We start from the raw sequence: 144,179 nt of genomic DNA on the forward strand, positions 1-144,179 counted from the left end.
AGAGAGAGAGAGAGAGAGAGAGAGGTGGGTGGGGAGGTTCAGGCTGGGTTGACAGTAGGCCATTCATCCTCCATGCTAGAACAGACAAACTGTTGGCAGAGGGAGACAGCTCCCATTAATCACCCAGCACACACACACACACACACACACACACACACACACACACACACACACACACACACACACACACACACACACACACACACACACACACACACACACACACACACACACACACACACACACACACACACACACACACACACACACACACACACACACACACACACACACACACACACACACACACACACACACACACACACACACACACACACACACACACAGAGAGAGTGCTTAATACATTGTAAATGAGCCGGTCTCTGCCACAGCCACACACTCGTCTTCATCTGTTATCCTTCTCTCCTCTCTTTCGGTCTCAGATACCATCTGGGTATCTGTCCCTCACTCTCTCAATCACTCACTTATACTTTCTTCTCTCTGAGTTCTCTCACTCTCTCTCTCTCTCTCTCTCTCTCTCTCTCTCTCTCTCTCTCTCTCTCTCTCTCTCTCTCTCTCTCTCTCTCTCTCTCCTGCCCTCTATCTCACTTTCGTTCTCTCTCCTTTTCCCCACTCCATTAAGGCATTGCTCTTGCTTCACGTTCTCTGTCTCTATTTTATTTCTTCTCTCCTCTTGACCATACTGGTGAATTAACTTGACTTTGTGTAGAGAGCCCTGTTATGATTCACACACAGGTTCAATGATTCAGTCTGAAATCCCCATGTGTCAGACAAAAACAATGTAAATATTTATTTAAATAGCCAATGCAGCCGTTTTTATTTAGAAATTAAATCATTAATGGGTAACAATTAAGTGTCTTACTGTGATTGTTTTAATGGTCAAAAAGAAACAAAAATAGCTTCTTAGCTAAAAGCAAGGGGAGGGTAAGACTAAAGACTGAAAACTAGCTGTTATTGGCAGAGAGTTTTGGAACTCTCTTTCTCATTGGTCTATTAACTTCTTCGAGATAGGGGGCGCTCTTTTAATTTTTGGATAAAAAACGTTCCCGTTTTAAACAAGATATTTTGTCATGAAAAGATGCTCGACTATGCATGTAATTGACTGCTTTGGAAAGAAAAAACTCTGACGTTTCCAAAACTGCAAAGATATTATCTGTGAGTGCCCCAGAACTAATGCTACAGGCGAAGCCAAGATGAAATTTCATACAGGATATGCCACAGATTCTGAAAGCGCTGTGTTCCAATGTCTCCTTATATGGCTGTGAATGCGCCAGGAATGAGCCTGCCCTTTCTGTCGTTTCCCCAAGGTGTCTGCAGCATTGTAACGTATTTGTAGGCATATCATTGGAAGATTGACCATAAGAGACTACATTTACCAGGTGTCCGCCCGGTGTCCTGCGTCGAAATTATTGCGTAATCTCTTGGTCCATGCGCGTTCCATTTCTTCAGAGGAGAAAGTCAACTGCCACGAAGGATTTATCATCGATAGATATGTAAAAAACACCTTGAGGATTGATTCTAAACAATGTTTGCCATGTTTCTGTCGATATTATGGAGTTAATTTGGAAAAAAAGTTTGCGTTAAAATGACTTAATTTTCATTTTTTCTTACCCAAACGTGATGAAGAAAACGGAGCGAGTTGTCTACACAAATAATCTTTTTGTAAAAACTGAACATTTGCTATCTAACTGAGAGTCTCCTCATTGAAAACATCTGAAGTTCTTCAAAGGTAAATTATTTTATTTGAATGCTTTTCTTGTTTTTGTGAAAATGTTGCATGCTGAATGCCAGGCTTAAGGCTGTGCTAGGCTATCAATACTGTTACACAAATGCTTGTTTAGCTATGGTTCAAAAGCATATTTTGAAAATCTGAGACGACAGTGTTGTTAACAAAAGGCTAAGCTTGAGAGCTAATTTATTTATTTCATTTCATTTGCGATTTTCATGAATAATTAACGTTGCGTTACGTTGGTAATGAGCTTGAGGCTGTATTCACGATCCCGGATCCGGGATGGCTAGAATCAAGATTTACCACCGAACTAATGATATTACCGAGCAGGTTAAAACTTCATCCTGCCAATTTCAGGCGGCCTTTTCAAACAGCTCTTACACAGAAATGGCATCATCATCATTTTCACAATTTCACAGTATTATTCCAACCACATAGTGTGAGAATACATATAAAACACAGGAAAATCTAGTTTTTGACTGCACTGGGCCATTTTCCGCTAGCATTAGAGTAATGCTTAGCTGATGATTTCAGGGCCAGGGTATTTTTTCACAGCTCTGTGTGTGTGTGTGTGTAGGTGTGTGTGTGTAGGTGTGTGTGTAGGTGTGTGTGTGTGTGTATCTGCATGTGCATGTGAGTGTGTGTTTGTTTCTGTGAGTGAGTGTGTGTGTGTGTGTGTGTGTGTGTGTGTGTGTGTGTGTGTGTGTGTGTGTGTGTGTGTGTGTGTGTGTGTGTGTGTGTGTGTGTGTGTGTGTGTGTGTGTGTGTGTGTGTGTGTGTGTGTGTGTGTGTGTGTGTGTGTGTGTGTGTGTGTGTGTATCTGCATGTGCATGTGAGTGTGTGTTTGTTTCTGTGAGTGAGTGAGTGAGTGAGTGAGTGAGTGAGTGAGTGAGTGTGTATGTGTGTGTGTGTATCTGCATGTGCATGTGAGTGTGTGTTTGTTTCTGTGAGTGAGTGAGTGAGTGAGTGAGTGAGTGAGTGAGTGAGTGAGTGAGTGAGTGAGTGAGTGAGTGAGTGAGTGAGTGAGTATGTGTGTATGTGTGTGTGTGTGCGCGTGTTTGAGTCCAGGTTGTTTTTTTCACATCCCTCTGTGGCTGAACCAGTCTGTTATCTTTGAGTGATTGAGTGTTTGTTGCTTTGTACTGAATGTTCTGTCATCCCTCCTTCCTCACCTCTTCCTCCCCTTTCACCCCCCTCCCCTCCCCTGGTCCAGGTGTGTGTGAGTGTCAGTTCCTCTTCACGTGTCTATGACCTACACACACACACACACACACACACACACACACACACACACACACACACACACACACACACACACACACACACACACACACACACACACACACACACACACACACACACACACACACACACACACACACACACACACACACACACACACACACACACACACACACACACACACACACTGCTTTGTATGTGTCACATCAAGCGCTTGTTTGGACAGTGGCCACAGTTGCAGGGTATTTTTGGAAATTGCCGTCCTCGTGTTTTCAGTGGCTGCTCACTGCTGCTCTTGTTATTGTTGTCTCACTCCCCTATTCCGCAGCACTAGGTGTGTGCGCATGTGTGTGTGTGTGTGTGTGTGTGTGTGTATGTGTGTGTCTGTGTCTAAATTTGAGTGTGTGTTTATGCGTTTCAAATTAGTGTTGAGGAATTTTCCTTTTGACAGGAAACCCACCATATCAATCAGCTAACATGGCCCACCAACCCCATGCAGGCAAGCAGACAAACAGACATCTGGTTTTAACCTGTTGGCTTCATGTCAATAGCAGCTCATCACCAGATGTTTGAAGAGCCACTTCTAATCCTTCATTCTTCTCACTCATTTTATAGTGACTCTGGCCCCACTGATGCCCAAATATTTCTTTAAAAAATACATCTGTAAAAAGAGAGATGGGAGCTTGGGAAAAACTCAAGGACAAGTCTTTGGAACGAGAAAAGACAAATGGGTTAATATATTTTTTATTATTTATTCCTCTCAGCCCTATCTTCCCTCCTCTCCTATCCTTCTCCCTCCTCTCCCTCTATTCTCTCTCTTGCAAACTTGTCGAACTCAGAACTCCCTGTCCTGGCTTCTGAAAGGGCTGCAGGAGTGTGTGTGTGTGTATGCTTTAATATGTGTGTGTGTGTGTAAGATATGCGACGGTCTGTCATAACAGTCATTAGTAATTGCCGCAGTGGTGCACTGAGCTTACTTAACCCACTCACTCATTAGCATGCCTTCAACTCATCAGCCAATCGGAGACAAGAGAACGCCCTGATTATCTAGTTCAGTCTCAGCCAATTACGCGGGCCAAATGGAGGTGCATTAATCAAATCTTTAGTGTGGCGGCAAACTGGCTCATATCAGATTGAAGGAGGCTGCAGAACTAATATGTCACTGTCAGCAGCCCGGCGCAGCAGGCATTTAGGGGATTGCATTACAACTGCATGGCTTCCTTATACACACATGCGCGCGCACACACACACACACACACACACACACACACACACACACACACACACACACACACACACACACACACACACACACACACACACACACACACACACACACACACACACACACACACACACACACACACACACACACACACACACACACACAGTATGGCTCCATCTGAATACTGAACTATAGGCTAATGTGGAACATGGGCCCTCTGGAAACTATTATCTTGACATGGCGGGGGGCAGAGGAGTGGAGGAATGGAGGGATATCGAGGGATGGAGAGGAGGAAGAGAACAGTTAGCTTGCCTTTACCCCCCCACTCCTCATATTTTATCTCTCTTTCATTCTTTCCTTTCCTCTTCTTGACTTTTTTTTGTTTTGTTGAACTGGCAAGTGTGGGATGGAGGAAGAGAGGAATAAAGGTGGGAGTGAAGAGGAGAGGGGTGTTGTGGAAATTCTTACACAGGGACACTCAATGTCAATCTTAAATTCCTATTTTTTTTAAACTGGAGAGGTTACAAAGAACTTGATGCACCATAGTGAACCTCTGTCAGGAGCTCTAACGGGGCAGTCCCGTTTAGTTCCCTTATATGTTGGTTACAGACACGTTACATAGGCATAGTTCATAGGGTTGGTTCCAGCATGTGTCTGGCACCAAGAATATATTCTGGGCATTCTGCCAAATAGTCATGATGCCCGCCCCTTCACAATAAAGGTTATAATTCTATTAATGCTATAAATAAACTGAATTTATCAAAAATACACACACATACAGAGCATGGTAAATAACACAATTTAGACAAAAATAATAATAAACACATGCTGCAGCCCATTTCGCAATTTGGGATCCCCACCTTCTAAACAGGGATTCCAACCAATTTGGGATCCCCACCTTCTAAACAGGGATTCCAACCAATTTGGGATCCCCACCTTCCAAACAGGGATTCCAACCAATTTGGCATCCCCACCTTCCAAACAGGGATTCCAACCAATTTGGGATCCCCACCTTCCAAACAGGGATACCAACCAATTTGGGATCCCCACCTTCCAAACAGGGATTCCAACCAATTTGGGATCCCCACCTTCCAAACAGGGATTCCAACCAAGTTGCAGGCGTCCACTCTGGGAATTATTCTTAGCAACAGTAGCAATGTATTCAGTGTGATCAGTCATATTAGAAGAGTGATCTAGGACAAAAGTACAACATTCATCGCCAATGATTGCACAAGTGCCCCCTTGACCTGCCAAAATATAGTCAAGAGTAACTCTGTTTTGCAGAGCCAATTTACGCAATTCTTTTTGGATTGACAATTTCCTCCACGTCGCTAGAGATCTTCCGAATTTGGTCTAGGGCACATGCATATTGACTTTCACAGGAAAGAGAGAGAACACATTGTTATAACAGTTTCACACCAAACTTGATATGCTCTCGTCACAATTTAGGGCCATAGCTCTGTCTCTAGAAGCCTCGCCTTTCCAAATCACAATTATAACTATTGATAAATTATAAAAAACAAATTTAGAATGACAGTCCTTAGTGCTTTATGTTGGTTCTATCACTTTAATTTAAGACACTCAACTTAGCACACACCGATACTGGCATAATGCACATTTACATTGAACTTACTTTTCTATCATTAACTTTTCTCATCACGGCCCCCATTTGTGGTAATGAAAGATTGGTATCTCAATGCAATCTTATTCTAAATTACTATACATTTTGCAGTGTACAGACCTCCACAATCAACCTGATACCCCAAATAAACGATTTTGGATAAGCCTAAATCAATTACGGGCACGATTGGCTACCCTCCTCCCTCCCGGCACTCATCCTTCTGGTGTTTCTTCATGTTTTTCTTCAGTTCGTCCTCCCAATGGCACATATTCAAAGTGGATGACCCTTGATAATGTCTCTCACATGAGCCCCCACTGTTCAGTACTTCCCTACCAGTACACCAGCAAGTTTGCTGGTGTACTGACTAAATGGATTCATTATACACAGTCTATAATTATATACATTGAAATGCTAATCCTTCGCACATGAACGGCCGCTCATTCAAGAATAATTGCAAGTATATATTTACGCCTGTATATCATTGTTGTCTTCTCTGTTGGAATCCGGTCCGTTTGCTGGAGAGTTCATCAGAGTCTGTCTGGTTGCATTTCCCTGAATATCAAAGTATTTCGTGGTTAGAATGGATACTTCAGAGTACCATTCAGAAATGTTCTCATAGGATAGATGTTTCGGGGGGTTGTCTGTATTCTCATCCTCAGTTTACATCATTTCTAGCTGCGGACTAGTAATTTGTGTCTAAGGTTTGCTCTTATTCTGTAGGGATTGATAGTCCCAGCTATGTAGACAATGCTCCAAGGGGAATGGTCTTGTCTTTTGGTAGAGTTGTAGTTCGAACCACTTCACACACCAGCATCACCCGGGATGTTTTGGTCTCAGAAATTCAACCATTTTTAACCACAGTTCACGCTGGGGTTTGCTTAGTCCTAACTATTCGCAACCACAGCTCATGCTGGGGTTTGATTAGTCTGAAGTGAATTTCACCAGGAGTGGGTTTTATGTGTTTCAATAGAAAAGGGCTGTTCCATGATGCCGACGTAATGTCAATGCTCACGTGGGCGTGGCCACTGACTAGTCAATCTTTATATGAAAAACCCATACTCTCATTTAGAAGGTTAAGAGACACTTAAGGGACAGTTATGTTGAGACCGGAAACACACATAACGGTATCTCTTAAAGTGTACAAGTCCCAGCTGTCAGGTTTACATCTAAATATTGTGAAACATATGTGATTAAACATTAAACTATTTGTGAAAATATGTAATGTGATGTTAAATATCCATGGACCACTCCCACACTCTCAAAAGTAGACATATTTTTGAATTCTCACATTTTGGGGATTTAGGAGTTTGGCCATGTGAAGTATCCCCCTGCATGACCAGGGGGAGAGAGTCTCTGCCAGGAATTTACGACCTGAGACTATAAAACCTGGGTTTAGGAGAGAGAGTGAGAGAGGGGAAGCCACAATTCTTCTCTGCAGATCCTCTCAAGATCATCCAGGTTGGATATGGAGCATTGCTGCACAGCTGTTTCCAGGTCTCTCCAGGGATGTTAGATCGGGTTCAATAGGATAGGATAAAGTAATCCTTCTCACCCACCCCCCTTAAAAGATTTAGATGCACTATTGTAAAGTGGCTGTTCCACTGGATGTCATAAGGTGAATGCGCCAATTTGTAAGTCGCTCTGGATAAGAGTGTCTGCTAAATGACTTAAATGTAAATGTAATGTAAATGTTCAAGTCTGGGCTCTGGCTGGGCCACTCAAGGACATTCAGAGACGTGTCCCGAAGCCAATCCTGCATTGCCTTGGCTGCATTGTCCTGTTGGAAGGTAAACCTTTGTCCCAGTCTGAGGTCCTGAGCACTCTGGAGCAGGTTTTCATCAAGGATCTATCTGTACTTTGCTTCGTAAATCTTTGCCTTGAACCTGACTAGTCTCCCAGTCCCTACCTCTGAAAAACATCCCCGCAGCATGATGCTGCCACCACCATGCTTCACCGTAGGGATGTTGCCAGATTTCCTGCAGACGTGACACTTGGCATCCAGGCCAAAGAGTCCAAAGAGTTCAATCTTGGTTCTCCTATCTCCTATCTCCACAGAGAAACTCTAGAGCTCTGTTTGAGTGACCATCAGGTTCTTTGTCACCTCCCTGACCAATACCCTTCTCCCCCGATTGCTTAGTTTGGCGGCCAGCTCTAGGAAGAGTCTTGGTGCTTCCAAACTTCTTCCATTTAAGAATGATGGAGGCTACTGTGTTCTTGGGGACCTTCAATGTTGTAGAAATGTTTTGGTACCCTTCCCCAGATCTGTGCCTCGACACAATCCTGTCTCAGAGCTCTATGGACTATTCCTACAACCTCATGGTTTGGTTTTTGCTCTGACATGTACTGTCTACTGTGGAACCTCATATAGATAGGTGTGTGCCTTTCAAAATAATGTCCAATAAATTGAATTTACCACAGGTGGGTTCCAATCAAGTTGTAGAAACATCTCATGGATGATCAATGGAAACAGGATGCACCTGAGCTCAATTTTGAGTCTCAAAGCAAAGGGTCTGAATACTTATGTAAATAAAGCATTTCTGTTTTTTATTGTTAATACATTAATACAAGAAATTGACATGCAACCAAATCAATGATGATAAAATCATCAGAAAATGTCATTTTTGTACAGCATACTTTCTAACCCGTGAAAAACCCACTAAAACCAAAATAAAAAGACCCCACACAATAAATAAAACAGGGTATTAAACACTAACAAATATTAATTAACAGGTTGGTTGAGTGTGGGTGCTGGTGTGTGTGTGGTAAAAATCATATGTTGAAAACAAACAAAATGGCCAGGCCTTACTTAATCTGAGAGCTCCCTTAACAGCCGGATCTGGGAAACTTTAAGCTCTCCCAAGGCACTTGCCTTAGGAAACCTTTCAAAGGGAGAGATACAGAATCATTGATAAGCATTTAAAATCATTCCCAAAAATCAATCACTCTGTTTGTCATGTGACCTTAAGTTGAAACATTTACTTCTTCAAATTACTAAGACATAACATTATTAGAATGCTATCTGATAGCCAATTACCATTCACTTTGTTACTTTCACTAGTCTCCATATCTGTTTCCTTGAACTAGGATTCCCTTCTTCCCAACAGGGGTTTTAATATTCGCTCTAGTGTTCTATTTAACAGCATATTCGGGAATAGTACTTTCTCCTTTCATATCTCCACATACATAATAACGTTATACCATCAAACTCCATGGATGAGACATGTTATCCTCATTACTAATGAGACGTGTAATAATGTTATCCTCTAATGAAACATGTTATTATGCTATCTTTGTGACTAATCGAGGCATGTTACTCATATGAGATTTTTGAGACATGTTATCCTCTACCTGTAGATCCAACAGGTGGTGGTGGACAGAATCCTTGATAACACGTTACGGATCGGAAACCTCAGCTCAAACAGAACTGTTTAGTGTATTCATTCACCTCTTTTTCACATGTGAGCTAGTCCCCCGACAGCTCTCAATATCTCAGTCATTTATAGCAAAATTTAAATCTCCTACTATCCCATTTTCAATCAGCTTATTATCCATATTTCCACATTTCAATCTTAATAATAATAATTTCAATCCATTTATGATCCACATTTCAATCATCTTAACACATCCTTCCACACTCACACAACCATACACAACTTTCACATCCACATTCACTCAGTACTATTCCCAAGCACACTCAGTAATCTCCCTTATTACCCATGTGCATCTTCAACAATTATCTTGTCGTTACTTGCTCTGCACCATATGTATCTCCTGTACATATTTAATAACCGTATATTCAAAAACACCTTGTGTTATTTGTATTGGCTGGAGATCACATATAATTTTCTTCTAGATGTCTACAGACAGCTTTCAGCGGGGCTTTCCATGGTACCATTATGCCCTCGCACTAGTCTTCTAATAAAACTAGTGAATAGCCTTCGCTCTATAAGACTATGGGTACATTTTTATGCATTACATGCCTTGATTTTATTTTTATAATTTATTTTTATTTTTTATACAGATTCATTTAAATTGACTTGAAATTCAGTTGCTGTCCCTCAATTGTTTGCGGATTATGTGTCTCATCCTGGGCAGCTCCTAGTAAGGATGCATTCTGGACGATGGTTAACGATGCTTCATGGGTGACTGTTGTTGATGTGTGCAGAGGGTTCCTGGTTCGTGCCCGGGTATGGGCGAGGGGACGGTCTAAAGATATACTGTTACATTGATGCTGTTGACCCGGATTACTGGTTGCTGTGGATAAAGGAGGAAGGTCAAAAGGGGGGTGAGTGTAACGGATGTGAAACGCTCGCTTAGTTAGCGGTGGTGCACACTAAATAGTGTTTCAATCGGTGACGTCACTTGCTCTGAGACCTTGAAGTAGTAGTTCCCCTTGCAAGGGCCGTGGCTTTTGTGGAGCGATGGGTAACGATGCTTCGTGGGTGACTGTTGTTGATACGTGCAGAGGGTCCCTGGTTCGCGCCCGGGTATGGGCGAGGGGACGGTCTAAAGTTATACTGTTACACAGGCAGAATCAATCATCCTGTTCATTGACATCAAATTGTTATGGAAATTCTTACACGGGGACACTCAAAATAAATCTTAAATGAATCATTGATTCTTATCAGTTAACTGGAGAGGTTCCAACAAACTTGATACTCCATAGTGAATGTCTGTCAGGAGCTCTAACGGGGCAGTCCTGTTTAGTTCCCTCATAGACTGGTTACAGACAACTTACATAGGCATAGTTCATAGGGTTGGTTCCGGCATGTGTCTGGCACCATCTCCTATCTTAACTTTAAGAACATATTCTGGGCATTCTGCCAAATTGTCTAAAGGAGGAGGTCATGATGGCCCTTCCTCATATCTTTACCAGGCACAGGCAGGAACCAAGGATTGTTTATGACACCAAAGACAAGATGCACAAAGTAAAATGACCTTCACAAGGGTTAAGGGGGTGATAGATTAAATAAAATGAAGACAGGTTGAGGGATGAAGTGAAAATGAAAGAAGCACCATGAGGAGAATGGGACAGAATGGGCTGACGAATTAAAATAAAAATAAACATGTAGAAAAAGGACAGGGATGGACTTGTAAGTACTGTACCACCATCAAAGCCAGAAATGCTCAGAGTTAAATTAATGTATGACTACATTACACCTACTGTGTGGGGCGACAGGTAGCCTGGCGGTTAAGAGCATTGGGCCAGTAACCGAAAGGACGGTGAAAAGAACTGTCAATGTGCACTTGAGCAAGGCACTTAACCCTAATTGACCATCCATGATATGACCATCCATGATATGAAATATATCATTTTAACAATGTTTTCAGGCTATACAGTGTGTGTTTGGTTAATATAACAGGTTAATATTTTGGATTCTGATGGGGCACAGTTTAACTAATCTCATGAGACATTTATAACAAAGTCTTCATAAATCACTGGGTATACACCATTAATTTAGTCCAAATGTCACGTCTTCCGCCGAAGTCGGTTCCTCTCCTTGTTCGGGAGGCGTTCATTTCATTTTCCATTTGTTTTGTCTTGTTTTCCCACACACCTGGTTTACATTCCCTCATTACGTGATGTGTATATACCACTCTGTTCCCCCCATGTCTGTGTGTGGAATTGTTTGTTGTAAAGTGTATTGCGTTATAGACTGGTCTGCGACGGGTTATTTCAACCCATATTGTGTTGATCTGGGTGCTGTCGGTTCTGCCTCATTAAACCGCTCCGGTTGTTACCCAGTTCTGCTCTCCTGCGCCTGACTTCCCTGCAGACAGTTACGCACCTCTTACACCAAAAATGGATGTAGCAACTAAGGATTCTAGCTTTAATTGTCCCCTTTTATTTTGGCTTCAGTAAGTATATGCTGTATTGTATTACAAACTAATACAGTAATGGGTAGAAGTAAATACTATCCACAGATCTTTATTGTATTTGTCATATTGTATTGCGTAGATAGCTAAGATAGCTTTTCAATGCAAACACCAGTTCAGCCAGCCAGATAGAAATAGACAGAGAATGAGAGAATGGGAAAGACTGAGGGGGAGTGAGGGTGAAGAAAGGGTTGAGTAAAAATCTGTTTGGGTGATTTTAATGAGTTGTGACATTTTTATTATTATTAGCAGTTTTCAACCAACCAAATGAAATTAATATGTTGGAGTGAAACAAATTTCAGCAGGCCGTTAGGATCAATTGGGGGGGGAGTTTTTATTTACATAACTAACACTAAGCACCCAGATTGGCGGGTCTTTTAATTAAAGCGACACAAACCAAAAGGCAATTTTTCTTCTGCTGCTCACTTCTAATCTCATTTGCAATTTCTTCACTATTTTCTCTTTCTCTCACTTTCTTTCTTCTTGAGCAGAAAATACTGAAGTACATGCATGTATGTTGTGTACAGATATGAACACACACACACACACACACACACACACACACACACACACACACACACACACACACACACACACACACACACACACACACACACACACACACACACACACACACACACACACACACACACACACACACACACACACACACACACACACACACACACACAGGTCCATTAGCCATCTTATTAAAGTACAGAACTAGAACCAGAAATTAATTATCCATTAAAGCACCAGTGCCCACATGAAAAAATGTCATAGTATACTATGGAATGAAGACTTTGTGCTGTATTTTTGGACTGCAGTATACTGTAGTATTTACTGTAGTGTTTTTGCAGACATTACTGTAGGATATTGTAGTATTTACTGTAGTGTTTTTGGACTTTAGAATAGGGTAGTATTTACTGTAGTGCTTTTGGACTGTAGTATACTGTAGTATTTACTGTAGAGTTTTTGTGGACATTACTGTAGTATACTGTAGTATTTAATGTTGGAGGCGTACTGGAAAGATGGAGGAGGGGAGAACAAAGATGGAGGTGGCGGTGAGAGGAGGGATCGGAGAGGAGAGGAGGGTTGGAGACAGGGAAAGATAAGTTTGCAGACAGGTGTGGGGTAGAGGTGGGAGCAGGAGTGGGAGAGGGAGAGAAAAGTACAGTAATTTGGTATGATCTCAAGGCGAGAGTATAAATAAAACAGGTCGTGACATACAGTATTGTGTCACAGCTGTGCTGGGCCTGACAGAGAAGCCTTAGAGAGAACATGTAGTGGACTATTCTATGGTGTCTCTGCTGTCTCTGTTACGGTGATACTGCTGTCTTCATCATTGTCTCTGTAAGACATGATGGGCTATGATGAACCTGAGAAACAACAGTGCTAGCAGAAGGCTACTCACATTCACAGCTTGCTGCTCCGCTCTGCTCGGAGCCTCTTAGCACGCTGTCACTTACTGGCTTTCTCACCTGATACCCAAGAGAAAGAGGAATAATATCCCTTCAACACTGACACACACGTCCTGTCTTCATGAAAAATGCTGTTTATGGTTTTGCCTTGTTGTTGTAGCAGAACGTGTCAAGGAATAAAGGCATGTAGATTTGTCACTGTCAGCCAAGTGACTTTTATATTCACCTCTCTCTTCTCCGTGTCAACAGTAACACTACAGGAAAGCCAAGAGGAGATGAACAACAGACTACATCTCTATGAAGATTAATTTGTCCTTAGACGAAGAAGAAGAATAGAAGAGGAATTGGAGGATCAAAAAGAATAGAATAATACTTAAGACTTATAGAATAAGACTTAAACAGGATCAGTCCCATATATCCTGTATTGGACCTGTTGTTTAAGCAGGTGTACTGTATTCTTCAAACAGAAACACTCAAACTGAATATTCTCCATCTGCAACTATCTCCATCATCACTATGATGGTTTGGTCTGAATGAGTACAGTACAGTAGAGTATGTCATCTGATCAATAGACTCAGACCTGCCAGCCCAGTCTGCTTCCTGGCCCGTGGCGCGGGCCTCCCATCAACGCTACAGCCTAATGTTAGCTACAGCACCTATCTATCATCTGAAGAAAATTATAGCTCATGTAAATAAATACATTTCTTTTTGAAAGAAAAACAAGCATTAGTTTCCCCATTAAACCCACCTGTGACTGTCTGTTCAGTCTTTGTGAAGAGGTAGGTGGGCTTCACGCACACACACACACAGGCACGCACAGACCCATACACACATGTACTGTTCTAAAGACTGAAACACTCTCTAGATATCCTGTATAGCCACACCCATACAGCACCAACCCTCCTCAATCAGACTGGCCCTTCAGCGATGTGGAGTGTTTTCCTATGTTGACAGGCAGAATGGATGGCTTCCATTACACTGTACAAGAAACACCTGTGGGGAGGAAGGTAGTACTTTTTTAAAAATAGCTTTGGTACTATTTTCACAAGTACAGTATGTGGTACATTTTCACAACTCTTATTACAAAACTCTAGTCTGGACAAAGTATTTTATTTATAACCTGTCATTGTGAATTAATTTGGATTGTAAACATCTCTCACCACACAACCATTGATTAAAACTATGTTTATTGTGAAATGTAATGAGAACATTGGTTTAATCACCAAAACACAACAATGATATCTTTTCAATTTAGTCATTTTAACTACAAGTTAATCCAACAGCAAACAAAAAAGGTATGTGTTTCAAATCAATCTTAGTGTAACGGTTTTCATGTGGTGAAGTAGAGTCGGACCAAAACGCAGCGTGTAGATTGCGATCCATGTTTAATGAACAAAAAACGTAACACAAATCTAAAATACAAACACTACAAAACAAAGAATGTAACGAAAACCGAAACAGCCTATACTAGTGAAAACTAACACAGACAGGAACAAGGACACTAAGGACAATCACCCACGACAAACTTAAAGAATATGGCTGCCTAAATATGGTTCCCAATCAGAGACAACGATAAACACCTGCCTCTGATTGAGAACCACTCCAGACAGCCATAGACTTTGCTAGATAACCCACTAAGCTACAATCCCAATACCACCACCAAAACCCCAAGACAAACACACCACAATACAAAAACCCCATGCCACACCCTGGCCTGACCCAATACATGAAGATAAATACAAAATACTTCGACCAGGGCGTGACAGAACCCCCCCACCCTAAGGTGCGGACTCCCGAACGCACCTCAAAACAATAGGGAGGGTCCGGATGGGCGTCTGTCCATGTTGGCGGCTCCGGCGCGGGACGTGGACCCCACTAAGTCATTGTCTTAGTCCCCTCTCCTTGCGTCCCTGGATAGTCCACCCTCGCCGCCGACCATGGCCTAGTAGTCCTCACCCAGAAACCCATTGGACTGAGGCAGCTCGGGACTGAGGGAAAGCTCGGGAGTGAGAGAAAGCTTGGGAGTGAGAGAAAGCTCGGGAGGGAGAGAAAGCTCGGGAGGGAGAGAAAGCTCGGGAGGGAGAGAAAGCTCGGGAGGGAGAGAAAGCTCAGGAGTGAGAGGAAGCTCAGGAGTGAGAGGAAGTTCAGGAGTGAGAGGAAGCTCAGGCGTGAGAGGAATCTCAGGCAGGTAGATAGATCTACTAGATCCTGGCTGGCTGATGGTTTCAGCAGATCCTGGCTGACTGGCAGATCCTGGCTGACTGGCAGATGCTGGCCGACTGGCAGTTCTGGCAGATCCCGGCTGACTGGCGGATCTGGAAGAGTCTGGTTGACTGGCGGATCCTGGCAGACTGAAAGATCTGGCTGCTCCATGCTGACTGGCGGCACTGACTGCTCCACGCTGACTGGCGGCTCTGGCTGCTCCCTGTAGGCTGACAGCTCTGGCGGCTTCTTACAGACTAGCAGCTCTGGCGGCTCCGTGCAGACTGGCAGCTCCTTGCAGACTGACAGCTCCTTACAGACTGACAGCTCCTTGCAGACTGACAGCTCCTTGCAGACTGGCAGCTCCTTGCAGACTGGCAGCTCTGGCTGCTCCATGCAGGCTGGCAGCTCTGAATGCTCCATGCAGGCTGGCAGCTCTGAATGCTCCATGCAGGCTGGCAGCTCTGACTGTTCCATGCAGGCTGGCAGCTCTGGCTGCTCCATGCAGGCTGGCAGCTCTGGCTGCTCCATGCAGGCTGGCAGCTCTGGCTGCTCCATGCAGACTGACAGCTCTGACTGCTCCATGCAGGCTGGCAGCTCTGGCTGCTCCATGCAGGCTGGCAGCACCTTGCAGACTGGCAGCTCCTTGCAGACTGGCAGCTCCTTGCAGACTGACAGCTCTGACTGCTCCATGCAGGCTGGCAGCTCTGGCTGCTCCATGCAGGCTGGCAGCACCTTGCAAACTGGCAGCCCCTTGCAGACTGGCAGCTCTGGCTGCTTCATGCAGACTGACAGCTCTGGCTGCTTCATGCAGACTGACAGCTCTGACTGCTCCATGCAGGCTGGCAGCTCTGGCTGCTCCATGCAGGCTGGCAGCACCTTGCAGACTGGCAGCTCCTTGCAGACTGACAGCTCTGGCTGCTCCTTGCAGACTGACAGCTCTGGCTGCTCCATGCAGACTGACAGCTCTGTCTGCTCCATGCAGGCTGGCAGCTCTGGCTGCTCCATGCAGGCTGGCAGCTCTGGCTGCTCCATGCAGGCTGACAGCTCTGGCTGCGCTGAACAGACAGGAGACTCCAGCAGCGCTGTAGAGGAAGAAGGCTCTAGCTGCGCTGAACAGGCGGGAGACTCCGGTAGCGCAGGAGAGGAGAAAGGCTCTGGCTGCGCTGAACAAGCAGGAGACTCTGGCAGCGCTGGAGAGGAGGAAGGCTCTGATAGCGCTAGACAGGCGGGAGACTCCGACAGCGCTGGAGAGGCGAGGCGCACTGTAGGCCTGATGCGTGGTGCTGGCACTGGTGGAACTGAAGGACACGTACAGGAAGCCTGGTGCGGGGAGCTGCTACCGGAGGGCTGGGGTGTGGAGGTGGCACAGGATGGGCTAGACCGTGAAGGCGTACTGGAGATCTTGAGAGCAGTGCTGGCACAGGACGTGCATGGCTAGGGATGTGCACAGGAGGCCTGGTGCGTGAGGCTGGCACCAACTTCACCAGCCGACTAACACACACCTCAGGACGATTATGGAGCGCTAACTCAGGTGCCATCAAATCCCCGACACGTTCCGTCGGGCGAATTCCATGCTTAAAGCACCAACACAGCAACTCCCTCATTTCTCTCTCCTACAATTTCCCCATTAACTCCTTCACGGTCTCTGCTTCGCTCAACACCGGCTCTGGTTCTGGTCTCCTCCTTGGCTCCTCACGATAAACAGGGAGAGTTGGCTCAGGTCTGACTCCTGACTCTGCCACACTCTCCCTGAGCCACCCCCCCAATACATTTTTGGGGCTGACTCTCAGGCTTCCATCCGCGTCGCCGTGCTGCCTCCTCATATCAGCACCTCTCCGCTTTCTACGCCTCCAGTTCTTCCTTGGGGTGGCGATATTCTCCAGGCTGAGCCCAGGGTCCTTTACCGTCCAGTTCGTCCTCCCATGTCCATCTCTCCTGTGGCTCCTGCCTGTTGACACGCTGCTTGGTCCGTTGGTGGTGGGTGATTCTGTAACGGTTTTCATGTGGTGAAGGAGAGTCGGACCAAAACGCAGCGTGTAGATTGCGATCCATGTTTAATGACCAAAAAACGTAACACGAATCTAAAATACAAACACTACAAAACAAAGAACGTAACGAAAACCGAAACAGCCTATACTAGTGAAAATTAACACAGACAGGAACAAGGACACTAAGGACAATCACCCACGGCAAACTCAAAGAATATGGCTGCCTAAATATGGTTCCCAATCAGAGACAACGATAAACACCTGCCTCTGATTGAGAACCACTCCAGACAGCCATATACTTTGCTAGATAACCCACTAAGCTACAATCCCAATACCACCACCAAAACCCCAAGACAAATACACCACAATACAAAAACCCCATGCCACACCCTGGCCTGACCCAATACATGAAGATAAATACAAAATACTTCAACCAGGGCGTGACACTTAGATGTGCTGAAAGTGACATGGTAGAGTACTGTAAATTACACGTTTCACATTAGGCAAAATTACACAACAACATTGACAGAAAATATCTATCTAACGTGTAATCAAAGGTGAATGTCTATTGTGAAGTGGCGACTTCAGGATGCTGGCCTTCCAGGCAAAGTTGCTAAGATAATGCCATATCTCAGACTGGCCAATACAAAGCAAAGATTAAGATGGGTAAAAGAACACAGACGCTGGACAGAGGAAGTCTGCCTAGAAGACCAGCATCCCGGAATTGCGTCTTCACTGTTGACGTTGAGACTGGTGTTTTGAAGCTGCCAGTTGAGGATTTGTGAGGCATCTGTTTCTCATACTAGTAGACAACTGTAATGTACTTGTCCTCTTGCTCTGTTGTGCACAGAGCAAGGAGTGGGCCTCCCTTTCAACTCCCTCCAAAGATTTTCTATGGGGTTGAGATCTGGAGACTGGCTAGGCCACTCCAGGACCTTGAAATGCTTCTTACGAAGCCACTCCTTCGGTGTGTTTGGGATCATTGTCATGCTGAAAGACCCAGCCACGTTTCATCTTCAATGCCCTTGCTGATGGAAGGAGGTTTTCACTCAAAATCTCACGATACATGGCCCCATTCAATATTTTCTTTACACGGATCAGTCGTCCTGGTCCCTTTGCAGAAAAACAGCCCCAAAGCATGATGTTTCCACCCCCATACTTCACAGTAGGTATGGTGTTCTTTGGATGCAACTCAGCATTCTTTGTCCTCCAAACACGACGAGTTGAGTTTTTACCAAAAAGTTATATTTTGGTGTCATCTGACCATATGACATTCTACCAATCTTCTTCTGGATCATCCAACTTCAGACGGGCCTGGACATGTACTGGCTTAAGCAGGGGGACACGTCTGGCACTGCAGGATTTGAGTCCCTTGCGGCGTAGTGTGTTACTGATGGTAGGCTTTGTTACTTTGGTCCCAGCTCTCTGCAGGTCATTCACTAGGTCCTCCCGTGTGGTTCTGGGATTTTTGCTCACCGTTCTTGTGATCATTTTGACCCCACGGGGTGAGATCTTGCATGGAGCCCCAGATCGAGGGAGATTAGCAGTGGTCTTGTATGTCTTCCATTTCCTAATAATTGATCCCACAGTTGATTTCTGCACACCAAGCTGCTTACCTATTGCAGAATCAGTCTTCCCAGCCTGGTGCAGGTCTACAATTTTGTTTCTGGTGCGCTTTGACAGCTCTTTGGTCTTGGTCATAGTGGAGTTTGGAGTGTGACTGTTTGAGGTTGTGGACAGGTGTCTTTTATACTGATAACAAGTTCAAACAGGTGCCATTAATACAGGTAACAGGTGGAGGACAGAGGAGCGTCTTAAAGGAGAAGTTACAGGTCTGTGAGAGTCAGAAATCTTGCTTGTTTGTAGGTGACCAAATTCTTATTTTCCACCATAATTTGCACCTCATTAAAATTAAAAATCCTACAATGTGATTTTCTGGATTTCTTTTCTCATTTTGTCTGTCATAGTTGAAGTGTACCTATGATGAAAATTACAGGCCTCTCTCATCTTTTTAAGTAGGTGAACTTGCACAATTGTTGGCTGACTAAATACTTTTTTGCCCCACTGTATCTCTGAGGCTGAGAGAGGAGAGACACTGTTACCTATCTCTGAGGCTGAGAGAGGAGAGACAGCTAGTGAGAGGAGAGAAGAGGAAAGAGCGACGTCACAGCTGACATTCTACCTGTCTGACGGGTGACAGGTTCAGCAGGGGTCAGATCCCCCTGTCAGCTGAGTCACCACGACAACTCCTGAGTGACAGCAGGGAGCAGCTGTAGTCTCCTCTGTATGTGTGTGTGTGTGTGTGTGTGTGTGTGTGTGTGTGTGTGTGTGTGTGTGTGTGTGTGTGTGTGTGTGTGTGTGTGTGTGTGTGTGTGTGTGTGTGTGTGTGTGTGTGTGTGTGTGTGTGTGTGTGTGTGTGTGTGTGTGTGTGTGTGTGTGTGTGTGTGTGTGTTTGAATGGAACGACAGGCAAGGACAAATGCGAGGTCAGTGCAGTCTTGGAGCTCATTCACACACACACACACACACACACACACACACACACACACACACACACACACACACACACACACACACACACACACACACACACACACACACACACACACACACACACACACACACACACACACACACACACACACACACACACACACACACACACACAGAAAAGCAACAAGTCCCTTAATAGCTCTTCTCAACTTTCAGCTGAACCATCCCTGACACCACCTGACACATCATCACCAGTGTTTCCAGGAAAACAGCTCTATGAGAGATCAGAGTTCAACTTGATTTAAATGTGATTCCTGTAGCTTTTCATCAGCCTTTCATCAGGACACAGACACTGCCACAACCATAGCAGACCACCGTCCTTGGGTGGAAGATTGTTGGCACATAGTAAAACACATGCAAGCACTAACACACACGTACACACACATGCACAACCACTCACACTCACGAAGACACTCATGGTCTCACACGCAAGCATTCACACACACACACACACACACACACACACACACACACACACACACACACACACACACACACACACACACACACACACACACACACACACACACACACACACACACACACACACACACACACACACACACACACACACACACACACACACACACACACTTGGACCGAAGACAAAACACAACATCTTTCCTCGCACCTCATTTTCACTGCTCTCCCACGGGTGAGCCAGACAGGAAATCGGAATGACTGCTTCCTGTCTGTGTATGCTTTGAAGAGCAACCTGAGGGGAACATGTTGAAGCGGCTCCATTTTCCTCTGCTGTCATCAGCTTCTTTGTAACCTGTGATATACTGTTTCCCCTCCACTGTTTCATCTGAAATGTAGCACTTCCCTGTGCGATTTATGTCATCACCGCCACATCCTGGTCTCTCCCACACTTCCAGTAACACAGGGGACAGGGACCACCATGGAAACTAGGACGCACCTAGAGAGAGGGTTGTTTACAACCACACTGAACGGCATCATCATGACAATAATATATGGTTGTTTTTTTGTGGTAGATCATTCTGGACCCAGGAGTAGAGGATTTATGAATCTTTTGAGCTCTATGGACTGTATCCAACATGTTACTGGGCCCACCCATAACTGCGGCCATACTCTGGACCTGGTTATTACCAAGGGGCTTTCTATCACAGGAGGTTGCTGGCACTTGAATTGGGGAGGACGGGCTTGTGGTAATGGCTGGAGCAGAATTAGTGGAATGGTATCAAATACATCAAACACATGGTTTCCATATGTTTGATGACATTCCATTCACGCCATTCTGGCCCTTTATTATGAGCCGTCCTCCACTCAGCAGCCTCCTGTGCTTTCTATTGATATACCCTCTATTGTTGATGTTGCTTTATCGGATCACCACTGTGTATTTTTTACTACCCTATTGCCCATAGCACAGGGTAATACTGAATGCATTATTAAGAAATGCTATCTTACCACTGAAGTTGCTACAGATTTTATTGAGTGTATGAACAATACTTCACCACATATTCTTCCTTCCTCTTGTGATGATTTAGTTAATAGATTTAATAGCAAACTAAGGGCATCAATTAATGCCATAGCTGCTGTAAAGTTGAAAAAGGCCACATCCAAACAGAGAGTTCATTGGATGAGTGAGGAAACTCATCAATTAAAAATAAATTACAGAAAGGCAGAAATTCAAAAAGTCAAAGTTGCAGGTGCATTATGATATCCTGAGAGAGCAACTTGGCATATATAACAAGGCAATTATAAATGTTTCTAACTTGATCACTATTAATCAGAATAATTTTAGAGTGCTCTTCTCGACCATTGATGGCATGATAAATCCTACCCCAGCAAATCTATGTGAACTTTCCTCCACATCTAAATGTGTCCGGCATATTTCAGAGATAAGATAACCAACATTAAGATGTGTATCAGTCAAGCAAGACCTGGAATGCTTTTCCAACAGTCTTGAAGGAGTTCCCACACATGCTGAGCACTTGTTGGCTGCTTTTCCTTCACTCTGCGGTCCGACTCATCTCAAACCATCTCAATTTGCTTGAGGTCGGGGGATTGTGGAGGCCAGGTCATTTGATGCAGCACTCCATCACTCTAATTATTGGTAAAATAGCCCTTACACAGACTGGAGGTGTGTTGGGTCACTATCCTGTTGAAAAACAAATGATAGTCCCACTAAGACCAAACCAGATGGGATGGTGTATTGCTGCAGAATGCTGTGGTAGCCATGCTAGTTAAGTGTCCCTTGAATTCTAAATAAATCACAGACAGTGTCACCAACAAAGCACCCCCACACCATAACACCTCCCCCTCCATGCTTTACAGTGGGAAATAGATAAATAAATATATAGTAGATCATCCGTTCACCCACACTGCATCTCACAAAGACACGGCGGTTGGGACCAAAAATCTCAAATGTGGACTCCAGACCAAAGGACAGAATTCCACCAGTCTAATGTCATTGCTTGTGTTTCTTGGCCCAAGCAAGTCTCTTCTTCTTATTGGTGTCCTTTTGTAGTGGTTTCTTTGCAGCAATTCGACCATGAAGGCCTGTTTCACGCAGTCTCCTCTGAACAGTTGATGCTGAAATGTATCTGTTACTTGAACTCTGTGAAGCATTTATTTGGGCAGCAATTTCTGAGGCTGGTAACTCTAATGAAATTATATCCTGGAGCAGAGGTAAGTCTGGGTCTTCCAATCCTGTGGCGATCCTCATGAGAGCCAGTTTCATCTTTAGAGCTTGATGGTTTTTGCGACTGCACTTGAAGAAACTTTCAAAGTTCTTGAAATTTTCCGGATTGAATGACCTTCATGTCTTAAAGCAATGATGGACTGTCGTTTCCCCGTGCCATTCCCGCAAGATGCTGTCCTGGACTGCCCATGTCGCCTACACCTAAATCCAGTTTTGGCACAGAGACAGACTTATTTCATGTGGTAAATTATCTAAGTGCCAACACAGATGCCAAACAGCTCTCTGCCCTTGTACTCTTAGATGTACAGTGCCTTTGGAAAGTATTCAGACCCCTTGACTTTTTCCACATTTTGTTACATTACAGACTTATTCTAAAATGTATGAAATCTACACACAATACCCCATAATGACAAAGTGAAAACAGGTTTTTAGGAGAAAAAACACAAAAAAACAGAAATACCTCCTTTACATAAGTATTCAGACCCTTTGCTATGAGTCTCGAAATTGAGCTCAGGTGCATCCTGTTTCCATTGATCATCCATGAGATGTTTCTACAACTTGATAGGAGTCCACCTGTGGTAAATTCAATTGATTTGACATTATTTGGAAAGGCACACACCTATAAGGTCCCACAGTTGACAGTGCATGTCAGAGCAAAAACCAGGCCATGATGTCGAAGGAATTGTCCGTAAAGCTCTGAGACAGGATTGTGTCGAGGCACAGATCTGGGGAAGGGTATCAAAACATTTATGCAGCATTGAAGGTCCCCAAGAACACAGTGGCCTCCATCATTCTTAAATGGAAGAACCACCAAGACTCTTCCTAGAGCTGGCCGCCCGGCCAAACTGAGCAATCGAGCGAGAAGGACCTTGGTCAGGGAGGTGACCAAGAACCGATGGTCACTCTGACAGTGCTCTAGAGTTGCTCTGTGGAGATGGGAGAACCTTCTAGATAGACAACCATCGCTGCAGCACTCCACCAATCAGGCCTTTATGGTAGTGGGCAGACGGAAGCCACTCCTCAGGAAAAGGCACATGACAGCCTGCTTGGAGTTTGCCAACAGGCACCTAAAGACTCTCAGAGCATGAGAACCAAGATGAACACTTTGGCCTGAATAACCAAGTGTAACATCTAGAGGAAATCTGGCACCATCCCTATGGTGAAGCATAGTGGTGGCAGCATCATGCTGTGGGGATGTTTTTCAAAGGCAGGGACTGGGAGACTAGTCAGGATCGAGGCAAAGATGAGCGAAGCAAAGTACAGAGAGATCCTTAATAATGAAAATCTGCTCCAGAGCATTCAGGACTTCAGACTGGGACAAACGTTCAACTTCCAACAGGACAACGACCCTAAGCAACAGCCAAAACAATGCAGGAGTGGCTTCAGGACAAGTCTCTGAATGCCCTTGAGTGGCCCAGCCAGAGCCTGGACTTGAACCTGATTGAACATCTCTGGAGAGACATGAAAATAGCTTTGAGGCAACGCTACCCATCCAACCTGACAGAGCTTGAGAGGATCTGTGGAGAAGAATGGGAGAAACTCCCCAAATACAGGTGTGCCGAGCTTGTAGCGTTATACCTAAGAAGACTTGAGGCTGTAAATACTGCCAAAGGTGCTTCAACAAAGTACTGAGTAAAGGTCTGAATACGTATGTAAATGTGATATTCTATACACATATATTTTTCATAAATTAGCAATAAATAAATGCTTTGCCATTATGGGGTATTGTGTGTGTGTAGATTGATGAGGAAACAATTTAATCAATTTTAGAATAAGGCTGTAACCTAACAAAATGTGGAAAAAGTCAAGGGGTCTGAATACTTCCCGATGGCTCTGTAAATACACTATTGACCATGATCTCCTTCTGGACAGACTGGAGAGGTGGGTTGGCCTCTCCATTCCAGTTCTAAATTGGGTTAGAACCTATTTAAAACCTCTTAAGGATCTGCCCCTTTTTTCAATTTTCGCCTAAAATGACATTTCCAAATGTATGACATACTCAGCCCCTGAAGCAAGGATATGCATATTCTTGATACCATTTGAAAGGAAACACTTTGACGTTTGTGGAAATGTGAAAGGAATGTTAAACTTTATGTAACTGGGCAAGTCAATTAAGATTACATTTTTAATTACAATGGCGGCCAACCGGGGAACAGTAGGTTAACTGCCTTGTTCAGTGGTAGAATGACATATTTTTACCTTGTCAGCTCGGGGATTCAATCCAGCAACCTTTCAGTTACTGGTTCAATGCTCTAACCACTAGGCTACCTGCCACCCCAAAATGGAGACTATAACACATTAGATCTGGTAAAATATAATACAAAAAAAAAACTGTTTTGGTCTTTTTTTTAAACCATCATCTTTGAAATGCAAAAGAAATGAATTATTCTAGCCCAGCCCCAATTTAGACTTTGGACACTAGAGGGCAGCACTGTATGTGGATAATTGCATATCTAATCAAAATGTTGTATCAAGACTGCCCAAATGTGCCTAAATGGTTTATTCATACATTTCAAGTTCATAATTGTGCACTCTTCTCAAACAATAGCATGGTATTCTTTCACTCTAATAGCTACTGTTAATTGGACAGTGCAGTTAGATTAACAGGAATTTAACCTCTAGCGACGAGCAATCCCGTATCCGGGAGCGTAATCATAGCCTCAAGCGCATTACCATAACGCAACGTTTCCTATTCATGAAAATCGCAAATGAAATGAAAAAAATATATTCAAACACAAGCTTAGCCTTTTGTTAACAACACTGTCATCTCAGATTTTCAAAATATGCGTTACACCCAACGCTAGACAAGCATTTGTGTAAGTTTAGCATGGTATAATGCTATGCTAGGCTGTGCTGGCAGCAGGCAACATTTTCACAAGAATAAGAAAAGCAACCAAATTAAATAATTTACCTTTGAAGAACGTCAGATGCTTTCACTCAGGAGACTCCCAGTTAGATAGCAAATGTTCCTTTTTTCCAAAAATAATATTTTTGTAGGCGAAAAATGTCACGTTTGTTCATCCTGCTTGGCTGAGAAATCGACCGAAAATACTTAAACTATAACGCCAAACTTTTTTCAAAATTTGCTCCATAATATCGACACAAACACGGCAAACGTTGTTTAGGATCCTTCCTCAAGGTGTTTTTAACATATGTATTCGATAATATTCGCGTGGAGGCAGTTGGTTTCTCATAAGAAACGATTGGAAAAATGGCTATTTTACGCAAGGTTTTCTCCAGGAGACACCATGCGTCCACTCGCCCTATATGGTCTCTTACAGCCATTCTCCAATGGAAATGACTAAAAAGACGTCACAATGCTGCAGACACCTTGGGGAAAACGTGGAAAACGTAAGCTGACTCCTAGCTCCTTCACAGCCATATAAGGAGTCATTGGCATGAGGCGGTTTCAAAAAATGCGGCTCTTTCTGATTGGATTTTTATCTGGGTTTCGCCTGTAACATCAGTTCTGTGGCACTCGCTCTGTGGCACTTTGCAGTTTTGGAAACGTCAGAGTGTTTTCTTTCCAAAGCTGTCAATTATATGCATAGTCGAGCATCTTTTCGTGAAAAAATATCTTGTTTAAAACGGGAACGTTTTTCATCCCAAAATTAAAATAGTGTCCCCTATATCCAAGAAGTTAAGCTTTCTGCCCATATCAGATATGTCTGTGTCCTGGGAATTTTTTTGTTTCTTACAACCTCATGCTAATTACTTTAGCCTACGTTAGCTCAACCGTACCGCGGATGGGACACCGATCCTGAAGAAGATTTATTAACCTATTTAACCGGTTGAGAGTTTTTTGTCACCCGTGTTGAACATAATTCAGAGAAAATACATTACACAAGTGGCATTCCACAATGTTCGATTTTAGGTCAGATACTGTTCAGTTTATACATGTTACCCCTTGGCAGCATTATCAGAAAGCACAGCATTGATTTTCACTTCTATACAGACGATACACAACTTTACATTTCTGTGTCACCAGAGGATTTTAGTTCCACGATTAATCATTAGAATGTATTAATGATTTAAACACTTGGATGCCTCACAACTTCCTCCAGCTAAATCAAGACAGGGCCGAGATACTTATTGTTGGAGCCAAAGCATAGAGAGAGAATCTAGCATCATATTTGAATTAACAGGCAATAAAGATAAAACACCAGGTAAAAACCCTAGTTCTTATTTTAGATTCTGAACTAAATTTCATATCACACATTACGAATGTGACCAAAATAGCTTTTTAACACGTGAGGAAAATTGCCAAGGTGCGGTTTCTCTCTCAGGCAGATAGAAAGAGACTCATCGATGGTTAAATTACAAGCAGGCTTGACTACTGTAATGCTCCCCTGTCTGGTCTGCCCAGAAAGCCATTGGTCAACTGAAAAACATACAGAATTCTGCAGCACGGGTAATGACCAAGACCAGACAGAGAGCACATATTATTAAATGTTAAAGTCTCTGCACTGGCTGCCTGCGAGTTTTAGAATTAATTTTAAGATTCTTCTATTGGTTTTTAAATCAATCCGCAAATGTGCACCCCAATACATGTCAGACATGCTTTTAAGTTATGCATGAAGTAAGTCCCTCAGGTCCTCTGGCACTGGCCTTTTAACTATCCCAAAGCCTAGGATCAAGAGGCATGGAGAGACAGCCTTAAGTTATTATGCCTCCAGCGTCTGGAATAGCCTGCCAGAGAACCTGAGGGGGGCCAAAACTATAGACAGCCATAAAACACATTTTTGCTTTGCTTTTCCTTAGGGTGCTGTTTAGTAGTTCAGTTTGTGTCATTTTTTTTAGCTTATGTGTAGTATAGTAAAGTAGTAAAGTGTACCAAATATCTAAGCTTATATTTTCATTGTTTTGTATTAGTTTTTTTTCCTGTAAAGCACATTGCTTTGCATACCATGTCTGAAATGTACTGTAAAAAATAAAGCTTGATTTGATTTGTGAATTACTTCTATTCATGGTCTGTGATCCTCAGGATGATAGACTTCGCAGGACTAATGAACTCCGAACGACGGCCTCTCAGACCTCACTCTTTCAGGCATACACACACGGGCATGTGCATGCACTCCTTCTGCTTAGTGTGAGTGTGATCCATGAACTGAGAGACAGCAGGTATGTGTGACAGCCGCTGACCTGCCTCCTCTCTCTTTTACTCTCTCTCACTCTCTCATTGTCTCTCTCTCTGTGTTCCTCTCTCTCGGTCTCGCTATCTCTCTCTTTGTATCTCTCTCAATTCAATTCAATTCCAGGGGCTTTATTGGCATGGGAAGCGTGTTTACATTGCCAAAGCAAGTGAAATGGATAAACAAAGTGTTTTTCAAAGCCCCAGGACCAGCTTGCTTAGGGAACTTTTCTCCAGGTTCATCTCTCTGTAGGTGATGGCTTTGTTTAGGAATCACTTCCTTTTAGGTGGTTGTAGAATCTCTCTCTCTCTCTCTTTCTAGCTCAATTTCTCTGCCTTTCTCTCTCACTCTTTCTTGCTTGTGTTCTATCTCTTCATGTCTCGCTTTCTATTGTTCCCAACTTCTCTCGCTCTCTCTCCTCACTGTAGGAACTAATATGCATTACATATAATTGATTATTGCTCTGGGAATTATTACAGCATTAATATTACACTAAATATATACATTGTTAATTTCCTTTTCACAAAAAAATGTTTACTTAGACTAAAAAAGAATAATCTTACAAATAAATGTACATTTTTTACATCTTCCCATTTCACTATGTACCTCATAGCTAAGTACCAGTCCAGACATTAACAAGACCAATTTTCATATTTCACCATATTGAAGTTCAGAGTGTGGACTACAGCCAACAGGAGACATACAGATGTAGGTTCTTAATTGGATCACTCTTTTGGTGTTGAGAAATATCCTGCACAGCAGGAAATGCTAACGTGTAGTGTATTCAAGGTTAAAAAGGCTTCTAAAGTTTGTACAGTGCCTTGCGAAAGTATTCACCCCATTTAAATTGTTCCTATTTTGATGCCTTACAACCTGAAATTAAAATAGATTTTTAGGGGGTTTGTATCATTTGATTTACACAACATGCCTACCACTTTGAAGATGCAAAATATTTTTTATTGTGAAACAAACAAGAAATAAGACAAAAAAACGGAAAACATTGCAGCAATTACAGCTACAAGTCTCTTGGGATATGTCTCTCTACGCTTAGCACATCTAGCCACTGGGATTTTTGCCCATTCTTCAAGGCAAAACTCTTCCAGCTCCTTCAAGTTGGATGGGTTCCTGCAGGTGTACAGCAATCTTTAAGTCATACCACAGTTTCTCAATTGGATTGAGGTCTGGGCTTTGACTAGGCCATTCCAAGACATTTAAAGGTTTCCCCTTAAACCACTCAAGTGTTGCTTTAGCAGTATGCTTAGGGTCATTGTCCTGCTGGAAGGTGAACCTTCGTCCCTGTCTCAAATCTTCCTGTATTTCCCTGTATTTATTTCCTTGTATTTAGCGCCATCCATCATTCCTTCAATTCTGACCAGTTTCCCAGTCCCTGCCGATGAAAAACATCCCCACAACATGATGCAGCCACCGCCATGCTTCACTGTGGGGATGGTGTTCTTGGGGTGATGAGAGGTGTTGGGTTTGTGCCAGACATAGCGTTTTCCTTGATGGCCAGAAATCTACATTTTAGTCTCATCTGACCAGAGTACCTTCTTCCATATGTTTGTGGAGTCTCCCACATGCCTTTTGTCGAACACCAAACGTGATTCCTTATATTTTTCTTTTAACAATTTTTTTTTCTGGCCACTTCCGTAAAGCCCAGCTCTGTGGAGTGTACGGCTTAAAGTGGTCCTATGGACAGATACTCCAATCTACGCTGTGGAGCTTTGCAGCTCCTTCAAGGTTATCTTTGATCTCTTTGCTGCCTCACTGATTAATACCCTCCTTGCCTGGTCCGTGAGTTTTGGTGGGCCTCTCTTGGCAGGTTTGTTGTGGTGCCATATTCTTTCAATTTTTTAATAATTGATTTAATGGTGCTCTGTGGGATATTCAAAGTTTTGGACATTTTTTTTATAACCCAACCCTGATCTGTACTTTGTCCCTGACCTGTTTGGAGAGCTCCTTGGTCTTCATGATGCTTAGTGGTGTTGCAGATTATGGCGCCTTTCAGAACAGGTGTTTATATACTGAGATCATGTGACAGATCATGTGACACTTAGATTGCCCACAGGTGGACTTTATTTCAGTAATTATGTGACTTCTGAAGGTAATTGGTTGCACCAGATCTTAGGGGCTGAATACATATGCACGCACCACTTTTCCGTTTATTGATTTTTTTTCATTTCACTTCACCAAATTGTGACTATTTTGTGTATGTCCATTACATAAAATTAAAATAAAGATCCATTTAAATTACAGGTTGGAATGCAACAAAATAGGGAAAACAGCAAGGGGGTGAATTTTGCAAGGCACTGTAATTTCCACTTTAACATGTCAGTCGCTACAAAAATGCCCATTAATTATAATCCACATAACAATTCATATTTCCTGTTGCTGCAGGATTATTTTCCTGCTGTGGAAAACTGGCTCAAATTATGATCCTACATTTGTATTCACAGATTGCCCCTGACAGCCATAAAGACCCATTCCATCATTTACACATAAACACATGAAGTCACTGTTCATGATGTTGTATTTATGGGTAGATGCCTGGAGAAGCCATAACTCTTCGACCTTTGATAACGCTGTGACATGTCATAAGGCTTTATTAGTCTGTATAGGGTTATATAGTGTCATGCCTGCCCCCGCGCCCCCTCTCTGGCACGCAAGGTCACCGGGCCGCTTATCATTACGCACACTTGTCACCCTCGTTACGCGCATCAGCTCTTCATCAGACTAACCTGGACTCATGTTATTAATTACCTCCGCTATGTCTCTTACTTCCTCAGTTTCTTTCCCGAGTCAGCATTAATGTTATGTGTCTTGTCCAAACGCTGTTTGTGTTTTGTTTCCTGTCTGTTTATCCATTAAATATTCACTCCCTGCACTTGCTTCTCATCTCTCAGTGTCTGTCCTTACAGAATGCTGACAATTAGAAGCATCAGGGAGTTTTTTGTTTTTGTTGGTGACATCGGGCCCGGGTGCCACTGTCGAAGCAACCGGGGATGCCTCTGGCTCATCAGGCTCCCATGCCTCAGGTGTCTCGAACAGTCTTCCACGCCATGCCTCAGGCGGCTCGTCAGGCTCCCATGCCTTGGCCGGCCCGTCAAGATCGCCCAGGTAGGACGCCAGGTGGCGCCCCTAGAGGCGGGGTACTGTCACGCCTGCTCCGGCTCCCAATCTCTGTTCACAAAACACTCACATTCACAAAACACACATACACACATTCACAAAACACACATACACACACGTTCACAAATCACACAAACACACACGTTCACAAATCACACAAAAACACATGTTCACAAAACACATACACACACGTTCACAAATCACACAAAAACACATGTTCACAAAACACACATACACACACGTTCACAAATCACACAAAAACACATGTTCACAAAACACAAACACACACGTTTACAAAACACACAAACACACACGTTCACAAAACACACAAACACCACGTTCACAAAACACACAAACACACACGTAAAAAAAAAACATAGAGACACATAAAGAGAACTGCTTCTCACCAGGTATCATATGTATATGAATGATATTATGGACGTTTGTCATGTATTTCAAATCCTGATCTTGACACATTCCTATTAGGGCCGAGGAAAATGGCATAATCTACAGATAACAGATCTTTGCCCTTTGATGGAGAGTGATGAAGACAGAGGTGAATGAATAAAAGATTAACGGAGACGATGAAAGAGGAGAGTAGAGTTTACAGGTTTAATGAGTTTTACCTCTCTTTAACCGGTTCTTTACCTCCTTCAACCATCGTTACCGCCAGTGTGTATTTATTATCTTTTTATTATGTTTCTAGTTTTCTCTCTGTATTGTTGGGAAGGACCCATCATTTCACTGTTAGTTTACACCTGCTGTTTGCAAAGTGTGTGATACATAATACATTATTTCATTTATGATTTGACCTTCCAAGTGCTCCTCTCCCTGACCTCTGAACCCTGGCTGAACTCCTAGCATGTCCTGGGGCTGAGCTTTACTTCACATCCGGTGGCCTGGGTCTAGCCCAACAAACACTCCCTCTCTCCAGCCCTGACCTGACCCCAGCACAGTGTGTGTTGACAGCCCTGACCCTCAGCCCTCACCTCTTCAACTCCCCAACACCCTGGTGGGGGAGATAAAACATGCAGGGTCAAAACTATCACACCTGGCTCTCAGGAGAGAGAAAGAGTGAAAGAGAGAGAGAGATTAAGGAGAGAGAGTGGTGTGTGTGGTGTGTGTGTGTGTGTGTGTGTGTGTGTGTGTGTGTGTGTGTGTGTGTGTGTGTGTGTGTGTGTGTGTGTGTGTGTGTGTGTGTGTGTGTGTGTGTGTGTGTGTGTGTGTGTGTGTGTGTGTGTGTGTGTGTGTGTGTGCCATACCTACTGCTGTCCCAGTGTCCCCATTCAGCTAATATTTGATTTGAGCTCATTTATGGCATTCCCACATCACCACAGTCCCTCAGAACCCCAACCCTCAACTACACAGCCCCTCAGACCCCCAACACTCAGCCCCAAAGCCTTCAGACCCCCAACCCTCACCCTCAGCCCCAAAGCTCCTCAGACACCCAACCCTCAACTCCACAGCCCCTCAGACCCCCAACACTCAGACCCAAAGCTCTCAGACCCCCAAACCTCAACCTCATAGCCCCTCAGACCCCCAACCCTCAGCCCTCAGCACCAAAACCCCTCAGACCCCCAACCCTCACCCTCAGCACCAAAGCCCCTCAGACCCCCAACCCTCAGCACCAAAACTCATCAGACCCCCAAACCTCAACCTCAACCCCACAGCCCCTCAGAACCCCAGCCCTCATCCATCAGCACCAAAACCCCTGAGACCACCAACCCTCATTCTTCAGCAACACAACCCCTCAGACCCTCATCCCTCAGCATGACAGCACTACAGCACTACAGCCCCTCAGAACCCCAACCCTCATCCCTCAGCATCACAGCCCCTCAGACCCCAACCCTCATCCCTCAGTACCACAGCCCCTCAGACCCCAACCCTCATCCCTCAACATCACAGCCCCACCGCCACACTGCCATGGCTACCTTCTGAACTCTACAGGAATGCAGCACACACACATATGGGAGTACTCACATATATTTCCATTCGGCGATATGATTATGTTAAAACCTGTCTTTTGTGCATCTGTGCTCTGGCAACCACCAATGCCACCCAATTCTCATATCCCCAGAACCACAATCCCAGAGCGGCCACATTCCAACAGGAACGCAAGACACTCCACACACCACCTACACACCTTGCTCTCAAACAGGATTAACCCTTCCTCTGCCAAGCTGCCACCTCCTCTGTTGGGCCTTGATGGGCTTAATGTGGGAATCTATTACCACACTGATGCTCTTTTATGTGGACACACACATGCACGTGATGCATACGATGCACACACACATATACACACAGAAACACACACACACACACACACACACACACACACACACACACACACACACACACACACACACACACACACACACACACACACACACACACACACACACACACACACACACACACACACACACACACACACACACTACAATAAAATATACATACTTTACTATACTTCTTTAATCATATTTGAATGTGGAAAGATGGGATGTAAGACACAGTATGCTCCTGTGTTCATGTGTCAGTGTAGTGGTTTGAATGGACTATTACTCTTAAAATATTTTTCATACACAATCTTCACAGATAAGCTTTACATACAATCTGCTGTTGTGGCACAATTTTAACTCTCTCTCTCTCTCTCTCTCTCTCTCTCTCTCTCTCTCTCTCTCTCTCTCTCTCTCTCTCTCTCTCTCTCTCTCTCTCTCTCTCTCTCTCTCTCTCTCTCTCTCTCTCTCTCTCTCTCTCTCTCTCTCTCTCTCTCTCTCTCTCTCAGCAGCCACAGGCTACACGCCTGAGAAGAGGTGAAGAAAGATGGAGTGAGAAAGAAAATAAGTAAGATGTCATCTTTAATGTCAAATGCCAAAAGTGATCTTTGGTTATTCTCTCCTTTCATCCCTTCTCTTTCCTAATCAGTGGAGTAACATTAGACCTGTCGCTGCAAGCAACGTTCTGTCAGTGTGAGTTTACTGAGCTGACTGAAATGGAGTATCCCCTGGTCACGACAGAGAGAGGATGGAGGGAGTAAGATAGAGAAAGAATGTCAGAGTCTGTCTCATTCCTAAAGAGTACGAGAGAGTATGAGTGAGTATGGCATAAGATTGTAAAATAAACAGGTTGGCCCTCTCCCCAAACCCTCCCCAACACGTTTGAAGAATTACCCTAATTTCTGCTAGCTGGACACCCCAGGCCTTTCACTCTGACTGTGTTTGGCACATCCACCCCCACACTCCCTCTCTGTCTAAATGTTATCACTGTGCAATTCTAAGCACTTTCTACTTTTGTTAGTTCCATTTCTTTTACCTTACACATCTTTTTTTCTCTTTTCTCTCTTTTTTTCTCTCTTCATGTCTTTCTCCCTCTCTCGCTATCCTTCTTTCTCCTCCTTGTCTCGCTCTCTCTCTGTCCCTCCATCTCTCTCTGTTTTTTCTTCCATCTCTTTTTGACTGGTGGCTAGGCAGCTGGTTCCAGGCCCATATTCAATCAGCACGAGGCTAAACTCTCTCCATCGGTGACGGAACTTTTGACGACGAAGGCATCCATGGACTCTCTCCTCACTCCCCTGTGCCAAATACCATAACTCCTCTTTCTTTACCCTGCTCACTTGTAAATTTCACTATTTTTCAATGTCAGGACCGACCCTTTATAATCATTTTTATTGAATTTCCTGATGGACCCTACCGCAGGGATCATTTATTCCATCCCTCTTTACTTCCTTCACTGTATTCTCTCCCTCACCCGTTTGAACTCTCTCCCTTACTTTAGCATTTTTCTCTCCTTTTCTTTCTATATTTACATCTATCTATTGTACAGACACCCATCCCCTCCATTGTCCTTGATTTGAATCTTTCTTTATTGTGCTCCCTACTTCACCGACATTCTTGTTCAAGACTGGGAGAGACAGCAGGTCATCTGTAGAGGCACTTTCTGAACCCCAAGGTCTCTTTGTCACGACTTCTGCAGAAGTCGTTGCCTCTCCTTGTTCGAGCGGTGCTCGGCGTTCGACGTCACCGGTCTTCTAGCCATCATTGATCCATTTTTCATTTTCCATTGGTTTTGTCTTGTCTTCCCACACACCTGTTTTCAATCCCATTCATTACCTGTTGTGTATTTAACCCTCTGTTTCCCCTCATGTCTTTGTCAGAGATTGTTTATTGTCAGTGTAGTGTTGTTTGTTGTATAGGTGCGCGACGGGTCTTCGTACCCATATTTTGTTTATGTTCTTTTCCTGTTTAGTGTTATGGAGCATGTTACTAGGACATTATTAAAAGACTCCATTTTACACTCCGTTTGACTCTCCTGCACCTGACTTCCCTGCCACCTATACACATATGCCTGACACTCTTTTAACTGAAGTAATACACACCAATATACAATATGTCAAGATCACCGTCCAATCATATTAGAAATAGTAGTCTGTAATACTACTAGTAGACTTTAATACTATCATGTCCTGCTCTGATGTTTATTTTTAATGGTCCTTGCCACTGATGTGGCCATCTGTCTTGTAGATGTAAAAGCAGTACTTCTTAACCACTTGTTTTTGCTATCCCTCCTATGCTGTCATAACTCATCTATAGAATCGTCTCCTTGTCACTTTTACAGCATTAAAACATCTCAGAGTTGACTAAATGGAATGAGAAAGTGGAATCAAAAACCCCTTCACTTCTCCCTGAGCCTCTCAGAGTTCACAGGAGTTAATGTGTTTTGGCAGTAGCAGATGCCTCGCTCTCTCTCTCCTCTCAGATGTGTGTGAAAGAAAAGAATGTCACCCAAGTCTAATCAAATCACTGGCATTATAACGTACGTCAAGCTTTCACTTCCAATATCAACCTCTCTGCTGTGATGGTTTCTATGTTTCTCTCTCTCTCTCTTTCTCGTTCTAGCTTCCCTATGCCTCTCTCTATCCCCCCTCTCTCTTTTGCTCTCTCTCTCTTGATCAGACAGTTTTCTTGTGACAAAATGTAGATAACATCTCGTGGAGTGGGTGTAGGGGAGGGAATGTTCTTTAATAACAGGTTGTGGATCATATGGTTGACGTGGGTGTCTGCTGATGTTTGTGTGTGGGTGTGTCAGCACTGGCCCTCTTGCGACCTCTTAATTACACATCACATGTCTGATCTTATTGGTGTCTGCTGTCTGAACCCTGTCATGTGCTCTCTTTGCCAATCTGTCACACTTAATCTGGTCGGAAAGGAAACAGTAAAAGGAGAGAGGCCTCCAGTGCTCCAGGAACGCTTGGGGTTGGAAGAACAAAAAATAAAGAGAGACGAGAGACAGAAGAAACAAAGGGAAAAGAAAAGCAGGAGAAAATCACAACGGCGTTCCATTTCAGCGCCGTGAACGGCGTCGATGATTTGCTGAGGGGGATGAAGGGAGTAGAGAGAAAGGAGGGCGTGAGATGAGAGAACAATAAGCCTGTTGTTCTTTAATCGGTGGTGAATCATCTGTCTCTCCCTCTGTCAGGTGTTGCTGAGAAGAGAGAGAAATAAAGAGAGAGAGGGAGAAAGAGAGAGATTGAAAGATCAAGCTGTGTGGCTCATAATATCACACACTTAACCATCTAGCACTTTCTGAGAACCATATGTTTGTTAGAGTTTGGTGAGAGCATGGTAGTCCTATAGTTATTTTGCATCCAACCTTCCCACAATGTTCAGGGAATGGTGCAGGATAGTTGCTTGGCTTTGGAACATTTAAGGAAAGTGGAAAGAACACTTTATTTTCTTGGTAATTCATTACTTAAAAAAAAAAAATCAAAAAATGTGAACATGGTTACATTTATTTTAAATGTTGTAATGGCTTGGAACGTTCTTCAACTGGTTTGACATTGGGAATGTTCTCAAATAGTTCAGAGAAACAACATTCTTCTGTGGGAATTTCAGTACCTCAGCATAACGCTTCCTACTGGTTTGCTCAAGGTTGTATTTACAGTCATGTTATAAAATTGTTCAGAGAACGTTAAGAAACAATTTCCAGGAATTTCAGTACTTCAGCATAACATTTTCAGGTTTCCTCATGGTTCTATTTAAAGTCATGTTCTCAAATTGTTCAGAGAACGTTAAGAAAACTTTCCATACAAAAACACAAGAAAACGTAACATTTTTGAGAACGTTCTACGAATATTATTTAAGAACATATTTGAAGGGTGTAGATTGCCTCTGCATTGTGTTTTTATTGCCTTACATATGAACAAATGATCAGGGTTGGTGGGGATCTTTTATTATCTGATTATGCCAGGAAAAACATCAATAAACAAATGCTGTTCTGCCCTTATACACCAAACTCCTCTCTTCCACAAGGGTATAGTAGACAGGGCCAATAATAATGATGTTTTTTCACATAACAGTGTAATGCAAATGCAATGTACTAGCCAACTTTTTCAATGACAGCCAGGCGTTTTGTACAGTGACATGATATGCACTTGCAAACAGCTAACAGTCACTAAAATATCGTCAAAATATGTTAACAAAAACACATTTTTTTGAACCTTTATTTAACTAGGCAAGTCAGTTAAGAACAAATTCTTATTTTTAATGACCGCCTAGGACAAGTGGGTTAACTGCCTTGTTCAGAGGCAGAATGACAGATTTTTACCTTGTCAGCTCAGGGATTTGATCTTGCAATCTTTCAGTTACTAGTCCAACACTCTAACCACTAGGCTACCTGCCGCCTCAAGGTGGCATTACCTGATAATGACAGGAAAAACGTCCATAAACAAATGCTGTGCTGCCATTATATGCCAAACGCCTCTGCAAAGTACAAATTAAAAATGAAAGGGGATATGAATAGCCATGCTAGACCAATGATGACGTGTAGCCTACAGTAGAAAGTACAGTAGCTAGCTAGCATGTACAGCATTCACAAATAAACAGATAAAGTTAATAAATGACAAATATATGAATATCCCATTATATTGGTGGGAGACCATTATAATACACTGTCAGTTACAATATAAACTCATTATAAATGTTATGACATGTAGGATTGATTATGATTTTCATGTGAACATTTTTCAGTAACCTACCTCTTCCACATGAGTACAGTAAACAGTGAGGTAAGGGGGGGGGGGCAAGGGATGTTTATGAGGAATGTGCTAAAATTACAAAGGGCACTTACAACAACAATGTAATGTACAGTAATATCAGGCACGGAACAATTCCGACTTTGTGTAATTCTACAAATGAAATTCAACACTTGTCCCCTGACCTCTTTGGTACTGGGGGTTTGTAGAGCCCCCTCCACCTAAAACCCACCATACTTTCCGCCCCACATACCCCCTGCCACTGATGTGCCTTCACTCCAGTTAGGCTTCTAATGTTCCTAACCTTAACGCAGAGGTTGTAGAGGGCTTTACCACCCACATCCTCAAACTCCCCCAGGCTCGGAGTGTTAAAAGACCCCCTCCAGACCCCCTTGCCAGTCTCCAGTCACCTGCAGTGGCGGAAACATTGGTGGCCCCTCTCCATTTGGACCGCTCAAACATCCCCCTTACCGGCTCAGACAGTGCCTCCTGGAACTCCTCCAGGAATCTCTCCAGCAGCCTAAGAGACGTTAACCCTTCCGGGGTTTTCCACCCCTCCTCTCCCAGCAGTCTCAGGTCACCCAGCCTTTGTAAACCCCCTGACATCAGTTGCCTCTGCAGGGTGGACGACTGAACCGATCTCAAAGGGATGGCTGGATTCTGGAAGATAGGCTCCTCCCACACCCATAGCCCAGGCTCCTCCCACAGCCATAGCCCAGTCTCCACACCCCCTTCTCATATGGGCCTTAGGAACTGCCAGGCCCTCAGCATTGCAGAGTAATAATCTGAGAGACCTGCTGTACTCAGCCTCTCCAGGTTCATGAGGAACAGGTGCCGGTCCAACCCTAATCTGACAGCTCTCCTCAGCAGTGTGCATGCTGGCTCCCTCCAGCCAACATCAGCATGGTACAGCAGTCTCTGCACCGCCTTTAGCCTGAAAGCAGACATCCTGCTCTCCAGTTCCACCAGGCCCTGTCCTCCTTCGTGAACGTTCATGTACAACACTGCTGCCTTCAGCCAGTGATGGCCCGACCAGAAGAAGTCCACCAGCTTGCGTTGCAGGTCTTGACACCACTGCCTGTGACAGCCCCTCCCAATTCTTCCTTACCCACTTCTCCGAGCCCAGGTACACCCCCAACACTTTAAGCCCTTCACAACCCCACTGCAAACCCCCTGGAAGCAGAGGAAGAGCCCTATCCCCCCATGCCCCACATAACAGAGCTTTGCTCTTGCCCCAGTTTACCTTAGCTGATGAAGCTCCCTCGTACACCTTCAGACTGGTCTCTAGTGCCTGCATATCCAGATCATCCCTGACCATCACAGAAACATCATCTGCATATGCTGACACTGCTATGCCTGTCACCACATATATTCCTGTCCAGCACACTCCCTGCAGTCTCCTGCGTAGCAGTCCTAAAAAAGGCTCAATGGCTAGTGTGCCTAACTGCCCAGATAGATGTCTAATGCCCCGCCTCACCCAGATTGGCCTACAGAGCCCCCCTCCCACCTTAACCATACATGACGCCCCAGAATACAACATCTTCACACAGGTCAAAACATTTCCAGAACCCAAACATCACATTAAACAGATACTCATGGTCCACTCTATCAAAAGCCTTCTCTTGATCTAAAGAGACCAGTCCAAAGTTCACATTAGAACCTCTCGACAAGTCCAACATGTCCCTAATTAAGAACAAGTTGTCCGTGATTGAGCGTTCCGGTACACAATATGTTTGGTCCTTATGTACTATAAAGTCCAAATGGGACTTCAGTCTGTTAGAGCGGACTTTGGCAAATGTTTTGTAGTCTGCACAGAGTAATGCCACAGGCCTCCAGTTCTTAAGTTCACACAAAGTCCCCTTTTTTGGGCAGGAGAGTCAGAGCTGCCCGACGGCAGCTCATCGGCAACTCTCCTACCCCGACGCATTCACGCAACACGCAAAAGAAGTCCTGTCCAATTATTCCCCAGAATTGTTTATAAAACTCCACTGGGAGTCCATCGACCCCTGGTGCACGACCGGGGGGACATCTGTGTTACGGCCTCTGCCAGTTCATGGGACAACAGAGGAATGTCCATTTCATCCCTCCGTGCCAGAGAGAGCTTAGGGAGTCCTTTGAACAAGACTTGAGCGCACATAGGACCACACACTTCTGCCCTATACAATTCAGTATAAAACTCCACAGTCCGCTCCCGCATCTCACCCACCACAGAGGTCACCCTTTTCCAAAAGGTCTGGAAACCTGAGCAAAAAGTGTCATATTGTAAGAGCTTTACATTGAACTTCCAATAAGATGCCTGCCAGGGCCCTGGTGAAATAGACTGCCGAGCCATGGTTATGTGAGGATACGAAAACCCAACCGGGAGAATGGTAGCGCCCAGCAGCCTATTGCTCCGATTCCTAGACATGTAAAACCGATCAAGTCGGGCTGCACTCACCTAATCCCCAAAAACCTTCACCCATGTATACTGTCTTGTGGTTGGATGATTAGTTCTCCAAACATCCACTAGGTCAAACTGATTAATGATGTCCCTTAACACTCCCACTGACACTGAATGAGGCTCTTCCCCATTTCTGTCTTTCGTAAAATCCATTGTACAGTTCCAGTCCCCTCTGACCCCAAGCATCTCCTCAGGCGCTACCTTTTAGAGTTCCAGTCCCATCCGACCACCAGCGTCTCCTCAGGCGCTACCTGTGAGAGTTCCAGTCCCCTCCGACCACCAGCATCTCCTCAGGCGCTACCTTTTAGAGTTCCAGTCCCATCCGACCACCAGCTTCTCCTCAGGCGCTACCTGTGAGAGTTCCAGTCCCCTCCGACCACCAGCTTCTCCTCAGGCGCTACCTGTGAGAGTTCCTGTTTAAGACTCCCAAATAGAACCCCTCTTTCTCTCCCTGTGTTAGGCGTATACACATTTATAAAGACAAAACCCATGTTGTTAATATCTGCTTTAACAACAAGCAGCCTACCTTTACACACCTCCTTTGAGGAGCAACGTTTTACAGACAGCCCCGGTGCAAAAAGGACTGCCACTCCTGCACTAAGATTTTTCCCATGGATCAACACACAGACAGCCCCGGTGCAAAAAGGACTGCCACCCCTGCACTAAGATTTGTCCCATGGATCAACACACAGACAGCCCCGGTGCAAAAAGGGCTGCCACCCCTGCACTAAGATTTGTCCCTTGGATCAACACACAGACAGCGCCGGTGTAAAAAGGGCTGCCACCCCTGCACTATGATTTGTCCCATGGATCAACACACAGACAGCGCCGGTGTAAAAAGGGCTGCCACCCCTGCACTATGATTTGTCCCATAGATCAACACACAGACAGCCCCGGTGCAAAAAGGACTGCCACCCCTGCACTAAGATTTGTCCCATGGCTCAACACACTTGCCCCTTTCCACCAGATCCCCAATCGACTTCATTCACCACATCACTATGCGTCTCCTGCAGAAACAACACCTGTACTTTTTTTGTTTTCCATATTCACGCAACACACTCCTCTTTCCCACATCTCTGGCGCCATTTATATTGAGCGAGCCTACCCAGACTCACTTTCCTCCTCTCCTCTCCTCCATCTCTATCTCCCACCCTGACCACCTGCCTTTTCTCTCTGGTCAGGGCATCACCCACAGCAACAGGCAAAATTTCCATCGTGCTTTTGTCCACACCCTTTTTCCTTTTCCGCTTGACACCCTCCTCCTCCCCCATAATCTCTTACACTTCCCCACTATACTCTCCTCATCCACTAGAATAACCTGACTAGACCCAACCTCCGCTACCCCACCATTCATAGCCTGACTAGAGCCTGCCTCCGCTACCCCACCATTCATAGCCTGACTAGAGCCTGCCTCCGCTACCCCACCATTCATAGCCTGACTAGACCCAGCCTCCGCTACCCCACCATTCATAGCCTGACTAGACCCAGCCTCCGCTACCCCACCATTCATAGCCTGACTAGACCCAGCCTCCGCTACCCCACCATTCATAGCCTGACTAGACCCAGCCTCTGCTACCCCACCATTCATAGCCTGACTATACCCAGCCTCCGCTACCCCACCATTCAGAGCCTGACTAGACCCAGCCTCCGCTACCACACCATTCATAGCCTGCCTAGACCCAGCCTCCACTACCCCACCATTCATGGCCTGACTATACCCAGCCTCCACTACCCCACCATTCATAGCCTGACTAGACCCAGCCTCTGCTACCCCACCATTCATAGCCTGACTATACCCAGCCTCTGCTACCCCACCATTCATAGCCTGACTATACCCAGCCTCCACTACCCCACCATTCATAGCCTGACTAGACCCAGCCTCCACTACCCCACCATTCATAGCCTGACTAGACCCAGCCTCCGCTACCCCACCATTCATAGCCTGACTATACCCAGCCTCCGCTACCCCACATCTCTAGCCTGACTAGACCCAGCCTCCACTACCCCACCATCTCTAGCCTGACTAGACCCAGCCTCCACTACCCCACCATTCATAGCCTGACTATACCCAGCCTCCGCTACCCCACCATCTCTAGCCTGACTAGACCCAGCCTCCACTACCCCACCATTCATAGCCTGACTATACCCAGCCTCCGCTACCCCACCATTCATAGCCTGACTAGACCCAGCCTCCACTACCCCACCATTCATAGCCTGACTATACCCAGTTGCCGCTACACCACCATCCACAGCCTGACTAGACCCAGCCTCCGCTACACCACCATCCACAGCCTGACTAGACCCAGCCTCCACTATCCCACCATTCATAGCCTGACTATACCCAGCCTCCACTACCCCACCATTCATAGCCTGACTAGACCCAGCCTCCACTACCCCACCATTCATAGCCTGACTAGACCCAGCCTCCACTACCCCACCATTCATAGCCTGACTATACCCAGTCGCCGCTACACCACCATCCACAGCCTGACTAGACCCAGCCTCCGCTACACCACCATCCACAGCCTGACTAGACCCAGCCTCCACTATCCCACCATTCATAGCCTGACTATACCCAGCCTCCACTACCCCACCATTCATAGCCTGACTAGACCCAGCCTCCACTACCCCACCATTCATAGCCTGACTAGACCCAGCCTCCGCTACACCACCATGACCACCCAGCCTCCACTACCCCACCATCTCTAGCCTGACTAGACCCAGCCTCCACTACCCCACCATTCATAGCCTGACAGACCCAGCCTCCACTACCCCACCATTCATAGCCTGACCCCAGCCTCCGCTACCCCACATCTCTAGCCTGACTAGACCCACTAGACCCAGCCTCCACTACCCCACCATCTCTAGCCTGACTAGACCCAGCCTCCACTACCCCACCATTCATAGCCTGACTACCCAGCCTCCGCTACCCCACCATCTCTAGCCTGACTAGACCCAGCCTCTGCTACCCCACCATTCATAGCCTGACTATACCCAGCCATCCCCACCATTCATAGCCTGACTATACCCAGCCTCCACCCAGCCTCCAGACTACCCCACCATTCATAGCCTGACTAGACCCAGCCTCCGCTACCCCACCATTCATAGCCTGACCCCAGCCTCCGCTACCCCACATCTCTAGCCTGACCATCCACTCCCCACCATCTCTAGCCTGACTAGACCCAGCCTCCACTACCCCACCATTCATAGCCTGAGCCTGACCCCACCATCTCTAGCCTGACCCAGCCTCCCCACCATTCATAGCCTGACCCCAGCCTCCGCTATTCATAGCCTGACTAGACCCAGCCTCCACTACCCCACCATTCATAGCCTGACTATACCCAGTGACACCACCATCCACAGCCTGACTAGACCCAGCCTCCGCTACACCACCATCCACAGCCACCATCCGCCTGACTACCCAGCCACTCCCACCATTCATAGCCTGACTAGACCCAGCCTCCACTACCCCACCATTCATAGCCTGACTAGACCCAGCCTCCACTACCCCACCATTCATAGCCTGACTATACCCAGTCGCTACACCACCATCCACAGCCTGACTAGACCCAGCCTCCGCTACCCACCATCCACAGCCTGACTAGACCCAGCCTCCACTATCCCACCATTCATAGCCTGACTATACCCAGCCTCCACTACCCCACCATTCATAGCCTGACTAGACCCAGCCTCCACTACCCCACCATTCATAGCCTGACTAGACCCAGCCTCCGCTACACCACCATCCACAACCTGACTAGACCCAGCCTCCGCTACACCACCGTCCACAGCCTGACTAGACCCAGCCTCCACTACCCCACCATCTCTAGCCTGACTAGACCCAGCCTCCACTACCCCACCATTCATAGCCTGACTATACCCAGCCTCCGCTACCCCACCATCTCTAGCCTGACTAGACCCAGCCTCCACTACCCCACCATTCATAGCCTGACTATACCCAGCCTCCGCTACCCCACCATTCATAGCCTGACTAGACCCAGCCTCCACTACCCCACCATTCATAGCCTGACTATACCCAGCCTCCGCTACCCCACATCTCTAGCCTGACTAGACCCAGCCTCCACTACCCCACCATCTCTAGCCTGACTAGACCCAGCCTCCACTACCCCACCATTCATAGCCTGACTATACCCAGCCTCCGCTACCCCACCATCTCTAGCCTGACTAGACCCAGCCTCCACTACCCCACCATTCATAGCCTGACTATACCCAGCCTCCGCTACCCCACCATTCATAGCCTGACTAGACCCAGCCTCCACTACCCCACCATTCATAGCCTGACTATACCCAGTCGCCGCTACACCACCATCCACAGCCTGACTAGACCCAGCCTCCGCTACACCACCATCCACAGCCTGACTAGACCCAGCCTCCACTATCCCACCATTCATAGCCTGACTATACCCAGCCTCCACTACCCCACCATTCATAGCCTGACTAGACCCAGCCTCCACTACCCCACCATTCATAGCCTGACTAGACCCAGCCTCCGCTACACCACCATCCACAACCTGACTAGACCCAGCCTCCGCTACACCACCGTCCACAGCCTGACTAGACCCAGCCTCCACTACCCCACCATCTCTAGCCTGACTAGACCCAGCCTCCACTACCCCACCATTCATAGCCTGACTATACCCAGCCTCCGCTACCCCACCATCTCTAGCCTGACTAGACCCAGCCTCCACTACCCCACCATTCATAGCCTGACTATACCCAGCCTCCGCTACCCCACCATTCATAGCCTGACTAGACCCAGCCTCCACTACCCCACCATTCATAGCCTGACTATACCCAGACGCCGCTACACCACCATCCACAGCCTGACTAGACCCAGCCTCCGCTACACCACCATCCACAGCCTGACTAGACCCAGCCTCCACTATCCCACCATTCATAGCCTGACTATACCCAGCCTCCACTACCCCACCATTCATAGCCTGACTAGACCCAGCCTCCACTACCCCACCATTCATAGCCTGACTAGACCCAGCCTCCACTACCCCACCATTCATAGCCTGACTAGACCCAGCCTCCACTACCCCACCATTCATAGCCTGACTAGACCCAGCCTCCGCTACACCACCATCCACAACCTGACTAGACCCAGCCTCCGCTACACCACCGTCCACAGCCTGACTAGACCCAGCCTCCACTACCCCACCATTCATAGCCTGACTAGACCCAGCCTCCGCTACCCCACCATTCATAGCCTGACTAGACCCAGCCTCCGCTACCCCACCATTCATAGCCTGACTATACCCAGCCTCCGCTACCCCACCATTCATAGCCTGACTATACCCAGCCTCCGCTACCCCACCATTCAGAGCCTGACTAGACCCAGCCTCCGCTACCACACCATTCATAGCCTGACTAGACCCAGCCTCCACTACCCCACCATCTCTAGCCTGACTAGACCCAGCCTCCACTACCCCACCATTCATAGCCTGACTATACCCAGCCTCCGCTACCCCACCATCTCTAGCCTGACTAGACCCAGCCTCCACTACCCCACCATTCATAGCCTGACTAGACCCAGCCTCCACTACCCCACCATTCATAGCCTGACTATACCCAGCCTCCGCTACCCCACCATTCATAGCCTGACTATACCCAGCCTCCACTACCTCACCATTCATAGCCTGACTATACCCAGTCTCCGCTACACCACCATCCACAGCCTGACTAGACCCAGCCTCCGCTACATCACCATCCACAGCCTGACTAGACCCAGCCTCCGCTATCCCACCATTCATAGCCTGACTATACCCAGCCTCCACTACCCCACCATTCATAGCCTGACTAGACCCAGCCTCCACTACCCCACCATTCATAGCCTGACTAGACCCAGCCTCCGCTACACCACCATCCACAGCCTGACTAGACCCAGCCTCCGCTACACCACCATCCACAGCCTGACTAGACCCAGCCTCCGCTACCCCACCATTCATAGCCTGACTAGACCCAGCCTCCGCTACCCCACCATCTCTAGCCTGACTAGACCCAGCCTCCACTACCCCACCATCCACAGCCTGACTAGACCCAGCCTCCGCTACACCACCATCCACAGCCTGACTAGACCCAGCCTCCGCTACACCACCATCCACAGCCTGACTAGACCCAGCCTCCGCTACACCACCATCCACAGCCTGACTAGACCCAGCCTCCGCTACCCCACCATTCATAGCCTGACTATACCCAGCCTCCGCTACCCCACCATTCATAGCCTGACTAGACCCAGCCTCCACTACCCCACCATTCATAGCCTGACTATACCCAGCCTCCGCTACCCCACCATCTCTAGCCTGACCCCACCATTTCATAGCCTGACTAGACCCAGCCTCCACTACCCCACCATTCATCTAGCCTGACTAGACCCAGCCTCCACTACCCCACCATTCATAGCCTGACTATACCCAGCCTCCACTACCCCACCATTCCATTCATAGCCTGACTAGACCCAGCCTCCGCTACATCACCATCCACAGCCTGACTAGACCCAGCCTCCGCTATCCCACCATTCATAGCCTGACTAGACCCAGCCTCCACTACCCCACCATTCATAGCCTGACTAGACCCAGCCTCCACTACCCCACCATTCATAGCCTGACTAGACCCAGCCTCCGCTACACCACCATCCACAGCCTGACTAGACCCAGCCTCATCTACACTACCTTCCCTGGCATGACTAGGCCCAGGGTCTGCATCTCCTTACCCCCTGCACTTTGACCTCGATCTCCCCCACTGGCGCATGTACCCTCACCTTTCTACTGGCTTCATGTGGGCACGCAAAGCTCTTATGCCCCAAATCCCCACACTCAAAACACCGTAGACTATCTGTGCTGGCAAATCCTGCATAGAGCCCCTCCCCGTGTCTCACTTTAAAATGCACATTTAGTTGTTGCTAACTGTTGTTCAGAAACATAAACACTTGCCTCTGGAACAAAACAACGTGCTTAACGGCATCTGCCTGAAAGCCTCCTGACACGGAAACTGCTAGCAAACTCACCAAAGCGACTCAACTCTTTCCTGATTTGGTCATCCGTAATAAACGGAGGCAAATTTGCAACTACCACTCTTGTCGAAGGGGTAGAGAGAGGTGAAATTGACACCAACACATCCCTTACAAATATTCCGCTAGCAATTAGCCTACCAACCAAATTAGCCCTTTTCATGAACACAACCACAGCTTTGTTCATTCTAGAAGCAGAATGTATACATTCAGCTCCTCCCTGTTCACCGACCGCGAGCAGAACCTCCTCCACCTTAACTCCATTCTCAGGAACACAACCACAGCTTTGTTCATTCTAGAAGCAGAATGTATAAACTCAGCTCCTACCTGTTCACCGACCACGAGCAGAAACTCCTCCACCTTAACTCCATTCTCAGGAACACACCTGAATCCATGCTGTATCGACAGCATCTCCTCCACGCTAGGCTGAGAAGCCATCGCGCACACCACACCTTCAAAGCCCCAGGAAAGTTACTCTGTCATCTTCCACCCTAACTTTGAAAAAACTGTGGATACCGCTAAAACAAATATTGCATTAACACTCCACCATAGAAAATAGCATGTAATGAAAAGAATCAAGAAAGTTAGTTAGGATAGAACCCTCCACACCCTCCACACTGTGAGAGAGAGATTGTTTATTATGTTAACAATTGTTGTTAACAAAGGTTTCCAATGCCAATAAAGAGAGAGAGAGAGAGAGAGAGAGAGAGAGAGAGAAGTTAAGGACTCAGGTCCCCCGTCATTTTTTGTTGTCTATCTGCCTGTGTTATTGAGTGCTCTGGCAGCTCACATTAGAACATTCACGTTGTTGACAGGCTCCATTTGACCTTTGTCAGAGAGTACCCTCACTCCCACATCTGTTTACTTTCACTCCCCCACCTGCCTGCTACTTTCCTATCCCTCCCTCACTCTCTTTCTTTCTCTCTTCTCCTTTTCCCTCTCTCATACAGCTGAAGGCATTCAACGACACATTGAATAATCATCACAACCAGCCAATTGTGTATTACGACATCCTATCCAATCATGTCCTTCAATTTAATACCAGACATTGGTTATGCTGATTATGATATAATCTTATGGACATATAATAGCCTCAGTGAGAAGTCATCCTACAGACATTGATCATGACTAGTTAGACACAATTCACACGAACACTCTCTTTTCACAAGAACCTTCCATCTCCAGCAGCTATCTGTCAACTCAAGACATTTATGTGTGTTTATGTCCAGGGTTTGGTGTAACTCAATGTTGCTTCCTTTGTCAATGGACGTGAATGAGAACAGTAGAAGAGATAGAAAAGTGGACGTGAATGAGAACAGTAGAAGAGACAGAACAGTGGAAGGGACTGAGAACAGTAGAGACAAAACAGTGGAAGTGACTGAGAACAGTAGAAGAGACAGAACAGTGGAGGTGACTGAGAACAGTAGAGACAAAACAGTGGAAGTGACTGAGAACAGTAGAAGAGACAGAACAGTGGAAGGGACTGAGAACAGTAGAGACAAAACAGTGGAAGTGACTGAGAACAGTAGAAGAGACAGAACAGTGGAGGTGACTGAGAACAGTAGAAGAGACAGAACAGTGGAAGGGACTGAGAACAGTAGAGACAAAACAGTGGAAGTGACTGAGAACAGTAGAAGAGACAAAACAGTGGAAGTGACTGAGAACAGTAGAAGAGACAGAACAGTGGAAGGGACTGAGAACAGTAGAGACAAAACAGTGGAAGTGACTGAGAACAGTAGAAGAGACAGAACAGTGGAAGTGACTGAGAACAGTAGAAGAGACAGAACAGTGGAAGTGACTGAGAACAGTGGAAGTGACTGAGAAATGTGGAAGTGACTGAGAACAGTATAGACAGAACAGTGGAAATGACTGAGGACAGTAGAAGAGACAGAACAGTGGAAGTGACAGAACAGTGGAAGTGACTGAGAACAGTAGAAGAGACAGAACAGTGGAAGTGACAGAACAGTAGAAGAGACAGAACAGTGGAAGTGACAGAACAGTAGAAGAGACAGAACAGTGGAAGTGACTGAGAACAGTAGAAGAGACAGAACAGTGGAAGTGACAGAACAGTAGAAGAGACAGAACAGTGGAAGTGACAGAACAGTGGAAGTGACTGAGAACAGTAGAAGAGACAGAACAGTGGAAGTGACAGAACAGTAGAAGAGACAGAACAGTGGAAGTGACAGAACAGTGGAAGTGACAGAACAGTAGAAGAGACAGAACAGTGGAAGTGACTGAGAACAGTAGAAGAGACAGAACAGTGGAAGTGACAGAACAGTGGAAGTGAATGAGAACAGTAGAAGAGACAGAACAATGGACGTGAATGAGAACAGTAGAAGAGACAGAACAGTGGAAGTGACTGAGAACAGTGGAAGTGACTGAGAACAGTAGAAGAGACAGAACAGTAGAAGAGACAGAACAGTGGAAGTGACTGAGAACAGTAGAAGAGACAGAACAGTGGAAGTGACTGAGAACAGTAGAAGAGACAGAACAGTAGAAGAACAGAGAACAGTGGAAGTGACTGAGAACAGTAGAAGAGACAGAACAGTGGAAGTGAAGAACAGTAGAGACAGAACAGTGAAGAGACAGAACAGTGGAAGTGACTGAGAACAGTAGAAGAGACAGAACAGTGGAAGTGAAGAACAGTAGAAGAGACAGAACAGTGACTGAGAACAGTAGAAGAGACAGAACAGTGAAGTGACAGAACAGTGGAAGTGACTGAAGAGACAGACAGAACAGTAGAAGAGACAGAACAGTGGAAGTGACTGAGAACAGTAGAAGAGACAGAACAGTGGAAGTGACAGAACAGTGGAAGTGACAGAACAGTAGAAGAGACAGAACAGTGGAAGTGACTGAGAACAGTAGAAGAGACAGAACAGTAGAAGAGACAGAACAGTGGAAGTGACTGAGAACAGTAGAAGAGACAGAACAGTGGACAGAACAGTGGAAGTGACAGAACAGTGGAAGTGAGAACAGTGGAAGAGACAGAACAGTGGACGTGGAAGAACATGAGACAGAACAGTAGAAGAGACAGAACAGTGGAAGTGACTGAGAACAGTGGAAGAGACAGAACAGTGGAAGGGACTGAGAACAGTAGAAGAGACAGAACAGTGGAAGTGACTGAGAACAGTGGAAGAGACAGAACAGTGGAAGTGACAGAACAGTGGAAGAGACAGAACAGTGGAAGAGACAGAACAGTGGACAGACTGAGAAGAAGAGACAGAACAGTGGAAGTGACTGAGAACAGTGGAAGAGACAGAACAGTGGAAGTGACTGAGAACAGTGGAAGAGACAGAACAGTGGAAGTGACTGAGAACAGTGGAAGAGACTGAGAACAGTGGAAGTGACAGAACAGTGGAAGAGACTGAGAACAGTGGAAGAGACTGAGAACAGTGGAAGTGACAGAACAGTGGAAGTGAGAACAGTAGAAGAGACAGAACAGTGGAAGTGACTGAGAACAGTGGAGAAGAACAGTGAAGAGACAGAACAGTGGAAGAAGAACAGTGGAAGAGACAGAACAGTGAAGTGAGAAACAGTAGAAGAGACAGAACAGTGGAAGTGACTGACTGAGAACAGTGGAAGTGACTGAGAACAGTAGAAGAGACAGAACAGTGGAAGTGACTGAGAACAGTGGAAGAGACAGAACAGTGGAAGTGACTGAGAACAGTAGAAGAGACAGAACAGTGGAAGTGACTGAGAACAGTGGAAGAGACAGAACAGTGGAAGAGACAGAACAGTGGAAGTGACTGAGAACAGTGACAGAGACAGTGAGAACAGAACAGTGGAAGTGACTGAGAACAGTAGAAGAGACAGAACAGTGGAAGGGACTGAGAACAGTAGAAGAGACAGAACAGTGGAAGTGACTGAGAACAGTAGAAGAGACAGAACAGTGGAAGTGACAGAACAGTGGAAGTGACAGAACAGTGGAAGTGAATGAGAACAGTAGAAGAGACAGAACAGTGGAAGTGAGAACAGAACAGTGGAAGAGACTGAGAACAGTGGAAGAACAGAACAGTGGAAGAGACAGAACAGTGGAAGTGACAGAACAGTAGAAGAAGAACAGACTGAGAACAGTGAAGAGACAGAACAGTGGAAGTGACTGAGAACAGTAGAAGAGACAGAACAGTGGAAGTGACTGAGAACAGTGGAAGAGACAGAACAGTAGAAGAGACAGAACAGTGGAAGTGACAGAACAGTGGAAGAGACAGAACAGTAGAAGAGACAGAACAGTGGAAGAGACAGAACAGTGGAAGTGACTGAGAACAGTAGAAGAGACAGAACAGTGGAAGAGACAGAACAGTGGAAGTGACTGAGAACAGTTGAAGAGACAGAACAGTGGAAGTGACTGAGAACAGTAGAAGAGACAGAACAGTGGAAGAGACAGAACAGTGGAAGAGACAGAACAGTAAACGTGACTGAGAACAGTAGAAGAGACAGAACAGTGGAAGTGGAAGTGACTGAGAACAGTGAAGAACAGTGGAAGAGACTGAGAACAGTGAAGAGACAGAACAGTGGAAGAGACTGAGAACAGTGGAAGAACAGAACAGTGAAGAGACAGAACAGTGGAAGAAGAACAGTGGAAGTGACTGAGAACAGTAGAAGAGACAGAACAGTGGAAGTGACTGAGAACAGTGGAAGAGACTGAGAACAGTAGAAGAGACAGAACAGTGGAAGTGACAGAACAGTGGAAGAGACAGAACAGTGGAAGAGACAGAACAGTGGAAGAGACTGAGAACAGTGGAAGAGACTGAGAACAGTGGAAGAGACAGAACAGTGGAAGTGACTGAGAACAGTAGAAGAGACAGAACAGTGGAAGAGACTGAGAACAGTGGAAGTGAATGAGAACAGTAGAAGAGACAGAACAGTGGAAGTGACTGAGAACAGAGCAAAGTGAATGAGAACAGTGGAAGTGACTGAGAACAGTGGAAGTGAATGAGAACAGTAGAAGAGACAGAACAGTGGAAGTGACTGAGAACAGTGGAAGAGACAGAACAGTAGAAGAGACAGAAGAGTGGAAGTGACTGAGAACAGTGAATGAGAACATTGGAAGAGACAGAACAGTGGAAGAGACAGAACAGTGGAAGTGACAGAACAGTGGAAGAGACAGAACAGTGGAAGTGACTGAGAACAGTGGAAGTGACAGAACAGTGGAAGAGACAGAACAGTGGAAGAGACAGAACAGTGGAAGTGACTGAGAACAGTAGAAGAGACAGAACAGTGGAAGTGACTGAGAACAGTGGAAGAGACTGAGAACAGTGGAAGAGACAGAACAGTGGAAGTGACAGAACAGTGGAAGAGACAGAACAGTGGAAGTGACTGAGAACAGTGGAAGAGACAGAACAGTGGAAGTGACTGAGAACAGTGGAAGAGACTGAGAACAGTGGAAGAGACTGAGAACAGTGGAAGTGAAGTGACAGAACAGAAGAGACAGAACAGTGGAAGACAGAGAACAGTGGAAGAGACTGAGAACAGTAGAAGAGTCAGAACAGTGGAAGAGACTGAGAACAGTGGAAGTGACTGAGAACAGTGGAAGAGACTGAGAACAGTGGAAGACAGAACAGTGGAAGAGACTGAGAACAGTGGAAGAGACTGAGAACAGTGGAAGAGACAGAACAGTGGAAGTGACAGAACAGTGGAAGTGGAAGACTGAGAACAGTGGAAGTGACTGAGAACAGTAGAAGAGACAGAACAGTGGAAGTGACTGAGAACAGTGGAAGAGACAGAACAGTGGAAGTGACTGAGAACAGTGGAAGTGAATGAGAACAGTAGAAGAGACAGAACAGTGGAAGTGACTGAGAACAGTGGAAGAGACAGAACAGTAGAAGAGACAGAACAGTGGAAGTGACTGAGAACAGTGGAAGAGACTGAGAACAGTGGAAGAGACTGAGAACAGTAGAAGAGTCAGAACAGTGGAAGTGACTGAGAACAGTGGAAAGTGACTGAGAACAGTGGAAGTGACTGAGAACAGTGGAAGTGAATGAGAACAGTAGAAGAGACAGAACAGTGGAAGAGACTGAGAACAGTGGAAGTGACAGAACAGTGGAAGAGTTAGAACAGTGGAAGAGACTGAGAACAGTGGAAGTGACTGAGAACAGTAGAAGAGACAGAACAGTGGAAGTGACAGAACAGTGGAAGAGACTGAGAACAGTGGAAGTGACTGAGAACAGTAGAAGAGACAGAACAGTGGAAGTGACTGAGAACAGTGGAAGAGACTGAGAACAGTAGAAGAGTCAGAACAGTGGAAGTGACTGAGAACAGTGGAAGAGACTGAGAACAGTGGAAGAGACAGAACAGTGGAAGTGACTGAGAACAGTAGAAGAGACAGAACAGTGGAAGTGACTGAGAACAGTGGAAGTGACTGAGAACAGTGGAAGAGACAGAACAGTGGAAGTGACTGAGAACAGTAGAAGAGACAGAACAGTGGAAGTGACTGAGAACAGTGGAAGAGACAGAACAGTGGAAGAGACAGAACAGTGGAAGAGACTGAGAACAGTAGAAGAGTCAGAACAGTGGAAGTGACTGAGAACAGTGGAAGTGACTGAGAACAGTGGAAGAGACTGAGAACAGTAGAAGAGACAGAACAGTGGAAGTGACAGAACAGTGGAAGAGCCTGAGAAGAGTAGAAGAGACAGAACAGTGGAAGAGAACAGTGGACGTGACTGAGAATAGGAGAAGAGACAGAACAGTGGAAGTGACAGAACAGTGGAAGAGCCTGAGAACAGTGGAAGAGACAGAACAGTGGAAGTGACAGAACAGTGGAAGAGACTGAGAACAGTAGAAGAGTCAGAACAGTGGAAGTGACTGAGAACAGTGGAAGTGACTGAGAACAGTGGAAGAGACTGAGAACAGTAGAAGAGTCAGAACAGTGGAAGAGACTGAGAAATGTGGAAGTGACTGGGAACAGTGGAAGTGACTGAGAACAGTGGAAGAGACTGAGAACAGTGGAAGAGACTGAGAACAGCAGAAGTGACTGAGAACAGTAGAAGAGACAGAACAGTGGAAGAGACAGAACAGTGGACGTGACTGATATTAGTAGAAGAGACAGAAGAGTGGAAGAGACTGAGAAATGTGGAAGAGACAGAACAGTGGAAGAGTCAGAACAGTTGAAGAGACTGAGAACAGTGGAAGTGACTGAGAACAGTAGAAGAGACAGATCATTGGAAGAGACTGAGAACAGTGGAAGAGACTGAGAACAGTAGAAGAGACAGAACAGTGGAAGTGACAGAACAGTAGAAGAGTCAGAACAGTGGAAGAGACTGAGAACAGTGGAAGAGACAGAACAGTGGAAGTGACTGAGAACAGTGGAAGAGACTGAGAACAGTGGAAGTGACTGAGAACAGTGGAAGTGACTGAGAACAGTGGAAGTGACTGAGAACAGTGGAAGTGACTGAGAACAGAACAGAACAGTGAAGTGACTGAGAACAGTGGAAGAGACTGAGAACAGTGGAAGAGACAGAACAGTGGAAGTGACTGAGAACAGTGGAAGAGACTGAGAACAGTAGAAGAGACTGAGAACAGTAGAAGAGACACAACAGTGGAAGTGACTGAGAACAGTGGAAGAGACCGAACAGTGGAAGTGACAGAACAGTGGAAGAGACTGAGAACAGTGAAGAACAGAACAGTGGAAGTGACTGAGAACAGTGGAAAGTGACTGAGAACAGAGGAAGTGACTGGGAACAGTGGAAGAGACTGAGAACAGTAAAGAGTCAGAAACAGTGGAAGTGACTGAGAACAGTGGAAGTGACTGAGAACAGTGGAAGAGACTGAGAACAGTAGAAGAGTCAGAACAGTGGAAGAGACTGAGAACAGTGGAAGTCAGAACAGTGGATGTGACTGAGAACAGTGGAAGAGACTGAGAACAGTGGAAGTGACTGAGAACAGTGGAAGTGACTGAGAACAGTGGAAGAGACTGAGAACAGTGGAAGAAGAACAGTGGAAGAGACTGAGAACAGTGGAAGTGACTGAGAACAGTGGAAGTGACTGAGAACAGTAGAAGAGACAGAACAGTGAGTCAGAACAGTGGAAGAGACTGAGAACAGTGGAAGTGACTGAGAACAGTAGAAGAGACAGAACAGTGGAAGTGACTGAGAACAGTGGAAGAGACTGAGAACAGTGGAAGTGACTGAGAACAGTGGAAGACTGAGAACAGTGGAAGTGACTGAGAACAGTGGAAGTGACTGAGAACAGTAAAAAGTCAGAATAGTGGAAGTGACTGAGAACAGTGGAAGAGACTGAGAACAGTGGAAGAGACAGAACAGTGGAAGTGACTGAGAACAGTGGAAGAGACTGAGAACAGTGGAAGAGACTGAGAACAGTGAAGAACAGTGGAAGTGACTGAGAACAGTGGAAGAGACAGAACAGTGGAAGTGACAGAACAGTGGAAGAGACTGAGAACAGTAGAAGAGTCAGAACAGTGGAAGTGACTGAGAACAGTAGGAAGAGACAGAACAGTGGAAGTGACTGAACAGTGGAAGAGACTGAGAGTAGAAGAGAGAACAGTGGAAGTGACTGAGAACAGTGGAAGTGACTGAGAACAGTGGAAGAGACAGAACAGTAGAAGAGACAGAACAGTGGAAGAGACTGAGAACAGTAGAAGAGTCAGAACAGTGGAAGTGACTGAGAACAGTGGAAGAGACTGAGAACAGTGGAAGTGACTGAGAACAGTGGAAGTGACTGAGAACAGTGGAAGAGACTGAGAACAGTAGAAGAGACAGAACAGTGGAAGAGTCAGAACAGTGGAAGAGACTGAGAACAGTGGAAGTGACTGAGAACAGTGGAAGTGACTGAGAACAGTGGAAGAGACAGAACAGTGGAAGAGTCAGAACAGTGGAAGAGACTGAGAACAGTGGAAGTGACTGAGAACAGTGGAAGAAGAACAGTAGAAGAGACAGAACAGTGGAAGTGACAGAACAGTGGAAGAGACTGAGAACAGTGAAGTGACTGAGAACAGTGGAAGTGACTGAGAACAGTGGAGAAGAACAGTGGAAGTGACTGAGAACAGTGGAAGTGACTGAGAACAGTGGAAGAGACTGAACAGTGAAGAACAGAACAGTGGAAGAACAGTGGAAGTGACAGAACAGTGGAAGTGACTGAGAACAGTGGAAGTGACTGAGAACAGTAGAAGAGACAGAACAGTGGAAGTGACTGAGAACAGTGGAAGAGACTGAGAACAGTGGAAGAGACAGAACAGTGGAAGTGACTGAGAACAGTGGAAGAGAGAACAGTGGAAGTGACTGAGAACAGTGACTGAGAACAGTGGAAGAGACAGAACAGTGGAAGTGACTGAGAACAGTAGAAGAGTCAGAACAGTGGAAGTGACTGAGAACAGTGGAATAGACTGAGAACAGTGGAAGAGACAGAACAGTGGAAGAGACTGAGAACAGTAGAAGAGTCAGAACAGTGGAAGTGACTGAGAACAGTGGAAGTGACTGAGAACAGTGGAAGAGACTGAGAACAGTAGAAGAGACAGAACAGTGGAAGTGACAGAACAGTGGAAGAGCCTGAGAACAGTAGAAGAGACAGAACAGTGGAAGAGACAGAACAGTGGACGTGACTGAGAATAGGAGAAGAGACAGAACAGTGGAAGTGACAGAACAGTGGAAGAGCCTGAGAACAGTGGAAGAGACAGAACAGTGGAAGTGACAGAACAGTGGAAGAGACTGAGAACAGTAGAAGAGTCAGAACAGTGGAAGTGACTGAGAACAGTGGAAGTGACTGAGAACAGTGGAAGAGACTGAGAACAGTGGAAGAGTCAGAACAGTGGAAGAACAGAAATGTGGAAGTGAAGTGGAAGTGACTGAGAACAGTGGAAGTGACTGAGAACAGTGGAAGTGACTGAGAACAGTGGAAGAGACTGAGAACAGCAGAAGTGACTGAGAACAGTAGAAGAGACAGAACAGTGGAAGAGACAGAACAGTGGACGTGACTGATATTAGTAGAAGAGACAGAAGAGTGGAAGAGACTGAGAAATGTGGAAGTGACAGAACAGTGGAAGAGTCAGAACAGTTGAAGAGACTGAGAACAGTGGAAGTGACTGAGAACAGTAGAAGAGACAGATCATTGGAAGAGACTGAGAACAGTGGAAGTGACTGAGAACAGTAGAAGAGACAGAACAGTGGAAGTGACAGAACAGTAGAAGAGTCAGAACAGTGGAAGAGACTGAGAACAGTGGAAGAGACAGAACAGTGGAAGTGACTGAGAACAGTGGAAGAGACTGAGAACAGTGGAAGTGACTGAGAACAGTGGAAGTGACTGAGAACAGTGGAAGTGACTGAGAACAGTGGAAGTGACTGAGAACAGTAAAAAAGTCAGAATAGTGGAAGTGACTGAGAACAGTGGAAGAGACTGAGAACAGTGGAAGAGACAGAACAGTGGAAGTGACTGAGAACAGTGGAAGAGACTGAGAACAGTAGAAGAGACTGAGAACAGTAGAAGAGACACAACAGTGGAAGTGACTGAGAACAGTGGAAGAGACAGAACAGTGGAAGTGACAGAACAGTGGAAGAGACTGAGAACAGTAGAAGAGTCAGAACAGTGGAAGTGACTGAGAACAGTGGAAAGTGACTGAGAACAGTGGAAGTGACTGGGAACAGTGGAAGAGACTGAGAACAGTAGAAGAGTCAGAACGGTGGAAGTGACTGAGAACAGTGGAAGTGACTGAGAACAGTGGAAGAGACTGAGAACAGTAGAAGAGTCAGAACAGTGGAAGAGACTGAGAACAGTAGAAGAGTCAGAACAGTGGATGTGACTGAGAACAGTGGAAGAGACTGAGAACAGTGGAAGTGACTGAGAACAGTGGAAGTGACTGAGAACAGTGGAAGAGACTGAGAACAGTAGAAGAGACAGAAGAGTGGAAGAGTCAGAACAGTGGAAGAGACTGAGAACAGTGGAAGTGACTGAGAACAGTGGAAGTGACTGAGAACAGTAGAAGAGACAGAAGAGTGGAAGAGACAGAACAGTGGAAGAGACTGAGAACAGTGGAAGTGACTGAGAACAGTAGAAGAGACAGAACAGTGGAAGTGACTGAGAACAGTGGAAGAGACTGAGAACAGTGGAAGTGACTGAGAACAGTGGAAGTGACTGAGAACAGTGGAAGTGACTGAGAACAGTGGAAGTGACTGAGAACAGTTGAAGTGACTGAGAACAGTGGAAGAGACTGAGAACAGTGGAAGAGACAGAACAGTGGAAGTGACTGAGAACAGTGGAAGAGACTGAGAACAGTAGAAGAGACTGAGAACAGTAGAAGAGACACAACAGTGGAAGTGACTGAGAACAGTGGAAGAGACCGAACAGTGGAAGTGACAGAACAGTGGAAGAGACTGAGAACAGTAGAAGAGTCAGAACAGTGGAAGTGACTGAGAACAGAGGAAAGTGACTGAGAACAGAGGAAGTGACTGGGAACAGTGGAAGAGACTGAGAACAGTAGAAGAGTCAGAACGGTGGAAGTGACTGAGAACAGTGGAAGTGACTGAGAACAGTGGAAGAGACTGAGAACAGTAGAAGAGTCAGAACAGTGGAAGAGACTGAGAACAGTAGAAGAGTCAGAACAGTGGATGTGACTGAGAACAGTGGAAGAGACTGAGAACAGTGGAAGTGACTGAGAACAGTGGAAGTGACTGAGAACAGTGGAAGAGACTGAGAACAGTGGAAGAGACAGAACAGTCAGAACAGTGGAAGAGACTGAGAACAGTGGAAGTGACTGAGAACAGTGGAAGTGACTGAGAACAGTGGAAGAGACAGAAGCAGTGGAAGAGTCAGAACAGTGGAAGAGACTGAGAACAGTGGAAGTGACTGAGAACAGTGGAAGTGACTGAGAACAGTAGAAGAGACAGAACAGTGGAAGTGACTGAGAACAGTGGATGCGACTGAGAACAGTGGAAGTGACTGAGAACAGTGGAAGTGACTGAGAACAGTGGATGCGACTGAGAACAGTGGAAGTGACTGAGAACAGTTTAAGTGACTGAGAACAGTGGAAGAGACTGCGAACAGTAGAAGAGACAGAAGAGTGGAAGTCAGAACAGTGGAAGTGACAGAACAGTGGAAGAGACTGAGAACAGTGGAAGAGACAGAACAGTGGAAGAGACTGAGAACAGTGGAAGAGACTGAGAACAGTGGAAGAGACAGAACAGTGGAAGTGACTGAGAACAGTAGAAGAGTCAGAACAGTGGAAGTGACTGAGAACAGAGCAAAGTGACTGAGAACAGTAGAAGAGTCAGAACAGTGGAAGTGACTGAGAACAGAGCAAAGTGAATGAGAACAGTGGAAGTGACTGAGAACAGTGGAAGTGAATGAGAACAGTAGAAGAGACAGAACAGTGAAAGTGACTGAGAACAGTGGAAGAGACAGAACAGTGGAAGAGACTGAGAACAGTGGAAGTGACTGAGAACAGTGGAAGAGACTGAGAACAGTGGAAGTGACAGAACAGTGGAAGAGCCTGAGAACAGTAGAAGAGACAGAACAGTGGAAGAGACAGAACAGTGGACGTGACTGAGAATAGGAGAAGAGACAGAACAGTGGAAGTGACAGAACAGTGGAAGAGCCTGAGAACAGTGGAAGAGACAGAACAGTGGAAGTGACAGAACAGTGGAAGAGACTGAGAACAGTAGAAGAGTCAGAACAGTGGAAGTGACTGAGAACAGTGGAAGTGACTGAGAACAGTGGAAGTGACTGAGAACAGTGGAAGAGACTGAGAACAGTAGAAGAGTCAGAACAGTGGAAGAGACTGAGAAATGTGGAAGTGACTGAGAACAGTGGAAGTGACTGAGAACAGTGGAAGTGACTGAGAACAGTGGAATAGACTGAGAACAGTGGAAGAGACTGAGAACAGCAGAAGTGACTGAGAACAGTAGAAGAGACAGAACAGTGGAAGAGACAGAACAGTGGACGTGACTGATATTAGTAGAAGAGACAGAAGAGTGGAAGAGACTGAGAAATGTGGAAGTGACTGAGAACAGTGGAAGTGACTGAGAACAGTGGAAGTGACTGAGAACAGTGGAAGTGACTGAGAACAGTGGAAGTGACTGAGAACAGTAAAAAAGTCAGAATAGTGGAAGTGACTGAGAACAGTGGAAGAGACACAACAGTGGAAGTGACTGAGAACAGTGGAAGAGACCGAACAGTGGAAGTGACAGAACAGTGGAAGAGACTGAGAACAGTGGAAGTGACTGAGAACAGTGGAAGAGACACTGAGAACAGTGGAAGAGACTGAGAACAGTGAAGAGACAGAACAGTGGAAGAGACTGAGAACAGTGGAAGAGACTGAGAACAGTGGAAGAGACTGAGAACAGTAGAAGAGACAGAACAGTGGAAGTGACTGAGAACAGTAGAAGAGACAGAACAGTGGACTGAGAACAGTGGAAGAGACTGAGAACAGTGGAAGACTGAGAACAGTGGAAGTGACTGAGAACAGTGGAAGAGACTGAACAGTGGAAGAGACTGAGAACAGTGAAGTCAGAACAGTGAGAACAGTAGAAGAGACAGAACAGTGGAAGTGACTGAGAACAGTAGAAGAGACAGAACAGTGGAAGTGACAGAACAGTGGAAGAGACAGAACAGTGGAAGTGACTGAGAACAGTAGAAGAGTCAGAACAGTGGAAGTGACTGAGAACAGTGGAAGTGAATGAGAACAGTAGAAGAGACTGAGAACAGTGGAAGTGAATGAGAACAGTAGAAGAGACAGAACAGTGGAAGTGACTGAGAACAGTGGAAGAGACAGAACAGTGGAAGTGACTGAGAACAGTGGAAGTGACTGAGAACAGTAGAAGAGACTGAGAACAGTGGAAGTGACTGAGAACAGTGGAAGAGACAGAACAGTGGAAGTGACTGAGAACAGTGGAAGTGAATGAGAACAGTAGAAGAGACTGAGAACAGTGGAAGTGAATGAGAACAGTAGAAGAGACAGAACAGTGGAAGTGACTGAGAACAGTGGAAGAGACTGAGAACAGTGGAAGTGACTGAGAACAGAACAGTGGAAGTGACTGAGAAGTGAAGAGACTGAGAACAGTGGAAGTGACTGAGAACAGTGGAAGAGACTGCGAACAGTAGAAGAGACAGAAGAGTGGAAGTCAGAACAGTGGAAGAGACTGAGAACAGTGGAAGTGACTGAGAACAGTAGAAGAGACAGAACAGTGGAAGAGACTGAGAACAGTGGAAGTGACTGAGAACAGTAGAAGAGACAGAACAGTGGAAGTGACAGAACAGTGGAAGAGACTGAGAACAGTGGAAGTGACTGAGAACAGTGGAAGAGACTGAGAACAGTGGAAGAGACAGAACAGTGGAAGTGACAGAACAGTGGAAGACTGAAACAGTGGAAGAGACAGAACAGTGGAAGTGACTGAGAACAGTGGAAGAGACAGAACAGTGGAAGTGACAGAACAGTGAAGAGACAGAACAGTGGAAGTGACTGGAACAGTGGACAGAACAGTGGAAGAGACAGAACAGTGGAAGTGACAGAACAGTGGAAGTGACTGAGAACAGTAAAGAGACAGAAGTGACTGAGAAACAGTGGAAGAGACTGAGAACAGTGGAAGTGACTGAGAACAGTGGAAGAATGAGAACAGTAGACAGAACAGTGGAAGAGACTGAGAACAGTGGAAGAGACTGAGAACAGTGGAAGAGACTGAGAACAGTGGAAGAGACAGAACAGTGGAAGAACAGAACAGTGGAAGTGACTGAGAACAGTGGAAGAGACTGAGAACAGTGGAAGTGACTGAGAACAGTAGAAGAGACTGAGAACAGTGGAAGTGACTGAGAACAGTAGAAGAGACAGAACAGTGGAAGTGACTGAGAACAGTGGAAGAGACTGAGAACAGTGGAAGAGACAGAACAGTGGAAGTGACTGAGAACAGTGGAAGAGACTGAGAACAGTGGAAGAGACTGAGAACAGTGGAAGACTGAACAGTGGAAGAGACTGAGAACAGTGGAAGTGACTGAGAACAGTGGAAGTGACTGAGAACAGTGGAAGAGACAGAACAGTGGAAGTGACTGAGAACAGTGGAAGAGACAGAACAGTGGAAGTGACTGAGAACAGTGGAAGTGACTGAGAACAGTGGAAGAGACTGAGAACAGTGAAGAGACAGAACAGTGGAAGAGACTGAGAACAGTAGAAGAGTCAGAACAGTGGAGTGAACAGTGACAGTGGAAGAGACAGAACAGTGGAAGAGACAGAACAGTGGAAGTGACTGAGAACAGTGGAAGTGACTGAGAACAGTGGAAGTGACTGAGAACAGTGGAAGAGACAGAACAGTGGAAGAGACAGAACAGTGGAAGTGACAGAACAGTGGAAGTGACAGAACAGTGGAAGAACTGAGAACAGTGGAAGTGACTGAGAACAGTGGAAGAGACAGAACAGTGGAAGAGACTGAGAACAGTGGAAGTGAAGAACAGTGGAAGAGACTGAGAACAGTGGAAGAGACTGAGAACAGTGGAAGTGACTGAGAACAGTGGAAGAGACTGAGAACAGTGGAAGAGACAGAACAGTGGAAGTGACTGAGAACAGTGGAAGAGACTGAGAACAGTGGAAGTGACTGAGAACAGTGGAAGAGACTGAGAACAGTGGAAGTGACAGAACAGTGGAAGAGTTAGAACAGTGGAAGTGACTGAGAACAGTGGAAGAGACTGAGAACAGTGGAAGTGACTGAGAACAGTGACTGAGAACAGTGGAAGACTGAGAACAGTGGAAGAGACTGAGAACAGTGGAAGTGACTGAGAACAGTGGAAGAAGTGGAAGACAGAACAGTGGAAGAGACTGAGAACAGTGGAAGTGACTGAGAACAGTGGAAGAGACTGAGAACAGTGGAAGAGACTGAGAACAGTGGAAGAGACTGAGAACAGTGGAAGAGACTGAGAACAGTGGAAGAGACTGAGAACAGTGGAAGAGACAGAACAGTGGAAGTGACAGAACAGTGGAAGTGACTGAGAACAGTGGAAGAGACTGAGAACAGTGGAAGTGACTGAGAACAGTGGAAGAGACTGAGAACAGTGGAAGAGACTGAGAACAGTGGAAGAGACAGAACAGTGGAAGTGACTGAGAACAGTGGAAGAGACAGAACAGTGGAAGTGACTGAGAACAGTGGAAGTGAGAACAGTGGAAGAGACAGAAACAGTGGAAGTGACTGAGAACAGTGGAAGAGACTGAGAACAGTGGAAGTGACTGAGAACAGTAGAAGAGACAGAACAGTGGAAGTGACTGAGAACAGTGGAAGAGACTGAGAACAGTGGAAGTGACTGAGAACAGTGGAAGTGACTGAGAACAGTGGAAGAGACTGAGAACAGTGGAAGTGACTGAGAACAGTGGAAGTGACTGAGAACAGTGGAAGTGACTGAGAACAGTAGAAGAGACTGAGAACAGTGGAAGTGACTGAGAACAGTGGAAGAGACTGAGAACAGTGGAAGTGACTGAGAACAGTGGAAGAGACTGAGAACAGTGGAAGAGACAGAACAGTGGAAGAGACTGAGAACAGTGGAAGAGACTGAGAACAGTGGAAGAGACTGAGAACAGTGGAAGTGACTGAGAACAGTGGAAGTGACTGAGAACAGTGGAAGAGACTGAGAACAGTGGAAGTGACTGAGAACAGTAGAAGAGACAGAACAGTGGAAGTGACTGAGAACAGTAGAAGAGACAGAACAGTGGAAGAGAGAACAGTGGAAGTGACTGAGAACAGTAGAAGAGACAGAACAGTGGAAGTGACTGAGAACAGTGGAAGAGACAGAACAGTGGAAGTGACAGAACAGTGGAAGTGACAGAACAGTGGAAGAGACAGAACAGTGGAAGTGACTGAGAACAGTGGAAGTGACTGAGAACAGTGGAAGTGACAGAACAGTGGAAGTGACTGAGAACAGTGGAAGTGACAGAACAGTGGAAGTGACAGAACAGTGGAAGTGACAGAACAGTGGAAGTGACAGAACAGTGGAAGAGACTGAGAACAGTGGAAGAGACTGAGAACAGTGGAAGTGACTGAGAACAGTGGAAGAGACTGAGAACAGTGGAAGTGACTGAGAACAGTGGAAGAGACTGAGAACAGTGGAAGAGACTGAGAACAGTGGAAGTGACTGAGAACAGTGGAAGAGACTGAGAACAGTGGAAGAGACAGAACAGTGGAAGTGACAGAACAGTGGAAGAGACTGAGAACAGTGGAAGAGACTGAGAACAGTGGAAGTGACTGAGAACAGTGGAACAGTGACTGAGAACAGTGGAAGTGACTGAGAACAGTAGAAGAGACTGAGAACAGTGGAAGTGACTGAGAACAGTGGAAGAGACTGAGAACAGTGGAAGTGACTGAGAACAGAACAGGAAGAGACTGAGAACAGTGGAGAACAGTGGAAGTGACTGAGAACAGTAGAAGAGACAGAACAGTGAAAGTGACTGAGAACAGTGGAAGTGACTGAGAACAGTGGAAGAGACAGAACAGTGGAAGTGACTGAGAACAGTGGAAGAGACTGAGAACAGTGGAAGTGACTGAGAACAGTGGAAGAGACTGAGAACAGTGGAAGAGACTGAGAACAGTGGAAGTGACTGAGAACAGTGGAAGAGACTGAGAACAGTGGAAGAGACAGAACAGTGGAAGTGACAGAACAGTGGAAGTGACTGAGAACAGTGGAAGAGACTGAGAACAGTGGAAGTGACTGAGAACAGAGGAAAGTGACTGAGAACAGTGGAAGTGACTGAGAACAGTAGAAGAGACTGAGAACAGTGGAAGTGACTGAGAACAGTGGAAGAGACTGAGAACAGTGGAAGTGACTGAGAACAGTGGAAGTGACTGAGAACAGTGGAAGAGACTGAGAACAGTGGAAGAGACTGAGAACAGTGGAAGTGACTGAGAACAGTGGAAGTGACTGAGAACAGTGGAAGTGACTGAGAACAGTGGAAGAGACTGAGAACAGTGGAAGAGTGAAGAGACTGAGAACAGTGGAAGTGACTGAGAACAGTGGAAGAGACAGAACAGTGGAAGTGACTGAGAACAGTGGAAGTGACTGAGAACAGTAGAAGAGACAGAACAGTGGAAGTGACTGAGAACAGTGGAAGAGACAGAACAGTGGAAGTGACAGAACAGTGGAAGTGACAGAACAGTGGAAGAGACTGAGAACAGTGGAAGTGACTGAGAACAGTGGAAGAGACTGAGAACAGTAGAAGAGACAGAACAGTGGAAGTGACTGAGAACAGTGGAAGAGACAGAACAGTGGAAGGGACTGAGAACAGTGGAAGAGACTGAGAACAGTGGAAGTGACTGAGAACAGTGGAAGTGAGACTGAGAACAGTGGAAGAGACTGAGAACAGTGGAAGTGACTGAGAACAGTGGAAGAGACTGAGAACAGTGGAAGAGACAGAACAGTGGAAGTGACTGAAACAGTGGAAGAACAGTGACTGAGAACAGTGGAAGAGACTGAGAACAGTGGAAGTGACTGAGAACAGTGGAAGTGACTGAGAACAGTGGAAGTGACTGAGAACAGTAGAAGAGACTGAGAACAGTGGAAGTGACTGAGAACAGTGGAAGAGACTGAGAACAGTGGAAGTGACTGAGAAGTGACTGAGAACAGTGGAAGTGACTGAGAACAGTGGAAGACTGAGAACAGTGGAAGAGACTGAGAACAGTGGACGTGACTGAGAACAGTGGAAGAGACTGAGAAATGTGGAAGTGACTGAGAACAGTGGAAGTGACTGAGAACAGTGGAAGAGACTGAGAACAGTGGAAGAGACTGAGAACAGTGGAAGAGACTGAGAACAGCGGAAGTGACTGAGAACAGTAGAAGAGACAGAACAGAACAGTGGAAGAGAACAGTGGAAGAGACTGAGAACAGTAGAAGAGACAGAACAGTGGAAGTGACTGAGAACAGTGGAAGAGACAGAACAGTGGAAGTGACAGAACAGTGGAAGTGACAGAACAGTGGAAGAGTCAAAACAGTGGAAGTGACTGAGAACAGTGGAAGTGACTGAGAACAGTGGAAGAGACAGAACAGTGGAAGTGACTGAGAACAGTGGAAGTGACAGAACAGTGGAAGAGACAGAACAGTGGAAGTGACAGAACAGTGGAAGTGACAGAACAGTGGAAGAGACTGAGAACAGTGGAAGAGACAGAACAGTGGAAGTGACTGAGAACAGTGGAAGAGACTGAGAACAGTGGAAGTGACTGAGAACAGTGGAAGAGACTGAGAACAGTGGAAGAGACTGAGAACAGTGGAAGTGACTGAGAACAGTGGAAGAGACTGAGAACAGTGGAAGAGACAGAACAGTGGAAGTGACAGAACAGTGGAAGTGACTGAGAACAGTGGAAGAGACTGAGAACAGTGGAAGAGACAGAACAGTGGAAGTGACTGAGAACAGTGGAAGAGACTGAGAACAGTGGAAGTGACTGAGAACAGTGGAAGAGACTGAGAACAGTGGAAGTGACTGAGAACAGTGGAAGTGACTGAGAACAGTGGAAGAGACTGAGAACAGTGGAAGAGACTGAGAACAGTGGAAGAGACTGAGAACAGTGGAAGTGACTGAGAACAGTAGAAGAGACAGAACAGTGGAAGTGACTGAGAACAGTGGAAGAGACTGAGAACAGTAGAAGAGACAGAACAGTGGAAGTGACTGAGAACAGTGGAAGAGACAGAACAGTGGAAGAACAGTGGAAGTGACAGAACAGTGGAAGAGAAAACAGTGGAAGTGACTGAGAACAGTGGAAGTGACTGAGAACAGTGGAAGACAGAACAGTGGAAGTGACTGAGAACAGTGGAAGTGACAGAACAGTGGAAGTGAAGAGACAGAACAGTGGAGTGAAGAACAGTGGAAGAGACAGAACAGTGGAAGAGACTGAGAACAGTGGAAGAGACTGAGAACAGTGGAAGTGACTGAGAACAGTGGAAGAGACTGAGAACAGTGGAAGTGACAGAACAGTGGAAGAGACTGAGAACAGTGGAAGAGACTGAGAACAGTGGAAGTGACTGAGAACAGTGGAAGAGACTGAGAACAGTGGAAGAGACAGAACAGTGGAAGTGACAGAACAGTGGAAGTGACTGAGAACAGTGGAAGAGACAGAACAGTGGAAGTGACTGAGAACAGTGGAAGTGACTGAGAACAGTGGAAGTGACTGAGAACAGTAGAAGAGACTGAGAACAGTGGAAGTGACTGAGAACAGTAGAAGAGACTGAGAACAGTGGAAGTGACTGAGAACAGTAGAAGAGACTGAGAACAGTGGAAGTGAATGAGAACAGTAGAAGAGACTGAGAACAGTGGAAGTGACTGAGAACAGTGGAAGAGACTGAGAACAGTGGAAGAGACAGAACAGTGGAAGTGACTGAGAACAGTGGAAGAGACTGAGAACAGTGGAAGTGACTGAGAACAGTGGAAGAGACTGAGAACAGTGGAAGAGACTGAGAACAGTGGAAGTGACTGAGAACAGTGGAAGAGACTGAGAACAGTGGAAGAGACAGAACAGTGGAAGAACAGAACAGTGAAGAGACTGAGAACAGTGGAAGAGACTGAACAGTGGAAGTGACTGAGAACAGTGGAAGAGACAGACTGGAGAACAGAAGTGACTGAGAACAGTAGAAGAGACTGAGAACAGTGGAAGTGACTGAGAACAGTGGAAGAGACTGAGAACAGTGGAAGTGACTGAGAACAGTGGAAGTGACTGAGAACAGTGGAAGAGAGAACAGTGGAAGAGACAGAACAGTGGAAGAGACTGAGAACAGTGGAAGTGACTGAGAACAGTGGAAGTGACTGAGAACAGTGGAAGTGACTGAGAACAGTGGAAGAGACTGAGAACAGTGGAAGAGACTGAGAACAGTGGAAGTGACTGAGAACAGTAGAAGAGACAGAACAGTGGAAGTGACTGAGAACAGTGGAAGTGACTGAGAACAGTAGAAGAGACAGAACAGTGGAAGTGACTGAGAACAGTGGAAGAGACAGAACAGTGGAAGAGACAGAACAGTGGAAGTGACAGAACAGTGGAAGAGACTGAGAACAGTAGAAGTGACTGAGAACAGTGGAAGAGACTGAGAACAGTAGAAGATACAGAACAGTGGAAGTGACTGAAAACAGTGGAAGAGACAGAACAGTGGAAGTGACTGAGAACAGTGGAAGAGACTGAGAACAGTGGAAGTGACTGAGAACAGTGGAAGAGACTGAGAACAGTGGAAGAGACTGAGAACAGTGGAAGTGACTGAGAACAGTGGAAGAGACTGAGAACAGTGGAAGAGACAGAACAGTGGAAGTGACAGAACAGTGGAAGTGACTGAGAACAGTGGAAGAGACTGAGAACAGTGGAAGTGACTGAGAACAGTGGAAGTGACTGAGAACAGTGGAAGTGACTGAGAACAGTGAAGAGACTGAGAACAGTGAAGTGACTGAGAACAGTGGAAGAGACTGAGAACAGTGGAAGTGACTGAGAACAGTGGAAGTGACTGAGAACAGTGGAAGAGACTGAGACCAGTGGAAGAGACTGAGAACAGTGGACGTGACTGAGAACAGTGGAAGAGACTGAGAACAGTGGAAGTGACTGAGAACAGTGGAAGTGAGAACAGTGGAAAGAACAGAACAGTGGAAGAGACTGAGAACAGTGGAACAGTGAAGAGACTGAACAGTGGAAGTGACTGAGAACAGTGAAGAGACAGAACAGTGAGAACAGTGAAGAGACAGAACAGTGGAAGTGACTGAGAACAGTGGAAGTAGACAGAACAGTGGAAGTGACTGAGAACAGTGGAAGAGACAGAACAGTGGAAGTGACAGAACAGTGGAAGTGACTGAGAACAGTAGAAGAGACAGAACAGTGGAAGTGACTGAGAACAGTGGAAGTGACTGAGAACAGTGAGACAGAACAGTGGAAGTGACTGAGAACAGTGGAAGTGACAGAACAGTGGAGAAGAACAGTGGAAGTGACTGAGAACAGTGGAAGTGACAGAACAGTGGAAGAGACAGAACAGTGGAAGAGACTGAGAACAGTGGAAGTGACTGAGAACAGTAGAAGAGACAGAACAGTGGAAGTGACTGAGAACAGTGGAAGAGACTGAGAACAGTGGAAGAGACTGAGAACAGTGGAAGAGACTGAGAACAGTGGAAGAGACAAGAGACAGAACAGTGGAAGTGACAGAACAGTGGAAGAACAGAACAGTGGAAGAGACTGAGAACAGTGGAAGTGACTGAGAACAGAAGTGACTGAGAACAGTGGAAGTGACTGAGAACAGTGAAGAGACTGAGAACAGTGGAAGTGACTGAGAACAGTGGAAGAGACAGAACAGTGGAAGTGACTGAGAACAGTGGAAGTGACTGAGAACAGTGGAAGTGACTGAGAACAGTGGAAGAGACTGAGAACAGTGGAAGTGACTGAGAACAGTGGAAGTGACTGAGAACAGTGGAAGAGACAGAACAGTGGAAGTGACTGAGAACAGTGGAAGAGACTGAGAACAGTGGAAGTGACTGAGAACAGTGGAAGAGACTGAGAACAGTGGAAGAACAGACTGAGAACAGTGGAAGAGACTGAGAACAGTGGAAGAGACAGTGGAGAACAGAACAGTGGAAGTGACAGAACAGTGGAAGTGACTGAGAACAGTGGAAGAGACAGAACAGTGGAAGTGACTGAGAACAGAGGAAAGTGACTGAGAACAGTGGAAGTGACTGAGAACAGTAGAAGAGACTGAGAACAGTGGAAGTGACTGAGAACAGTGGAAGAGACTGAGAACAGTGGAAGTGACTGAGAACAGTGGAAGTGACTGAGAACAGTGAAGAGACTGAGAACAGTGGAGACTGAAACAGTGACTGAGAACAGTGGAAGTGACTGAGAACAGTGGAAGTGACTGAGAACAGTGGAAGAGACTGAGAACAGTGGAAGAGACTGAGAACAGCGGAAGTGACTGAGAACAGTAGAAGAGACAGAACAGCGGAAGTGACTGAGAACAGTGGACGTGACTGAGAATAGTAGAAGAGACAGAACAGTGGAAGTGACTGAGAACAGTGGAAGAGACAGAACAGTGGAAGTGACAGAACAGTGGAAGTGACAGAACAGTGGAAGAGACTGAGAACAGTGGAAGTGACTGAGAACAGTGGAAGAGACTGAGAACAGTGGAAGATACAGAACAGTGGAAGAGTCAGAAAGTGGAAGAGACTGAGAACAGTGGAAGTGACTGAGAACAGTGGAAGTGACTGAGAACAGTAAAAGAGACAGAACAGTAGAAGTGACAGAACAGTGGTAGAGACTGAGAACAGTGGAAGAGACTGAGAACAGTGGAAGTGACAGAACAGTGGAAGTGATGAGAACAGTGGAAGTGACTGAGAACAGTGGAAGTGACTGAGAACAGTGGAAGAGACTGAGAACAGTAGAAGAGACAGAACAGTGGAAGTGACAGAACAGTGGCAGAGACTGAGAACAGTAGAAGGGTCAGAACAGTGGAAGTGACTGAGAACGGTGGAAGTGACTGAGAACAGTGGAAGAGACTGAGAACAGTGGAAGAGACTGAGAACAGTGGAAGAGACTGAGAACAGTAGAAGAGTCAGAACAGTGGAAGAGACTGAGAACAGTAGAAGAGTCAGAACAGTGGAAGAGACTGAGAACAGTGGAAGTGACTGAGAACAGTGGAAGAGACTGAGAACAGTAGAAGAGACAGAACAGTGGAAGTGACAGAACAGTGGAAGAGACTGAGAACAGTAGAAGGGACAGAACAGTGGAAGTGACTGAGAACGGTGGAAGTGACTGAGAACAGTGGAAGAGACTGAGAACAGTGGAAGAGACTGAGAACAGTAGAAGAGTCAGAACAGTGGAAGAGACTGAGAACAGTAGAAGAGTCAGAACAGTGGAAGAGACTGAGAACAGTGGAAGTGACTGAGAACAGTGGAAGAGACTGAGAACAGTAGAAGAGACATAACAGTGGAAGAGTCAGAACATTGGAAGTGACTGAGAACAGTAGAAGAGTCAGAACAGTGGAAGTGACTGAGAACAGTGGAAGTGACTGAGAACAGCGGATGAGACTGAGAAAAGTAGAAGAGACTGAACAGTGGAAGTGAAAGAACAGTGGAAGAGACTGAGAACAGCGGATGAGACTGAGAACAGTAGAAGAGACTGAACAGTAGAAGAGTCAGAACAGTGGAAGAGACTGAGAACAGTAGAAGAGTCAGAACAGTGGAAGTGACTGAGAACAGTGGAAGTGACTGAGAACAGTGGAAGAGACTGAGAACAGTAGAAGAGACAGAACAGTGGAAGTGACAGAACAGTGGAAGAGCCTGAGAACAGTAGAAGAGACAGAACAGTGGAAGTGACAGAACAGTGGAAGAGCCTGAGAACAGTGGAAGAGACAGAACAGTGGAAGTGACTGAGAACAGAGGAAAGTGACTGAGAACAGCGGAACTGACTGAGAACAGTAGAAGAGACTGCGAACAGTAGAAGAGTCAGAACGGTGGAAGTGACTGAGAACAGTGGAAGTGACTGAGAACAGTGGAAGAGACTGAGAACAGTAGAAGAGTCAGAACAGTGGAAGAGACTGAGAACAGTAGAAGAGTCAGAACAGTGGATGTGACTGAGAACAGTAGAAGAGACAGAAGAGTGGAAGAGTCAGAACAGTGGAAGAGACTGAGAACAGTGGAAGTGACTGAGAACAGTGGAAGTGACTGAGAACAGTGGAAGTGACAGAACAGTGGAAGAGACAGAACAGTGGAAGTGACAGAACAGTGGAAGTGACAGAACAGTGGAAGAGACTGAGAACAGTGGAAGAGACTGAGAACAGTGGAAAGTGACTGAGAACAGTGGAAGAGACTGAGAACAGTGGAAGTGACTGAGAACAGTGGAAGAGACTGAGAACAGTGGAAGAGACTGAGAACAGTGGAAGTGACTGAGAACAGTGGAAGAGACTGAGAACAGTGGAAGAGACAGAACAGTGGAAGTGACAGAACAGTGGAAGTGACTGAGAACAGTGGAAGAGACTGAGAACAGTGGAAGTGACTGAGAACAGAGGAAAGTGACTGAGAACAGTGGAAGTGACTGAGAACAGTAGAAGAGACTGAGAACAGTGGAAGTGACTGAGAACAGTGGAAGAGACTGAGAACAGTGGAAGTGAATGAGAACAGTAGAAGAGACTGAGAACAGTGGAAGTGAATGAGAACAGTAGAAGAGACTGAGAACAGTGGAAGTGACTGAGAACAGTGGAAGACTGAAAACAGTGGAAGAGACAGAACAGTGGAAGTGACTGAGAACAGTGGAAGAGACTGAGAACAGTGGAAGTGACTGAGAACAGTGGAAGAGACTGAGAACAGTGGAAGAACAGTGAGAGACTGAGAACAGTGGAAGTGACTGAGAACAGTGGAAGAGACTGAGAACAGTGGAAGAGACAGAACAGTGGAAGTGACAGAACAGTGGAAGTGACTGAGAACAGTGGAAGAGACTGAAAACAGTGGAAGTGACTGAGAACAGAGGAAAGTGACTGAGAACAGTGGAAGTGACTGAGAACAGTAGAAGAGACTGAGAACAGTGGAAGTGACTGAGAACAGTGGAAGAGACTGAGAACAGTGGAAGTGACTGAGAACAGTGGAAGTGACTGAGAACAGTGGAAGAGACTGAGAACAGTGGAAGAGACTGAGAACAGTGGAAGTGACTGAGAACAGTAGAAGAGACAGAACAGTGGAAGTGACAGAACAGTGGAAGAGCCTGAGAACAGTGGAAGAGACAGAACAGTGGAAGTGACTGAGAACAGAGGAAAGTGACTGAGAACAGCGGAACTGACTGAGAACAGTAGAAGAGACTGAGAACAGTAGAAGAGTCAGAACAGTGGAAGGACTGTGGAAGTGACTGAGAACAGTGGAAGTGACTGAGAACAGTGGAAGAGACTGAGAACAGTAGAAGAGTCAGAACAGTGGAAGAGACTGAGAACAGTAGAAGAGTCAGAACAGTGGATGTGACTGAGAACAGTAGAAGAGACAGAAGAGTGGAAGAGTCAGAACAGTGGAAGAGACTGAGAACAGTGGAAGTGACTGAGAACAGTGGAAGTGACTGAGAACAGTGGAAGTGACAGAACAGTGGAAGAGACAGAACAGTGGAAGTGACAGAACAGTGGAAGTGACAGAACAGTGGAAGAGACTGAGAACAGTGGAAGAGACTGAGAACAGTGGAAGTGACTGAGAACAGTGGAAGAGACTGAGAACAGTGGAAGTGACTGAGAACAGTGGAAGAGACTGAGAACAGTGGAAGAGACTGAGAACAGTGGAAGTGACTGAGAACAGTGGAAGAGACTGAGAACAGTGGAAGAGACAGAACAGTGGAAGTGACAGAACAGTGGAAGTGACTGAGAACAGTGGAAGAGACTGAGAACAGTGGAAGTGACTGAGAACAGAGGAAAGTGACTGAGAACAGTGGAAGTGACTGAGAACAGTAGAAGAGACTGAGAACAGTGGAAGTGACTGAGAACAGTGGAAGAGACTGAGAACAGTGGAAGTGACTGAGAACAGAGGAAAGTGACTGAGAACAGTGGAAGTGACTGAGAACAGTAGAAGAGACTGAGAACAGTGGAAGTGACTGAGAACAGTGGTATTGACTGAAAACAGTGGAAGAGACAGAACAGTGGAAGTGACTGAGAACAGTGGAAGAGACTGAGAACAGTGGAAGTGACTGAGAACAGTGGAAGAGACTGAGAACAGTGGAAGAGACTGAGAACAGTGGAAGTGACTGAGAACAGTGGAAGAGACTGAGAACAGTGGAAGAGACAGAACAGTGGAAGTGACAGAACAGTGGAAGTGACTGAGAACAGTGGAAGAGACTGAAAACAGTGGAAGTGACTGAGAACAGAGGAAAGTGACTGAGAACAGTGGAAGTGACTGAGAACAGTAGAAGAGACTGAGAACAGTGGAAGTGACTGAGAACAGTGGAAGAGACTGAGAACAGTGGAAGTGACTGAGAACAGTGGAAGTGACTGAGAACAGTGGAAGAGACTGAGGACAGTAGAAGAGACTGAGAACAGTGGAAGTGACTGAGAACAGTGGAAGTGACTGAGAACAGTGGAAGTGACTGAGAACAGTGGAAGAGACTGAGAACAGTGGAAGAGACTGAGAACAGCGGAAGTGACTGAGAACAGTAGAAGAGACAGAACAGCGGAAGTGACTGAGAACAGTGGACGTGACTGAGAATAGTAGAAGAGACAGAACAGTGGAAGTGACTGAGAACAGTGGAAGTGACAGAACAGTGGAAGTGACAGAACAGTGGAAGTGACAGAACAGTGGAAGAGACTGAGAACAGTAGAAGTGACTGAGAACAGTGGAAGAGACTGAGAACAGTAGAAGATACAGAACAGTGGAAGAGTCAGAAAATTGGAAGAGACTGAGAACAGTGGAAGTGACTGAGAACAGTGGAAGTGACTGAGAACAGTAAAAGAGACAGAACAGTAGAAGTGACAGAACAGTGGTAGAGACTGAGAACAGTAGAAGAGCCAGAACAGTGGAAGTGACTGAGAACAGTGGAAGTGACTGAGAACAGTGGAAGTGACTGAGAACAGTGGAAGAGACTGAGAACAGTAGAAGAGACAGAACAGTGGAAGTGACAGAACAGTGGCAGAGACTGAGAACAGTAGAAGGGTCAGAACAGTGGAAGTGACTGAGAACGGTGGAAGTGACTGAGAACAGTGGAAGAGACTGAGAACAGTGGAAGAGAATGAGAACAGTGGAAGTGACCGAGAACAGAGGAAAGTGACTGAGAACAGTGGAAGTGACTGAGAACAGTAGAAGAGACTGAGAACAGTGGAAGTGACTGAGAACAGTGGTATTGACTGAAAACAGTGGAAGAGACAGAACAGTAGAAGTGACTGAGGACAGTGGAAGTGACTGAGAACAGTGGAAGTGACTGAGAACAGTGGAAGTGACTGAGAACAGTGGAAGAGACTGAGAACAGTGGAAGTGACTGAGAACAGTGGAAGAGAATGAGAACAGTGGAAGTGACTGAGAACAGTGGAAGAGAATGAGAACAGTGGAAGTGACTGAGAACAGTGGAAGTGACTGAGAACAGTGGAAGAGAATGAGAACAGTGGAAGTGACTGAGAACAGTGGAAGTGACTGAGAACAGTGGAAGAGAATGAGAACAGTGGAAGTGACTGAGAACAGTGGAAGTGACTGAGAACAGTGGAAGAGACTGAGAACAGTGGAAGAGAATGAGAACAGTGGAAGAGACTGAGAACAGTGGAAGTGACTGAGAACAGTGGAAGAGAATGAGAACAGTGGAAGAGACTGAGAACAGTGGAAGAGACTGAGAACAGTGGAAGAGAATGAGAACAGTGGAAGAGACTGAGAACAGTGGAAGTGACTGAGAACAGTGGAAGAGAATGAGAACAGTGGAAGTGACTGAGAACAGTGGAAGTGACTGAGAACAGTGGAAGAGAATGAGAACAGTGGAAGTGACTGAGAACAGTGGAAGTGACTGAGAACAGTGGAAGTGACTGAGAACAGTGGAAGAGAATGAGAACAGTGGAAGTGACTGAGAACAGTGGAAGAGAATGAGAACAGTGGAAGTGACTGAGAACAGTGGAAGTGACTGAGAACAGTGGAAGAGACTGAGAACAGTGGAAGAGAATGAGAACAGTGGAAGAGACTGAGAACATGGGTGTGGTGTAGTATGTTCCCCTACATACTGTATGTGCCGCCAGGAGGTACTGTACCTGGATCTACTATGTACTGTATATAGAGGCCTTTTATAGCCTGATGTCACTTGAAAGAACAACGTTGCCTTGACTGATTGGTTGGTTGTACAGTAAGTGTATGTATAGTACAGTAGAATAATGTCTCCCCTCCCCTGGTCCGTGGATGTCCACAACTCAGCCTCATGTTGCCGAGGAGCAACTTCAAACAGGAGCGAGTGGAGGGGGAGGAGAGTAGGAGGGGAGGAGAGTAGGAGGGGAAGGAGAGTAGGAGGGGGAGGAGAGTAGGAGGGGAGGAGAGTAGGAGGGGAAGGAGAGTAGGAGGGGAGGAGAGTAGGAGGGGAGGGGAGTAGGAGGGGAGGAGAGTAGGAGGGGAAGGAGAGTAGGAGGGGAAGGAGAGTAGGAGGGGAGGAGAGTAGGAGGGGAGGAGAGTAGGAGGGGAGGAGAGTAGGAGGGGAAGGAGAGTAGGAGGGGAGGAGAGTAGGAGGGGAAGGAGAGTAGGAGGGGAGGAGAGTAGGAGGGGAGGAGAGTAGGAGGGGAAGGAGAGTAGGAGGGGAGGAGAGTAGGAGGGGAGGAGAGTAGGAGGGGAGGAGAGTAGGAGGGGAAGGAGAGTAGGAGGGGAGGAGAGTAGGAGAGGAGGAGAGTAGGAGGGGAAGGAGAGTAGGAGGGGAGGAGATGAAAAGAAGGGGAGAGGAGGGGGAAAAGGGAAGAGGTTGGAGAATGGGGGGAGGAAGAGGTAGGAGGGAGTAAGAGAGGAAGGGGTAGGTGGAGAGGTAGGGCGACAGAAAAAGCAGTTAGGAGGAGAGGAGAGGGACACACATATCAACACATGAGCTCCCGAGTGGTGCAGCGGTCTAAGACACTGCATCTCAGTGCTAGAGGTGTCACTACAGACCCTGGTTCAATCCCAGGCTGTATCAGAACCGACCGTGATTATGAGTCCAATAGGGCGGCGCACAATTGGCCCAGCGTCGCCCGGGTAGGCTGTCATTGTAAATAATAATTTGTTCTTAACTGACTTGCCAAAATAAAGATTACCTTAAAAAAAAGTTGTATCAAAGCCTGGTTCCCTACTGTTACCACATGCTGGAACATCCCCATGCTGACAGCTGACAACCCTTCAGAAAAAAACACTGCTCTGATCCTACCAGCAGGACCCACTGCAGCAGCCCACTGACAGGCAGGCAGCCGGACCAGCAGCCCACTGACAGGCAGGCAGCCGGACCAGCAGCCCACTGACAGGCAGGCAGCCAGACCACCAGGACCCACTGCAGCAGCCCACTGACAGGCAGGCAGCCGGACCAGCAGCCCACTGACAGGCAGGCAGCCCGGACCAGCAGCCCACTGACAGGCAGGCAGCCGGACCAGCAGCGCACTGACAGGCAGGCAGCCCGGACCAGCAGCCCACTGACAGGCAGGCAGCAGGACCAGCAGCCCATTGACCTCCATTGTATGGTCCTTCTCTGCTTTGATTAAAGTGCTGCCTGGTTAGTGGGGAGCAATGGGGCAGAGAGTGGGAGAGGAGGTGGGTAGGAGAAGTGGAATCTTTAGGGATTCCACCTCTCTCCCGGTCCGCTTTATTCCTTTCTTTAGAACATTTGATCTAAAAAACAGTCATTGTTCTCTCTCTATTTCTCTCCATCTCATGCTGTTTGGTGTTTGCACTGAAGTGAAGACTTTTCTGAAAGACAAAAGTTTCAAAAGATTTTGAGGTAAATATTTGCTGTTAATCTCATTTGAGACAGATAAAACTCTGACCAAAACAGAAAAGTAAATGAAGTCAACATTGTAATCTTGAACTTAAAAGTGTGTGTGTGTGTGTGTGTGTGTGTGTGTGTGTGTGTGTGTGTGTGTGTGTGTGTGTGTGTGTGTGTGTGTGTGTGTGTGTGTGTGTGTGTGTGTGTGTGTGTGTGTGTGTGTGTGTGTGTGTGTGTGTGTGTGTGTGTGTGTGTGTGTGTGTGTGTGTGCGCAGTGAAGGAGGGGAGTTTATCATCGATTCTATAAATAGTGGTTGGTTGGGAAGTCCAGGCTCTTTGCTCCATTTCTCCCTAGTGAATGAAAGGTGTGACTTCACACACGTTTCTCCCTCTCATCCCCTCCACTTCAAAGAGCCCTCACAGATGTGCTTACCCACGCTTACAATACCTCCTTTCAACCTACTGGCAGGTTCTCTTCTCTACTTTATTTTCATCTGTTAAACCCCCTCCCATCTTCTCCTCCCCCCAGTTACCCCCTGCCTCTCATATCTTTTGTAAAGGCTGCGTCGAGTCATTGCCCTAGGGGAGGATTGAAAGAGAAATCAACATAGATAGATAGAAGGAGAGGAAGACAGAGAGAAGCTCCAACTTCTAAAGAGCTTCATGCTGCCTCCCCTCCCCTGTCTCTTTCAGAAAACCACACTTGATCATCTACTGTATGTGCTACTGTCTAGATCAACCCCAGGTGAAGACGACAGACAACCAGGGAAAAACCACACTGAGTTCATTTCAGTAGACACAGTAGTAATCCTGGTAGACCTTCTTGAGCCAGACAGTTGACAAGGCTAGAGTGACAGAATGGACATAAACCTCTTCCCAGTCGCCTCAGGCCTACTCAGTAAATCAGGGTATTATGGGTGTAGACTGAAGAATTTAACCTGGAGACTTTACTGTGACACGCACATGTGCACAAGCACACACACAACCGCACCTACATACGCACGCACGCCCGCACACACAAACACACACACACACTCATCAGACTATCTGTTGTACTAGTCCGTCCTGTCAGACTTGATGAAAGCATGATGGACAGACTGGGAAGAGGAAAAGAAGGAGTAGAAGATTAGCGGTGAAAGTTAAGTGACAAGAAAATTGCGTAGTATCTCCTTAGAGGAAGCATTGGGAAGACAAAACAATAATTATGCATTACCCCTTTACCCCTCATACCTGTCATAGCCTTTGTGTGTGTGTGCTTGCGTGTGTATGTGTGTCTGTGTGCGTGTGTGCATGTATGTGTGCAAGTATGAGCGTGTTGGTATGTGTCTATTCTACCAACCGAGTCATTTCCTGAAACCTGCAGCCGACTTGGGGCCATTCATCTCCTGATGCGCCCGTTTCTCTCCTCACAACTAGTTAATACTCTGTGTCTCCACAGAGCTGTCAGAACCAAAAGAAAAGGCAGTGAAGGAATTAAATAACGGAAAACAAAATCCTCTCTCTCACACATACACTGCACCCCTCCCTCCCTCCCTCCCTCCCTCCCTCCCTCCCTCCCTCCCTCCCTCCCCTCCCTCCCTCCCTCCCTCCCTCCCTCCCTCCCTCCCTCCCTCCCTCCCTCCCTCCCTCCTATCATCATCTCTCTTCCTGCCAAAATTACTTCCACCAAATCATTTTTGATACGACATCACAGAGGCCCGCAAAGTGGAGATAATCCTTGACATTTTTATCAGTCACCCCCCTTTTATTTAGTCTGATCTGCATGGCGTCGCACAGCGCTGCGCTGGCCTGTCTTGTTTGCTGATAAAATCTGCCAGCCAACGCAAGCCTTGGCGGATCACACATCAAAAAGGGCCCGCTCACCCCCTCGGGGCAATGAGGTGTCAAAATAATATTCCACTGTGTGCTCTGGGTGGCAGCCTCATTTAAAAACTTAATTTGATGGTTTCAAGGCCTCAACAGACGTAAGAAGACAGGAACTGTTCAGTATGTCTGGAATGATTGGATTTCATAAAAGCAGGCCCACATTGAGAAATATATACTGTATAGGTCTGAGCCTGTTCCATGTGTGTGTGTGTCAGTACATACCCCACAGCTCACATCAGTGATGAGTAACTTACATTAGATAGATAGATAGATAGATAGATAGATAGATAGATAGATAGATAGATAGATAGATAGATAGATAGATAGATAGATAGATAGATAGATAGATAGACAGTAAGAAGATGTACTGTACATCTATTTGACCAGCGTTCGATCCACTGGGATCACCTCATGTTAAGAGGTCTTTTTAACACGTTTTTAACTTAGCATTTTAGAGGCTCTAAACAACAATTAGGGAAACTACACTGATATTATCATACATGTTCAATATCAGTCCTGCCATCCAACTCTTTAAACAGCTCTTTGAATGAACTCTCTGACAACGCTCCACACATAGAGAAAGAGGGATGGAGGGAGCGTTTGATTTTCTCCTTTTCTCCCTTTTTGCGAAGCGTGTGGATTTGTGAAGAACGATGTGATTTATGTCTGGAAGCTTTGATCTTATAAAAAGGTCTGAAGATTTACACAACAATAATTCTCCCTGGACCCAGCTTATACGGATTATGTGTCAAGTGGCAAGACGCCAGAACACATTTTAATAGACTGAAAACAAAGGAGGTGAGGGATGGGATGGAGGGGGGAGAGAGACAGAGAGAGACAGAGAGAGAGAATTGTCAAACTAACAAACCAAAACAAAGGCAAAGTCTTCTCAGTAAGACAAAGATAATGAGGTTCCCAAAAAGGTCCAGTTGCCATGACCACAAATACAAACTCCATCTAGACACTGTTGCCCTAGAGCACACAACAAAGAAACGATACATACCTCGGCCTAAACATCAGCGCCACAGGTAACTTCCACAAAGCTGTGAACGATCTGAGAGACAAGGCAAGAAGGGTCTTCTATGTCATCAAAAGGAACATAAGTATTAAGAAAATGGGACAAACAACAAAATGAAGACTCTGCAGCAGAATTCTGTAAAAATATCCTCTCTGTACAACGTAAAACACCAAATAATGCATGCAGAGCAGAATTAGGCCGATACCCGCTAATTATCAAAATCCAGAAAAGAGATGTTCAATTCTACAACCACCTAAAAGGAAGTGATTGCCAAACCTACCATAACAAAGCCATCACCTACAGATAGATGAATCTGGAGAAGAGGTCCCTAAGCAAGCTTGTTCTAGGTTCTGTTCACAAACACAAACATACCCCACAGAGCCCCAGGACAGCAACACAATTAGACTTAACCAAATCATGAGATAATAAAAAGATAATTTCTTGACACATTGGAAAGAATTTACAAAAAAACAGAGCAAACTAGAATGTTATTTGGCCCTAAACAGTGAGTACACAGTGGCAGAATACCTGGCCACTGTGACTGACCCAAAATTAAGGAAAGCTTTGAGCATAGCCCTGCTATTGAGAAAGGCAGCCGTAGGCAGACCTGGCTCTCAAGAGAAGACAGGCTATGTGCACACTGCCCACAAAATGAGGCTGAAACTGAGCTGCACTTCCTAACCTCTTGCCAAATGTATGACCATATTAGAGACACATATTTCCCTCAGATTACACTGACCGACAAAGAATTTGAAAACAAATCCAATCTATTGGGTGAAAATACCAGTGTGCAATCACAGCAGCAAGATTGCCATAAGAAAAGGGCAACCAGTGAAGAACAAACACCATTGTAAATACAACCCATATTTATGTTTGTTTGTTTTCCCTTTTCAACTTTAACTATTTGCACATCATGGACATAATATGACATTTGAAATGTCTTTATTCTTTTTGAGCTTTTGTGAGTGTAATGATTACTGTTCATTTTTTATTGTTTATTTCACTTTTGTTTATTATCTATTTCACTTGCTTTGGCAATGTAAACATGTTTCCCATGCTAATAAAGCCCCTTAAATGTTAATTGAATTTGAATTGAGAGAGAGGGTGGGAGAGAGAGAGAAACATTTCAGTAGCAGGTAAGAGGGAGAGAAAGTCATACAAACACATGAACTGGGTGTACATACAGCTTGCAGAATGTATAAAGAAAATGTGAAGTGGCTCAGTTGGTTGACAGGAGAGTGATGGGGAAAAAACGTATTTAAATGTTGCGTTACAGATCATAACACCATAAATGTGATTTGTTGAGGAGGTAGCTAGCGGAGTGTCCTGGAATGAGGTTTCATACCTCGCATGCTGTTCCTGTCTCGCTATGTTGTTCCCGTCTCGCTATGTTGTTCCTGTCTCGCTATGTTGTTCCTGTCTCGCTGTGCTGTTCCTGTCTCGCTGTGCTGTTCCTGTCTCGCTATGTTGTTCCTGTCTCGCTATGTTGTTCCTGTCTCGCTATGTTGTTCCTGTCTCGCTATGTTGTTCCTGTCTCGCTATGCTGTTCCTGTCTCGCTATGTTGTTCCTGTCTCGCTATGTTGTTCCTGTCTCGCATGTTGTTCCTGTCTCGCATGTTGTTCCTGTCTCGCTATGCTGTTCCTGTCTCGCTATGTTGTTCCTGTCTCGCATGTTGTTCCTGTCTCGCTATGCTGTTCCTGTCTCGCATGTTGTTCCTGTCTCGCTATGTTGTTCCTGTCTCGCTATGTTGTTCCTGTCTCGCTATGTTGTTCCTGTCTCGCTATGTTGTTCCTGTCTTGCATGTTGTTCCTGTCTCGCTATGTTGTTCCTGTCTCACTATGTTGTTCCTGTCTCGCTATGTTGTTCCTGTCTCGCATGTTGTTCCTGTCTCGCTATGTTGTTCCTGTCTCGCTATGTTGTTCCTGTCTCGCTATGTTGTTCCTGTCTCGCATGTTGTTCCTGTCTCGCATGTTGTTCCTGTCTCGCTATGCTGTTCCTGTCTCGCTATGTTGTTCCTGTCTCGCATGTTGTTCCTGTCTCGCTATGTTGTTCCTGTCTCGCATGTTGTTCCTGTCTCGCTATGTTGTTCCTGTCTCGCTATGTTGTTCCTGTCTCGCTATGTTGTTCCTGTCTCGCATGTTGTTCCTGTCTCGCATGTTGTTCCTGTCTCGCTATGTTGTTCCTGTCTCGCATGTTGTTCCTGTCTCGCTATGCTGTTCCTGTCTCGCTATGTTGTTCCTGTCTCGCATGTTGTTCCTGTCTCGCTATGTTGTTCCTGTCTCGCATGTTGTTCCTGTCTCGCTATGTTGTTCCTGTCTCGCTATGTTGTTCCTGTCTCGCATGTTGTTCCTGTCTCGCTATGTTGTTCCTGTCTCGCATGTTGTTCCTGTCTCACTATGTTGTTCCTGTCTCGCTATGCTGTTCCTGTCTCGCTATGTTGTTCCTGTCTCGCTATGTTGTTCCTGTCTCGCATGTTGTTCCTGTCTCGCATTTTGTTCCTGTCTCGCTATGTTGTTCCTGTCTCGCTATGTTGTTCCTGTCTCGCATGTTGTTCCTGTCTCGCTATGTTGTTCCTGTCTCGCTATGTTGTTCCTGTCTCGCTATGTTGTTTCTGTCTCACATGTTGTTCCTGTCTCGCATGTTGTTCCTGTCTCGCTATGTTGTTCCTGTCTCGCTATGTTGTTCCTGTCTCGCTATGCTGTTCCTGTCTCGCTATGTTGTTCCTGTCTCGCTATGTTGTTCCTGTCTCGCTATGTTGTTCCTGTCTCGCTATGTTGTTCCTGTCTCGCTATGCTGTTCCTGTCTCGCTATGTGTCTGTTGTTCAACCGAACGGTTTTAAAAAACACACTCAGCACAGCCATAGTTTCCATCATTCCCTGTCAGTCAGAAATAAAAGCATCTGTAGCTTAAAGTCATAGAAACACAGAATGTACTGGATCATTTCAATATCTTAATTGATAGGATGATTCATGAAGCCTGATTTATCTGCAAATACACAATAACAGCAGCCAACAAATTACAGTTTAATTCCCTATAAAACACAAACAATTTGCACTTTAACTAAAGATAGCAAGACGCACATATTGGTCTACAGATGTTTCCCCTACCCCAACAGGGACTGACTGCCTGTCCAGCTGGAATTCTCTCCTTCTGTTTCAGTGGAAAGTACGTCCCTAGCCAGGCCATGGTTTGGGTTTTAATAGCAGACAGCACAAACATGATACATTTACAGCCACAAGATAGACTTTCTGAATAGACACTTAACTTTTGCCAGAGCTATAATTTTTCTCTCTACCCCCTCTTTCTTGCTCTCTCTCACTCTCTCTCACTCTCTCTCCTTCTCCCTTTCTCTCTACCCCCTCTCGATCTCTATCTCTCTCTCTCCTTCCCCTTATTTTCTCTCTCTTGCTTCTTCCATCTTTCTCCCTACCCTCTCTCTCCTCCCCTTCCTCTCTCTCTCTCTGCTGAGGCAGCTGGCAGTGTTCCGAGCAGGGTCTGACATGGTACTTTGAAATAGCAATCACTGGGTTTATAGTGCAGGGAGGACTCATAAATGTGTCGAGGGGAGAAATATATAATGCTATATTTCCCTTTTTTCTATTTAAAGACCTTGAGTTATGGCCTCAGAAATGTGTAACCATTAAAAATGTATGCTCAGTTTGTTCTCAAAGCCATTCACACACATACACACAGCCACACACACATACACACACACACATGCACAAGAACACATACACGCACACACTCAGACACACACAAACACACACACACACACTGTGCATGTCAGTTCCCATGCCATTGGTAACTTCTGACTCCCCAGCCCAGTAACCTCTTGGCAGCAGCTACAGAGGAGAGATTTGCTCTTTCAACTACATAATAACAACTCTAACCTTTCTACCAGATGTGGTCAGAGAGAGTTTCCATGCACTTGTTATGAGTTATCATTTCTCCTGCCAATAAGATGAGTTATGGAGACTTACCAGGTAAATAAATTAGTTATAAAGTTATCAATATGAAGGGTTATTAAGACTTAAGAAGCAAAGAAATTAGTTATCAATCCTTCTGCCAATATGATGAGTTATGGAAACTTACCAGGCAAAAGAGATCAGTGAGGAAACCTTACAAAAGGATGAGAAAAATACTGGGAAAGAAAGTGAGAGGGAAGAGAGAGAGAGAGAGAGAGAGAGAGAGAGAGAGAGAGAGAGAGAGGTATTCTTAGGGATTTTTAAAGTCTGATTTAAAAAATAATTCTGACATAATCTATTCCTCTCAAGTGCTGCTTTCAATGCTCAGAGATAGAGCCAAAGAGAGACAGAGACAGTGAGACAGAGAGAGAGCGAAAAAGAGACAGATCAAGAGAGAGAGAGAGACAAAGAGAGAGAGACACACACGGAGCGGAAGAGAGAGAGAGAAACTGTTGTAGTTCAGCAGAAAGTGAGGTCTGTGCAGGGTGAGGATATTTCATGAGGTGTCAGCTTGGTGTGCAGGACGAAGAGTAATGTTCAACATGACACAGTAATGCTTGTTCAGGTGATAAACGGTTTATCCCCTGCTTTCTAGGGCATCTATAATCATATTCCTGGGGTTGGTGGAAGGCTTGTGTGAAATATGAGGCTTCGTCAGGGAAATAGACCCTCAGTACAATCTAACTGATTAACTGGAGTACTATGTCACTGCAGATTACAGTACTATGTCACCTCAAACTAGAGTACCATGTCACCTCACACTAGAGTACTATGTCACCACTGACTAGAGTACTATGTCACTGCAGATTACAGTACCATGTCACCTCAAACTAGAGTACCATGTCACCTCACACTAGAGTACTATGTCACCACTGACTAGAATACTATGTCACTGCAGATTACAGTGCTATGTCACCGCTGACTAGAATATTATGTCAACGCAGAGTAGAGTACTATGTCACCTCAAACTAGAGTACTATGGTATCACTGATTAGAACACTATGTCCCTGCAGACTAGTGTACTATGTCACCACACACTAGAATACCGTGTCACCGCAGACCAGAGTACTATGTCACCACAGACTACAGTACAATGTCACCACTGACTAGAGTACTGTGTCACCATAGACTAAAGGAGAGGTATGTTGGTGATCAACAGAATAATTCATAATCTCTTCCTCCTACTTTTGAATCTGCTACATCTAGGGTTAGGGTTAGGCTTGAACCTGGATGTGGACATGATGGTAGGGTTAGGGTTGAGGTTAGGCTTGAACCTGGATGTGGACATGAAGGTAGGGTTATCGTTGAGGTTAGGGTTGAACCTGGATGTGGACATGATGGTAGGGTTATCGTTGAGGTTAGGGTTGAACCTGGATGTGGACATGATGGTAGGGTTATCGTTGAGGTTAGGGATGAACCTGGATGTGGACATGAAGGTAGGGTTAGGGTTAGGGTTAGACCAGGATGTGGACATAAAGCTAGGCTTAGTGTTGAACCTGGGTGTGGACATGAAGCAAGGCTTAGTGTTGAACCTGGGTGTGGACATGAAGCTAGGGTTAGTGTTGAACCTGGGTGTGGACATGAAGCTAGGCTTAGTGTTAAACCTGGGTGTGAACATAAAGCTAGGGTTAATGTTGAACCTGGGTGTGAACATAAAGCTATGCTTAGTGTTGAAACTGGGTGTGGACATAAAGCTAGGGTTAGTGTTGAACCTGGGTGTGAACATAAAGCTAGGCTTAGTGTTGAACCTGGGTGTGGACATGAAGCAAGGCTTAGTGTTGAACCTGGGTGTGGACATGAAGCAAGGCTTAGTGTTGAACCTGGGTGTGAACATAAAGCTAGGCTTAGTGTTGAACCTGGGTGTGAACATAAAGCTAGGCTTAGTGTTGAACCTGGGTGTGAACATAAAGCTAGGCTTAGTGTTGAACCTGGGTGTGAACATAAAGCTAGGGTTAGTGTTGAACCTGGGTGTGAACATAAAGCTAGGGTTAGTGTTGAACCTGGGTGTGAACATAAAGCTAGGGTTAGTGTTGAACCTGGGTGTGAACATAAAGCTAGGCTTAGTGTTGAACCTGGGTGTGAACATAAAGCTAGGGTTAGTGTTGAACCTGGGTGTGACCATAAAGCAATGCTTAGTGTTGAACCTGGGTGTGAACATAAAGCTAGGGTTAGTGTTGAACCTGGGTGTGAACATAAAGCTAGGGTTAGTGTTGAACCTGGGTGTGAACATAAAGCTAGGGTTAGTGTTGAACCTGGGTGTGAACATAAAGCTAGGGTTAGTGTTGAACCTGGGTGTGAACATAAAGCTATGCTTAGTGTTGAACCTGGGTGTGAACATGAAGCTATGCTTAGTGTTGAACCTGGGTGTGAACATAAAGCTAGGGTTAGTGTTGAACCTGGGTGTGAACATAAAGCTAGGCTTAGTGTTGAACCTGGGTGTGAACATAAAGCTAGGGTTGTGAACATAAAGCTGTTGAACCTGGGTGTGAACATAAAGCTAGGGTTAGTGTTGAACCTGGGTGTGAACATAAAGCTAGGCTTAGTGTTGAACCTGGGTGTGAACATAAAGCTAGGGTTAGTGTTGAACCTGGGTGTGAACATAAAGCTATGCTTAGTGTTGAACCTGGGTGTGAACATAAAGCTAGGGTTAGTGTTGAACCTGGGTGTGAACATAAAGCTAGGGTTAGTGTTGAACCTGGGTGTGAACATAAAGCTATGCTTAGTGTTGAACCTGGGTGTGAACATAAAGCTAGGGTTAGTGTTGAACCTGGGTGTGAACATAAAGCTAGGGTTAGTGTTGAACCTGGGTGTGAACATAAAGCTAGGGTTAGTGTTGAACCTGGGTGTGAACATAAAGCTAGGGTTAGTGTTGAACCTGGGTGTGAACATAAAGCTAGGGTTAGTGTTGAACCTGGGTGTGAACATAAAGCTAGGGTTAGTGTTGAACCTGGGTGTGAACATAAAGCTAGGGTTAGTGTTGAACCTGGGTGTGAACATAAAGCTAGGGTTAGTGTTGAACCTGGGTGTGAACATAAAGCTAGGGTTAGTGTTGAACCTGGGTGTGAACATAAAGCTAGGGTTAGTGTTGAACCTGGGTGTGAACATAAAGCTAGGGTTAGTGTTGAACCTGGGTGTGAACATAAAGCTAGGGTTAGTGTTGAACCTGGGTGTGAACATAAAGCTAGGGTTAGTGTTGAACCTGGGTGTGAACATAAAGCTAGGGTTAGTGTTGAACCTGGGTGTGAACATAAAGCTAGGGTTAGTGTTGAACCTGGGTGTGAACATAAAGCTAGGCTTAGTGTTGAACCTGGGTGTGAACATAAAGCTAGGGTTAGTGTTGAACCTGGGTGTGAACATAAAGCTAGGGTTAGTGTTGAACCTGGGTGTGAACATAAAGCTTAGGGAACCTTAACATAAAGTGTTGAACCTGGGTGTGAACATAAAGCTAGGGTTAGTGTTGAACCTGGGTGTGAACATAAAGCTAGGCTTAGTGTTGAACCTGGGTGTGAACATAAAGCTAGGGTTAGTGTTGAACCTGGGTGTGAACATAAAGCTAGGGTTAGTGTTGAACCTGGGTGTGAACATAAAGCTAGGGTTAGTGTTGAACCTGGGTGTGAACATAAAGCTAGGGTTAGTGTTGAACCTGGGTGTGAACATAAAGCTAGGGTTAGTGTTGAACCTGGGTGTGAACATAAAGCTAGGGTTAGTGTTGAACCTGGGTGTGAACATAAAGCTAGGGTTAGTGTTGAACCTGGGTGAACATGAACATAAAGCTAGGGTTAGTGTTGAACCTGGGTGTGAACATAAAGCTAGGGTTAGTGTTGAACCTGGGTGTGAACATAAAGCTAGGGTTAGTGTTGAACCTGGGTGTGAACATAAAGCTAGGGTTAGTGTTGAACCTGGGTGTGAACATAAAGCTAGGGTTAGTGTTGAACCTGGGTGTGAACATAAAGCTAGGGTTAGTGTTGAACCTGGGTGTGAACATAAAGCTAGGGTTAGTGTTGAACCTGGGTGTGAACATAAAGCTAGGGTTAGTGTTGAACCTGGGTGTGAACATAAAGCTAGGGTTAGTGTTGAACCTGGGTGTGAACATAAAGCTAGGGTTAGTGTTGAACCTGGGTGTGAACATAAAGCTAGGGTTAGTGTTGAACCTGGGTGTGAACATAAAGCTAGGGTTAGTGTTGAACCTGGGTGTGAACATAAAGCTAGGGTTAGTGTTGAACCTGGGTGTGAACATAAAGCTAGGGTTAGTGTTGAACCTGGGTGTGAACATAAAGCTAGGGTTAGTGTTGAACCTGGGTGTGAACATAAAGCTAGGGTTAGTGTTGAACCTGGGTGTGAACATAAAGCTAGGGTTAGTGTTGAACCTGGGTGTGAACATAAAGCTAGGGTTAGTGTTGAACCTGGCTAGTTAGTGAACATAACAGCTAGGGTTAGTGTTGAACCTGGGTGTGAACATAAAGCTAGGGTTAGTGTTGAACCTGGGTGTGAACATAAAGCTAGGGTTAGTGTTGAACCTGGGTGTGAACATAAAGCTAGGGTTAGTGTTGAACCTGGGTGTGAACATAAAGCTAGGGTTAGTGTTGAACCTGGGTGTGAACATAAAGCTAGGGTTAGTGTTGAACCTGGGTGTGAACATAAAGCTAGGGTTAGTGTTGAACCTGGGTGTGAACATAAAGCTAGGGTTAGTGTTGAACCTGGGTGTGAACATAAAGCTAGGGTTAGTGTTGAACCTGGGTGTGAACATAAAGCTAGGGTTAGTGTTGAACCTGGGTGTGAACATAAAGCTAGGGTTAGTGTTGAACCTGGGTGTGAACATAAAGCTAGGGTTAGTGTTGAACCTGGGTGTGAACATAAAGCTAGGGTTAGTGTTGAACCTGGGTGTGAACATAAAGCTAGGGTTAGTGTTGAACCTGGGTGTGAACATAAAGCTAGGGTTAGTGTTGAACCTGGGTGTGAACATAAAGCTAGGGTTAGTGTTGAACCTGGGTGTGAACATAAAGCTAGGGTTAGTGTTGAACCTGGGTGTGAACATAAAGCTAGGGTTAGTGTTGAACCTGGGTGTGAACATAAAGCTAGGGTTAGTGTTGAACCTGGGTGTGAACATAAAGCTAGGGTTAGTGTTGAACCTGGGTGTGAACATAAAGCTAGGGTTAGTGTTGAACCTGGGTGTGAACATGGGGGTGTGAACATAAAGCTAGGGTTAGTGTTGAACCTGGGTGTGAACATAAAGCTAGGGTTAGTGTTGAACCTGGGTGTGAACATAAAGCTAGGGTTAGTGTTGAACCTGGGTGTGAACATAAAGCTAGGGTTAGTGTTGAACCTGGGTGTGAACATAAAGCTAGGGTTAGTGTTGAACCTGGGTGTGAACATAAAGCTAGGGTTAGTGTTGAACCTGGGTGTGAACATAAAGCTAGGGTTAGTGTTGAACCTGGGTGTGAACATAAAGCTAGGGTTAGTGTTGAACCTGGGTGTGAACATAAAGCTAGGGTTAGTGTTGAACCTGGGTGTGAACATAAAGCTAGGGTTAGTGTTGAACCTGGGTGTGAACATAAAGCTAGGGTTAGTGTTGAACCTGGGTGTGAACATAAAGCTAGGGTTAGTGTTGAACCTGGGTGTGAACATAAAGCATAAAGCTAGGGTTAGTGTTGAACCTAGGGTTAGTGTTGAACCTGGGTGTGAACATAAAGCTAGGGTTAGTGTTGAACCTGGGTGTGAACATAAAGCTAGGGTTAGTGTTGAACCTGGGTGTGAACATAAAGCTAGGGTTAGTGTTGAACCTGGGTGTGAACATAAAGCTAGGGTTAGTGTTGAACCTGGGTGTGAACATAAAGCTAGGGTTAGTGTTGAACCTGGGTGTGAACATAAAGCTAGGCTTAGTGTTGAACCTGGGTGTGAACATAAAGCTGTGTTGAACCTGGGTGTGAACATAAAGCTAGGGTTAGTGTTGAACCTGGGTGTGAACATAAAGCTAGGGTTAGTGTTGAACCTGGGTGTGAACATAAAGCTAGGGTTAGTGTTGAACCTGGGTGTGAACATAAAGCTAGGGTTAGTGTTGAACCTGGGTGTGAACATAAAGCTAGGGTTAGTGTTGAACCTGGGTGTGAACATAAAGCTAGGGTTAGTGTTGAACCTGGGTGTGAACATAAAGCTAGGGTTAGTGTTGAACCTGGGTGTGAACATAAAGCTAGGGTGTTGAACCTGGGTGTGAACATAAAGCTAGGGTTAGTGTTGAACCTGGGTGTGAACATAAAGCTAGGCTTAGTGTTGAACCTGGGTGTGAACATAAAGCTAGGCTTAGTGTTGAACCTGGGTGTGAACATAAAGCTAGGGTTAGTGTTGAACCTGGGTGTGAACATAAAGCTAGGGTTAGTGTTGAACCTGGGTGTGAACATAAAGCTAGGGTTAGTGTTGAACCTGGGTGTGAACATAAAGCTAGGGTTAGTGTTGAACCTGGGTGTGAACATAAAGCTAGGGTTAGTGTTGAACCTGGGTGTGAACATAAAGCTAGGGTTAGTGTTGAACCTGGGTGTGAACATAAAGCTAGGGTTAGTGTTGAACCTGGGTGTGAACATAAAGCTAGGGTTAGTGTTGAACCTGGGTGTGAACATAAAGCTAGGGTTAGTGTTGAACCTGGGTGTGAACATAAAGCTAGGGTTAGTGTTGAACCTGGGTGTGAACATAAAGCTAGGCTTAGTGTTGAACCTGGGTGTGAACATAAAGCTAGGGTTAGTGTTGAACCTGGGTGTGAACATAAAGCTAGGCTTAGTGTTGAACCTGGGTGTGAACATAAAGCTAGGGTTAGTGTTGAACCTGGGTGTGAACATAAAGCTAGGGTTAGTGTTGAACCTGGGTGTGAACATAAAGCTAGGGTTAGTGTTGAACCTGGGTGTGAACATAAAGCTAGGGTTAGTGTTGAACCTGGGTGTGAACATAAAGCTAGGGTTAGTGTTGAACCTGGGTGTGAACATAAAGCTAGGGTTAGTGTTGAACCTGGGTGTGAACATAAAGCTAGGGTTAGTGTTGAACCTGGGTGTGAACATAAAGCTAGGCTTAGTGTTGAACCTGGGTGTGAACATAAAGCTAGGGTTAGGGGTAGGGCATCTCAGCTCCTTGAGAGCTGCATTAATCTCAGGTGTGTTATAAAAGTGGCTGGTGGAAAAGTGTGCCACCTTTTTGCTCTACTCTCAATTTTGCCCGCTTGGTGGGGGGACTCAAAAGGTTAGAGCCGGAACTACAGGGTGATAATTATTTGTGTGATGTGACATGGTGAGGCTGAAAGGTTGATTGCCACAATGATCTGCACATCGGCCCTGGAAGTCAATGCTCAAAAGGCCAACATTTAATGCCAGTTATAATGATTACATAATGGCACTATCTTGATATTGGCTGTCAAATGTCAAGCCGTGAGATGACTGATGTGGCTGGAACAGGGTGATAATTATTTGTGTGATGTGACATGGTGATGGCTGAATGGCGTTGATTTACTTACACAATGATCTGCACATCGGCCCTCGGTTATGGGTGACATAAAAGCCTGACGAACGCTCTGACAACAGTCACCCCCTACCCCTCCACCCCCATGAATGACAGGGCCAATAAGGCAAACATCATTCCTCCTTCTTAATTTACATATGGGGTCTGTCATACATACTCAGGCAGGTAAACACACACACACACACACACACACACACACACACACACACACACACACACACACACACACACACACACACACACACACACACACACACACACACACACACACACACACACAGTCACTACGGAAAGCAGCACTTTTTGTCCTTCTCATGGATTTCAAACATAACATCTAATAACAGAATATGAAAATCCAGTCAATAGCTGCTCAACTCCCTTGAGTGGCCAAACAGTGTTGTTGTGTGATCTGGATTCCTGCATTGGGATTGTAACTCACCATGGAAAACAAACAAAACGAATTGGAGTGAAAACATGTGGCATGTTTCAGTAGTCTTTCAACTTTAGCCCAGCAACACAATAGTCTTGGTTTAAGCCCAAGTAAAGTGTTTAGATAGATTGTGGCAGGGCTGCTGGCATGACTAGAGAGAGGAGGTGTGGTGTGTGTTGAGAGCTGACAGATGTGAAAGAATAATGTGTGTGTGTGTATGTGTGTCTGTGTGTGTGCATGTGTGCGTGTGTATATATGTGTGTGTACGTGTGTGTACGTGTGTGTGTGTGTGTATGCATGCAGGGTTAAATGGAGGATTAAATAATATAGACACTTAACTGAGTGGCGAAGAATCGCTCCCTCTCTCCTCCCCCTTCCCCCCACACTTCTCTCCCTCACTCCTTCCTTTCCCATTTCTCCTCTCACACTCAGCATAACCATCCCACGTTGCACTGTTACACGTAACTGCCATTTTCTTTGATTTTATTGACAGACTGAAGATGAATGATGGCGGTTCAGGACCAGAACGATCGGCTTTCCTTTCAGCCACCAACTCAATATAAAGCGGAAAATCACACGAATGAGGAATGAGTTATCCCACTGGGCAAAACTGGTTCCCTCATTTGATCTGATCCAGTGTTGATGCCTCATCTCATGGAAGCCTGATCTCTTGAATCTCTTTCCCCACCCACAGAACCACAGCTAGCAGATAACTGCTCCTTACCTCTCCCTGCCTGCTGTCTGAGTACAACGGCAGCTTTTGTTTTGGGGAAGAGCATGTGTGGCATGGCAAGGGTCTGTGTGTGTGTACGTGTGTGTTTGAGGGAGTGGAAAAACTACTGTTATTTGAATATGTAAGTGTGTAAGTGATTGTTGACATTAGCTGGTGACAGGCAGACAGGCAGGCAGGTGGAGGGACTAGAGCAGGGGTGTCAAAGTCAAATGGACGGAGGGCCAAATAAAAAATTTAGCTACAAGCCGAGGGCCGGACTGTTCGAATGTTCATTGAAAATTTTTTAAATGACGCATATAGTCTAGTGAACCTAATTGAACCTACTGAAAACCTAACAAATATATTCCAATATGATCAGATAAATAAAGCAATATTTTCTTATGGCTCTGTCAGTAATCTTTAATTTTCAACAGACACAAAAGACAAATTTCCTTTATATAAAAATCCCCATAACATGAACATTAAATGAAAGAAACCGGTATTCAAGGCACCATCAGTAGCCTATATTTTCTATTTTAGCAAAAGTGGGCTAAATTTACTTCAAAGAAAAAAACAATAATAGCAATTTTCTATCATCCACTCAACTGAAATATTTTTAAAATATAATTGGATTGAAATACAATAAAATAAAGTGCAAAAATCTATTAATCAAAAACAACACTTTGTTTAAGAAGTAACATGCAGTGAAAACAAATATTAAACTTTAACTTTTAAACTTGAACTGAGTAAAAACTCTAAATATGTGATTGCACAGTAATGTTCACTTGTTTGAGGTTGAGGGTGATACTTGGTGGTGTCCCATCTTTTCCACAAGTTCATCAATGTTCGGGGTAAGGCTCTGAGCTGAGGAAATCCTCAGAATTGAGTGGAGGTGTTCAGCAGTAAGTCGACTTCTGTGTGATGTTTTGTTCAAGTTCATCAAAGAAAACAGTTGTTCACACAGGTATGTGCTGCCAAACAACGTTTGAGCAGCCTGGATGCGCAGCTGGGGCATTGTGTCGGGGAGGAAACGGGCGAACTCCGCAGCACCCACTGCCGCATATTTTGCCCTCAGTGCATCATTGCATTGGAGGTCAATCAACTCCATTTGGAGGTTTGGTGGTGAGCTTTCCACGTCAACAGCAAATGGGTTACCGAGCAGTTCCAACCTGCTTTTTTGTGCTTCAAAGTCAGCAAATCGGCGTCGAAAGTCAGCGGCAAGCATACCTATTTTATCAGCCAACTGTGCGCTCGGGAACGCACTGGTAGAGAGCTTCTCTTTCATGGTCTGGCAGCTGGGAAAGTGGCTCAAATTTTCTTTCCGCATCTGCGTCTCCCACAGAGTCAGTTTGGTTTTAAATGCCTTCACTGTACTGTACATATCAGAGATGACACGATCCCGACCCTGCAGCTGCAAGTTCATTGCATTCAGATGACTCGTAATGTCACACAGAAAAGCCATTTCACACAGAAACATTTCGTCTCGGAGTTGTGTTGTGTCTTTCCCTTTGCTGTCCAAGAACAGACAAATCTCCTCACGAAGCTCGAAACATCTTTGAAGCACCTTTCCCTGGCTTAGCCATCGCACCTCTGTGTGATAAGGCAAATCACCATGCTCCGTTTCTAACTCCGTCAGAAATGCCTTGAACTGGCGGTGATTCAAACCTTTGGCTCTGATAAAGTTAACTGTGCGCGTGATGATGCTCATTACATGCTCCATTTTCAAGGCTTTACCGCACAACGCTTCCTGGTGTATGATACAATGATAAGCTGTCAGCTCACCTGTCGCGTTTTCCTCTTGCATCTTTTCCCGTATCTTCTTCACCAGTCCGCTCCTGTGTCCACACATCGCAGGTGCTCCGTCGGTTGTCAAACCCACAAGTTTTTCCCAAGGCAGCTCCATCTCATTTACACATCTTGACACCTCTTCATACAAATCATGCCCCGTAGTTGTGCCATGCATAGGACGTAAAGCCAAAAACTCCTCTGTCACGCTTAGGCTGGAGTCCACTCCGCGGATGAAAATTGACAACTGGGCAATGTCAGAAATGTCGGTGCTCTCATCCACAGCCAAGGAATATGCAATGAAATCTTTTCCCTTTTTCACAAGCTGCTCTTTTAGATTGATGGACAACTGGTCTACTCTCTCGGCAATGGTGTTTCTGCTCAGACTCACATTTAAAAAGAGTTGCCTTTTTTCTGGGCAAACTTCGTCACAAACTTTAATCATGCAGTTTTTGATGAAATCCCCCTCCGTAAATGGCCGGGCTGATTTAGCGATCTCTTCTGCCAAAATAAAACTGGCCTTGACAGCAGCCTCCGTGAACAAATACTCCGACTCCCACCTTGTTTGAAACCCCCGGTTCTCAGTGTCCACCTTCCGTTTTGCCATTTTTGATGGGTATCTGAAAGTTAATTTTACTGTGATGCTGACAACTGCTGTGCCAATAAATATTGAAATGAAGCAGCCTACTGCTCGGTGCGTCACCGTTGCATTGTGGGAAATGTAGTATTGGTGCGTGTAAAAGATCTGCGGGCTGCCGGCTTGCTGCGGTCTGCGGGCCGGTTCTAATAATAAATCAAGATCATCCCAGGGGCCGTAAAAAACCTTCTCGCGGGCCGGATGTGGCCTGCGGGCCTTGACTCTGACATATGTGGACTAGAGGATAAAACAAGCAGGTTCTGAGTATCAGACTGCTGAGAGATAAGAGCTCTATTCACTACAGCTGACTGACACAGCAGCCTCACACAGATTAACCTTGTTTAACTATGGAAATGAACACACACTATAACATCTACAGATGGTGTGTGTGAGAGAAAGAGTCTGTGTGTGTCCATGCTTGCGTGTGGTTTATTTGTCGGCACACACTTGTTGTCAATCATGTCCATGGTGTGTGTGTGGTGGTTACTATGGGAACATAAAAAGGCATTAGAACTGGCCTTGATGCCTGTCTGGGAGAAAACAAGAGAGATTTATGACCATTTTACAGTGAAAGACTCCATTGGTTATAGAAGGATCTGACTTCTATCTGCCAGAGATCATTATAAATTATGCTCCACCTCAAGGTCAATAAATCCCAGTGTTGGTTTTGAAAGTGTGTGTGTGTTTGTCTCTCTATATGTGTATGTAGACCTTCCACCCAGTACACAACATTCTGTACTGTATGTCGCTGTACAGTCAACAGATCTATCAATCATTGGGGCTTGTTTAGATCTGTCTGTGAAGATGGTCTCCATTGATTTGCTGAGTGGCGTTGCGGTGATTATGTTCTGTGATCAGAGAGAGAGGTTTGGAACTTTCCCCTCGCCACAGGAAGCCTGGTTTCAAATCAATTCAAATCAAATTTTATTGGTCACATACACATGGTTTGCAGATGTTAATGCGAGTGTTGCAAAATGCTTGTGCTTCTAGTTCTAACAGTGCAGTAATATCTAACAAGTAATCTGATAATTCTCCAACAACTGCATAATACACACAAATCTAACAAGAAATCTAACAATTCCCCAACAACTACCTAATACGCACAAATATAAAGGGGTGAATGAGAATATGTACATATAAGTATATGGATGAGCGATGTCCGAGCAGCATAAGCAAGGTGCTGTAGATACAGCATATACATGCGATATGAGTAATGTAAGAAATGTAAACATTATTAAAGTGGCATTGCTTAAAACTTCTTAGGGCTAGGCCCCCTTTTTCCCCACTTCCTGTCTGACTGACGTGCCCAAAGTAAACTGCCTGTTGCTCAGGCCCTGAAGCCAGGATATGCATATAATTGGTACCATTGGAAATCAAATACTTTGAAGTTTGTATAAATGTTAAAATAATGTAGGAGAATATAACACAATAGAGAAAATCCAAAGAAAAACCAACTAGAATTTTTGTTTTGAGAGACCATCCTCTTAGAAAGGCAAGAGAAAGGTCATATTGAAAATTATCTCCATGGATTCAATTTCTATGGCTTCCAAAGGGTGTCAGCAGTCTATGTTCAGGGTTTCAGGCTTGTAACTTCAAAAACGAATAAGAAATATCAGTTTTAGTAGTTGGATACAGTCTTGTAAGTTTGTATTTGTAAGACATTACGCACCTGCTAAAATTGGTTTCCCATTGAACATACTTCTTTCCGAAATAAATATTATAGTTTGATTAATTTTAGGGTATATGAGGAGTAAATAGAAATGTATTTTGACTTATTGAAAGAAAGTTTAGGGGTAGATTTTTGGATTCCTTTCTCTGTATATTGAATGAGTGGATTACTAAAATCGATGGCGCCACCTAAACAGACTTTTTGGGATGTAAAGAAGGATTTTATCTAACAAAACGACGCTACGTTATAGCTGGGACCCTTTGGATGACAAATCAGAGGAAGATTTTCAAAAAGGAAGTGAATATTTAACAGTTATTTGTGAATGTATGAAACCTGTGCTGGTGGAAAAATATTTTGATGTGGGGCGCTGTCCTCAAACAAACGCATGGCATGCTTTCGCTGTAATAGCTACTCTAAATCAGAAAGTGCAGTTAGATTAACAAGAATTTAAGCTTTCAGCCGACATAAGACACTTATATGTACGTTAATGTTTCAAATCCGTAATATTTATGATCATTTATTTGAATTACACACCCTTGAGATTCACTGGAAGTTGTCCCGCTAGTTGTCTCTAAAGTGATACATTTATTAGTGTCCAGCGATAAAATCGAATCAAATGTATTTATAAAGCCCTTCTTACATCAGCTGATATCTCAAAGTGCTGTACAGACCTAAAACCCCAAACAGCAAGCAATGCAGGTGTAGAAGCACAATTGGGTCTCAGTGTAGGCAGCAGCCTCTCTGAGTTAGTGATGGCTATTTAACAGTCTGATGGCCTTGAGATAGAAGCTGTTTTTCAATCTCTCAGTCCCAGCTTTGATGCACCTGTACTGACCTCGCATTATTGATGATAGCGGTGTGAACAGGCAGTGGCTCGGGTGGTTGTTGTCCTTGATGATCTATATGGCCTTCCTGTGATCTCGGGTGCTGTAGGTGTCATGGAGGGCAGGTAGTTTGCCCCTGGTGATGCGTTGTGCAGACTGCACCACCCTTTGGAAAACCTTGCGGTTGAGGGTGGTGCAGTTGCCGTACCAGGCTGTGATACAGCCCAACAGGATGCTCTCAGTTGTGCATCTGTAAAAGCTTGTCAGGGTTTTGGGTGACAGGCCAAATTTCTTCAGCCTCCTGAGGTTGAAGAGGCACTGTCTGTGTGGGTGGACCATTTCCGTTTGTCTGTGATGTGTATGCCCAGGAACTTAAAACTTTCCACTTTCTCCACTGCTGTCGCTTTGTTTTGTTTTGTTGGCGTTGAGTGAGAGGTTGTTTTCCTGACACCACACTCCAAGTGCCCTCACCTCCTCACTGTGGGCTGTCACATCGTTGTTGGTGAGCAAGCCCACTGCTGTTGTGATGTCTGCAAACTTCATGATTGAGTTGGAGGCGTGCATGGCCATGCAGTTGTGAGTGAACAGGGGGTACAGGAGAGGGCTGAGCACACACCCTTGTGGGGCCCCAGTGTTGAGGGTCAGTGACGTGGAGATGTTGTTTCCTACCTTCACCACCTGGGGGCGGCCCGTAAGCAAGTCCAGGATCCAGTTGCAGAGGGAGGGGTTGAGACACAGGGCCTTCAGCTTGATGATGAGCTTGGAGGGTACTATGGTGTTGAATGCTGAGCTGTAGCCAAAGAACAGCATTCTTACATACAGTTGAAGTCGGAGGTTTACATATACCTTAGCCAAATACATTTAAATACAGTTTTTCACAATTCCTGACATTTAATCAGAGTAAAAATTCCATGTTTTAGGTCAGTTAGGATCACCAGCTTTTCTTTCTTTCATCACATTCCCAGTGGGTCAGAAGTTTACATACACTCAATTAGTATTTGGTAGCATTGCCTTAAACTTGTTATGGCTGGGGGCAGTATTGAGTAGCTTGGATGAATAAGGTGCCCAGAGTAAACTGTCTGCTACTCAGGCCCAGTTGCTAATATATGCATATTATTATTATTATTATTATTATTTGGATGGAAAACACTTTGAAGTTTCTAAAACTGTTTGAATGATGTCTGTGATTATAACAGAACCCAAAGGGCAGGCAAAAACCTGAGAAAAAAATCCAACCAGGAAGTGGGAAATCTGAGGTTTGTAGTTTTTCAACTCATTCCCTATCAAATACACAGTATCTATGGGGTCATATTGCACTTTCTAAGGCTTCCACTAGATTTCAACAGTCTTTATAACCTTGTTTGATGCTTCTCCTTTGAGGTGGGGGCAAATGAGAGGTGAATGAGTCAGTGGTCTGGCAGAGAGGCATGAGCTGACCACCTGCGTTCACGTGATAGTTAACTTGCATTGCATTGTAATTCTACAGACAAAGGAATTCTCCGGTTGGAACATTTTTGAAGATTTATGATAAAATCATCCTAAAGATTGATTCTATACATCGTTTGACATGTTTCTACGGATTGTAACGGAATTGTTTTGGATTTTTGCACCTAGTGATCGAGCATCATGAATTTGGATTAATGGGCTAAACACGTGAACAAAAAGGAGGCATTTGGACATAAATTATGGACTTTATCGAACAAATCAAACATTTATTGTGGAACTGGGATGTTTATAATGCTATTTCTGAATGGTGTTGACTCCAACATGGCGGATATCTGTTTGGCTTGATTTGTTGTCTGTGTGCCGTACTCAGATTATTGCATAGTTTTGCCTTTTCCGTAAAGTAAAAAAAAAATCTGACACAGCGGTTGCATTAAGGAGAATAATATCTTTAATTCTGTGAATAACACATGTATCTTTTATCAATGTTTATTATGAGTATATCTATAAATTGATGTGGCTCTCTGCAAAATCACTGGATGTTTTGGAAGCAAAACTTTACTGAACGTAACGTGCCAATGTAAACTGAGATTTTTGGATATAAATATGCACTTTATCAAACAAAACATACATGTATTGTGTAACATGATGTCCCATGAGTGTCATCTGATGAAGATCATCAAAGGTTAGTGATTAATTTGATCTATATGTCTGCGTTTTGTGACTCCTCTCTTTGGCTGGAAAAATGGCTGTGTGTGTTTTTGTGATTTGGCTCTGACCAAACATAATCATATGTTGTGGTTTCGCTGTAAAGCCTTTTTGAAATCGGACATGATGGGTAGATAAACAAGAAGTTTATATTTCATTTGGTGTATTGCACTTGTTAATGTATGAAAGTCACATATTTCTAAAAAACACTTTTGAATTTTGCGCCCTGCCTTTTCAGCGGAATGTTGTCGAGAGCCGTAAGAAGTTAGGACATTTACTTTGCATGACACAAGTAATTTTTCCAACAGTTGTTAACAGACAGACTATTTCGCTAATAATTGACTATATCACAATTCTAGTGGGTCAGAAGTTTACATACACTAAGTAAAGAAAGAAATCAGCCAAAACATCAGAATTTTTTTTGTGACCTCAAGTTTGGTTCATCCTCAGGAGAAATTTTCACGTTCATCTGTACAAACAATAGTACGCAAGTAAAAACATCATGGGAGCACACAACCGCCATACCTGTCAGGAAGGAGACGCGTTCTTTCTCCTAGAGATGAACGTACTTTAGTGTGAAAAGTGAATCTTCACACCATCAACAACAGAAAACCACACACGCGCACGCGTGCACACACACACACACACGCACGCACGCACGCACGCACGCACGCACGCACGCACGCACGCACGCACGCACGCACGCACACACACACACACACACACACACACACACACACACACACACACACACACACACACACACACACACACACACACACACACACACACACACTGATGCAACATTTCACAGCTGTTACTGACCAACTTCAAGGTGACTGATGGTAGGTCCAGGAGGAGATTCCCATTGTTCAGGCCGACCCTCACTTTCTCTCTCTGTCTTCTCTTCCTTTTCTTTTGTCCTCCCCCTGCTGGGTCCTTCTTCCCTCTCTCCTCCCTCATACTATTCTTCTTTTCCTTTTCATGTTGTTGGTCAAGGGAATAAACCCTGAGGGGTACAAAGCAGGATCAATTAGTTGCTAACTAACTTTGATAAACAAGTTTGATAGACTATCATTGCATCTGTCATGCCTGTGTCTCATCATGACACAAGTACAGAGTGCAGTCTCCTCCATACAGCTGCAGTCTCTCCAGTGGTGTTGAACTTTGACCCTATTCCCTGATGTCATGTTTCTCTAGCACTCTGCCTCGTATCACCACGATGACACTGATGAATGTATAGTACTAGCTGGTGTATGAGGATGGTGTAGTAACAGATAAATTGAAGGTAGACTCAGCGATATGATGTCAATGCAGAAGGGAAACAGCATATCAGGTATATTTAGCAAAAACTAAGAGTGTTGAAGCGCTACCTAATAACAACTAACCTTTCTACGAGATGTGGTTGGAGAGTTTCCATGCATTTGTAATGAGTTATCAACCCTTCTGCCAACAAGATGGGTTATAGAGGCTTACCAATTAAAGATATTAGTGAGTCATCATTACACAAGGATGAGAAAAAGGGGGTGGGGGGGGGGGTATTCTTGGTTCTAAAAAAATAAAATAATCTATGACTTTTGTGAAGACATCATCCATCTTAGGACCTACTCAATGCTCAAAAGGCCAACATTTAATGCCAGTTATAATAATTACATAATGGCACTATCTTGATATTGGCTGTCAAACGTCAAGCCGTGAGATGACTGATGTGGCTGGAACAGGGTGATAATTATTTGTGTGATGTGACATGGTGATGGCTGAATGGCGTTGATTTACTTACATAATGATCTGCACATCGGCCCTCGGATATGGGTGACATCAAAGCCTGACGAACGCTCTGACAACAGTCACCCCCTACCCATCCACCCTCCACCCCCATGAATGACAGGGCCAATAAGGCAAACATCATTCCTCCTTCCATAAGTTACATATGGGGTCCGTCATACACGCTCAGGCAGGCACATGCACACGCACACACACACACACACACACACACACACACACACACACACACACACACACACACACACACACACACACACACACACACACACACACACACACACACACACACACACACACACACACACACACACACACACTACGGAAAGCAGCACTTTGTCCTTCTCATGGATTTCAAACATAACATCTAATAACAGAATATGAAAATCCAGTCAATAGCTGCTCAACTCCCTTGAGTGGCCAAACAGTGTTGTTGTGCGATCTGGATTCCTGCATTGGGATTGTAACTCACCATGGAAAACAAACAAAACGAATTGGAGTGAAAACATGTGGCATGTTTCAGTAGTCTTTCAACTTTAGCCCAGCAACACAATAGTCTTGGTTTAAGCCCAACCAAAGTGTTTAGATAGATTGTGGCAGGGCTGCTGGCGTGACTAGAGAGAGGAGGTGTGGTGTGTGTTGAGAGCTGACAGATGTGAAAGAATAATGTGTGTGTGCATGTGTGTCTGTGTCTGTGTGTGTGTGTGTGTGTGTGTGTGTGTGTGTGTGTGTGTGTGTGTGTGTGTGTGTGTGTGTGTGTGTGTGTGTGTGTGTGTGTGTGTGTGTGTGTGTGTGTGTGTGTGTGTGTGTGTGTGTGTGTGTGTGTGTGTGTGTGTGTGTGTGCATGCATGCATTCTGAGGCTGTAATACATCTTCCCCTCTGTAATGGGGTGTTTGGGGTTTGGAATGGGGTTTGCTGGCCAATGATTATGCTGGTATGCACCCAGCACACAGCCTACATTATGCCTAACCATCAGTCCTGTATAGCCCTCGGCTTTCAAGATGGCCACCACATATTAGTAATATTTTACATGCAGGCTGTAAGTGAGGGTTGGATGGAGGATTAAATAATATAGACACTTTAACTGAGTAGCAAAGAATCGCTCCCTCTCTCTCCTCCCCCTCCCCCCACACTTCTCTCCCTCACCCCTTCCTTTCCCATTTCTCCTCTCACACTCAGCGTAACCGTCCCACAGACTTCCCTATCAAAGTGACTTATTAAACTGGCTGACTGGGTCAATAGGTACCATAGATCTGGGTCCAGTTGGTTGCACTGTTACACGTAACTGCCATTTTCTTTGATTTTATTGACAGACTGAGGATTAATGATGGCGGTTCAGGACCAGAACGATCGGCTTTCCTTTCAGCCACCGACTCAATATAAAGCTGAAAATCACACGAATGAGGAATGAGTTATCCCACTGGGCAAAAACTGGTTGATTCAACGTTGTTTCCACATCATTAAAACAAAAAGATCTATGTGATGATGTTGAATCAACTTGGAAAACTGATTAGATTTGCAGAAAGCCATCAACGTAACAGAAAGTTGCTGTTTTTTTCACTCAACTTGTCACCTATATCTACATTTTTATTTATTTCACATTGAATTCACATTAGTTGACAACTCAACCAAATGTAAATCAAAACGTCTGTGCCCAGTGGGACGCTTCTACGGGTGTGACAATGAATGAAACAAACACACTCATTTCTTAAAACACTAGTAAGGTTTTGGATTTTCTACACAAGAAAACTCCAACTTTGATTTCAGATGAACATTGTTCCCTCATTTGATCAGATCCAGCCTTGATGCCTCATCTCATGGAAGCCTGATCTCTTGAATCTCTTTCCCCACCCACAGAACCACAGCTAGCAGATAACTGCTCCTTACCTCTCCCTGCCTGCTGTCTGAGTACACCGGCAGCTTTTGTTGTGGGGAAGAGCATGTGTGGCATGGCAAGGGTCTGTGTGTGTACGTGTGTGTGTGTGTGTGTGCGCGTGTGTGTGTGTGTTTGTGCTTTTATGCTTGTGTGTTTCTGAGTGTGTGTTTGAGGGAGTGGAACATCTACTGTTATTTGAATATGTAAGTGTGTAAGTGATTGTTGACATTAGCTGGTGACAGGCAGACAGGCAGGCAGGTGGAGGGACTAGAGGATAAAACAAACAGGTTCTGAGTATCAGACTGCTGAGAGATAAGAGCTCTATTCACTACAGCTGACTGACACAGCAGCCTCACACAGATTAGCCTTGTTTAACTATGGAAATGAACACACACTATAACATCTACAGATGGTGTGTATGAGAGAAAGAGTCTGTGTGTGTCCATGCTTGCGTGTGGTTTATTTGTCGGCACACACTTGCTGTCAATCATGTCCAGGGTGTGTGTGTGGTGGTTACTATGGGAACATAAAAAGGCATTAGAACTGGCCTTGATGCCTGTCTGGGAGAAAACAAGATAGATTTATGACCATTTTACAGTGAAAGACTCCATTGGTTATAGAAGGATCTGACTTCTATCTGCCAGAGATCATTATAAATTATGCTCCACCTCAAGGTCAATAAATCCCAGTGTTGGTTTTGAAAGTGTGTGTGTGTTTGTCTCTCTATATGTGTATGTAGACCTTCCACCCAGTACACAACATTCTGTACTGTATGTCGCTGTACAGTGAACAGATCTATCAATCATTGGGTCTTGTTTAGATCTGTCTGTGAAGATGGTCTCCATTGATTTGCTGAGTGGCGTTGCGGTGATTATGTTCTGTGATCAGAGAAAGAGGTTTGGAGATAGATTGCCCCTCGCCACGGGAAGCCTGTGGCACACACACACACACACACACACACACACACACACACACACACACACACACACACACACACACACACACACACACACACACACACACACACACACACACACACACACACACACACACACACACACACACACACACACACACACACAGCTGTTACTGACCAACTTCAAGGTGACTGATGGTAGGTCCAGGAGGAGATTCCCATTGTTCAGGCCGACCCTCACTTTCTCTCTCTGTCTTCTCTTCCTTTTCTTTTGTCCTCCCCCTGCTGGGTCCTTCTTCCCTCTCTCCTCCCTCATACTATTCTTCTTTTCCTTTTCATGTTGTTGGTCAAGGGAATAAACCCTGAGGGGTACAAAGCAGGATCAATTAGTTGCTAAATAACTTTGATAAACAAGTTTGATAGAGTATCATTGCATCTGTCATGCCTGTGTCTCATCATGACACAGGTACAGAGTGCAGTCTCCTCCATACAGCTGCAGTCTCTCCAGTGGTGTTGAACTTTGACCCTATTTCCTGATGTCATGTTTCTCCAGCACTCTGCGTCGTATCACCTCTATGAGGTGTATACTCTGAGCTGTGTTGCTCTGGGTGTCTATCTGAGGGAAGAGAGGTGCTACATCAAAATATATCACCTTTAAAAACACAGCTGGTGTATGAGGATGGTGTAGTAACAGATAAATAAAAGGTAGACTCAGCAATATGACATAGAGGTAGAAAGTAAACAGCATAGAGGCTCAACTTCTCAGCTGTTTTGGTGCCCTACCACGCTGTAACAGCATGAAGAGAACACATGCACATCCACAGATACTGTGTGTGACTGTGTGAGAGAGAAGTCCTGCATCTCAATATCTGCGGTGCTGCCTCATTTCGAGTCTACCTTTAAAACTAGCTACTCGTTAGTATGTAGGCTCTGCCAATGTATACAGTAGGCTCTGCCAATGTAGCTACTATGTTATTATGTCCACAATATCATAAAACATGATGCAACATTATCACTACAAATGTAATTACTACTGTTATATATTTAAGCAATAAGGCACGGGGGGGGGGGGTATGGCCAATATACTACGGCTAAGGGCTGTTCTTATGCACGACACATTGCAGAGTGACTGGACACGGTGTCACGATCGTCGTATGGAGTAGACCAAAGCGCAAGCGTGGTTAGAATACAGTTCTTCTTTATTAATGAATAACACTTAAACAAAAACAACAACACGAATAAGACGAACGTGACCGCTATATAAACAATGTGCTAACGTGCAACATAACATAGACAGAATAACCCACCAACAATGGACCAAGCAGCGTTGTAACGGACAGCAGCAGCAATCACAGGACTTCTGGACCTTGGAGGAGATTCTGGACGGCAAAGGACCCTGGGCACAGCCAGGGGAATATCGCCGTCCCAAAGCAGAGCTGGATGCAGGGAAAGCAGAGAGGCGCCGGTGTGAGGAGGTAGCACTGCGGCGCGGCTGGAAGACCGAGTGGCAGCCCCAAATATTTATTGGGGGAGGGCACACGGGGAGTGTGGCGAAGTCAGGTAGGAGACCTGCGCCAGCTCCCCATGCTTACCGTGGAGAGAGAGGGCATTGTACCGGGAGGGCATTGTACCGGGCAGGCACCGTGTTATGCGGTGGAGCGCATGTGTGTGCTATGCGTGTGCATTGCCCGGTGCGGTACATTCCAGCCCCTCGTATCGGCCGGGCTAGAGTGGGCATCGAGCCAGGTGCCATGAAGCCGGCTCTACGCATCTGGTCTCCAGTGCGTCTCCTCGGGCCGACATACATGGCACCAGCCTTACGCATGGTGTCCCCGGTTTGCCTGCACAGCCCAGTGCGGGCTATTCCACCTCGCCACACTGGCCTGGCTACGGGGAGCATTCAACCAGGTAAGGTTGGGCAGGCTCGGTGCTCCAGATCTCCACGGCGCCTACTCGGCCATCCCCACGCACCAGCCCTCCGGTGGCAGCCCCGCACTGGGCTTCCTGTGTGTCGCCAGAGCCCAGTTCTCCCTGTTCCTCCTCCCCGCACTCGCACTGAGGTGCATGTCCTCGGCCCAGTACCACCAGTGCCGGCACCACGCATCAGGCCTACAGTGCGCCTTTTCTGTCCTGAGCCGCCAGAGTCTCCCGTCTGTCCTGAGCTGCTAGAGTCTCCCGTCTCGTATCGGCCGGGCTAGAGCTCACAGAACAGGGCTCCGGGCAGCCGAGCGGAAATGGAGGAAAACTCGCCTCCCTGCGGACCTGGCATCCTTTCACTCCCTCCTCTCTACATTTTCCTCCTCTGTCTCTGCTGCTAAAGCCACTTTCTACCACTCTAAATTCCAAGCATCTGCCTCTAACTCTAGGAAGCTCTTTGCCACCTTCTCCTCCCTCCTGAATCCTCCTCCCCCCCTCCTCCCTCTCTGCAGATGACTTCGTCAACCATTTTGAAAAGAAGGTCGACGACATCCGATCCTCATTTGCTAAGTCAAATGACACCGCTGGTTCTGCTCACACTGCCCTACCCTGTGCTCTGACCTCTTTCTCCCCTCTCTCTCCAGATGAAATCTCGCGTCTTGTGACGGCCGGCCGCCCAACAACCTGCCCGCTTGACCCTATCCCCTCCTCTCTTCTCCAGACCATTTCCGGAGACCTTCTCCCTTACCTCACCTCGCTCATCAACTCATCCCTGACCGCTGGCTACGTCCCTTCCGTCTTCAAGAGAGCGAGAGTTGCACCCCTTCTGAAAAAACCTACACTCGATCCCTCCGATGTCAACAACTACAGACCAGTATCCCTTCCTTCTTTTCTCTCCAAAACTCTTGAACGTGCCGTCCTTGGCCAGCTCTCCCGCTATCTCTCTCAGAATGACCTTCTTGATCCTAATCAGTCAGCTTTCAAGACTAGTCATTCAACTGAGACTGCTCTTCTCTGTATCACGGAGGTGCTCCGCACTGCTAAAGCTAACTCTCTCTCCTCTGCTCTCATCCTTCTAGACCTATCGGCTGCCTTCGATACCGTGAACCATCAGATCCTCCTTTCCACCCTCTCCGAGTTGGGCATCTCCGGCGCGGCCCACGCCTGGATTGCGTCCCACCTGACAGGTCGCTCCTACCAGGTGGCGTGGCGAGAATCTGTCTCCTCACCACGCGCTCTCACCACTGGTGTCCCCCAGAGCTCTGTTCTAGGCCCTCTCCTATTCTCGCTATACACCAAGTCACTTGGCTCTGTCATAACCTCACATGGTCTCTCCTATCATTGCTATGCAGACGACACACAATTAATCTTCTCCTTTCCCCCTTCTGATGACCAGGTGGCGAATCGCATCTCTGCATGTCTGGCAGACATATCAGTGTGGATGACGGATCACCACCTCAAGCTGAACCTCGGCAAGATGGAGCTGCTCTTCTTCCCGGGGAAGGACTGCCCGTTTCATGATCTCGCCATCACGGTTGACAACTCCATTGTGTCCTCCTCCCAGAGCGCTAAGAACCTTGGCGTGATCCAGGACAACACCCTGTCGTTCTCAACTAACATCAAGGCGGTGGCCCGTTCCTGTAGGTTCATGCTCTACAACATCCGCAGAGTACGACCCTGCCTCACACAGGAAGCGGCGCAGGTCCTAATCCAGGCACTTGTCATCTCCCATCTGGATTACTGCAACTCGCTGTTGGCTGGGCTCCCTGCCTGTGCCATTAAACCCCTACAACTCATCCAGAACGCCGCAGCCCGTCTGGTGTTCAACCTTCCCAAGTTCTCTCACGTCACCCCGCTCCTCCGCTCTCTCCACTGGCTTCCAGTTGAAGCTCGCATCCGCTACAAGACCATGGTGCTTGCCTACGGAGCTGTGAGGGGAACGGCACCTCAGTACCTCCAGGCTCTGATCAGGCCCTACACCCAAACAAGGGCACTGCATTCATCCACCTCTGACCTGCTCGCCTCCCTACCACTGAGGAAGTACAGTTCCCGCTCAGCCCAGTCAAAACTGTTCGCTGCTCTGGCCACCCAATGGTGGAATAAACTCCCTCACGACGCCAGGACAGCGGAGTCAATCACCACCTTCCGAGACACCTGAAACCCCACCTCTTTAAGGAATACCTAGGATAGGATAAAGTAATCCTTCTCACCCCCCTTAAAAGATTTAGATGCACTATTGTAAAGTGGCTGCTCCACTGGATGTCATAAGGTGAACGCACCAATTTGTAAGTCGCTCTGGATAAGAGCGTCTGCTAAATGACTTAAATGTCTGTCCTGAGCTGCTAGAGTCTCCCGTCTGTCCTGAGCTGCCAGAGTCTCCCGTCTGTCCTGAGCTGCTAGAGTCTCCCGTCTGTCCTGAGCTGCTAGAGTCTCCCGTCTGTCCTGAGCTGCTAGTGTCTCCCGTCTGCCCTGAGCTGCTAGAGTCTCCCGTCTGTCCTGAGCTGCTAGAGTCTCCCGTCTGTCCTGAGCTGCTAGAGCCGCCAGTCTGTCCTGAGCCGTCAGAGCCGCCAGTCTGTCCTGCGTCGTCAGTCAGCCAGGAGCTGCCAGAGCCATCAGTCAGCCAGGAGCTGCCAGAGCCGTCAGCCAGCCAGGAGCTGCCAGAGCCGTCAGCCAGCCAGGAGCTGCCAGAGCCGTCAGCAAACCAGGTGCTGCCAGAGCTGTCAGCCAGCCAGGAGCTACCCTTCAGTCCGGAGCTGCCCCTCAGTCCGGAGCTGCCCCTCAGTCCGGAGCTGCCCCTCAGTCCGGAGCTGCCCCTCAGTCCAGTCACGCCCTGTCACGCCCTGACCGCAGTATTCTTTGTTTTCTTTATTATTTTGGTTAGGTCAGGGTATGACATGGGTGATATGTGTGTTTTTGTCTTATTCTAGGGTGTTTGTACTGTCTAGGTTTTTAAAAAGATTTATGGGGTTGTTTTCATCTAGGTGTTTATGTTGGTCTGTGGTTGCCTAGATTGGTTCTCAATTAGAGGCAGGTGTTTATCGTTGTCTCTGATTGGGATCCATATTTAGGCAGCCATCTGCTTTGGGTATTTTGTGGGTTATTGTCTATGCTATGTTGCACGTTAGCACATTGCTTATATAGCGGTCACGTTTGTCTTATTCGTGTTGTTGTTTTTGTTTAAGTGTTCTTCATTAATAAAGAAGAACTGTATTCTAACCACGCTGCGCTTTGGTCTACTCCATACGACGATCGTGACACACGGCCCTTAGCCCTGGTGTATTGGCTATATTCTACAAAACCCAGAAGTGCCTTATTGCTATTATAAACTGGTTACCAACATAATTAAAGCAGTAAAAATAAATGTTTTGTGATACCTGTGGTATACGGTCTGATATACCACGGCTGTCAGCCAATCAGCATTCAGGGCTCAAACCACCCAGTTTATAATTTGCCATGAGGCACAGCTATCTTATATCGAGAAACACTGTACTAGATGGACAAATTTTCATCATCTTCTTCTCATTTCCATTATCATGCAGCCTTTTGCCCATAGGTTCTGATTCTGAGGGATTATGACCCATTTATTTCTCTCTGGATTGAGAGGGCAGCCAGAGAATTGGGAGCATCACAGCCCCGCAGACTGAGACTATTCTGGGCCGCCGCTAATAGCTCTTGTCAGGCGTAATTTTTAAGTACTTTAACCAATTCATTGTATAATTAGGTTAACAAAATTAGCTCATTGCAGAGTCAGTCAGCAGCCTGGCGGTAATGCAATCAAGTTATTAACATTCCAGATTTATAGAACCATGAATATAGAGGCAGTGTTCAACCTCTTTAGCACATTTCTCCATGACTGGTTGTGAAAATGACATAAAATAATCAAAAACAGTCCAAGTGAATTTACTGGGATCAGTATGTGAAACTCAATTTCAATGTCTCAAGTAGACAAAGGAGTAGGTATGTAAAATGTGTGTGACTCCCATTTGACTTTGTACATTCAAATAAGGAGATTGAGAGTTGAATGTGGCACAGGCTAGGCAATGTTATTACATTTATGTTAACAGTAACTTGATTTCAACCCTGCAGTGACCACAACAGTCACAAGAGTGTTTTGGATTTAAATTTGCCTCACAGCCAATATAAGCCAAAAACTTGGTTGTAGCCTATTGTATTGGTGATGGTGATGACAATAAACCTTGTAAAACAATGTCATCAATAGTGCCCTCTGTCGGTCATGTATAAGGCAGACTGATACACTCGCCATGATACATAAATCAACATAAATACTACATAGAGCGCCTGGTAAAACATGTTTTGCATCAAAGGGAATTACATTCAGTTCTGACATTATGACTTTTGAAAGATTATCGGAAGACTTATCTAACACCATGAAATACAATGGACAGTCTGTCTTCATTGGCCGAGGGGGACAATATATTGCTCCGCCTTCAGAAGAAACGCATCAGCCCTTCTCATTTTTAAACCAACTATTGGACGGCGGCTCGCTTACATCGAAGGTCCGCTTGTGAGCTCACACACTCGAGGTACGGCCCGGATGATGTGTGAGTGCTGGAGAAACAGAGAGTGTGCGCTATAGACTGGAGCCGCGAGAGTCCGATTTTATGCAGTCTTTTGGAACCTCTACATATTTTCTCACTTTGGCTGTACTTATTCTGTAACTGAATTGTATGCATATATTTCGCTCACATCCCGATTGATGTGGATTTTGTGAATTAGAACCCCCGGAAGAACAATTCTGGAATAGGCATCATGAGTGAAGAACCGAACGTCAACTTCTGTAAAATGAAACTAGATGGGGAGTAGGCTACAGGCGTTCTCTAGCGGATTATAATTCAACTTTACACTGCGCATGGATAATTATACACTTTACTTTTCCGGAACTTTAACAAAGCACGGCCCCTCTCCAACATATTTTCGTTTCCCTCCCCTATTAAACATTTATCTTTTGGATCTATTACGCACGAGATACGCAGCCATACCTCCGAATCCTGAGACAGTAGTGATAACTGCAGCTCCCCAACGGGCGCGTTAGTGTCTTCATCGACTCTTTTGGATCTATTACGCACGAGATACGCAGCCATACCTCCGAATCCTGTGACAGTAGTGATAACTGCAGCTCCCCAACGGGCGCGTTAGTGTCTTCATCGACTCTTTTGGATCTATTACGCACGAGATACGCAGCCATACCTCCGAATCCTGAGACAGTAGTGATAACTGCAGCTCCCCAACGGGCGCGTTAGTGTCTTCATCGACTCTTTTGGATCTATTACGCACGAGATACGCAGCCATACCTCCGAATCCTGTGACAGTAGTGATAACTGCAGCTCCCCAACGGGCGCGTTAGTGTCTTCATCGACTCTTTTGGATCCTATTCGCCAGGCAAAGCAGCTCCCAATCCGGATACTCAAGATGTTGACGGCGCACACCAGCCACTTGCTCCACCACCCGGAATACCTGCAGCCCCTGCAATCTGCACCAGTGAGCATTGAGGTATGGTGAATATGTTTATTTTGTCCTGGTGAATTGTCACATTGAATGTTGTTGTTGTTTGGCTTACAGATGATTCTACTCACGGTTTATTCTCAACACCTTGGTGCGGTTTTTTTGCGCAAGCATGTTCCTCGACTTTTAGCCCATAATGCGTATTTTTGGGGGATGTGCACTTTAAGGACTTCTGAAAAGTAATTCCCTGAGCATCTTTTCTCATATGCTATATCCCCTGGGCTGCAGTTTTTTTTCCAATGACTGTTTCTACCATCTTGCTTCAACTTTGTAGACAATAGGCTTACATCTATTCGATAAAACTAGCCATAACTTACAGCAAGACCTCATTACTGCCAAATACATTGAAACAATTACTGCTAACAGTAATTTAAGTACTTTACGTCTCTGTCTATTTATTTATACAACTGTAATCGTGAAAAGTGCTTTAACTTAACATAAAGTCTTGGTTTATTTCTCCAGCTGGATGCCAAGAAGAGTCCCCTGGCCCTGCTGGCTCAGACCTGCTCCCAGATCGGCAAGCCTGACCCTCCCTCCTCCAAACTAAGCTCTATCTCTAATGGCCATGGTGACCATGATGTACACTCCTCTTCCTCCTCCTCCAGTCACAAACTGGGGGGTCACCGGCCCTCACAGGAGGACAAGTCCAGCTTCAAGCCCTATAACAAAGTAGGGGGAGACAATCGGAGAGACAGGGTTTGTAGCTCTAATAACAGTTCTGACAAGACCGGCTTTAGGGTACCTGGTAATGGGAATGGGGAGCTAACAGTAACTTATCAGGTTCTTGTCCATCCTTTCCGCCACACGCCATCTCTCCCAACTCCAGGGTGGGTAGTGGTACGCCTCCTCAGCACACACAGCAGTCATCACAGACACACAGACAGAGCCAGTCGCCTCACGGACTACATGTTTCCCACTCTCAGACTCTGAATGGAGAACACAAACAGGAACAGAGCAGTCCACACAGGAACAGCAACAGTAGCAGCAGCAGTTGCAGCCAACTTAAGAAGGAGTCAGATGTGAATAAGGTCAATTTGGACAGTCCCCAGATGGCTAACTCCAGCCATGCCAGAGCCAGCACCAACTCCAGCACAGGCAGCTCTGAGGGAAGCCCCAGCCATGAGTTGGGCAAGATGGACTCCCAACCCCCACCACTCAGCCTGGGTCCTGGACACATCACTCCCATCTCTCCCTACAAGACTGGCCACTCTGTCTTCCCCCTGTCCTCCTCTAGTATGGGCTACCATGGCTCTGTAGTGGGGGCCTATGCTGGATATCCCTCACAGTTTGTCCCAGGGTTGGACCCTACCAAGTCTGGTCTGGGAGGAGGGGGGGTGAGGGTACCGGGGAAGCACCATAGCTCCAGCCCCCTCACTGGTACCTCTCCCCTCTCCTTCATGCAGAGCTTGTGCAGGGATCCGTACTGCCTCAGCTACCCTAACTCACCCCACCTGGGGGGGAGCAATCCCTGCGTCCATGACCCCTCCTCCTCCATCAAATCAGGCTTTCCAGGCTTGGTCTACCCCTCCCACCCCCTCCACTCCCTCCACCCCAGCACTATGTCTTCCAGCATCACCCCCACCTTGTCCCACCCCCTCTACACCTACGGCTTCATGCTCTCCAATGACCCCATCCCTCATGCCTGTAACTGGGTATCAGCTGGGGGTCCTTGTGATAAACGCTTCTCCACCTCAGACGAGCTACTAGCCCACCTGCGCACACACACCTCCTTACCTGGAGGGATGGACAGTAAGTTATTCTCTGCCTACCCCTCTGTCTCCTCCTCTGCTGCCTCTTGCCACCTCCACCCCCACCAGAGCCAGGCCTCCTTGCAGAACTCATTCTCCCTCAGGGCTCCTCATACACTTGGTCTGGCCCGGTACCACCCCTATGGTAAGGTCCACCTGCCCCCTGGACCTACCTCCATCCCCCTGCACTCCCTCCAGGCTGGTTCTCCTTACTACCCCCACTATGCTCTCTATAGCCAGAGACTTGGCTCAGCGTCTGCCCTGGGCTACCAGTGATTCTCCATCCATCCACACAGTCTATAACAGTGTTTCTCCTCAAATTACTAAGCCAAGGCAGCTCTCCCACTCCTTCCTGCCTCGCTCTGCTGCTCCCTGCCTAAAACTGCTGAAATCTTTGGATCCAATTGGTTTTCATAGAAATGTTATGTAAGCCCTGGATGAAGGTGTTTCTGGAGCTTCTGCGGGTAGCACATCTTGCCTATATGGGGGCTCACTATTACTCCATACCAAAGCACGATTCTATGGAGGAGCCAGAGAAGGGTCTGGATGCTTGCATGTCTGCACACTAGGATGCTGCACTTTATGAACAAGTGGATTTGACTGGACCAGTGGACATGGTGCCATGTTGGGTTGTAATAGCATCACAGACTGGGCTGGCTGATAGCTGGTGGTAGGATGCTGTATGATGCTGTAGAATGCCTCCTGGATCTCTTCATGTCAAGTTGGGAATAGTGATTGCAGTGGAAAGACAGGAGAGGAGATAGTGATACCTATAGTACTATGTGGGTGGGTGGGGGGGCACAGGGGGAGAATCGGATACATGCTAGCTTGACCCTGAGTTTGTGAGTTTAGCTCGGTTATGGTTTTGAGATTTGATTCAGTTTCATACATTTTGCGTAAAAATAGAAATTGTATTTATTTTTTAACTGAGTGCTTTGGCTTTCAAGTTTCCTTTCCAAAACATAAATTTGAACTTTTCTTATTATTATTTTGCAGTTATACAGTTATCATTTTATTTACATTTACATTTAAGTCATTTAGCAGACGCTCTTATCCAGAGCGACTTACAAATTTAATCTATTATGAACAGGATTTGTTTAAAATGATAACATTCACTCATGCAAACTTCACAACAAAGTATATTTTCTTCTCCTTACAAAAATACGTGGTTTTCTTGTTTTCCTATCCTTCTCTGATTGAATGTGCATGTCACATCTCTTTCTCTCCCTCTCTGGCTTCCTAATTGTTGTTTGTACAGCAGATTAATAGTGAAAGGAAATGTGATATTTTTTTGTAAAGTATTTGGCAGAATGACCTGGGTAAGAGAGCGATACGAACCCAAACACAGGAAGCAAAGATTGTGTGATGGCAGAGCTGTCCGATTTAAAGACAAGGTCATATTTTGTTTAATAAACGATAATGAATATATATTTTGTCGTTTTCATTTGTCAATCCAATTGGTCTCTTCTTGACACCTCATTCATCTCAATCGGTTTGATTTGGTTCATGGTTCATTAGGCCATTATAACCAGCTATGTAATAATGAGTCACTCAGTTTGGAGAGAACATTCAGAGACAACGCGACTAAGATACAAAGAAGAATACTGCAGAATGCTTATTGTTAGTTGCTTTAGATAAAAGTGTCTGCTAAATTACAAAATTGTACATTTTAGAGTGACTATTTCAGTATAATTCAGTAAAGTATTACATAGGGCTGCACAATATTGGAACAAAATCGAGTTGTGATTTTTTTAACGAAATATTGCGATTGCGATTTGACATGCAATATAGATCAAAATACTTACAGATCCAAATACTTGTTAAAAAGCAAAGTGGAAAGAAATATCTTTCTTGTTCAGAACAATCAGTTGACTGCATTTGACCTAAAAGAACAGGATGCAAACCTGTAGTGAATCTGACATCAAGGAGGAGGAACTGTGCAGCTTGACTGACAGGGATTTATTTTACATGCTGATGTAATGGTTTCAAAATATTCCATGAGATATGGATCTCTTGAGATATGGATATTGTATGTCTCTCTTGAGTCCTACCCAGGAACTGTTGTATTGGTCCTCTGCCATCCTGTGGTATTCATCTCTGAGTTGATTTCAATCATCACAACAGATATGAATATAGTGACCTACTCTGGTAGGACAGGTAGGACAGCCTTTGTCAATGTGGATTATCTGCCTTGTTCTGATGTAGAGCCAGTGTGTGCCAGGTGCTATTGTTCTACAGACAGTCCCAACCAGGTGAAGGATGGGTTTGGGTGTGCTTGACTTTCAGTTAGTGTTTCACAGACAGGCAGGCAGGCAGACAGGTCAGTTTTGGCACCCATTGAGTTTTGATTGAGTCCCAGCCTTCTCTATGACTGTGTTATGTCCAGATAGACATCAGAGCTAAACCCGTGTCTGTCTGGTCATGTTCAGGATAAGGACCTGTCCGTCTTTCATGTTACTCCAGCTCAGTGTGATTGGCAGAGGTAATATGCTACTACCTGGTTACGAGAAACTGTCGGGGGCCTGTCGGAGTATAGATTACCTACGGTGGTCAGTTACAGTCCTGACAGGCAGACCCACTGGGTCACAACCCCATCGCCACGGAAACCATGGAAACTGCTCCTGTTTTCAGTCTTCCATGTTCCCGAGACCTTGTCAGAGATGTGATGTCTTCCAAATGGCTCATTCAATCCCTATCCTCACCTCCTCACAAGCTAATGTGTTTTCAGCCACCTGGTTAACAAAGGGCTGAAAGAACAAAAGATGTTCTGGGTTCATTTGTAGGGCAGCGGGAGGAGATACTCGTGGTTGGGTTGCAAAGTAGGTTTCAGGTGTCCCATGTAGCTTCTGTAGCCCTGGTGTTTGGCCTAGGAAACTCAGAGACATGGTTAAGGAACAGAGCCTGGGGTTTAATTTAAATGGGAGAGCTCAATATCAGGTTGTTAAGAAGCACGGACAGCAGACTGACTGACTGACTGACTGACTGACTGACTGACTGACTGACTGACTGACTGACTGACTGACTGACTGACTGACTGACTGACTGACTGACTGACTGACTGAAAGGGACTTTAGTCAAAGTGACGTCTGATGCTGGATTGTTCTCTGAACCTTTTGTTGTCTTAGATCTGTGTGTGTGTGTGTGTGTGTGTGTGTGTGTGTGTGTGTGTGTGTGTGTGTGTGTGTGTGTGTGTGTGTGTGTGTGTGTGTGTGTGTGTGTGTGTGTGTGTGTGTGTGTGTGTGTGTGTGTGTGTGTGTGTGTGTGTGTGTGTGTGAGGAATTCATATCCCTGGTTATGAGTGTTGTCTTTTTCATCATTTATACAGGGTTTTAGTCAAAGTTTTGCTGCCAGAAAAGTCCACCTATAGTTTCCAAGTCAAGTGTCATTGTTTGAAAGTAAAAAGCAGTGAGCTCTGTGACTGTCTCTGTCACCACCTAACGGGTCTGAGTAAAACCCATCCATATGTCCCAATGGGAACACCTACAGATCCTGAGAAACTGAGACACAGGGGAACAATACCAGCTAGGCCTCAATAAAAGTTAGGACAGAGAATTTAATTAGAGAGCCTCGAGGGAGAAATGAATAGCCGTGCCATTTTCCATTTTGTTGTTACTCATCCATAGCTCCTTTATCCAATCCAATCCATCCATCATTCCTTTCTTCCCTTTACTCTCCTCATCCATCACTCTGTCCATCCATCTCAGGGCTGGCTAGTGTTTACAGCAGATATCAGGACTCGCATGCCGCCCAGGGTGCTTTCACACTGCTGCTGCTGGAGAGCATGTGTTACGTGTCATTTAGTCCCTCCAAGCAACACTCCAAAAATGGTTCCAAAATGGTTCTTCAATGGTCCCCATAGGAGAACCCTTTTTGGTACCAGGTAATTCCATGTAGAACCCTGTGGAAAGGGTTCTACCTGGACCCAAAAGGGTTTTTACCTGGAACCAAAAGCAGGTATTCAAAGGGTTATCTTACGGGACAGCCAAATAACTCTTTTAGGTTCTAGATAGCACCTTTTTTCTAGGAGTGTAAGCTAAAACAGGACCTAACATTATTGGGTATTTTTTAAAGATGCACATGCACAAACACAGACATTGCTGCGAGAGGTTTGTGTGTGTATGACAGACCTGGATGGACAGCTGACAGCCTTGGTGATTAACGATGACAGAGTGTAGAGCAGCTCCTCCATCTCTGAGAGAGAGAGATGGAGTACAGGAAGGAGAGGTGCACTCTTAGAAAAGAAGGTGCTGTCTAGAACCTAAAAGGGTTCATCAGTCTTCCCCATAGGAGAACCCTTTGAAGAAACTGTTTTGGTTCCACATAGAACCCTTTCTACAGAGGGTTTTACATGGAACCAAAAAGGGTTTTACTTGGAACCCTTTTTTTCTAAGAGTGTAGACACACACACACACACACACACACACACACACACACACACACACACACACACACACACACACACACACACACACACACACACACACACACACACACACACACACACACACACACACACACACACACACACACACACACACACACACACACACACACACACACACTCAGTTTCCAGAGATTCAGTATAGGAACTATGGGCTCACCATGTAGAAGCCATGTCAGGGCACAGAACACAAACCACAGACATCTGTCTTGATGCATCTTTTAAGTGTCTTCTCTTCTGGAAGCACTAAAAGAGATCACAAACACACTACTCACAAGCACACTCATCCTTTTCCCTCTTTCCCTCCAGGGTCAGCTTTAGCCTTCTGAGGGCCCTTTTTTTGTGGCCCACTTCTTGACAGCAGTGATAAAAATGTACGTTTTAAAATGTATTTTCCTGCAATTTGACCAATTTTGCCATAGGGCGCAGAGAAAATGTTGCAATTTTATAACACATTTCATGCAATTCTACCCATTTTGCCATGGGGTGTAGAGAAATGTTTGCAATTGTAAGTTAATTTCCTGCAATTCTACACATTTTTCTGTGATTTATGCCATGTTAATGATATCTGAGTGAGAGTGACTAACAGGACAAATGGGGGCCCCCTGGAGGTCAGGGCCCCTGGGAACGTGCCCTGCTTTCCCGGTCAGTATTTAACCTGATTGCTGCAAATGTAGATAACTGGCTAGACTAACTTACCAATCAAAAAATTGTTAGCTGACAGTGACTGACAAAACAAGAGTAAAAGTGCTGATGCACAACCAAATTTCGTACTTGAACTTTGTGTATTGTACTATTCTAACTCCTAACAGTAAGTTGAGACTCATTCCCCCACACCCCCACCCCAAAAAAGTGTTTTGTTTCGTTTTTTGGGTCGAGTTCCCCCTAGCGGCCAGGAGCCCTAATCTATCACTTATGTGCCTTATTCCTGGAGCCGGCCCTGTTTCCCTCTTTCACTCTTTCTCTCTCCAACTCTATCACTTCATCACTCATCTCTATGACAGGCCTTTTCAAGTGGTCCAGGAATAAAGAGCACACAGATGTCAGACATGTTGGATTAATGTTCCTAAACCATCACACATCCCATTATTACATCCAGACAGAGCAGAGCAGGACAGAGCGGAAATATGTTGGAAATAGACGTTCCTCACTCACCGCCCTGAGTCCTGGCAACCCAACCCTTCCCTGAGTGTGTGTCTGTGTGTGTGACTACACGCCATGAAACTTCAGTATAACCAAGCCACAGAGAACAGGTCTGTTCATCATTCAGCACTGTGGTAAATTACCCAAATCCGACAGTAAATTTACCTGCTCAAGATGTTATGTGCTAAAACATGGCGCTGCTCTCTTGACCTTCCTTTTCCCTTGACTCTCTCTCTCAGTGGGTTGTTCTCCCTCCCTCCCTGCAGCTTGACATGTGAAAGTACGGCCACAGTGAGTTCAGCAGTGCATGAGAAGGCATCGGCAATTATAGTTTCCCTGTTAATGCTTACGGCTGCAGCTGGTTCTGATCAGGCTGTGACTGACGCACACACACACACACACACACACAGGAATCCATCTGGGATGTCAGTTCTCATGCATCACTACTGGTTTACTGATGGAAAAACGTGCCTTGGCAGTGATTGTAGCTGGCCTGGAGGGTTAGTGGAGGCTAACGGGGTCTAGAGGGTTAGCCGCACACCCAGTAAGGGTGACACCATCCTATCCCAGCCTTCCTCCTCAGCAGGCTCCCAGGCACATTCTCTTATTCCTGGAGGTTAATTCGGACTCTTTAGCTAACCAGGGCTAATTACCCATTGTAAACCTGAGCAGGCACCACACCACAGACTTACAGGGAGGTCAGAGACAAGCTACTACACACACACTCACACTCTCTCCCCCTCTCTCCCTCTTTCACTCCCTACCTCTTTCTTTCAGTCTCTCTCTCTGCCTTTCTCTCTCTCTGCCTTTCTCTCTCTCTGCCTTTCTCTCTCTCTCTGCCCCTCTCTCTCTCTCTCTCTCTCTTTTACTCCCTACCTCTTTCTTTCAGTCTCTCTCTCTGCCTCTCTCTCTCTCTCTCTCTCTCTCTTCAATCCATACCTCTTTCTTTCAGTCTCTCTCTCTGCCTCTCTCTCTCTCTGCCTCTCTCTCTCTCTCTCTCTGCCTCTCTCTCTGTCTCTCTCTCTGCCTCTCTCTCTGCCTCTCTCTCTGCCTCTCTCTCTGCCTCTCTCTCTCTGTCTCCCTTTGTCTCTCACTATGTCTTATACTTTGTCTCTCTGCCTCTCTCTCTCTCTCTCTCTCTCTCTGCCTCTCTCTCTGCCTCTCTCTCTCTCTCTCTCTCTTTCACTCCCTACCTCTTTCTTTCAGTCTCTCTCTCTGCCTCTCACTCTCTCTCTCTCTGCCTCTCCCTCTCTGCCTCTCTCTCTCTCTGCCTCTCTCTCTCTCTGCCTCTCTCTCTCTCTGTCTCTCACTATGTCTTATACTTTGTCTCTCAATCTCTGTCTCTCTTTGTCTCTCACTATGTCTTATACTTTGTCTCTCTGCCTCTCTCTCTCTCTCTGCCTCTCTCTCTCTGCCTCTCTCTCTCTCTGTCTCTCACTATGTCTTATACTTTGTCTCTCACTATGTCTTATACTTTGTCTCTCTGCCTCTCTCTCTCTCTCTGCCTCTCTCTCTCTGCCTCTCTCTCTCTCTGTCTCTCACTATGTCTTATACTTTGTCTCTCACTATGTCTTATACTTTGTCTCTCACTATGTCTTATACTTTGTCTCTCTGCCTCTCTCTCTCTCTGCCTCTCTCTCTCTGCCTTTCTCTCTCTCTGTCTCTCACTATGTCTTATACTTTGTCTCTCAGTCTCTGTCTCTCACTATGTCTTATACTTTGTCTCTCTGCCTCTGCCTCTCTTTGTCTCTCACTATGTCTTATACTTTGTCTCTCTGCCTCTGCCTCTCTGTCTCTCACTATGTCTTATACTTTGTCTCTCTGCCTCTGCCTCTCTGTCTCTCACTATGTCTTATACTTTGTCTCTCTGCCTCTGCCTCTCTGTCTCTCACTATGTCTTATACTTTGTCTCTCTGCCTCTGCCTCTCTGTCTCTCACTATGTCTTATACTTTGTCTCTCTGCCTCTGCCTCTCTTTGTCTCTCACTATGTCTTATACTTTGTCTCTCAGTCTCTGCCTCTCTGTCTCTCACTATGTCTTATACTTTGTCTCTCAGTCTCTGTCTCTCACTATGTCTTATACTTTGTCTCTCTGCCTCTCTTTGTCTCTCACTATGTCTTATACTTTGTCTCTCTGCCTCTCTTTGTCTCTCACTATGTCTTATACTTTGTCTCTCAGTCTCTGTCTCTCACTATGTCTTATACTTTGTCTCTCTGCCTCTGCCTCTCTTTGTCTCTCACTATGTCTTATACTTTGTCTCTCAGTCTCTGTCTCTCACTATGTCTTATACTTTGTCTCTCTGCCTCTCTCTCTCTGCCTCTCTCTCTCTGCCTTTCTCTCTCTCTGTCTCTCACTATGTCTTATACTTTGTCTCTCAGTCTCTGTCTCTTACTATGTCTTATACTTTGTCTCTCTGCCTCTGCCTCTCTTTGTCTCTCACTATGTCTTATACTTTGTCTCTCAGTCTCTGTCTCTCACTATGTCTTATACTTTGTCTCTCTGCCTCTCTCTCTCTGCCTCTCTCTCTCTGCCTTTCTCTCTCTCTGTCTCTCACTATGTCTTATACTTTGTCTCTCTGCCTCTCTCTCTCTCTCTGTCTCTCACTATGTCTTATACTTTGTCTCTCTGCCTCTGCCTCTCTTTGTCTCTCACTATGTCTTATACTTTGTCTCTCTCTGACTCTCTCTCTCTCTCTCTCTCTCCTCTCTCTCTCTCTTTGTCTCTCGCTATGTCTTATACTTTGTCTCTCTCTGCCTCTCTCTCTCTGCCTCTGTCTCTCTTTGTCTCTCACTATGTGTTATACTTTGTCTCTCTCTGCCTCTCTCTCTCTCTGCCTCTGTCTCTCTTTGTCTCTCACTATGTGTTATACTTTGTCTCTCTCTGCCTCTCTCTCTCTGTCTCTCACTATGTCTTATACTTTGTCTCTCAGTCTCTGTCTCTCTTTGTCTCTCTCTGCCTCTCTCTCTCTCTCTGCCTCTGTCTCTCTTTGTCTCTCACTATGTGTTATACTTTGTCTGTCTCTGCCTCTCTCTCTCTCTGTCTCTCACTATGTCTTATACTTTGTCTCTCAGTCTCTGTCTCTCTTTGTCTCTCACTATGTCTTATACTTTGTCTCTCAGTCTGTCTCTCTGTCTCTCTGCCTCTGTCTCTCTCTCTCTGCCTCTGTCTCTGTCTCTTTCTGTCTCTCACTATGTCTTATACTTTGTCGCTCAGTCTCTGTCTCCCTTTGTCTCTCACAATGTCTTATACTTTGTCTCTCAATCTCTGTCTCTCTTTGTCTCTCACTATGTCTTATACTTTGTCTCTCTCTGCCTCTCTCTCTCTCTGCCTCTCTCTCTCTCTGCCTCTCTCTCTCTGCCTCTCTCTCTCTCTGCCTCTCTCTCTCTGCCTCTCTCTCTCTGCCTCTCTCTCTCTCTGCCTCTCTCTCTCTCTGCCTCTCTCTCTCTGCCTCTCACTATGTCTTATACTTTGTCGCTCAGTCTCTGTCTCTCTTTGTCTCACACTATGTCTTATATTTTGTCTCTCTCTGCCTCTCTCTCTCTCTGCCTCTCTCTCTCTCTGCCTCTCTCTCTCTCTGCCTCTCTCTCTCTCTCTGTCTCTCACAATGTCTTATACTTTGTCTCTCTCTGCCTCTCTCTCTCTCTGCCTCTCTCTCTCTCTGCCTCTCTCTCTCTCTGCCTCTCTCTCTCTCTGCCTCTCTCTCTCTCTCTGTCTCTCACTATGTCTTATACTTTGTCGCTCAGTCTCTGTCTCTCTTTGTCTCTCTCTGCCTCTGTCTCTTTCTGTCTCTCGCTATGTCTAATACTTTGTCTCTCTCTGCTTCTGTCTCTCTTTGTCTCTCACTATGTCTTATACTTTGTCTCTCAGTCTCTGTCTCTCTTTGTCTCTCACTGCCTCTGTCTCTCTCTCTCTTTCTGCCTCTGTCTCTCTCTGTCTCTCACTATGTCTTGTACTTTGTCTCTCTCTGTCTCTCACTATGTCTTGTACTTTGTCTCTCTCTGCCTCTGTCTCTCTCTGTCTCTCACTATGTCTTGTACTTTGTCTCTCTCTGCCTCTGCCTCTGTCCCTCTCTCTCTCTCTGCTTCTGTCTCTGTCTCTCTCTGTCTCTCACTATGTCTCTGCTATCTGTTTTTTTCTGTAACAATATGACTTCATTGTACAATATGTTTTGCTTGAATGACTACGAAATCAAGATCTTCAGGAACACATATCAGCCAAGGATACATATGAAAAAGTAAGAGAGAGAAATAAATGGAGAGGAGTGAGAGATGAAGAAGAACTAGAGTGAGATTGAGCAAAAGAGAGAGAGAGATAAAGAGAAACAGAGAAGAAAAGAGGAGTACATGGAAATAAGCACTCGTGATTACCCAAATACAGTCATTAAAGGGTCTGTGATTACCCAAATACAGTCATTAAAGGGTCTGTGATTACCCAAATACAGTCATTAAAGGGTCTGTGATTACCCAAATACAGTCATTAAAGGGTCTGTGATTACCCAAATACAGTCATTAAAGGGTCTGTGATTACCCAAATACAGTCATTAAAGGGTCTGTGATTACCCAAATACAGTCATTAAAGGGTCTGTGATTACCCAAATACAGCCATTAAAGGGTCTGTGATTACCCAAATACAGTCATTAAAGGGTCTGTGATTACCCAAATACAGTCATTAAAGGGTCTGTATTTACCCAAATACAGTCATTAAAGGGTCTGTGATTACCCAAAATACAATCATTAAAGGGGAAATGTGTTTTTAGTGTGTCAGAATGATTAATGACTGAGAGCCAAGCCACTCTAACTCTGGTGTTTAGTCTAACCAGTAGACCTGATCCAGCCACACACACGTGTGGTGTGTGTGTGTGTGTGTGTGTGTGTGTGTGTGTGTGTGTGTGTGTGTGTGTGTGTGTGTGTGTGTGTGTGTGTGTGTGTGTGTGTGTGTGTGTGTGTGTGTGTGTGTGTGTGTGTGTGTGTGTGTGTGTGTGTGTGTGTGTGTGTGTGTGTGTGTGTGTGTGTGCATATGGCAGTCCTGTGGTGAGAGGGGAGAAAAGCAAGGTGTGCTTCCAGGGTGTGCAGAAGACCAGTAACATTACACCACTGAAGTAGGAAGTCATACAGCAGGGGTACGTTTGTGTGTATTTGTTCATTTGCTATTCCAGTGTGATTAATGATGTGTATTGGACAGTGAGTTATGATGATCATTACCAGCACTTTACACCCCTCATTAGCACCTCTTAACAATGTTGATTTCCTCTGTTTCTTACCCATCACTGCCCTTTTAGACTGTACAAATATTTATGTTATTTTTACATAACAATTAGGCTGTTGTGTTAAGTTATTACACTTGGGATATCTTGGAAAATAAGAGTGTTTTCCTTTCAAGGCTAAACTAAGTTAATAAAACATGTTTAATGTCAGTATAGTATGGTCCTCTGAGAGATCACCGGTTGGACTGCTAACACAGACAAAAGACAAGGCCATTTCAAAACGAGACTTTTATGAGACCTAGCTAGCTCATAAGTCCTGGAATGGTGTCTGACAGAAACCTGGGAACTCCAGATGTTCCACAGATCAAGTTGAGGAGTTGATAAGGAGTCATCGCTCAACACCCGTGTCACGCCTGGTGGACCCACTGATTTACTGGCCGGTGATGATGAAACAACCATTCAGACACTAAATGCTTTATGTCATTACACAAGCAGCTGTATGTGTGTGTGTGTGTGTGTTTGTGTGCGGGTCTGTCTGGATGATGTCATGGCAGTGGATGGGAACAGGAATGAAACAGACCATTAGTTATTTTTCCCTCAGGTTTTCAAGGCTTTGCTTGTTTCAACGCTGGATGAAGGAAGTACAATAACAGGTACTGCCTCTTATAACCTGTGCATGATGGAATGGCTGAAACTGGAGTATATTCAGATTATTTTCCCTTCCTAAAAGATAAAAACAGCTTGATATTATTATTAAAATGACTGTGCATTTCAGGAGAAACTTCAGCTGACAAAAGTAGGCTACAGTTTCTAAGAAAAATGCCTTTGTATTAAAATACAAGATCAATAATGCTCCAAAACAAAAGTAGTAGAATAAAAGTAAAAGTCTGAGACCTCACCTCCTCAGATGTGAGCAGGGATAAATAACATCAATCATAAGGAGAGAAGAAGGAGGTGTGTGGGTTGGAGGGTAGTAGGGTTAGGGAAGCTGTCAATTTCAGGAATGAGTGACACAAACACTGAAGGAGTTGGACAGATGAGAGCCCCAGGCCCTGAGTGTGTGCTGTGGTCTAGGTGCATGGGGAGGGATATGGGTATATACCTCCAGTGCATTGAGTGTGGCCAGAAGCAACAGCAGCAGCAGCTGTATGTAAGTCAAAGGGGACCTCTGACTTCCTGGGCTCCTGCTCTACGTGTCACAGGCCTGATTAATGACCTGCAGGCCTTGCACTCTCCACCTCCTCCCCCCTCTCCCCCTCTCCATCCTCTCTCTGCCCAACACAATTAATCTACACCAACGCTTGTCAACGTATTCAGGCTGGTCTCATAGACTAAACGTAGCATAGTAAACATCAATGCGGGACACTCAAATTAGTATGATATATATAAGTGATGAAGGTAGGCAACAACACATCCGCTACGCTGATCCTCGACACGGGGGCCTCACAAGGGTGCGTCCTCAGCCCCTTCCACCAATAACTGCATGGCCACACACATCTCCAACTCAATCATAAAGTTTGCTGACTACACAACAGTGGTAAGCCTGATTACCAACAGCACCAGAAAAATAACCTCTCCCTCATTGTCAACAAAATGAATGAGCTGATTGTGGACTTCAGGAGACAGCAGAGAGCGCATGTTCTCATCTACATTGACTGGGATGCAGTAGAGAGGGTGAAAGGCTTCAAGTTCCCCGGCGTGCACATCACTGACAACCTGCAATTGTCCAACCACACATACATGAAAGCAGGGTGCTTGGTCGTGGTGGTTGGATAGGTGTATAATGCAAATGTATACCAACCCCATGGTTGTGTGTTTGAATGTCATCACGGACAGCTTTTGTGTTTGAGCTAATTAGCTACTTTGCAACTACTTAGCATGTTAGCATGTTAGCTAACCCTTCCCCTAACCATAACCCTAACCCTAACCTTAACAACCTTAACACCTAACCCCAAACCCCTAGCCTAGCCCCCTAGCTAACGTTAGCCACCAAAGATTGGAATTCGTAACATATAATACTTTTTGCAAATCCATAGGATATTGTATGAATTGCAATTCCTAGCCTATTGTACAAATTCTCATTTGTAAATGGATGATAGACATCCACAAATGAATACATACCATACGAAACGTAACATATATACTAATTACAGGCTAATTACAGTGTCCAGGCTTTACATTTACTATGTTACATCTACCCATGAGTCCAAGGTAGACCTAATGCACAGGGCCACAGACAGACATACACACACAGGAGCGGAGGAGAGGTCACACACACTGCACGTACACTGCACGTACACACACATCCAAAATGTAAACACTGATACAGCATCTCTGGTAAGCAAGGGCTGACGCCTAGTCCTAAAAGCCTTCTGTAGACGATTGTGTCAGTGCTTTAATGGCTTGCCTTGAGCGTGTGAGTATGCATGTGTGTGTGTGTATATCCAAGCCAAGAGGTGGAGCTGTGTAGTGTCGAGACTGAGACAGAGTGCCTGCCTGGCCTCCCTACCCTGTGCTGTGGTTGTGTTCGTTTCCCAGCCTGTCAGGCATTTGTAGCAGAGTGATTTATGACCAGAGGACTCCAACTTGTCTTCACTGCCACTCCACTATTGTTACTCCTGACATGTAATGAGGCCAGACATGCCTTCAAGCTGAGCACTTAACAGAGATTCAATCTCTTCCAGTCACCCAGTCACAGGCACCAGAGTGACTCTTTTCTCTCTGTTCTCTCTCTCTCTTTCTCTCCCTGCCCTTTTCCCCGTGGTGGTAGAGTTGAAAGGCAGGGTTGAATGCAACTGGGGATGATGCAAAGAAGGCAGACAGAGAGGAAGACGAGTGTATAGAGGACAAGTCAAGCAACTCTTTATCGATCAAATCAACTGTTTCGTTCTCAGGGCTGGGGGACCAATCTGGCTCTTTACAAAACTATTCAAACCCAACAATCTGTAGCGGTAGGTCAATTCCATGGCGACAGGCTGATGCTGAGACTCAGATTTTCCACTTTAAAATGAATGCCAAACAAAAAACAATTCTTGCAAAGTGAAACAAACAGGACAACTCAATGCACAAGGACTATTTGCAATTTCCACTGAACATTTGACAAAAACACGTTCACTTGAAGAACAGTGCAGGTGCAATGTTTGGTAACATAATGACGGTTTGTGCTGTTTGTGCTGTAATTCTGTTACCAAACGTTGCATCTGAACATTGTAAAGTGAAAAATCTTTGTCAGCATTACTTTGTTAACGTGGAATTGCCCAGTTGCAAGTATCTAATACTGGTAGATGGTAGAGTTTATGTTTTTATATTGGTTACACAGCTTCTACACAGTTCTGTTTGTTACTGTTTTACTCTGAGCAAACTGTGTACAACCTAAACTTCTCTCAATTGCTCTCACCTCCCCCTCCCACTCCCTCTTCTCTGAGTGAGAGAGGCAGTATCAGTGTAATCAATAACAGAGTCTCTGGCAGCTCTCCCACCTCTGACCCCAGCTCTTTGTCAGCCATGATTAATGACAGTGTGTGTGTGTGTGTGTGTGTGTGTGTGTGTGTGTGTGTGTGTGTGTGTGTGTGTGTGTGTGTGTGTGTGTGTGTGTGTGTGTGTGTGTGTGTGTGTGTGTGTGTGTGTGTGTGTGTGTGTGTGTGTGTGTGTGTGTGTGTGTGTGTGTGTTCTCTGCAGCCTGCCCTGCCTCTCCACCATTGTTCCACAACACTTAATGAACTCTGACAAGAATACTTTTTCCCCCTCCGCTACATTTTTCCTCTGGCTCTAAGAGAGGGTGTTAGCAGCTTAAACTTGCTACAGAGACCCGTAGATGGAGAGGATTTAGATATTTGCCTTTTATCTATCTAATCTGCTTAACTCCATCGTGATTAAAGGTTTGCCAATCACAATGGAATAGGAAGCACTTGAGTATAAGAACATTGTGCATGATGAGCGGACCCATTGTAGACCATAGTCATATACTTTGTCAATATTTAATACTGTACTGCCAATAAACTTTTCCAATAGATTTCAATATCCAATATCTTAAGCCATCCCCTTAAATATGCTGTAACTTTTAATTATTTTGATGACAGACTCACTAGAACACATCAAGAGAATGGGTTCAGAATTTTGGGGATCTGTCTGTCATGTTTTGTCTTATATTGTCTTGTCATTTTGCTTTTCCTTCTGTTCGTTTTCCCCCTGCTGGTCTTTTTTAGGTTCGTTCCCTTTTTTCTCTCTCCCTCCCTCTCTCTCTTCTCTCTATCGTTCCGTTCCTGCTCCCAGCTGTTCCTATTCCCCTAATCAATCATTTAGTCTTTCCACACCTGTTCCCTATCTTTTCCCCTGATTAGAGTCCCTATTTCTCCCCTTGTTTTCCGTTTCTGTCCTGTCGGATCCTTGTATATTGTTCACCGTGCTGTGTCTTTGTATCGCCCTGTCGTGTCGTGTTTCCCTCAGATGCTGCGTGGTGAGCAGGTGTCTGAGTCTGCTACGGTCAAGTGCCTTCCCGAGGCAACCTACAGTTTATGATCGAGTCTCCAGTCTGTTCTCGTCATTACGAGTGGAATTGTTTTTTATGCTTTATTTACCGCTCCGATTTGTCTAGGAGTATTGCATATTTCCTTTACTGGATTAAAGACTCTGTTTTCGCCAAGTCGCTTTTGGGTCCTCATTCACCTGCATAACAGAAGGATCCGACCAAAGAATGGACCCAGCGACTACAGACGCTCGTAACACTGCCGTCGAGATCCAAGGAGCCATGCTCGGCAGACACGAGCAGGAATTGTCTGCTGCTCGTCATGCCGTGGAGAACCTGGCCACTCAGGTTTCCGACCTCTCTGGACAGTTCCAGAGTCTTCGTCTCGTGCCACCTGTTACTTCCTGGTCTGCCGAGCCTCCGGAACCTAGGGTTAATAACCCACCTTGTTACTCCGGGAAGCCCACGGAGTGCCGCTCCTTTCTCACCCAGTGTGATATTGTGTTCTCTCTCCAACCCAACACATACTCTAGAGAGAGAGCTCGGGTTGCTTACGTCATATCACTCCTTACTGGCCGGGCTCGAGAGTGGGGCACAGCTATCTGGGAGGCAAGGGCTGATTGTTCTAACAATTACCAGAACTTTAAAGAGGAGATGATTCGGGTTTTTGACCGTTCAGTTTTTGGTAGGGAGGCTTCTAGGGCCCTGGCTTCCCTATGCCAAGGTGATCGATCCATAACGGATTACTCTATAGAGTTTCGCACTCTTGCTGCCTCTAGTGACTGGAACGAGCCGGCGCTGCTCGCTCGTTTTCTGGAGGGACTCCACGCAGTGGTTAAAGATGAGATTCTCTCCCGGGAGGTTCCTTCCAGTGTGGACTCTTTGATTGCTCTCGCCATCCGCATAGAACGACGGGTAGATCTTCGTCACCAAGCTCGTGGAAGAGAGCTCGCGTCAACGGTGTTTCCCTGCTCCGCATCGCAACCATCTCCCTCCTCTGGCTCAGAGACTGAGCCCATGCAGCTGGGAGGTATTCGCATCTCGACTAAGGAGAGGGAACGGAGGATCACCAACCGCCTGTGCCTCTATTGCGGACTTGCTGGACATTTTGTCAATTCATGTCCAGTAAAGCCAGAGCTCATCAGTAAGCGGAGGGCTACTGGTGAGCGCTACTACTCAGGTCTCTCCATCTAGATCCTGTACTACTATGTCGGTCCATCTACGCTGGACCGGTTCGGGTGCTACATGCAGTGCCTTGATAGACTCTGGGGCTGAGGGTTGTTTCATGGACGAAGCATGGGCTCGGAAACATGACATCCCTTTCAGACAGTTAGACAAGCCTACGCCCATGTTCGCCTTAGATGGTAGTCATCTTCCCAGTATCAGATTTGAGACACTACCTTTAACCCTCACAGTATCTGGTAACCACAGTGAGACTATTTCTTTTTTGATTTTTCGTTCACCTTTTACACCTGTTGTTTTGGGTCATCCCTGGCTAGTATGTCATAATCCTTCTATTAATTGGTCTAGTAATTCTATCCTATCCTGGAACGTTTCTTGTCATGTGAAGTGTTTAATGTCTGCCATCCCTCCCGTTTCTTCTGTCCCCACTTCTCAGGAGGAACCTGGCGATTTGACAGGAGTGCCGGAGGAATATCATGATCTGCGCACGGTCTTCAGTCGGTCCCGAGCCAACTCCCTTCCTCCTCACCGGTCGTATGATTGTAGTATTGATCTCCTTCCGGGGACCACTCCTCCTCGGGGTAGACTATACTCTCTGTCGGCTCCCGAACGTAAGGCTCTCGAGGATTATTTGTCTGTGTCTCTTGACGCCGGTACCATAGTGCCTTCTTCCTCTCCGGCCGGGGCGGGGTTTTTTTTTTTTGTTAAGAAAAAGGACGGTACTCTGCGCCCCTGCGTGATTATCGAGGGCTGAATGACATAACGGTTAAGAATCGTTATCCGCTTCCCCTTATGTCATCAGCCATCGAGATTCTGCAGGGAGCCAGGTGCTTTACTAAGTTGGACCTTCGTAACGCTTACCATCTCGTGCGCATCAGAGAGGGGGACGAGTGGAAAACGGCGTTTAACACTCCGTTAGGGCATTTTGAGTACCGGGTTCTGCCGTTTGGTCTCGCCAATGCGCCAGCTGTTTTTCAGGCATTAGTTAATGATGTTCTGAGAGACATGCTGAACATCTTTGTTTTTGTCTACCTTGACGATATCCTGATTTTTTCACCGTCACTCGAGATTCATGTTCAGCACGTTCGACGTGTTCTCCAGCGCCTTTTAGAGAATTGTCTCTACGTGAAGGCTGAGAAGTGCTCTTTTCATGTCTCCTCCGTTACTTTTCTCGGTTCCGTTATTTCCGCTGAAGGCATTCAGATGGATTCCGCTAAGGTCCAAGCTGTCAGTGAGTGGCCCGTTCCAAGGTCACGTGTCGAGTTGCAGCGCTTTCTAGGTTTCGCTAATTTCTATCGGCGTTTCATTCGTAATTTCGGTCAAGTTGCTGCCCTCTCACAGCTCTTACTTCTGTCAAGACGTGTTTTAAGTGGTCCGGTTCCGCCCAGGGAGCTTTTGATCTTCTAAAAGAACGTTTTACGTCCGCTCCTATCCTCGTTACTCCTGACGTCACTAGACAATTCATTGTCGAGGTTGACGCTTCAGAGGTAGGCGTGGGAGCCATTCTATCCCAGCGCTTCCAGTCTGACGATAAGGTTCATCCTTGCGCTTATTTTTCTCATCGCCTGTCGCCATCTGAACGCAACTATGATGTGGGTAACCGCGAACTGCTCGCCATCCGCTTAGCCCTAGGCGAATGGCGACAGTGGTTGGAGGGGGCGACCGTTCCTTTTGTCGTTTGGACAGACCATAAGAACCTTGAGTACATCCGTTCTGCCAAACGACTTAATGCTCGTCAAGCTCGTTGGGCGTTGTTTTTCGCTGGTTTCGAGTTTGTGATTTCTTACCGTCCGGGTAGCAAGAACACCAAGCCTGATGCCTTATCCCGTCTTTTTAGTTCTTCTGTGGCTTCTACTGATCCCGAGGGGATTCTTCCTTATGGGCGTGTTGTCGGGTTGACAGTCTGGGGAATTGAAAGACAGGTTAAGCAAGCACTCACGCACACTGCGTCGCCGCGCGCTTGTCCTAGTAACCTTCTTTTCGTTCCTGTTTCTACTCGTCTGGCTGTTCTTCAGTGGACTCACTCTGCCAAGTTAGCTGGTCATCCCGGCGTTCGAGGCACTCTTGCTTCTATTCGCCAGCGCTTTGGTGGCCGACTCAGGAGCGTGACACGCGCCGTTTCGTGGCTGCTTGTTCGGACTGCGCGCAGACTAAGTCAGGTAACTCTCCTCCTGCCGGTCGTCTCAGATCGCTTCCCATTCCTTCTCGACCATGGTCTCACATCGCCCTAGACTTCATTACCGGTCTGCCTTTGTCTGCGGGGAAGACTGTGATTCTTACGGTTGTCGATAGGTTCTCTAAGGCGGCACATTTCATTCCCCTCGCTAAACTTCCTTCCGCTAAGGAGACGGCACAAATCATCATCGAGAATGTGTTCAGAATTCATGGCCTCCCGTTAGACGCCGTTTCAGACAGAGGCCCGCAATTCACGTCACAGTTTTGGAGGGAGTTCTGTCGTTTGATTGGTGCGTCCGTCAGTCTCTCTTCCGGGTTTCATCCCCAGTCTAACGGTCAAGCAGAGAGGGCCAATCAGACGATTGGTCGCATACTACGCAGCCTTTCTTTCAGAAACCCTGCGTCTTGGGCAGAACAGCTCCCCTGGGCAGAATACGCTCACAACTCGCTTCCTTCGTCTGCTACCGGGTTATCTCCGTTTCAGAGTAGTCTGGGTTACCAGCCTCCTCTGTTCTCATCCCAGCTTGCCGAGTCCAGCGTTCCCTCCGCTCAAGCGTTTGTCCAACGTTGTGAGCGCACCTGGAGGAGGGTGAGGTCTGCACTTTGCCGTTACAGGGCACAGACTGTGAGAGCCGCCAATAAACGTAGGATTAAGAGTCCAAGGTATTGTTGCGGCCAGAGAGTGTGGCTTTCCACTCGCAACCTTCCTCTTACGACAGCTTCTCGTAAGTTGACTCCGCGGTTCATTGGTCCGTTCCGTGTCTCCCAGGTCGTCAATCCTGTCGCTGTGCGACTGCTTCTTCCGCGACATCTTCGTCGCGTCCATCCTGTCTTCCATGTCTCCTGTGTCAAGCCCTTTCTTCGCACCCCCGTTCGTCTTCCCTCCCCCCTCCCGTCCTTGTCGAGAGCGCACCTATTTACAAGGTACGTAGGATCATGGACATGCGTTCTCGGGACGGGGTCACCAATACTTAGTGGATTGGGAGGGTTACGGTCCTGAGGAGAGGAGTTGGGTTCCGTCTCGGGACGTGCTGGACCGTTCACTGATTGATGATTTCCTCCGTTGCCGCCAGGATTCCTCCTCGAGTGCGCCAGGAGGCGCTCGGTGAGTGGGGGTTACTGTCATGTTTTGTCTTATATTGTCTTGTCATTTTGCTTTTCCTTCTGTTCGTTTTCCCCTGCTGGTCTTTTTTAGGTTCGTTCCCTTTTTCTCTCTCCCTCCCTCTCTCTCTTCTCTCTATCGTTCCGTTCCTGCTCCCAGCTGTTCCTATTCCCCTAATCAATCATTTAGTCTTTCCACACCTGTTCCCTATCTTTTCCCCTGATTAGAGTCCCTATTTCTCCCCTTGTTTTCAGTTTCTGTCCTGTCGGATCCTTGTATATTGTTCACCGTGCTGTGTCTTTGTATCGCCCTGTCGTGTCGTGTTTCCCTCAGATGCTGCGTGGTGAGCAGGTGTCTGAGTCTGCTACGGTCAAGTGCCTTCCCGAGGCAACCTACAGTTTATGATCGAGTCTCCAGTCTGTTCTCGTCATTACGAGTGGAATTGTTTTTTATGCTTTATTTACCGCTCCGATTTGTCTAGGAGTATTGCATATTTCCTTTACTGGATTAAAGACTCTGTTTTCGCCAAGTCGCTTTTGGGTCCTCATTCACCTGCATAACACTGTCAGGTTCTGACCTTAGTTCTTTTGTTATGTCTTTGTTTTAGTATGATCAGGGTGTGAGTTGGGTGGGCAGTCTATGTTCTTTTTTCTATGTTGTGGTTTTGTGTTTGGTCTGGTATGGTTCTCAATCAGAGGCAGGTGTCGTTGTCTCTGATTGAGAATTATACTTAGGTAGCCTTTTCCCACCTGTGTGGTGTGGGTGATTGTTTTCTGTTATGTGTATGTCACCTTACGGAACTGTTTCGGTTCGGTCTCCTTTGTTATATTGTTTAGTGTTCTCTGTTTAATAAATATAATGATGAACACTTACGACACTGCACTTTGGTCCTCACCTCATTCCAACAATGAGCGTTACAGGATCAATGAAAGAAAAACTCAGTTTTTCACAATTGCTGACATTTAATCCTAGTAAAAGTCCCTGTCTTAGGTCAGTTAGGATCACCACTTTATTTTAATGTTGGAATAATAGTAGAGATAATTATTTATTTCAGCTTTTATTTCTTTCATCACATTCTCAGTGGGTCAGAAGTTTACACACACTCAATTGGAACTTGGTAGCATTGCCTTTCAATTGTTTAACTTCCAACATTTCGGGTTGCCTTCCACAAGCTTCCCACAAATGTTCTATAGGATTGAAGTCAGGGCTTTGTGATGGCCACTCCAATACCTTGACTTTGTTGTCCTTAAGCCATTTTGCCACAACTTTGGAAGTATGCTTGGGATCATTGTCCATTTGGAAGACCCATTTGCGACCAAGCTTTAACTTCCTGACTGATGTCTTGAGATGTTGCTTCAATATATCCACATAATTTTCCTCCCTCATGATGCCAACTATTTTTCCTCCAAACATAACGATGGTCATTATGGCCAAACAGTTCTATTTTTGTTTCATCAGACCAGAGGACATTTCTCCAAAAAGTAAGATCTTTGTCCCCATGTGCAGTTGCAAACTGTAGCCTGGTTTTTTTTATGGCGGTTTTGGAGCAGTGGCTTCTTCCTTGTTAAGTGGACTTTCAGGTTATGTCGATATAGGACTCGTTTTACTGTGGATATAGATACTTTTGTACCTGTTTCCACCAGCATCTTCACAAGGTCCTTTGCTGTTGTTCTGGGATTGATTTGCACTTTTCGCACCAAAGTACATTCATCTTTAGGAGACAGAATGCGTCTCCTTCCTGAGCGGTATGAGAGCTGTGTGGTTCCATGGTGTTTATACTTGCATACTATTGTTTGTACAGATGAACGTGGTACCTTCAGACATTTGGAAATTGCTCCCAAGGATGAACCAGACTTGTGGAGGTTTACAATTTTTTTCTGAGGTCTTAGCTGATTTATTTTGATTTTCCCATGATGTCAAGCAAATAGGCACTGAGTATGAAGGTAGTCCTTGAAATACATCCATAGGTAAACCTCCAATTGACTCAAACTTAGTGTATGTAAACTTCTGACCCACTGGAATTGTGATACAGTTAATTATAAGTGAAATCTTCTGTCTGTAAACAATTGTTGGAAAAATTACTTGAGTCATGCACAAGGTAGATGTCCTAACCAATTTTCTAAAACTATAGTTTGTTAAAATTAACCAGAAATTTGTGGAGTGATTGAAAAACAAGGTTTAATGACTCTTACCTAAGTGTATGTAAACTTCTGACTTCAACTGTATATTCATCTCCGTTTCAGCACCAATTGGTAGATTTAAAAATACTCAGATGTTTTAGATTATTTAGGTTTAGGAAAGTATTCATGAATAATTAAAAACAAAATGGTTTGGAGAGCCTTTATGCACGAATGAAAGAATACGGTGGTTTGATTCATTCTGAAAATTGCCACATTCACATATTCATCCTATGGTAATGTTGGAAGATTATTGTTCACATAATTATAATAGGAATGATAGTGTACAATAGTAGGATATACCCTTGTCTATTGCCTGCACTAACCATGGAACTGTGTGATGACATGGCCAAGTATATAAGCTATATGGAATTGTTTTAAGAAAGTCATACCAAGGATCATTTAGCTATTTGATTTTGAAGACCCCTTGAAGTATATATATTTTTAAATAAAGCATAATTTGATGTCTCATCTTTCCATAGAGGGGTCTTAATAATTTGTACGCTACAGACAATTTTATGAGAAGATCGATTTTCGGGATGTCTCCTGTCTGACAAATCCAGGTCTAGCTCTGTCACCTTTCACCACAGATGCTGAAGAGCGACATTGGAGGATGTGGTTGATTGAGATGCAATCACACCCCCCCAGACATCTCTAGATTAAACTGACAGATCGTTATTGGGATTGTTGTATTATGCTAATTAGTTTCCGCCGGGGCATGGACATCGACTCTAGGTGGATAAACAGCTGAACAATTTAAATTCTGCTTATTGGCACAACATTTCATAAACTTTACTGTGGGAAAGTTAATATGTTGATATGCTTTAGTTTGCTCCCACATTATCGTTTTCACGTTTCCAGCGATGATAAGGTAAAATAGATCTTAAACAACTATAATTTATATTTACAATTACCTTGATCCAAACAGATTTACCAAGTTCTTATCAATAGCTCTTATCAAGATGTAAATGACAGTGCATGGAGAATGCTATAATTTCTATTGGAAAAAAATAGATGCCTTTCCCTCTTTGAACCGGTAGGCTCGCTAGATCTTAGCTATTTTCATGCTTAAGTTAAAGGACTAAATACGCAGAGAGAGAAAAGTGCATAAAAGGGAATTACGTTCAACTTACCCACTCGGGTTGAAATGGACCCCAATGACAGCAGCCTCAGAAGAGGAGAGAGTGTCTCTGAATAATTACTCTGAAATATGACTCTGCTGCCATCTGCTCGTGAAAAGTATATATCACACCTCCTAAAACAACAGATGAGGTGCACACACACACACACACACACACAGTTAGATAGCTAACAACACTCCATTATTACACAGTTGAATCAATTAATTCTAATTTCACACTGACAGTAAGAGCATAACTTTATCACCTCTCTCTCTCTCTCTCTCTCTCTCTCTCTCTCTCTCTCTCTCTCTCTCTCTCTCTCTCTCTCTCTCTCTCTCTCTCTCTCTCTCTCTCTCTCCCTCTCTCTCTCTCTCTCTCTCTCTCTCGTCCTCTGTCTGTTCTCCCTCAATCCTTCCGACTTCCTGAAGAGAAAACATTCCCAGGTGTGAAACTGGGAATGGGGGGGATGAAATGAGAACTATGTTTCCTACCCCAGAGTGTGTGTGTGTTTGAATTCTCAACACACATATCTCAAATGTTCATGGGACCACTCAACCAACATTTACAATTCCCTAACTGTTTGTTTTGGTAAACACCATATGGCGGGACAAACAACAGTAAGGTGGATGTTTGTTTTATGAGGACAGGAATAATAAGCAGGTATTTGAGTAGAGTGTTACATGTAAGAAGTGATTTAGTGAACAGTGCTTATCATCAGCTCCCAAAGCAACCTGAAAACTTGCATTAGCTCCCAAAGCTAATGCCTAGGGTTTAGTTCAGCAACCTAACCCAGTCTTGTGGCATGTTAAAACCTTGTTGATCAACAAAGCAAAATTATTTAAGGGGATCATCTAAAGATCAATCGGTCAGATCAGAGGTTGTGTTTATGTCAGAGACTGAAATCCCCTCAAATTAGTGGATTCTGTTATTTCAGCCATACCCGTTGCAGACAGGTGTATAAAATCGAGAACACAGCCATGCAATCCCCATAGACAAACATTGTCAGTAGAATGGCCTTACTGAAGAGCTCAGAAACTTTCAACGTGGCACCGTCATAGGATGCCACCTTTCCAACAAGTCAGTGCATCAAATTTCTGCCCTGCTTGAGCTTCCCCGGTCAACTGTAAGTGCTGTTATTGTGAAGTGGGAACGTCTAGGAGCAGCAACGGCTCAGCAGCAACAGTAGGCCGCACAAGCTCATAGAACGGGACCTCTGAGTGCTGAAGCATATAGCGTGTAAAAATCACCTGTTCTCGGTTGCAACACTCACTATCGAGTTCCAAACTGCCTCTGGCTTTCCATGGCCCAGCAGCCTGAGATCACCATGCGCAATGCCAAGCATCGGCTGGAGCTCGCCGCCATTGGACTCTGGAACAGTGGAAACACGTTCTCTGGAGTGAAGAATCACGCTTCACCATCTGTCAGTTCGAGGGACGAATCTGGGTTTAGCGCTCCTTTAGTGCTCCTAACTTTGTGGCAACAGTTTGGGGAAGGCCCTTTTCTGTTTCAGCATGATAATGCCCCCCGACAACAAGGTCAATAAAGAAATGTTTTGTCGAGATCAATGTGGAAGAACTTGACTGCACAGATCCCTGACCTCAACCCCATCGAACACCTTTGTGATGAATTGGGATGCCGACTGCGAGCCAGGCATAATCACCCAACATCAGTGGCCAACCTCACTAATGCTCTTGCGGCTGAATGGAAGCAAGTCCCCGCAGCAATGTTCCAACATCTAGTGGAAAGCCTTCCCAGAAGAGTGGAGGCTGTTAGAGCAGCAAAGGGGGGACCATATTAATGTTAATGAATAAGGTGTTTGACGAACATGTAGTGTATATGGTGTGGAACCCAGCAGCTGATATCTAACATCTGATCCCAGCGCTCTGTGTGTGTGCGTGCCTTTCTCTGTTTGTGACTTCTCCCACTGCTGTTTCACCAGCCCAGATGGGATTTCCATCAGTGTCTCCAAGGGGTAGGTTGCGATTCAAGCTATGTGTGTGTGTGTGAGTGTTTGTTTTTGTGTGTGTGAGTGTGTGTCTGCACCTCAGTGTGTTCCTTTGGGGGTGTGCACTAAACAATTTATATGCTGCCTGGCTAAGTTCACTAGGTTTCCAGCAGAGGGCATTGTATAACCATCATTACGCTGAGGTTCAAATATAGCCCATTGGCTGTAGAACCTGAAGCTGATATGGTAAAGGAAGAATTTAAACGTTGCTTTCCTGTCAACTCATTCTAGGCCATGTTCCTGAGTCCTGCAACACGTGTGTGAAACACCAGCTTTCTGCTTCTGCTCTCTCTCTCTCTTTCTCTCTCCCTTTCTCTCTGACTCTATATTTCTCTCTGACTCTCTCTCTCTGTTATGCAGGTGAATGAGGACCCAAAAGCGACTTGTCTTTATTCCAGTAAAGGAAATAGGCAATACTCCTAGACAAATCGGAGCAGAAAACAAAATATAAAAAACTAATTCCACTCGTAGAGACGAGGACAGACTGGAGACTCGACCATAAACTGTAGGTTGCCTCGGGAAGGCACCGACCGTAGCAGACTCAGACACCTGCTCACACGCAGCATCTGAGGGAAACAAGACACGACAGGGCGAGACAAAGACACAGCACGGCGAACAATATACAAGGATCCGACAGGACAGAAACGGAAAACAAGGGGAGAAATAGGGACTCTAATCAGAGGACAAGATAGGGAACAGGTGTGGAAAGACTAAATGAGTGAGTAGGAGAATGAGGAACAGCTGGGAGCAGGAACGAAACGATAGAGAGAGGAGAGAGAGGGAGGGAGAGAGAGAGGGATAGAAAAAGGGAACGAACCTAATAAGATCAGCAGGGGGAAACGAACAGAAGGGAAAGCATAATGACAAGACAATATAAGACAAAACATGACAGTACCCCCCCACTCACCGAGCGCCTCCTGGCGCACTCGAGGAGGAATCCTGGCGGCAACGGAGGAAATCATCAATCAGCGAACGGTCCAGCACGTCCCGAGACGGAACCCAACTCCTCTCCTCAGGACCGTAACCCTCCCAATCCACTAAGTATTGGTGACCCCGTCCCCGAGAACGCATGTCCATGATCCTACGTACCTTGTAAATAGGTACGCTCTCGACAAGGACGGGGGGAGGGAAGACGAACGGGGTGCGAAGAAAGGGCTTGACACAGGAGACATGGAAGACAGGATGGACGCGACGAAGATGTCGCGGAAGAAGCAGTCGCACAGCGACAGGATTGACGACCTGGGAGACACGGAACGGACCAATGAACCGCGGAGTCAACTTACGAGAAGCTGTCGTAAGGGGAAGGTTACGAGTGGAAAGCCACACTCTCTGGCCGCAACAATACCTAGGACTCTTAATCCTACGTTTATTGGCGGCTCTCACAGTCTGTGCCCTGTAACGGCAAAGTGCAGACCTCACCCTCCTCCAGGTGCGCTCACAACGTTGGACAAACGCTTGAGCGGAGGGAACGCTGGACTCGGCAAGCTGGGATGAGAACAGAGGAGGCTGGTAACCCAGACTACTCTGAAACGGAGATAACCCGGTAGCAGACGAAGGAAGCGAGTTGTGAGCGTATTCTGCCCAGGGGAGCTGTTCTGCCCAAGACGCAGGGTTTCTAAAAGAAAGGCTGCGTAGTATGCGACCAATCGTCTGATTGGCCCTTTCTGCTTGACCGTTAGACTGGGGATGAAACCCGGAAGAGAGACTGACGGACGCACCAATCAAACGACAGAACTCCCTCCAAAACTGTGACGTGAATTGCGGACCTCTGTCTGAAACGGCGTCTAACGGGAGGCCATGAATTCTGAACACATTCTCGATGATGATTTGTGCCGTCTCCTTAGCGGAAGGAAGCTTAGCGAGGGGAATGAAATGTGCCGCCTTAGAGAACCTATCGACAACCGTAAGAATCACAGTCTTCCCCGCAGACAAAGGCAGACCGGTAATGAAGTCTAAGGCGATGTGAGACCATGGTCGAGAAGGAATGGGAAGCGGTCTGAGACGACCGGCAGGAGGAGAGTTACCTGACTTAGTCTGCGCGCAGTCCGAACAAGCAGCCACGAAACGGCGCGTGTCACGCTCCTGAGTAGGCCACCAAAAGCGCTGGCGAATAGAAGCAAGAGTACCTCGAACGCCGGGATGACCAGCTAACTTGGCAGAGTGAGCCCACTGAAGAACAGCCAGACGAGTAGAAACAGGAACGAAAAGAAGGTTACTAGGACAAGCGCGCGGCGACGCAGTGTGCGTGAGTGCTTGCTTAACCTGTCTTTCAATTCCCCAGACTGTCAACCCGACAACACGCCCATAAGGAAGAATCCCCTCGGGATCAGTAGAAGCCACAGAAGAACTAAAGAGACGGGATAAGGCATCAGGCTTGGTGTTCTTACTACCCGGACGGTAAGAAATCACAAACTCGAAACGAGCGAAAAACAACGCCCAACGAGCTTGACGTGCATTAAGTCGTTTGGCAGAACGGATGTACTCAAGGTTCTTATGGTCTGTCCAAACGACAAAGGAACGGTCGCCCCCTCCAACCACTGTCGCCATTCGCCTAGGGCTAAGCGGATGGCGAGCAGTTCGCGGTAACCCACATCATAGTTGCGTTCCGATGGCGACAGGCGATGAGAAAAATAAGCGCAAGGATGAACCTTATCGTCAGACTGGAAGCGCTGGGATAGAATGGCTCCCACGCCTACCTCTGAAGCGTCAACCTCGACAATGAATTGTTTAGTGACGTCAGGAGTAACGAGGATAGGAGCGGACGTAAAACGTTCTTTGAGAAGATCAAAAGCTCCCTGGGCGGAACCGGACCACTTAAAACACGTCTTGACAGAAGTAAGAGCTGTGAGAGGGGCAGCAACTTGACCGAAATTACGAATGAAACGCCGATAGAAATTAGCGAAACCTAGAAAGCGCTGCAACTCGACACGTGACCTTGGAACGGGCCACTCACTGACAGCTTGGACCTTAGCGGGATCCATCTGAATGCCTTCAGCGGAAATAACAGAACCGAGAAATGTGACGGAGGAGACATGAAAGGCGCACTTCTCAGCCTTCACGTAGAGACAATTCTCTAAAAGGCGCTGGAGTACACGTCGAACGTGCTGAACATGAATCTCGAGTGACGGTGAAAAAATCAGGATATCGTCAAGGTAGACAAAAACAAAGATGTTCAGCATGTCTCTCAGAACATCATTAACTAATGCCTGAAAAACAGCTGGCGCATTGGCGAGACCAAACGGCAGAACCCGGTACTCAAAATGCCCTAACGGAGTGTTAAACGCCGTTTTCCACTCGTCCCCCTCTCTGATGCGCACGAGATGGTAAGCGTTACGAAGGTCCAACTTAGTAAAGAACCTGGCTCCCTGCAGAATCTCGAAGGCTGATGACATAAGGGGAAGCGGATAACGATTCTTAACCGTTATGTCATTCAGCCCTCGATAATCCACGCAGGGGCGCAGAGTACCGTCCTTCTTCTTAACAAAAAAACCCCCCGCCCCGGCAGGGGAGGAAGAAGGCACTACGGTGCCGGCGTCAAGAGACACAGACAAATAATCCTCGAGAGCCTTACGTTCGGGAGCCGACAGAGAGTATAGTCTACCCCGAGGAGGAGTGGTCCCCGGAAGGAGATCAATACTACAATAATACGACCGGTGAGGAGGAAGGGAGTTGGCTCTGGACCGACTGAAGACCGTGCGCAGATCATGATATTCCTCCGGCACTCCTGTCAAATCGCCAGGTTCCTCCTGAGAAGTGGGGACAGAAGAAACGGGAGGGATAGCAGACATTAAACACTTCACATGACAAGAAACGTTCCAGGATAGGATAGAATTACTAGACCAATTAATAGAAGGATTATGACATACTAGCCAGGGATGACCCAAAACAACAGGTGTAAAAGGTGAACGAAAAATCAAAAAGGAAATAGTCTCACTGTGGTTACCAGATACGGTGAGGGTTAAAGGTAGTGTCTCATATCTGATACTGGGGAGATGACTACCATCTAAGGCGAACATGGGCGTAGGCTTCTCTAACTGTCTGAAAGGAATGTCATGTTTCCGAGCCCATACTTCGTCCATAAAACAACCCTCAGCCCCAGAGTCTATCAAGGCACTGCATGTAGCACCCGAACCGGTCCAGCGTAGATGGACCGACATAGTAGTACAGGATCTTGATGGAGAGACCTGAGTAGTAGCGCTCACCAGTAGCCCTCCGCTTACTGATGAGCTCTGGCTTTTACTGGACATGAATTGACAAAATGTCCAGCAAGTCCGCAATAGAGGCACAGGCGGTTGGTGATCCTCCGTTCCCTCTCCTTAGTCGAGATGCGAATACCTCCCAGCTGCATGGGCTCAGTCTCTGAGCCAGAGGAGGGAGATGGTTGCGATGCGGAGCGGGGAAACACCGTTAACGCGAGCTCTCTTCCACGAGCTTGGTGACGAAGATCTACCCGTCGTTCTATGCGGATGGCGAGAGCAATCAAAGAGTCCACACTGGAAGGAACCTCCCGGGAGAGAATCTCATCTTTAACCTCTGCGTGGAGTCCCTCCAGAAAACGAGCGAGCAGCGCCGGCTAGTTCCAGTCACTAGAGGCAGCAAGAGTGCGAAACTCTATAGAGTAATCCGTTATGGATCGATCACCTTGACATAGGGAAGCCAGGGCCCTACCAAAAACTGAACGATCAAAAACCCGAATCATCTCCTCTTTAAAGTTCTGGTAATTGTTAGAACAATCAGCCCTTGCCTCCCAGATAGCTGTGCCCCACTCTCGAGCCCGGCCAGTAAGGAGTGATATGACGTAAGCAACCCGAGCTCTCTCTCTAGAGTATGTGTTGGGTTGGAGAGAGAACACAATATCACACTGGGTGAGAAAGGAGCGGCACTCCGTGGGCTGCCCGGAGTAACAAGGTGGGTTATTAACCCTAGGTTCCGGAGGCTCGGCAGACCAGGAAGTAACAGGTGGCACGAGACGAAGACTCTGGAACTGTCCAGAGAGGTCGGAAACCTGAGCGGCCAGGTTCTCCACGGCATGACGAGCAGCAGGCAATTCCTGCTCGTGTCTGCCGAGCATGGCTCCTTGGATCTCGACGGCAGTGTTACGAGCATCTGTAGTCGCTGGGTCCATTCTTTGGTCGGATCCTTCTGTTATGCAGGTGAATGAGGACCCAAAAGCGACTTGGCGAAAACAGAGTCTTTATTCCAGTAAAGGAAATAGGCAATACTCCTAGACAAATCGGAGCAGAAAACAAAACATAAAAAACT

The 144,179-nt window shown here is 45.8% G+C and overlaps 1 pseudogene; it reads left to right on the forward strand.

Moving 5' to 3' along the window:
- Positions 1–39,263: 39,263 nt before the first annotated feature.
- Positions 39,264–115,325, forward strand: LOC124047699 (annotated as a pseudogene).
- Positions 115,326–144,179: the final 28,854 nt, after the last annotated feature.

This window comes from Oncorhynchus gorbuscha, linkage group LG11 (assembly GCF_021184085.1).
Source record: "Oncorhynchus gorbuscha isolate QuinsamMale2020 ecotype Even-year linkage group LG11, OgorEven_v1.0, whole genome shotgun sequence".
Taxonomy (NCBI): domain Eukaryota; kingdom Metazoa; phylum Chordata; class Actinopteri; order Salmoniformes; family Salmonidae; genus Oncorhynchus; species Oncorhynchus gorbuscha.